At 42.7% G+C, this 144,179-nt stretch overlaps 3 protein-coding genes across 3 annotated transcripts; all 3 read left to right on the forward strand.

The window, feature by feature from the left end:
• Positions 1 to 2,372: 2,372 nt before the first annotated feature.
• arrdc1a (arrestin domain containing 1a) lies at positions 2,373 to 11,411 on the forward strand (the record flags this gene model as incomplete). Its single annotated transcript, XM_080852257.1, has 9 exons — positions 2,373 to 2,402; positions 2,502 to 2,787; positions 5,727 to 5,837; positions 6,003 to 6,053; positions 9,208 to 9,362; positions 9,562 to 9,744; positions 9,969 to 10,145; positions 10,538 to 11,066; positions 11,374 to 11,411. 9 exons carry the CDS (start codon positions 2,373 to 2,375, stop codon positions 11,409 to 11,411), a joined length of 1,560 nt encoding a protein of 519 aa, XP_080708383.1.
• Positions 11,412 to 12,656: 1,245 nt separating this feature from the next.
• Positions 12,657 to 24,565, forward strand: ehmt1a (euchromatic histone-lysine N-methyltransferase 1a). The gene is made up of 24 exons (XM_080852009.1): positions 12,657 to 12,732; positions 13,218 to 13,315; positions 13,696 to 14,099; positions 14,341 to 14,461; positions 14,643 to 14,740; positions 14,910 to 15,165; positions 15,933 to 16,078; positions 16,318 to 16,461; positions 16,920 to 17,128; positions 17,716 to 17,853; positions 18,050 to 18,132; positions 18,373 to 18,479; positions 18,701 to 18,823; positions 19,727 to 19,828; positions 20,625 to 20,729; positions 21,129 to 21,283; positions 21,707 to 21,874; positions 21,961 to 22,105; positions 22,244 to 22,321; positions 22,428 to 22,543; positions 22,688 to 22,774; positions 22,890 to 22,968; positions 23,365 to 23,540; positions 23,897 to 24,565. Exons 2-24 carry the CDS (start codon positions 13,285 to 13,287, stop codon positions 24,099 to 24,101), a joined length of 3,276 nt encoding a protein of 1,091 aa, XP_080708135.1. The 5' UTR covers positions 12,657 to 12,732; positions 13,218 to 13,284; the 3' UTR covers positions 24,102 to 24,565.
• A 1,295-nt stretch (positions 24,566 to 25,860) lies between these two features.
• On the forward strand, positions 25,861 to 113,730 carry cacna1ba (calcium channel, voltage-dependent, N type, alpha 1B subunit, a; the record flags this gene model as incomplete). The annotated part of the gene is made up of 50 exons (XM_080852612.1): positions 25,861 to 26,126; positions 28,066 to 28,189; positions 29,461 to 29,600; positions 50,430 to 50,521; positions 50,977 to 51,129; positions 51,569 to 51,756; positions 62,588 to 62,691; positions 68,786 to 68,901; positions 70,038 to 70,127; positions 71,891 to 71,974; positions 73,304 to 73,522; positions 73,787 to 73,899; positions 74,174 to 74,286; positions 74,500 to 74,631; positions 76,928 to 77,000; positions 77,123 to 77,240; positions 77,690 to 77,757; positions 78,230 to 78,336; positions 79,748 to 79,810; positions 81,391 to 81,426; positions 83,208 to 84,050; positions 84,436 to 84,539; positions 84,858 to 84,984; positions 85,558 to 85,687; positions 85,874 to 85,933; positions 86,326 to 86,432; positions 88,622 to 88,642; positions 91,457 to 91,553; positions 91,989 to 92,149; positions 92,395 to 92,532; positions 94,320 to 94,521; positions 95,920 to 96,084; positions 96,357 to 96,467; positions 96,618 to 96,701; positions 98,130 to 98,246; positions 98,400 to 98,465; positions 99,090 to 99,181; positions 100,751 to 100,901; positions 101,234 to 101,361; positions 101,777 to 101,873; positions 104,510 to 104,615; positions 105,569 to 105,676; positions 106,216 to 106,352; positions 106,437 to 106,576; positions 106,909 to 107,041; positions 107,364 to 107,474; positions 109,103 to 109,141; positions 110,213 to 110,429; positions 111,697 to 111,938; positions 113,149 to 113,730. The coding sequence occupies 50 exons, from the start codon at positions 25,861 to 25,863 to the stop codon at positions 113,728 to 113,730; spliced, it is 7,215 nt and encodes a 2,404-aa protein (XP_080708738.1).
• Positions 113,731 to 144,179: the final 30,449 nt, after the last annotated feature.

The following is a 144,179-nucleotide window of genomic DNA, read 5'->3' on the forward strand; positions in this document are numbered from 1 at the left end:
GCGGGCGAAGCAGTACCGCTGTAGATGCGTTTCTCGGAAATGACTGATTGACAGTGTGGCTTTGTAAACACGCCTGTGATCAAAGATGAATTATAAGACATTTTAAAAAGTTCCTTATGCTATACATCCCCTTGAAATGGCAAACCTATCTCTCTCATGGTTTTCATTATTTTGGGGGAGGGAAATAGTCAATAGCAATCTATAACACAATTATATACTTATCCTACATTAACTATGGAAACTCTTTAAAAAACTATTCAATTAAATGAATAATTTCTTATTGTCTTTGGTATTTTTGTCATATACAGATATGCAATGATGATTGCTGGGTATGTTGTTGTCCAATGTCAAGTCTCTATTTGATCATGTGACGAGACGATACACTATAGCTAGTTTAGGCGCAACATCTAAATGTCAAGACCGACAGGCTGACTGAGCACAGAACACCTGCAAGCCAAACGATGCCTTTCAAACGTAAAAGTGGTGATGCCTGATATGCTTTTTCAATGGACAGGATAGGCAGCCCATTCAGCCTCTCCTGCTCCTTGCTCCCCCTCAGGTAGGTCTTAATGAGTTTCAATTTGGAAAAGAATCACTTGGCTGTTGCCACTGTCACAGATGTCAGAAACAGTGGGAAGTGCACACCTCACCGAAGGTGGATGTTACAGAGTGATAATCCACAATCAGCATCTTGGCAAATTGGGACACTGAGGACTGGTGAGCAATGCTCTAAAACAGGCCCTGAATGATAGGAGTTGTGCAGGAAATGTTATTGCTATGTCCCTGTTGTAGTGGTCAGGCAGACGTTTTGCCTTGTCATATAGCAGGTATATATATTAGCTATATTATAGCTCATCATCGCATAAGAACTGATGACCAACAGGGACATAGCGGTAACGTCTACTGCACAGCTGCTATCATTCAAGCTGCAGTGGCCCTATTTAACAGGTTGTTATATTTTATTAACAGGTTACACATAATGTTATAATGTGCACAATTTTTGCGGCCGTGCGCACTAAGAAGAGGGGGCCTTTCACATTTCCAGCCCCAGGGGCCCATGGTTTCGTAGACTGTCCATGTACACTATAGGTGCCCTCTATAACGTAAGTAATGCATGCTTCCTCTGTCCTCGTTCCTCTATCTTTCAGCTTGTGCTCCGGAAATAATTCGTAGTGTGACTTCATGAAGGACATCTCATTTCTCTAATTGCTGCAGCCAAAGGAGACGACGAGTGAGGAAGGAGAGATGGGTCTTGTGTCTATGGTCTATGGTTACATGGCGTTGCATGTCTTTTTTGTGGAAGCGTTCTCAGAATGTGTGATGTATGGACTAAGGTGACTCCCCCCCCTTTCCTATGCTTTCTTCACATCTGTCAACCTACAGTTTAAAATAGGACATAGCAGTTTATGAATTAAAGTCAAACCAGCAAAAGGTCTTCATATGCTTGAATTATCATCAAATATGCCAACATTAACAAAACATAGATGTTTGTGTTGCATACAGGATTGTAAGCAACCCTAAACATTCATACCATGTTGTGAGAACAGGCTTGGTTTCTGTGCTCTAGTGGGTTTGAACAGCTGTAGTGCGGGAGGCCTTCTATCTAGGTCGGAATTGGCTGCTGTTTCCACAGACTTTATCATTGCCTACTTCAATTCAGAGTTTGTTTAAAATAATTGAAGCTTCTCCTTCTTAGCATGCTGTTTTTCAAAGGTTGGTTTAAAATAATAATACTTGCTGGTGTGCAATCATGTCATTGTTTTGCACTATAGCATAATAATTTAAATTCTGCTAAAGGCCTTCTTTATGGACTACATGTTATAACACATTTAGCCTAGTATATGGATCTAAAGACATCTATAAGTGTGATATTAGCATTTGGCATAATGGTCTAAGAAAATAAGGATGATAGATAATGAATTTTAAGTAGGCCTCTGTCAATGTAGTGGGTAGGCTTCAAATCATCCCAACAACCCAAATGGTTATTTGTTACCTCTCCGATGACAATTACAAACAGTAGAACAACAGGTCTAGTAAGTCTAGCAGGAGGTGATGTTGTCGTGTCATCAGTAATGGACCTATTTTAAAACTGAAACAAGGATGAGCAATCACACCTCATTTCTCATGCATGTCTGTCCTTGATTTCTCCATCCCCTGCATCCTTTCTTGTTTCCTTCACGTTTTGTCAGAGGGAGGGGTAGGACGTACCAAAAGGAAGGAAGGAACAGAAAGGAAAGGAAGGAAAGGGTGGTCTGGCAAATTAAGAAATGAGGCGCACACTAGCTTTGTTATAAAATGATTGAGAAGGCTCATTCACTATATCATTAGAAATATACGGCATTAGGCTTCAGCAAAAATAGTTTTGTGTATTTATGTGCGATTCTAATCTTACCAAAAAAGTGAGAGTAAACTTGTTTTAATATTGGCAGACAGATAGGTGGACCATAGGTCGGCAGGCATCCTTGTTTCTGTGTTTATTGTTTGATAAGGATTTGTGAAAGATTTGTGAAAGCAGGGGGACAGCATTCTACCGAAGTGACGTCAGAGTGAAAGACAAGAGTGGATGTCAAACGAAACTCGGCACAGGTGGAAAATTCCTCCCTATTCCCTCCCCCCAGCGGCAGACACACTACCAGCCATTCGCTACTTGGGGTGGCTGGAAGGAAGAGATGGGGAAACTCGAAGAGTTCGACATTTGTTTTACCGACAATAAAGTAGTGTACAGACCGGGGGAACCAATCACAGGAACCGTGAAAATCACAAACGCCGAACCTATACAATGTAAAGGTAAGAACAAAATAACTTGCGTTGCGTTTACCTCGTAGTCGACCTACCTGTACATGGTACTATGGGAAAGCTGTCTGGCTCACCTAGTTTGGGGCTTATATGAAGATGAAAAGGTGTTCACCTTTACATCGACCTATAGTATCTCGCGTTTGTCACATGAGTTTCATAACAGTGGTTTAAGTTTTTTCCGCCTTTGTCTTGTGCTGTGGGGTAATTTGTGGTCGAGATAAGCTGTGGCGTCCGACGGTTAGACTACAGGAAAGGTGTATCAGTGTGGTCTATTTTGTATGGTCGAAGCGAAAAGCAGAGAACAGAGAGAACGAAGTAACCATGCATCATGGCCTTGGAACCATTACAAAGTAGTCCTGTAAGGCTTAAATATAGCCACAGCTCACAGAATCGGCCCCTTTCACGATAGAATCGTCCTGTTCTTCAAGCCATAACCCTAAGTCAACAAAGGAAATCTTCAGCATAGCACTGAACTTTAGAACTTATTAAGTCCTGTGATATGGCACAGCAAGTTCTTTGTTGTGTTTTCGTTTAGAACCTTCATTAAGGAGAGGTATACACTTACACCTGAAGTCACTGGTTTCCTTTTCAGTGTTGTTTAGAGACAGGTGGTATTCTGTGTATTACAACAATAGCCTGTAATTATTGCCTTTGTTGCTGGGCTCAGGGGTCTGAGACCGTTACCATAGCCACCTCATGTTTCATTTGTGTAAAGACTCCAGAAGTTTGTAAGGGATCACATTTAACTGATCAAACTGGTCGTCCCGTCACAAGGAGCTGCTCTGCGGCCTTAAGAGTGCAACAAGCTGCCTTGAGTTTTGAAACACAGTAGAAAAGAACAAAAAGTTGTCCGAGAGTATTGACATGCATGATTCATGTAACATGCGCTTCATTTATTTATCCCGTGATCATCTTTACAAACATTTTGCAAAGCTGAGCAATGCAGGCAGTCTCCAGTCGCTGGGTATCAATACATTCATTCTTTTGAAAAGTCTTTTTGAATCAAGCTGTCTTAAATTGCCATTGTCCATCCAGGCTTTAAACATGCTTGTGGTGTGTTGTGAGCTTCCTCCCCTGTGAGGTACATGGAAATAGTTAACTAGCTACTGTCCCGATGGCATAGGCTACTCTTTGGGACTGTCGTCTCTACCATTTAGAACAGACAGTGCTTTATTGTGGGCTTCCCTAGGGAACAGAAAGATCATCTCAGTTAGCCTGGGCTTGCTGTCTGCTGAACACGCCATGGAAGAAGTGGGCAAGGAATGGGGACGCATTCCATCCGCATTGCAATGCAGTGTCTCACACAACACCAGTGGGGGTTGCTTGGTGTGTGCATCTAGAAATGTTGTGTTTCCTTTTATTCTGTTTACTTTGACTACTTTGACTTTGTAGCTTTTTGCACTGAGCTTCAAAGATCATTGTAAAAGCAAGGCCACGTCTCCAAGTTGTGTATGTGTGGAAGTTGGTATTCTAAATGTTAGCTACCAACAGCATTTCTGTGGCGTTGTTTCTCAAAACCTTTCTTCAACACCTGTGTAACCTCGCCCTTGCAACTGTTTGCTGAGGCGTTCCTTTAAAGGCTCTGATGATGACTGTAGTGAGTCAGCTGTTCCTCGGTTGACATCTCTGTGATGGTTTCAGAACGTATGTCCCGTCAATGAAGGCCTAGTTCAGATTTCATGTAAAGACCACATAAATATCAATCACAATATATGTTTGTCTAAGCTAACAGCCATAATGGGAAAGACACGTATACATCATATCATAGTAGTGATACTGTGGGTGTGTTCATTCTCTAATGGTGCTGGTCAGCTGGGAATGGATTTAAGCAAAAAAAAGTTTGGACATATAAGGTTGGAATTGTCCTGAGTCATGGAAGCATGACTCGCCCTTGCACAGATGCTGAGTTATAATCTCTGACATGCCTTTCGGAGTCGGGTGTTTTCTTTCAAATGGCTCCATGTGACATTTGTTTGTTGACATTCTGAGTCTGGAAAAACAGGTGAGACTGAAGCTGACAACGTCATTTCTCTCGCCACACACATAAATGGAAAAAAGGAAAGAAAACAAATACTTTACCCAGCCTAACCAGCCATTTGAATAACCTTTACATCACGTTCACATTTAAGCCGCAATATATTTTACATTACAGGAAGAATTTGAGGGCGATTTTTAATACTGGTTAATCATTTACAAACGTATTGGATGTTTACTTTAATATTTATAATCCCGGCTCTGTACCTGATCTGTACTGGCTCTGTGCTAGACGTGCGTTAACCAGTTTGACTTGGATTTGTTATATTTTGTCGTTTTAAACTTTTCATTTATAGTCTTTCTTCAAAGAGCTTCTATTTTATTTTACCACTGCTGTTGACGAGGTCTGCGAGGCTGTGCATGTGTCCGTGGTTACCTGTTGGCTTTGTGACTGTGTGGTGTGTCTGGAGACTTGACGTGAGAAAAAAAAAGGCTCAATGATCAGTTGGGGAAAGAGCCTCAGGGGCTGCAGCATGGGCAGATAAACATCACATCACGTCACACTATACTCTCAGCTGGGCCGTTATCTAACCAGAACAATGAACCTTTGTAAGCCATAGATCAATCAGTTGCATAATGCTTGGGCATGTTTTAAAAGTGTTTGATCAGGAAATCGTGAAAGAGGAAATGAAAGGTATTTTTTTTTTTTAAACCACTGTCTGAGGTGGTGCAGTATGGTTCATTAGGGTTGGGTTTAGTTTCATGTTGTGGTATTTGAAATGTCAGGTTTACCAGAAAGGGGACCGTGGCTGCCTATTATTATACAAACACACACACGTCTGTCATTTTCTGATGCGTATCAGACAAGCCCTGTCCTCTTTTGAACCATGTTGTGTTGTGTCTGGTTTGGCTAATACAACACCTACTTGTGTAACGTCTTCTCCTCTAATTTTCAGCAATCAAGATAAACTGCCATGGCTTCTGTGGAGTAAGCAGCAGGCTTAATGACACGTCATGGGCAGCGGAGGAGCAGTACTTCAACAGCACTGTTTCAGTGGCTGACAAAGGTACTGATGGCTGCAGCCCGGCACATCAGCGTCTTTACTCTAACATATACATTCGCCCAATAGCTACATTAAGATCAAATTCCTATCAATAAAGTGCAATGCACACAGACACGCACTTCAGTTCTATTAACTTCATAGTGTATACATTTTCTTTTCTTTTCCCAGGCACTCTGAGTAAGGGCCCACATACCTTCCCATTCAAGTTTCTCATACCAGGTGAGATAGTTAAGTGATGATAACACTTGTCACTTTCTAACTGTCTGTAAATTTGGCTGTTTACGTTTGAGAAAGGCCTGTCTCTCAGGTGGAGTGCAAAATGATGGGATTGTGGAGGACTGATTAGTCTCTCTTCATTGTGGCATTGAGTAGATTTATTTTTGTTACTATGAATTGTTAAGTGAGTTGAAGGGTAACTGATCTCCAAAAGGCATAAAGTTAAAGATAAAACATTCTTTTCAACATTTTAAGCTAGATTAATTTACTGTTTTTGTTATGTACACTTCCACACTTTAAGGAAAAGGGCACCACTCAGATGCTTGAGCACCCCAAGAGATTTGAGTGCCCAGATAACTTTGACCAGTCTCAGACCTTACTTAGCTAGTTAGGGCTATGGCTTGTACAGTCATCGTTATGAAAGGCCAGGTGATGCATATGTCAAAGATTTATAAATACTCTGCCTCTTCAAACCGAGATTCAGCAGATTCGAGAGTGGTGGTGCACTGTTCCGCTGTGCAGTGACACCTGCACAAATATGACTTTCACAGAAGAGTCATCAGAAGAAAACCTTTCCTGCATCCTCACCACAAAATTCAGAACACAGACGTTTGCAAAAGAACATCTTTACTACCCTAATGCACAGGAAACAAGTCCTGTGGAAGTGAAGTTAAAATAGAACGTTTTGGTCGCATTGAGCAAAGGTGTGGTTGGAGAAAAAAGGGTGCAGAATTTTATGAAAACACTTCAGGGTTGGATCAATCAGCCAGTGGCATGGGAACATTTCACTCGGAAGAATGGATACAATTAAATACCAGCAAATTCTGGAAGCAAAACATTACACTGGCTGTAAAATTCACAATGGACTACCTCAAGACACACAAGCTAAAGGTTTTGCCATGGCCCTCACAGTCCCCTGACCTAAACCTCATGGGAAATCTTTGGATAGACCTGGATAGTAGTGCATGACGACCAAAGGAACTCTCAGAGCTAGAAGCCTATTGCAAGGTAGTGTGGGTGAAAATCTCCCAAACAACAACTGAAAGACAGTTCAGGTTTCAAAACCCATTTACAAGCTGTGATACTTGCCAAAGGGGGGTTTACTAAGCATTAACCATACAGGGTGCCCAAACTTTGGCATAGGGCCCTTTTCCTTTTTTTCCTGTTATTTCGAAACTGTAAATGGAAATAAAAATAGTAAAATATCTGAAAATATGAAAGAAATCTTGTCTTTAACTGTATGCCTTTTGGAAAGCAGGTCAACTTTTACTAGTTTAGCTTTACACAGTAACAGGGGTGTCCAACTGGTGCAGGCTACAGTATATTCTTACAGTGGGCATTCAGAGCCTCTCTTAATCGTCTTATTCATGTTTGCACCTGGAGGTATAATCTGCTTCATTTGTTCACGGGGTACAAGCGTCTTCCCTGTTGGCGTAAAAGGAAAATGAGTGAAACTCAAACTAATCCAACTGGTTTTTTATAGCTTAAAGTTGAAACCTGAGTTTCAAGAATTAGAAAGTTGGTCCTAGCTCTCTGTGACCTCTCTGATTTAAAGATGGGAGTTGATGACCATGCAGTCTGTTGGCTCTTCCTGATGGATAATATAAGTTATTGTAATGTAAATATACATAATTGTCTAAAAATCCAAAGATCCAAACCAAAGGTCACCTACCATGATCTTCAGAACTACAAGAATGGTGTTTGGTGAGAATAACATTGACTGTCTATTGAATAGTCATCTAGTTGAATAGTCCATTGGCTCCTCCATGTGGTCTGATCTAGCTCCTGTATTAGCAGTAGCTGCTTGACCTATATATACTTGCACGGTGCCTGCCTCAGCTACTCCACAATCAGGAGTCACTCTAGCACAGCTGTGTTTGTCCATAATCTTCTCAATGTTGATGGTGATCCTGGGACTCTCCCCGGAGGAATGATCTGCCGTGTGTCAGTGATGACCGAGGGACTCTCTCGGGAGGAACAGCGATGTTCAGCTGAGCTCTGCCCTGTGTCAGTGATGACCGAGGCACTCTCCTGGGAGGAGAGATCTGCCCTGTGTCAGTGATGGCCGAGGGACTCTCCCGGGAGGAGAGATCTGCCCTGTGTCAGTGATGGCCGAGGGACTCTCCTGGGAGGAGAGATCTGCCCTGTGTCAGTGATGACCGAGGGACTCTACTGGGAGGCGTAAAAGGTGTCAAGATCTGGATCTCGGTTGGTCGTCTCTGAGCGTCTCTGAGCATTCATTCAGTAGCCACAACAACCAAACTAGACAGAGAACGTTATAATAAACAGTAGAAATACGACACTTATTTTACATAGAATTGTCTTGAATCAAACGATTTGTCAAAAGGTGGGATGCCAGGTGACGTGCACAAATATCACTCTGGATACATTTCAAGCATATGATGTTGAGCTGCCATCCGTCTACATCATGGGATCTGCTTGGTTCCAGGCAAGCCCTGACAAGTTTCAGACAGGGGAGCCACTCATTACCTATACGGAGACGAATGGAAAATGCGCGTATACATCTCAGAGAGCAGATTTCAGCTTGTCGGGATCAGTGGTCTGCTTGGAGTTGAAGCCATGATGAAAATGCCATCAACGTTTTCACAGAAAATTGCAGCTGCCATGTAGTTCCTCTGCGCTTTACTTGTGAGGTGCTTTATTTGTGCCAAGGTCTTAATCCCCACACAAAAACTGAGTGGCTCAGGACCTGAGGACCTGACGGCCATTTCTTCGGGAGAAGGGCCATTTTGAGCATAGCACAGTTGAAATATGAATGGAAATGCAACTTAGAACTGGACAGTATGGCATGGCATGGCACGGCCCGACACAGATTGATGGACTGATGAGACTGATTAGACACATGCCTTCTGGATCATTGATGAATTTCCACATCCAGTTTTCCTGATATGGCCAATGTTTTGGAATAGCTAAACCATAAAACAATCTTTTATGTGTCTTGGGAAGAGCAAGCTGCTGTTGCCACCATGCTATTACTGTTGTTAAAACTGGAATATCTTAGAATTTTTCAGCAGATACCTGATATTCTCTGAGAGGAGCATTTTTTTTTCTAATACTGTCACCATTCTCCTCCTTGTATTTGTTTTCTCATGCTTATACTTTCCTTGTCTGTCTCTCCTTCACCATCTCTCCATAGCCACCGCTCCTACATCCTATGAAGGACCTTATGGCAAGACTATATTTGAAATCCGAGCCTTTGTTGACACACCTCGCTTTTCAAAGGACTACAAGGTTGAGAAGACTTTCTTCATCCAAAAACCCCTAGACCTGAACGATGTGCCAGATATTCTGGTGAGAGTTCTGGTGAAAGATTACTCATCTTGTTGTCTGCCTTCATACCTGCAGTTGACCTCGCAAATGTTGTGGTCTCTTCGTACTTTGTGCATTAGCATGTTTCACTGTCCATGAAGCACTATCTTGTGGGTTTTGCCATCTGTAAGCTTTTGCATAGACTTCACAATGCTTGTGCACTTCTGCTTGCTGTTTACAGGATATTAGCTCCGCCTCTGTGTCCAAGGACTTCACCTACATGCTTGTGAAAAATGGTACCATCGTACTGAAGGCTACCACTGACCTGCGAGGGTACACCTCTGGCCAGGTCATTCAACTAGAGACAGAGATCCAGAACAAGTCGGGGAAATCCACGAGCACAGTGGTTGCCAGTCTCATGCAGGTACAGCAACAAATATAGTGGTGTAATGTTGGTGATGGGGTGTGTGTGTGTGTGTGTGTGTGTGTGTGTGTGTGTGTGTGTGTGTGTGTGTGTGTGGGGGGGGGGGTTCTGTCTGTCTGTGTTTGTGCACATGTGTGTGTGTGAGAGAGAGAGAGGGATTTAGATGGGTAATCTTTTGCACAACGTGTTATTGTGTTGTGACCCTGTGATGTCGATGTGAACAGAAAGTGACCTATAAGATGAAGAAGCCCCTCCATGACATGAGGACCATTGCAGAAGTGGAGGGTGCAGGTGTGAAGGGGAACAAAGAGGCCAAGTGGAAGGAGCAGATCATCGTGCCTCCTCTTCCTCAGTCACCTCTGCAAGGCTGCGAACTCATCAACATTGAATATTACATCCAGGTAAGCAGAATGGCACCATAACTGAGCAAATCAATTCACTCCAGTATGAGATACGAGGTCCTGAATGTCTTTATTAATAGGAGTTTAAGAGATAAGATAAACTTTAAATGACAAGAGGAAAGCGGATGTAGTGTACTTGTGGACACGGTGTGAGCTACAGCTTGTTCCATCACAGGCTTGCAAAAAGGGCTTTATTTGCATTTCCTGGTTCCTTTTTCCATGCAGAGGCACTCTCTCCACTTCAATTTCCCCCCTCTACCCATTATAGTCAAGTAAAGGTTTTTAGGAATTGAAGCAGCAAGAAAATGTTTTTGCTGACATGTGGATGTGAGCACATATTAATATATCTACTTATATTTATACTGTCCAAACCCCTTCCTTCCCCCATGTAGGTCTCGCTGAAATCTCCGGATGTATTAGTGGTTCTTCCCATCTCCATCGGCAATGTCTCTGTGGACACCACCCGTCCCAAGCCATCACGGCCGGTGCCTGCGGTGCCCCTGTCCACTCCAGCTGATGCCCCCGAGACGACCCCCAAACTTCCCCCAAGACCTGCCCCCAGACCCGCCCCCAGACCCAGACCCCGTAGCTGCTATGTTTCCCCCAGCGCCCCCCTGGCCGAGGACGAGCCCCTGGAGGCGGGCACGCCGCAGGCCGAGGAGCTTCCCACCAAGAGCCACTCCCAGCAGCAGCAGGGGCCCGGCTGCCAGGCCGCCTCGCCCCATGCCTTCAGCTACGCTCCAGGACTGATGTTCCCATCACCGCAGAGGCAAAATGGCGCAGTCAACACCTCAGTTCCTTTGTTCAGTGTGTCCACGGGGGCCACCATACCTTTTTATACTGACAGCAATGCTACACCTGTACCGACACTATGCCCACTGATCTTGCCGCCAGACTATGGACCCTCAGCATACCCACATGGTGAGCATGTGCTATTTTCATAGCATTTTGAATCATTGAATGATTTTCAAATGAGAATAAGGTTGAAGCAAAGACGCTTTTCTGTACACTCTCGTTATCTTCAACATCCAACTCAAAGCTTATGACGACATCTTGGCAGTCAAGTTAGACTGGACTGTCGAGGCAAAGAAAATCCTGTAAATATTTCCTTACGGCTCCACCTAGTGGAACAACTAGCAAATGAATCACCAATGAATCCATGTTCTCTCTACGTCATAGGTTTGCTGTTTGACTAACTATCTGTATTTGCCTTAATTTATTTTCTCAGAGCCTCCACCTTCTTATGATGAAACCTGCAACACCTAAAATCAAGACAAAAGGAACAATGGAACATTGTTGCAGAATCACACTCGCCTCACCGTCTGAAATCTTTCAGTCTCTTGAGGCTTGTTGGTCATCTCAACAGCAGCACTCTAAAAAACCATTGAGGAATACACTGACTTAGCATTGGTCAAAATGATGACACTTCCTCTACAGGATTATTGGGACTGAATACGAGAAGCTCAGCTTGGCATTCATGATGCCCTCAAAACACACACCTGAATGGTAATCCAGTTTGTTCAGAAATAAAACGTGTGTGTTTGTGTTGTTTGAGGTTGTGTACAGAAAGTGTTTTAAGTTTAGGTAGGGTAGTTGGACCTGTACCTTTGTTTATAGAAATGAAAGCAACACTGTCAACGAAAGTAATTTCTGTTCTTATCAGTGCCAACTATGCATAACTCATTTAATAAAAAGGTAGTGAGACAATGAAAATAACTTCTTTTATTTAATTTTATGTTGGATTTTATTATTTATATCAACACTACAAATATTAATTCTTGTTCGCTTGTTGGATTTAACTGTATTCTCTTTGTAGTTTACAACTTAATAAAATACTTTGTTTCAGAAATTTTGTGTTGCTTTTTGTCATTTGTAATGGTTGTTTAAATTTGTAGTAACTAGTATTTCAAAATTGAGACTGCTGCTGAGGAAGCTACAATTTGAGATTATTATGAAATTGACCGAATGTAATTAAGTCCACATGCGTCAATTTTTCAGGTGTAAAACCTGCAACCATTCATCCACAATGGTAAAGCCTACAAATTGGAAACCTGTACTTCTTCCATATTGTTTTGAGAGGAAGTTCCAGTTCCAGTAGTTCCCTAAACTGCTAGGATATATTCTTCTGTGTAGATAGCTGTGGACAGAGTCCAGTTTAGAACTGAAGTCATATATAAATATCAGTCAGTGCTGAAACTAACTAAAACAGAAAGACAAAGGAGGTCTGCCTATTAATGATTGTGTAATAAAATAGTGGCAAATTGTGCATAATTGCCCAAAGTTATGTTTCCTTTGTTATCTTCACTGAGGTTGAATAGCACATTGTGCACATGTAAACTTTATATCAGCTGCAGTTAAAGGGCAATGTATAAGTACACTAAGTCATTGTGATCACATTGCTACACTGAATAGGCCCAGTGCATACAATCAGATAATGTCTTGCAGCAGTAAAAAGACGCCAACAGAGGGCGCAACTAGGTCACATGGTTGCTGTCGAGCGGATGAGGGCTACGAAGGAAGAGGAAGACAGCTCGAAAACTTTTCCCTGCACTTTCTCACTTCAATGGCTACCGTTGGAGAAAAATAGGTAAGAAGTTAACCCATATTCACTACCTTGGCACACACTGCAGAGGTAGATGAGGTTTGTGTGAGTCTGCACAACAGACTCAGAGCTTTTAATATTTAATTCCATACGCAGATAAAACATTGTTGTTGATTTCTTTTGTCCTGTGATTTTCTTTGCTGTTTTGAAGACTTATCTTTCAGTTATGAACTTTCCTACTCACAAAACACATGCATTGGAAGTAAAGGCGTGTGGTCTTGTTGGTTTTTACAGTATAGTCAAAATGTGTGGTTTCACCACGCTTGCCAGAAATGGCCTGAGCAAGTTAAGCTAATTCTGCTGCACGTTATCTGCGGACACGTATCACAGTTATTGGAAACGTTCCTGTTATCTCGGTGTTTACTCGTTGCAAATGTTCCAGTAATACCTGTATGCAGTAAGGACAATTACTGACCTAATTCAAGCCGTGACAACTCCAGCCAACCTTCATTGTTGTTATTCAATGCTAGATACTATTGGGAGATTTGAGTGGTTGCCAATCCGGTCAGGAGCCTTGTCAGATAAGAGCTGGATGAAATGAAAGCCATAGCCAGAGGACGTGGTGCTGGTGAGTCCCCTTGTAGTCCATGAGATACCATTTATTCATTAAGCCCGTGTTGTTTTGATATGAAATCTACTCTACCCTAGGCGTAGTAGTTTGCTTGTTTTGCCACTCCATATATCACTACGTTTAATTTATCAGTTCTGAATCTAAGATGTTTTGTCTCTGTAAAATTAGTCAAAGTCTTGCACGTGTTTACATATACTGTAATGATGTGAAGCTTTGAGGGATTCCTTCCATATTCTGAGTGATACTACAGTGTGAGGATTGATTTCAAAAGACCCACATTAATACCCATATAGTGAGAGTTCTTCTTTGTTTGTCTGCATGTCCTTGTCATCATCAGTGTGGTTCTTGGTGCAAGCTGAACAATTTGCTTATCTCAGGTATTACCAGGCATGGAGATGCTCCCAGAAGGGGTAGAAAGCCAAAGAGGAAGCTGGAAGCAGGCGCTCATCAGACCACTCTAGTGGTAGGAGGGGTGGGCGGTCACACCCTCCTTTGCCAAAAACCTGATGGCACGGTTCCTCAGGAAGCAGCAGTCTTTGCTAGTAATGCCCTCCAGCTCAACAAACAGTATGGAGCAAGCCCTGAAAAGACCCCAGGATTGGCTCCAGGGGGGTTATTGCCGGGATATGCATCTAAATCAATCTCCACTACAGCTGCACCTACAGGAGAGGGTAGTGTGGGAAGCCAGGAGCGTAGTCATTTTGGCGATCCATCTTCAGGAAAGAGCCGCTTCGCCTGGAAGTCCATGGTGAAATCGGCCCCTGCTCCTAATGTACCACAGGTAAAACTTGAGTGGCTGTATCATTTGAAAATTTAAATATCTTCGCTCAAAATGTACCATACAGCCCTATATTTTCTATTTATTCAAAATCTTTAATGTATTGCCCAACTGGCCAAAGGTTGGCAGTTTTGGCCACTTTTACTACCAGACCAACATTAATGATGTCATGGATTGTAGAAGGAGGTTCTCGTCCAAATTATGTAGCTGTGAAGGTGGGTTGATTTCTGTTTACCCCATACAGATGTTGAATAAAGACCCATCATTAGCAGCAGCAGCAGCAGCAGCAGCAGTAAGAGATGAAGAGAGGCCATTGCACATCAAGCTACCTCTGAGTAAGAAGCCATCTACAGTGCCCAGAACAGGTCAGTTTCCTAGCTTGGCTCCTTTAATGATGGTGCTTCTCCCTACCCCCCACTTGTAATATAGTTTGTATTCAGTTGATGTTACCTCTGTATTGACAAGTCTTAGTCTTGGGGATTGTCTGTGATCGTATATTTGGGGTGATGAGGTTTGGCCAACATGTGATTTAATCTTGCTTCCTAGTCTCAAGGAAAAGGAAAAAAAAAATGGGAACTTATAACTTTGTCAACAAGAAGAAAACTAAGGTGGTGAGGAGAGCACCTCAACCCTTCACAGCTCAGGTGATTTAAAAAAAAAAAAAAACCATCATCTTTCTAAATCTTATAAATCCTCATAGTGACCTTTGTGGCTGCTAACCAACAGAGCCTGCTTTATATTTATTTTGACTTTATGTCCAGAGATGATTGTTATTTAGTTTTAATATTGAGCGGATTGTTTGTTGATCTGTAGGACAGCTTGAATATGAATGGCGCCCCAGACCGAGGTCTGGAAGAAGTAGAAGCAGTAGAAGCAGCTGCTCAAGACCGAGAAGACCTGCCCCGTGCAGCCACCCCTCTAGGGAGAGGAACGGAAGTGTTTGCAGACGAGTTGCGCCCAAAAGACACTCAGCAGGAGGTGACCAGAGGGATTGAAATGTACACAGAGTTCCCTCTGCACTCACTAGACCTGAAGGGGCAGGAGGACATCTTCACCTCCATGCAGTCAGGTGAGCAAGGGTCCTGTTGGCATGGTGATATTGCATAAATAAAGATGTTTGCAGTAAATGTAAATGCCACTTGCAAATGTTTGAAATGCTAGTGGCAAAATCTTGAAGTGAATGCAGTCATTTCACTAATGAAAAATTACTTAAAATGAGTACTTATTGTTATTAGTTTTTTTTTTGTTTGGTGCTGAAATACTTAATATATTTGACATCACATCTGAGGTAGAGCTTTATGGTAGAAGTAGGTAGGTAAGTGGTCTTGGAAGAAATGTACTGTTTTGAAAGTTAATAAGCGATAATAAGGAAACACCTTCCCTCTCGTCAGGGCTTCGTCCAAAGCCCCTTCCCCCTAAACACATGCGTCCTTTCTCTGATTCGTTGACATTGAGAGGACAAATTACATCACCTAATCACAGACAATGGTCTGGTCAATGTCTTGAGAGCCTCAAGGCGAATTATGTCAAATATTATAAGAAGTCTACTTTAAGATCAAAATACACTTATGCATGGTGAATGGCAATATTGTATGCAGAAAAACATGGTTTTGCCCTTACTTCATGTAACCTATCTTTGATGTGTATCTTGCCAGTTGTCAGAAAATGGATGTTTTGGCATTTGTATCAGGATACGTGGATAATTTTCTGCCTCATCTCAGTCGCTTCACGCTAAAAGGCATCTGCCAAAAGGCTAAATGCGACTGTAGGTTAGCATATATTTCCAGCTCGCTACACGAGGAGCAGCTGAAGGAGCAGGTTGCTTTGGCTCCGCAGGTTTGTCAGATGGCCCGGACGCCATGGAGACAGATGCCATGCTGGAGCTCCCGCTGTGCTGCTGTCGCATGGAGGCCCCTAAGAGCCAGGAGATCCTCACGCTGTCCGAGGGCAAGTGCATGGCAGTAGAGAGTGTGGATGGACAGGTAGGACGACTTCAGTTTGTAGTCACTATCTGATTATTTCCTTTTTTTAAGGATTAAGATTTATTTTTTAGAGAAATATTAAATTGTTTTTAACCTGCATAACGCACAATCTGAAAAACACTTTATATCACAGTAACGTGCTCCTTGTATTCTGTAAATCCTGAGGCATTGTGGCTCATGCTGAAGGTAATTTTTTTATTTATTTATTAACATACTTTATTTTCACTCGTCACTACCAGCTCAGTCTCTGCAGAAAAAGCATCCAGAAGCAGGAGATGATGCGGCCCTCCATCCGGATCCCGCTGCTGGTGTTGTGTGAGGACCACCGCGCCGGCATGGTCAAGCACCAGAGCTGCCCCCGCTGTGGCTTCTACTGCCGGGCGGTAAGTTGGTGCTGTAGTCGAATGCTGCTAAGTCACCAACCAGTCAATCGAGTTTATTTGGGTTGGGCATCTTCATTATATATTCTTAATACACTATCCATTTGATTATATATAAGTTATTGAAGTCTTTGTCTAGTGGGATGTTGTGTTTTTTTTCTCGATAAGTTGAATCTCTCATTTGAAGTCTTTTAAGTGCTGTCGCTTTGGCTGCAAGTAACACTACTCCATGAAATGATGTGTGTTGAACCAACACTGTTACATAAAACGAGAGAAGTGGCATTTCCAGAGAACTTGCGTGCAAAATGTACATACTTGTTTTACATTTTGTGTCTCAGTGACTGAGCATCTGTGACTCACTTAAAGGAAGGCTTTGCATAGCATGAAAATGTCCTCTTGGCCTAAGTGTGCCTTTAAAGCCTATGCAGTATTCATGCCCACTGTGTCTCGGATGTTCTCAGGGGACCTTCATGGAATGCCAGCCTGATGGCAACATCTCTCACCGGTTCCACCGCGACTGTGCCTCAGTCATACTGGGGCAGATCTACTGCCCACACTGTGGGGAGGACGCCAGCCAGGCGCAGGAAGTCACCGTCGCCAAGCCAGACGCCATGTTTATTATGCCAACAGCGACCGCGCTCCAAAACAAGACGGATCTTTCGCTGAAGGGGTAGGTTGTAAACCCACTGTGCGCTGGCACGTGTATCTTCCAGGCTTCGTGCTCACACGAACACCTGCGATAAGAAGATGATGATGCTATGTGGAAAAATGCATAACATGGATCAGCCACAGTATTCACATGGTTTGGAATGGTCTGGTTGATATTCACTCGCCTAAAGGACCTGGATCTGTTATGGCGCAGATATAAATCCATGAACTATCTGCATCTGATAGTAGTCTTGTTAGCTTTGAGATATTCCGTCGAGAATGTGACCGTTTCTAACTATCCTCATCTACAGTATACTTCAGTACACTTCAGTTATATTACTGTGTAATCACTGTGTTTGTGATGCAGAACTATTGAGGCATTTACAATCAAGGGTTGACTTAAGGAAGGACTGCATTTCCATAGCCTTCACATTTACGCACAAAAACTGGACCTTTCCCTTCAGAGCAGGATCGTCATAGACACCATTGCCACCGCACGTCAAACCAGAGCCAGATTCATAGGTCTCTTGTTAACATTGATATCTGCTTTGGCAGACTTTGGACGGGTCAGTTGTAATATTCCCTCTCAACACTCCTGTGGGTCCCCAGTAGGTCTAAAATCGGGCCGTACGCAGCGTCCCCCAGTAAATCCAAAACCGGAGCTGTGGCCGCGAAGGCAGAGGCGGGGGCCACCAAAGAGACGCTGGAGGGCATCCTGGAAGCATTAGATGCGCAAACAACTTCAAGGTAAACTTGAATAGAATGTGTAATGAGAATACAATGTTGCGATACATGGCATGCATGCTACTGACACTTAAATATTATATTAATTCCTCATTCTAAATATTCTATATCTGCAATGTGTAAACATTCTATAAAGATATGTTTTTTGCATGAACTGTGCAAAACTAAAAATTGTAATGATGATTTGCCTGCCTTCTAGATATAAGAAGGCACAATATCCTCCAGCACAGCTTTTAACCTCTGCTACGCAAGGAGACCTGCAGTCAGTCATGCAGATGCTGGGTAAGGACCTTCATGTCTTCTCTTCTCTATAAACATAAGGGAATGGGTAATGGATTGCTAGCTAGTATGGATCTATCACAGTCATACAACCTTTTGATATGATTCAGTACAATGCAGCCGGGCAGAGCACAGAGTATAGGTTCCTTCCATGGGTGGCTGAATTCTGCACAGTATTGGGAACTTGTGCAGTATCACATATCTAGGACATGAATATCAGGTATTTTTATTTGCTCACTGCAGTTGAAGGGGCAGACCCCAATCGAACATTGGACAGCACCAAGAGGCAGACACCCCTGCATGTTGCGGCAGGGGGAGGCCATATTGAGATCTGCCACATGTTTGTTCAGGTACTTCTGCTGGCCTTCATGTAGTCTTTTTTATTAATTATTTTCATAGCTTTAGTCTCCAGATGCATTTATTCATATAATTGGTACTGCATGTTTTTTTCCGATGGTGGTTAGCTAGCACTGGAAAGTGCCATGATTTGCCTGTTTAGATATAGACTTGTGTGTGTTGCCTATGTTGATGGGATGGAAGCCAAAAACAGCACCATGTTCTGTCTCCGCAGGCTGGGGCCAATCTCGACATGTGTGACGAAGGTCAGAGAACCCCACTGATGTACGCGTGCGAGAACAATCACCTGGAAACGGTTAAATACCTGCTCAAAGCAGGAGCAGCCAGTAACCAGAAGGTACTGCTGGTCCGTGATCACACACTCCATCATCCCAATGTGCTGCTGATGTAATGATAAGCGTTTACTGTGAACGTTAACTACTGCAACGCTCTCCTAACGGGCCTGCCAGCATGCGTGGTGAGACCGCAGCAGATGGTCCAGAACGCGGCGTGCGTCTGGTATTCAACCAACCGAAGTGGGCACACGTGACCCCGCTACTCATTGAGCTCCACTGGCTGCCTGTAGATGCTTGCATTATGTTTAAGTTACTTATGCTTGCTTACAGAGTGAATGCTGGTTCTGCTCCCACCTACTTAAATGCTCTTGTAAGGGCAAATTTTCCACCCAGGATGCTGTGCTCGTCCAATGAGCGTCGTTTAGCACTGCCGTCTGTGGAAGTATGACAATCTAGACTATTCTCATTCCACGTTGGTGGAACGAGCTGCCTAGCACTACCAGAGCAGGGGCGTCCCTCTCTACCTTCAAGAAGCTCTTGAAGACCCAACTCTTCAGAGAGCACCTCCCTTCCTAACTTACACTTCTACTAGTACTTAACTTGCATTACAGTAGTAACATTCCTGCACTTTTTATATTTCTTATTTAAAATAGTATTTATTTTATAGCTTGATTGTTCTCTACCTTGTACATCGCTTTGGATAAAAGCGTCTGCTAAATGTAAGTGTAACCTAGAGGCACAAACTGAACCTTTCTGAGGTCATCGGCGGTAGCTCCTTTTCATGTTTCATGTATTCATTCCTCTCTACATTAACAGTTCTTCCCATCTCTGCTTACTTTTCTACGCAATTTCTGCCAATGGTCATTTAAAAAAAAAAAAAAAAACAACAACATTGAATTGTACTGGTGATTGTGGAAATGACCTAAACAAACTGTGTTTCCCCAATTTTCTTTGCAACATTTTAGGATTTAAGAGGCTCCACATGTCTGCATCTGGCTGCTAAAATGGGGCATTCCAGCATCATGCAGCACCTGCTGACGGTGGCATCACTAGATGTAAACTGCCAGGTAATTTACACATGGCTTTTTCTTTCTTCCTTGTTCTCACTCCATTTGTGTAGTTAATAGAAAAAGGGTTGTTGTTGAATGGTGGTGTTTGAATTTTGTCCTCAAAATGGTGGATTTTTTTTTATTTAATATACTATCATTTGCCATCAGGTTTATTAAGTTCACAGCTTTAAGTGCACTGTATTATTCAGACCAAGGTGTTCTGATAACCAGTAGACAAACTTGCACCGCCCCACCCCCCCCCCCCCCTTCACCCTTCAGAAATCTTATCTGGTGGCTGATCTGGGCATGGTGGCTTTGCAGGGCGGCCTGTCTGCTTCCATTAGAGGAGCAGTAGTCCAGAGATGGATGGTGCCCTATAGAGGAATCCCTGGGGCACGCTCCCATGCAGCGCCAACTTATTCATGAGGATAACCATGAAAGGCAGAGTGGCTATTGGGAAAGGCATCAGACTTGCATTTTTCCCTGCTTAAAACATTGAACATGACAGCCTCTAACCTTTGTCGGCAAAATAAACATAATGCCGGGCGTCTCCCAGGCCTTGGTATTACTTTTGCGATCCATAAGAGGGCAAAGACACTGACAATAAACTTGGATGGAAGGATAAAATGGCCAAGGGAGTTTGATTCTCTTGCTCCTCTGTTTCATTCGAGGCCTCATCTGTGATTTGTATGTGTCTAGCATTCATGTGATCCAAGATGTCTTGAAGTATGTCCGGATTGGGAGTAGATTGCCTTGTGCCTTGTGCAGGAGACTCCAGTGCAGTTGTTTTTATTGCTTTGTTGTTTAATTTCAGGACGATGGCGGATGGACCCCAATCACATGGGCGATCGAATACAAGCACAAGGACCACGTGCACTTACTGCTGTCCAAAGGCGCCGATGTTCACGTGAGGGACACGGTCAGTGCGTCCCTCTGTCCCGTATGCTCCACTGCTCTGAGCCACGGCAATCAGATCTCAGATGGAGACAGAGAACACTAGAACCCTCCCCCCTCTCATACACGACGGTCTAGAGCTCCAGATTTGCTAGGCTAGCTTATTTTCATCCTTAGGGAGCCAAGATGTGGATGGCGCCAAAGGGTAATGGGGGTTGGATTGTTCAGTATGTCACAGATATGATGACTCTCCCATACTGCTGAAGATGCAGTGGGGAACTAAATGGCCCCTCTATAGGGTCCCACCACACTTGTTCCTGTTTTAGACGTCATACAGTGATGAAGACCTGAGTAAACATTAGTCACGCAGGGCTTACTGTTTACTCAGCGCTTTGATCTGGCTCGTTTTTCTTCCTCCTCTCAGGAGGAGAATATTTGCTTGCACTGGGCGGCCTTCTCGGGATCGGACGACATCGCGCAGCTTCTGCTGGAGACGGGCTCTGACCTTCACGCCGTCAACATCTACGGAGACTCGCCGCTGCACATCGCTGTCCGTGAGAAGCAACTCGACTGTGTGATGTGAGGAGCTTCCGGAGGGCCCCGCACCGTAAAATATGCATGAGTCCTCCAAGGTCTTATGCACGCATGTGGAATTCAAACATGAGCCAGAAATACAAGTGCAGACCATTTAGAACCTGGTGGATTCCATTCAGTGTGCCTTCAGTCAAAATTGGTAAACAAAAAGGCAGAAGGTTGTGAGCTAGAAGCATAAATCACCTTTTTCTTTTAATGGTAAGTGCATGTACAAGACTGTATTCTGAAGCTGAGAATACTTACAATCTGTTAAATAAGAAATAGCTAAACAGACAAATGGAATTGAGGGACGGGATACACAGCATTGGTAGCAACTGAATGACAGCGTCTGCCTTTCAAGAGCAAAGCAAGGCCACTATGATCGTTTGTAGTGACAAGCCGTCCCGTGTTACTGTGTTCTCACCCCAGGCTCTTCCTCTCCCGGGGGGCGGACGTCAACCTGCGAAATCGAGATGGGGACACCCCTCTGGACTGCTGCCTGCCCAACTCCAAGCTCTGGACCATTCTCAACACCAACAAGAAGCTGACGGACGCCAGGAAATGCAGAGACAACCAGGGGGAGAGAATACTAACTAAGTAAGAGCCATTTATAATTCTGGGAAATGAATGGATCTATTATCAAAGACATAATGGAATTGACATCTCTTAAATGTCTCTTAAAGGGACATCTCTCGAGGATATGAGGCTGTACCCATTTCCTGTGTTAATGGGGTGGATCACGAGCCCTTCCCCAGTAACTTCAAATACGTCCCCGAGAACTGCTGCACTTCCCAAATGAATATTGATGAAAACATCACGCACTTACAGGTGGACCAGCAATTCTATCACAACTGTTTAGTCAGTTCATTTGTGAGACACTCTTATTATGGCATGATTTAGCATAAGACTGCCGGGAATCACAATAACAAAGTCTCCACCGTTCTCTGCATCTTTGTTTCTCCTCAGCACTGCAAATGTAAAGAGGACTGCTCCTCCAATAATTGTATTTGTGGCCAACTAAGTGTACGTTGCTGGTATGACAAGGTATGTTCAGTGTAATGCTTCATATATTATTATTATTATTATTAAGCCCTGCACTGAGTAACTGCACTTTTGACATCAATTAATTGTCCCTTTATAATTGAAAAAGGAGAGCCGTTTGCTTCCGGAGTTTTCTCGGGAAGACCCGCCCTTCCTTTTTGAGTGCAACCATGCCTGCTCATGCTGGAGGTCCTGCCGGAATCGCGTGGTACAGAACGGACTCCGGTAACGTTGCCCCTTTCACTCCACAGCATCCCTACGGGTTATACGACTCATGAACATTTGAACAAGCACTGTAGTAACACTTAGCCCTAAAGTGATTGTGAACAGGCCTTTGATCAGGCTACCTCAATCCCGTTGTGTTTTCAGGACCAGACTTCAGGTCTTTCGGACTGAACAGATGGGTTGGGGAGTGAAAGCATTGCAGGACATTCCTGAGGGATCATTTGTCTGCGAGTAAGCACCGACACAGACACACGGACGCCAAAGCCAGCTCAAATCGCTTGGTGGTTATTTGTCAGGGGCTCGGATCAGTAACTAATGTAACCCTGTCTGGGGACTTGTCTTGTAGGTATGTGGGAGAAATAATCACCGATAAAGAGGCCAACACCAGAGGAAATGACTCTTTTCTGTTTAATTTGGACAACAAGGTATTTCCTTTAATCTGGTTTCATGATGCTAATATTGTCTCAAACACTGTGGTTGGAATGCATGAGAGAGTGTGGTAGTGTTATTATTTATTAATTTTCTCTTTGTCCAACAGGAGGTGCTGTAGTACAGATAACAACGTATTGGGAGGGGAGAAATCACTTTTCTTCAGTTCAGCTATAGTCCGACTAATCATTTTCAGAATGTCGGTGTAATATTGTACTCCAGTAGAGTTGCCATGCTTTTTTATGTATATTGCACATAGCATAATGTGGGATGACTTGATTGAAAATTGAAATTTCACTTAGAAATACTGTTGAACTGTTTAACCATTATTTATGTATGATACAATGATTGCAATCAGGGGAAAGCATTCATGTGCTTATGCTTTCTTCCAGGTTGGTGATGCCTACTGCATTGATGCCCAGTTTTATGGCAATGTGGCCCGATTTCTGAACCACCTGTGCGAGCCCAACCTGTTTCCGGTCCGCGTGTTCACCAAACACCAAGACCTGCGTTTCCCTCGGGTGGCTCTCTTCGCCTGCAGGCACATCCGAGTGGGAGAGGAACTTGGGTGAGTGCTGTTACCAAACCCACACAGAGTGTTGGATGAGTGTTTACATATTTTGTTTTTCTAGTTACATATGAATATCCCTCTTCATTGTTGTGAGCTTGCTGTTGCTTAAGAAATGGCTAAAGTCCTCCCTCGAAAGGGTCCTGCAATAAGAACATTGTGTTGACTTGGCGATGGTATCTAAATAAAATGAGGTAAATGATTTGTCCATCCTAAGTCAAAAACATCAAATTATCATCCCATTTGCCCTATTCCACTGTTATACACGCTTCTCAAAAAATTGTATGTTCATTTTTCGTATTTCTTTCCTGTCAGCCAAGTGATTTCACTACTATTCCTTACTCTTGTCATCACAGCTTTGACTACGGGGAGGACTTCTGGAAGGTCAAAAGCAAATACCTGAGCTGTCAGTGCCGCTCTCCCAAGTGCAGTTACGCCACGCTGGCCCTGGGCCAAGGCCAGGTGAACCTCCCCCGGAAGACACCTGGTCCTCCACCCTCTGATCTGCCCTCTCACGCACAGACTGCCAGCCCTGCCAACCTCCCGGCCATCAAACCTTAAGCCCACACCGCACTCCCTGGTGCTTTTAAAATGTTTTAATGTGGACTCTTACGCCAATGATCGAATGCGAGAATGTTTTTTCCGTTTACCACTACTGAATGAATTGAGCACACTGTGGTAGAGCCCATTTTTATCAACTGCCATTTTTTTTAGATAAATCTCATTGTTGATTTCTTGAATGATCTGACACAAGACTATGTAATCAAATGTGGTACCAGTGAGTGTGTGTGGTATTGAACTGCACTCTCGTACTTGCATGAAATTGTAGATTTTAGGTAGAAATTAAAGTCATAGGAAAATAAAGTTGATGCAAAGACAATTATTTTACTATATTTTCTTACCAAAATAAGAAATCTTACCATTTTCTTAGTATGACGGGAGATATGTCAGGGGCCACTGTTGGAGTGGCCACTTTGCTAAGGAAAATAAGCTGATGTCTCAGTGCTCCAGGGTAAAAATAATGAAGTCGGTTACTCATTGCTGAGGATCATTGTCTTATGTGGGTTTTACTAGTATTATCAAAAAAAAATAAAGACATTTCGAAGTTTTGACATGTTTCAGACCAACGTTGTCTCTGCCTGTTATTTGAATACAATTCGTATCGCCTACAATGTATCATATGTTGCTTCTTTTTTATGAGCAGACTCAAGAGCTTTCTCATTCCCGATGTCCACCGTAATTTGGTTTCAGGATGTTGTGAAAGGAAGGATCCAGCTCGTCTTAAGTGAACGTCATCTAACGCTGTAAGTTATTAATTTGTCTGGAGAACGTGGGTTGTCTCAGCCCATAAAACCTTAGACGGCGAATCCTGCTGAGATTTGGTCCCCTTCTCAGACCCACCCTTTCCTGAGTGGACTACAAGAAAAAGTCGAAAATATGTTTTGCGTTTGTGCCGTTCAGATTTACTGTCATGGTTCCCCTCACTCATGTCAACGCGGAGTTTGAATCCTGAGAATACAACCGCAGATATTTTTTTCGTTCCGCAAAAAGGCTTAGATGCTCTCCGCTTTTTACCCCAGTGCCATGGATACTGTAACGGCACAGGTGGAGCCACTGACAGGGTGCTTTCTAGTCATGTGATCTGGTTCAGAAGAAGCAGCGGCTGCAGAAATCGGTAAAATGTTCATTGCCAGCGTGAGACCAAGCGAAATAGAAGTGCCAAGCTTATCCCAATTTTTGCCGCTGTAGACTGTTGCCTTGCAATGACTGGATTAGGGACCATATTCGAAGTAATACAAGAAAGGGCGTAAGAAGGAGACGTCTGCAGTAATATCACATAGAAGCAAACGTCTTCATTCAGTATCCAGTCCATTATTAATTTGTTGGAGAGATTTTTGCATGCCTAGTAACAGACCAATTGCGGTCCCTGTTGCTGTTGCATGATTTAGCTGTTTTTTTGTACATACCAAGGCACTAGTTTGAACTGCAAACCTTGCGAGAAATCACTGCATTTGGATACCACAAAGCGCATGGAAGGATTGTATAATATTGTCGACTAAACTTCAGTCAATTTTATGGATTATCAGAAATGATCGGAAAGAAAAATGTTGAGCATTTATTTTGGCCGAAGCACTACAAGAGGAGCCTTGGGGAAGATGTTATTGTTGTAAAATACAATTATTGAACAGCACACTGTTGGATATTTGATGAACGGATGAAAACTCGTGGCTGGGACAACACAGTGCGTTGTGATGCTTCTTATCTATGCTCTCTCTGATGTCAATTTTGATTTCTACAGTGAGATCTGCGCGTTTTTAGAATGGCTCGCTTCGAAGACGATCTACGATATGGAGGTGGCAGTCCAGCGAGTAGTGGAAGAGGGGCAAGCCGGCAGGGATGCCCCCCACCCGGCCCAAGGGTGTATAAGCAGTCAATTGCCCAAAGAGCCAGGACAATGGCCATATATAACCCAATTCCTGTCAAACAAAACCTTCTTACTGTCAACCGGTCCCTTTTCATCTTCAGCGAAGATAACATCATACGGAAATATGCAAAGAAAATAACCGAATGGCCATATCCTTTCAAGTGGAAATAATTGCGTTTACACATCCTAAATCTTTATTTACAAACCTATTTATTAGAGCATTTTTAAAATATATAACTCCGCTCTTATCTTTTCTCATCAGCCAACACTAATTGGCAGTATGTTGGTTAAATTACACCACCCAAGTTTACAAACGTGAGGCACATTGATATCTCCATACGGTGCTTTCTAATAGCCTAACGTTGAGCGAAACAAACTAGGCTTGCCTATAAAATGTAATTTGAGCAAATTATTTTTCTTTTTAACGTTTTTTTTCTGACATGCCCATTCCCATTACGGCAATTACGTGAGAGTCCGTTTCATTCAGTCTCACAAATGTAGCGCAGTGTTCATGAAATCAAGACAGTTTTGTTTTTGTTTTTAACGATTTTGTGCATCCTTTGACACCTACTTACTTTTAAAACGTTGTTTGCTACATCCACCACAGTTTGGCTCGATATGGACACGTATTCGGAGCCAAGGAAACCTTAAATGTTTTGTGTACTTGATCTTTATATGGCTTCGTGGAAGGCTGTATTTTTCAGCAGACCACTGCGGTATCGATCGTTTGTGTATAGGGCAATGGACCTCCAGCCAGTTTAGCAATCGACAAGGCATAGCAAAATTACACAATCACCACTTCGTTTCCAATAGCCGCCAATAAATCGTTGTCCATTGCTTCGCAGCCTTGTAAGACACGATTGGTGCAGTCTTTTCAAGAACTAATAATGGGGATTTGATTCTATGGGATAACATGTGTGTTTTGTTGACTGGCATTAAGTTCAAAACGTTTCTGATGTCGCCGATTGGTTTATTTAACAGTTCAGCTATAACTGGCAGTGTCAATGTTTACCCTGGATTTGCCAAACGTTTTAATCTTCGATGCATACAGTTTCAGTTTTTATCTAAACATCTGGTCTTTTGCTTGGAGCTCAAGTAGTTGTCGAAAGATGCCTTGGCCCATGAATTGAGCATGAGCCCTCTCCAGGGTCCTGAACTCGCCAACATGTTTTCGCCAGCCGACACTACAACGGCCTGTTTTGCCAAGAAGTTGTGAAATCCACCAATCAAATTCTGACCGAGGTTTATATGTAGAGGCTAACCAGCTGCACCAACGGGTATGAGGATATCATTTTGCATAAGCCCTACTGGTAAGAGGCAATGCATCTGAAATCAGGACAACAACTGGATTGACAGTAATGCATCGCAAGGGGATCAAATAGATTTATTATCTAGTGTCTAGATTACTCCAGTGTTCTCTTACATATACCCTAATAGCAACATCTAGGAGCACCACAGATCTATTAGATGCATTAATAAATTGCAGGTACTTTATAGCATGCTAACATTACAATAGCCGCTTTACCTAATGGTGTGTGTCTTGTGGACATTTTCAGCTTTAATCTTTCATTAACCTGGGGGATACGCTAGCTGCATAAGTACTTTACATTAAGAAATGACACCAGCCCTCCTCTGACGCAGACAGCTTCCAGTGCTTCAGGGAGTGCCATTAGAGAGTGCCCTGATCAGATCCAGGCATGTGGGTGATTCAGAAGGGGCTCTAGATTTAGCTAGTTCATCAGGGTTCCTTCAGTCTGCTAGTCCCTCTCCTCATGCGCAGCATCACCATACAAACGCAGAGACCCCTGGAGCATCTGAGCAGGAAACATCCATAAACAAACCATGTGTCAGCCACAGAAAATGCAAGGAGAAAAGTTACAGCTCAAATGATGTTGGTGCTCCCCCTGCCTCTTCTCCCCTCATTTTCTCTGTCTAGTTCTGTGTCTGTTTGTCTCTCATGGTAATGTTTTTTTTCCACCTCTATTGTTCATATAACTTTTTTTTTTTTAAGTGGATGAAGTAAAGAATCTTTGCTACCGCCAATAGAGCATTGTTTGTAATGTTGCCCTGACTGTTTTCATGCAGTTATCATATTGTTAGACTCCTTGACTCCCTCACTCCATTTGAGTACCTGATTCTAGCCACCATCATCGCCAACTGCATTGTCCTGGCCTTAGAGCAGCATTTACCAGCGAGTGACAAGACCCCCATGTCAGAGCGTCTGGTGAGTCTCTCAACCTTTTTATATATTTTGCTTCAAGATCCCAAAATTCTCTTTTTGTCTCTGTGCACATTCATCTAGAGCCATTTCCTGTCTTTCCAGTGTGCACCATCAACAGCAGTACATTCACTGCCAAACATATCACTATGATGCACAGCTGGGGATGCTAATGAATGTGATTCTTCTTCCCCACAATATCACTTGCAGCTTATTACTAATTTATAACTAAAAGTGTTCAGCCTTCTCAATTGAGTAATATGGATTGGGAGTCAGTGATCTTGGCTAATTGATGGCACGTCAGCAGGGAGGGTGTGGTTGTCTCTTAGGGCCGAGGGGATTTAGCTCCAGGTCTGCTTTGTGAGCCAACAGTCATCACATGGGCTCAGTTTGATGGCTACCCCCCTCACAGACCCCCACCCCCACATTTCCCCTTCTCAATATTGCCAGCTGATCTCAGTTGTTAAGTCATGCCATTAAAGGGGTAATGCTGTGAGGCTTTTCACCCAATCAAAGGGGAGTTATAGATGCTGGTGGCAAAGCCATCCTGAGAATGAGAGTCCTGATTCAGCAGCGGGGACTCGCAGCTGCACTCTTAGAGTAGATTGACCCTTGTGAATTGGTAAATGACTCGACTGACATATTGATGTTATCGTGAGTGGGCATGAAGGAAGATCAAATTTCACTCGTCTTATGTGAGCTTTTGTTGAGACGCACCCCACAGCTGTTTAATTTCCTTGTGAAATGTTGCTCCATACACTGTTTTCATTGGCATTCATTGGAACTAAGAAATAATCAGTGTATACATCAACACGAGATGTTGTGCAGGACAGAGAATATGGCAGTTTGGCTGCCATAGGTTATAAGTTCCCTTTAGTTTAGTTACAGCTGAGTACTGTAAGCGTAAGGTTCTGAAGGAAATTACATTTTGTAACAGTGCGTTAGAATTTATGTCAGCGTATCTCTTGGATATAATATGACTTGATGAAAGACAAGGACTTTTACAGCTGCAGTCACAGGCTTCAGTTTCTAATGAGAGCCCTGGCTGATTTAAGGGCCACTGTGATCATTTAGGGACAGAAGAGTGAAATTGCTCTGTGGTTTGAGACCGTAAAAGGTCTTAGTGTTAAATGCCATCTTGTGCACATGCTGTAGAAACTGACATAGCTCATTTTTGAAAGCAGCATTTTTTCTCACAGTTTTATATGAATCTTTGTCTTGTGTATCTTTGCCTAAGATTATTTTGGCTTAGGTATTTCCTTTTTTTGTCCCAACAGGATGACACAGAACCGTACTTTATTGGAATATTTTGTTTCGAGGCCGGCATTAAGATCATCGCTCTCGGGTTTGCATTTCACAAAGGCACCTACCTCCGAAATGGATGGAATGTAATGGATTTTGTAGTCGTGCTAACCGGGTAAGTACAGAATCCATGTTAACACCCCTAAAGGCGTGGCGATGCTCACTCCTTATTAGCATCTGCTGGAAATGATTCTCATGCTTAATTGACAACAAACAAGCCATCAAGCAATGGTGATGGGAAAGGGGGAAGGAACCCACATAGTAGTGCTGGGCGAATGTCTGCTACTTTGTACATTTTTTGGTGCTACCAAACCTGACCCCATTTGGAGACATTACACAGTGCAGGTCCCCAGCCAGATGAGGTAAGCCGTTGTCAGAGGCTGGTTGCCTGCCTTCAGCATTCAGGGCCTGTTGGGAGCACTAATAAGGTTGCCTCTGACTGAGGCTCGAGGTGGCAGCATGGGAAGGAGACTGGCGTAATTAAGGAAACAGGGCTGGAGAGCTGTTAGGTTTTCTCTCTGTCGTGGCATACCCGTATAAAAGCCCAGCTAAACCCTTAACCGTTGCTTCACAACATGTTGGCCGGATAAAATTGGGTCATGAAACAGTCATGAAACATAACATGCAATATGACAGCAATACTGCAGTGCAGTGTACACAATGCATTAATAGTATTGTTGGTGATTATATTATTATTATTATTATTATTAGTAGTAGTAGTACTTAGTTTTAGTATACTTAGTATTTCAACTTCTTATTGAGTGTGGTTTCCATGGAAATGCATTAGAGATACTCTGGATCTTGAGAGGCAAGCCAAGAGAAAGGCTACCCTATGGGACATGGGGGAAGGGACACACACACACACACACACACAAACACACACACACACACTCACACACACACACACATACACACACACACACACACACACACACACACACACACACACACACACACACACACACACACACACACACACACACACACACACACACACAAACACACACTGACAATGAGCTGTGTTTGATGATGTTCGAGGATGGAGTAAAAAGGACTAGCTTTCTTTGGTAGTGGTGTTCGGGGATGTAGTCAGGTCCCACTGATGCATCTCTGAGGAGACAGCAGCGACGAGAAAGGTGATTCGTCGGCTCAACCCTCACTGCATGCTGCTCCAGAGCTCCTCCGGTCCTGCCCGCCTTTCTTTGTCCTTAATTGCCCAGAGATTTATTTTGCTCTTGTTCGAGGGGGCCTTACGTCAGCCTGCCACTTCACTACAAGAAACATATTTAGTGGGAGGACTTGCTGTGTGTTGCCTGGAAGCTCCTTAGATCTACTCTCTCTGTGCCTTGGAACACAGTTTGAACATAATGTGATTTTGTATGTGGTCATTTGCGTTCTAATGAATACAAAAAAAATGCATCAAAATCGTCTTCCTCATGTCTTGGTGAGAACAAAAGTAATTTTGTGCGTATGAGTTAAGGGTGGACAGATAACATGAAGTGGCGTGGTGTGACAATTTTTTTTGAGAGGCTGAGTCTATTGACAGCTTGTCAGACACTTTTACCTATAGGCTGTCACTACTGATCTGTGAGCCATGTGTTCAGTTCAGCTCATATTCAACTCAAGTGCACATCATGGTGTGTGTGTGTGTATTTGTGTGTGTGTGTTTGTGTGTGTGTGTATGTGTATGTGTGTGTGTTTGTGTGTGTGTTTGTGTGTGTGTGTGTGTCTGGATGGGGCTGACATGAGATCTGGCCTGGTCTGATTAAATTGGGGTAGGGCAGTCTGATGTGATAAAGGTAATTGAAGCCCTTCAGTGGTGGATGTAGACCATCACAGGAGCAGTCTAGTCGTGTTATCGATGCCAGGCAACAGTGACTTATTGACCCCCCCCCCCAAAGCGTCGTCAGCTCCGGACAGCTCCCGAATGATTGGTGTGTGCGGCACGTGAGGCACTCCTGAGTGCTTCGGCCTGCCTGTTTCCTCACCATCTCCTTGCAGTGCCAGACGCACCACAGACGCATCCCGTTCCTAATCTCAAACCATTGACTCTGCGGTTGTTTTCAGCTGCACTCGCTGGCAATCTCTCGAGCCTTGATGTCTTGAAACATGAGGAGAACATTTTCTATTGGATGCCGATATCAAACTGAATTCTAAAGAGGCCGTTGATCTGATGCGCAGGCCAGTGCCGAAACGAGGAGCAGTCGATGCGTGGCAGCGTGCTGCTGCAGCAGCTCTTTCTTCGGATGAAAGAGGACGCTGCGAGATTCAAGTCAATCCCGTGCAAATCGATGCTGACCATGATGACTTCGGAAGTGCCTGGATATCATAATGACATGAGAACGAGGGATAGAGAGTTTGAGAGTGAGTGAGTGAGAGAGAGCTAGGGATAGAGTGTGAAAGTGAGAGAGAGAGAGTGAGGGATAGAGAGTGTGAGAGTGAGTGAGAGAGAGAGAGAGAGAGAGAGAGAGAGAGAGACAGGGGTAGAGTGTGAAAGTGAAAGAGAGAGAGAGTGAGGGATAGAGTGTGTGTGAGAGACAGAGCTAGGGATAGGGTGTGTGAGTGAGAGAGAGAGAGGTGGATAAAGTATGAGAATGTGTGAGTGAGAGAGAGAGAGGAGGATAGAGTGTGTGAGTGCCAAAGAGAGAGGGGGATATAGTGGGAGAGGGACAGAGAAAGAGGGGGATAGAGTGTGAGAAAGAAAGAGAGCGAGGGATACATTGTGAGAGTGTGTGAGATAGAGAGAAAAAAGTTATTTATCCAGTTACTTATATGTCTTACATTACAAAAAAATGTCCCCTCCTTCATAGCCCCGTCTGAGTGGTATCGACACCTCCGGTGCTGATACTGATGTGCTGACTCACTCGGATAGGACCCCTTCTCTCCTGCTCTCATAATCAACCACCATTTTCCCTTTCATCTCTCCCCGCATATCTCTAACGTGGCCCAAATAAGACTAGTCTTGCTAATAAGCAAATATATCTGCCTTTCTTTGCGCAGGTCTGGATCAATACTTTATTGAACCAAACACAGAGGGAATGGATTTTGCTACACCAATCTTTATGGCTCTCTGGATCAAAGCACCAGCACTCCCTCACAATTCCCTCAGCTAAAGTAGGCAGGCCAGACGGGGATTGGAGATTAAGTGAGGTTGCAGATCAGCCTTGCGGTTGGGACCTGCGAAACGGTCTTGATCAGTTGGTCAATGTCTTGATCAGTTTGAATGAATGGTTTGTGTCGTGAGGGTGAGGCTTCGGAGAGTGTCTTCGAAGATTCAGTTTCTTTCACTGAAACTTACAGAAGCTGTGTAGTGAGTCAATGGGAATGGTGGGTGTGACTTTCATAATGCAATGATCTTAACTGTTACCATCCCTTTTCAACCTATTGTACTCCTTATCTCCAGTAGTGATTTGCTCATATAACTGTCGAATATAGTTCTGTAACTGTAACTGATTTGGGATTGGTTTCTCACAGTCTGCTATTGTGACCGATGACATATTTGAGTGCATGTAATTTAAAATGTAATACATTCTGTTTTAGTGCGGCATGTAGCTCTACATAGAGTCTTGTCCATGATGCGGTCAATCAACTTTGTCTGGTCTAGGGTTCTGAGAGTTTTAACTGACAAAAAATAATATACGTTTTGAAATATCACAAAGAACTGGTTTACTATTTTCAGAGGTGCCTGGTTTGTGTAAATCCTTTTTCTAAATGGCCTCTGCAAAGTTATTTATGTGACCTTCATAGAGGACTAGTGGCAAGACTACAGGTGAAACAGCTTCTGTGACAAAGTTTTCCGGCTTTTCATAAATAAGAACACCAACATCCTCCGTTCTAGCAGCAGCTGTGTAATAGTTTGATGTCTAAATATATATTCATCTCAGTCTAAAACAGAAGGTTCTGTGGAAGGTTAGCTTCACTGTTGGGGAATACAGTCATCGCCGAGAAGGCTGGTAATTGACCATTTTCAAGAACTGAAGGCAATTCCGGTAAAATGGTGGTTGTATTTACAGAAACACATTAGCTGGATGATGAAAATGAAAGCTATGTGGCTGATGGAGCAGTCTGGTCAAGTTTCGATTTTTCGCTCATCAAATTCTGCCAACTCAAACATGACATCATGGGTTAGACGGTCATAATATGGTCAGGTTTCAGGCCTTAAGAAGTCCAGTTAACGCAGTATGATTTAGCAGTGTTGACACCAACTCACAGTTACTTTTTGAGTAACGGCTCTCACAGCCTTGTTTGACGAGGCGTTCCGAGACCCGCCAAAGCAGGAGATGACAAGGTGTGGCAGAACTGCCTCGTATTCCTTTCCCGCAACGGGAACGTGACCGTAACATTAAAGCAGAAGTCTTTTCCAGATTATTCATGAGCCCAAAAGCGTTAAGACTTTATCTTGTTCCAACACTATAATTTTTAGCAAGTTGTCCCCAGACATGCACTGTCACGCCAAAGCGACAGAATTGCAGAGGTGCAGACACATCAGAGGCTGTCTGGTATGGTCTGATCAATTTGATATTTCGATACCTTTGATTTCTTTACATCCAGGTTGTTTTTCCCTGTGTCATATTTGCATGTTGCAATAACATTCTGAAATCCTTTACTATCTCTCAGGCTCTGAGAGACAGAGGAATCTCCATGAAACAGGAGACCCCCGTCAGTTCTCACATTCCCTGTGTGGCATGGAAAATGTAGGGCAGACCAGCAGGCCTTTGAAGTGCCGTCAGAGTTCACACAAGGGTGCCATCAGGAGAACATCACTAGAACACCCTGTGGCATGACGACTTTGGCACTCTCTCTCACCCTCTTTTTGCCCTTCAATGCATATAGGGAAGGTTAAGATGGGGGTGCATAGAAGGGTACAATCTGTAACTTTATGCAAAGAAATTTAGGATTAAGGAGGTGCCGCATTTCACGCAAACACATCTACTGTTTTGGGTGCCATTTAAGTGCTTACATGTCAATTTTGTGTTTTGTGATTAACCTGGTGTTAGAGTGATGTGTTAGGGTAAGACAAGTGTGGGCCTGGTAGTTTGGTCAGAAGCATACAGGCAAACCCTAAGGGTGAAAGCTCTTTAGAGAGTGTGTGAGTGGATACTCGGCAACAGACAATTTGATGAAGTATTTTTTCCCGTCACCTCAGTGTGGGTTATGACTAGCAGGTGAAGCACGCAAGCACAGCACCTCCAGAGTGATGGCTGTGACCGTCGTGATGGAGATGAACTGGGTGGTTCACTCTACATGGCTGAGAGATTATATTGACTCAGGAGACGTGTGGCTGAGTGATAGTGGATTTCTGCATTCAAGCCGACCGTGTCCAATTTAAATCAGCCTTAACTCTGCTCTAGCACCTTCCCCCATTCGCCGGGGCTTTTCTCTGCCCGGTGTGGCGGGGAACCTGGCGGCTAAGAATCCTCTCGCTCCTTTGCTTGTGCTCTACTGCATTCTCATTTGAAATTCCACCTGCATTATGTGATGAAAGATGAAAACGCTTGTTTAAGAATTGAACAGAGGCAAGCATTTTCTTGGCAGCTCCTTTTCTGGAGCCTTTGCAGCACATTGGTTCAGAGTATATTTTATCGTCGACAGTCTGTCATTCTTATCTGTAACACCTCGACAAGTGACAACACAGAATACCAACTACACATTATTCAGCACTTTGCTTCATATTTTTCTGTCTTTGTCTCTGTAGCCTATCTAAGATAGCTTACAACCCCCATTTGCTTGAGTTTTTTGCCTTATTAAAGAAGAAGAGACACACTTGTAACACTGCAGCCTTTGCCCACTCAGACATTATTGACAGCACTTTCTCTCTCACTCGCTGTGATAAAACGACCTTCACGTGACAAGTTACAGTGAGAGACCAGAGTTGCTGTAGGTTCTGGCCGGGGGGAGGTGGGCGAAGGGCATGTTTGCTGAGCAAATGTCACCCAATTAGCGGTGGAACTCCACTCTCCTCCTCCTCACTTGTGCAGTGGCACCTGTTCGAGCACCATCTCGGGTGGGAGAGCAGGTGTCCCTTTGTTAGTGTCACACAGTTCACACTTTTTCCAGTGATAACCTTAGTAACGGCACACACTCTGGCTCCCGCCTAACATTGTATGGATTGCCTCGCGACATGCTGTCAGCAGCCCACCATTTTTGCCTGTTGGTTAAGCAAGTCAATCTGTAGTAGCCAACAACTACTACTGTAAATATCATACTGAAGAATAGACACACTTGTAACACTGCAGCCTTTGCCCACTCAGACTTTAAAGCTTTTTTTTGCTTTAGCATTAGTGTTTTTTAGCTGACCTTCCCCAGACATGAAGTATTTCTTTTATGCTCCATGTAATTACTGCTTGACCCCCATGCCACCGCATACAAACTGCTTCTTGTATGGCTGAACATATGGATGTTTTGTTTGTGTTTGAATATCTTGTTCAAAATATCTAGGAGTGGTTTTGAAGCCAGTCACGATTACTATCATGTTCACTACGGGATATTCTATCAGAGGTCATTGAAACAGTTCATTTGGGACTGGGGGTGGGGGGTGGGGGTAGCTAGGCTAAGTTCCTCCCCAGGTTTTTAAAAAATATAAAAGGCCTTCCAATTAAGTTGTCAGTAAAGGTTTTATTGGTCAGTGGTGGCTGGACATTATCTTGTGATTGTAAATGGGAATATTTTTTGCTTTAAGATATAAAGCATCAATAGTTGGCTGATCTTCACCCTGCTTTTTTGAAAATGACAGCTAATTAGCATGAGATTGAAACACTCATTTTTATACAGGCATTGAGTCTTAAAGCCATTCAAAAGTTATGGTGCCATTTATGGCTTATTGAAAATTGAGATTTTTTTTTAGCTGGGGCATTTTTAGAACAAAGTAATTGCTGACATTACACTTAACCAAAAGAGGAAATACCACTCCATCAAAATGGAGAACTAGCTTTTATTGAGCATTAAAGTGCCAATTCTTGCAAAGATGAATATAGGCAAGATAATATATCACATATGTAGAGATATGTATAACAAAGACAAAGCAAGAAAAAAAACATGTCACAGATAATTGGCACAGAAGCTGTGAAGTATGAAAATACTACAATCTCTCCACCGTTTGCATGTAGCAGCGGCTCCCTGTGTATCAGTGGTGCGTTTCAGTCCATCAGTGGAGCCCACTGGACCTTGACGGCGCCTCCCCTCCCTGAATCACTGGAGTGAAGCGCTGGACCAGAGATCTGCACTCATACCACCGGTTAATGGTAAATATTCATGTGGTTCGAGCGGATGTGTCCATGTGTGCAGGCAAGGCGGGGCGGGATGGGTATGGATGCCAGAGGGGTACAGTGGCGTTTTGTCGTGAGCGGCGGTGACATTTGGACAGCTCTGTAATAGAGTCCTGCTGGGCCGTGCCCCCACAGGGAGAAGGGGGAGGGGGGGTGCAGCGGGGTAGACAGAGTGTCACCTTTCAGCCGCTCAACTTCTCCCGACAGCTCTGCATTGGCCTGCCTCTCTGGCTGTCTGTTAAACAGACCAATATTCATTGGGATTAGAGGGGGTGGAGGATGCTTTTCAAAAAGGAGGAGAGAGGACAGAATGGGTTTGATGTTCAGTCTTGGTGCAAGGACAATGTTCATAGCAAAGGCTTTGTAATATTTTCGGTGTAAAATGTCCTCGTCGTTTGCGTAGATTATAAATTACAGATGACTCCCTGGTGTTGCAAGATGACCTCTGTGTCTTTTGATTCTTGACCTCTTTAACTTTATATGTATTGGGTTAGCAAGGAAGGATCCGTGCACAGAGAACAAAAAAGTAATTCAGACTTTAAAAATGTCTATGTCTTACATTGTAAGGGGGGGACTTACAAAACCTACAAAATATGTATTTATATACACATACTTTCCTCAGTGCAAAACTTATATATTATATATTTACAACACTACTAGTTGTTTACCAGAATGAGAAAAATATGCAACGGGTATTTGGAAACTCGTAGGAGCCATGTATGGGTTTGCCATGTTGCTCCTGATGAGCAGCAGGACTGGCCCATCCCCCGGCCGCCTCCTCTGCATAGCCATGTGCCAGTGTGGGCCGCGCCAGGGTAAGAGGCCCTTTGATGGATGGCAGGAAGGAGCAAGGCGGCCAATAAAACAAACAGCCGCTGCTATTTAGTGGGATGCTTTATAGGGCGGCTGACAGGGGTTGATGTCTCCCCCACCTTCCCCTGGCCCGCTCCATTGACTGTGCAGAGAAGGCCTGCGTTGCACCAGTGCCAGGGCCAAACCAGCAGAGGCCGTTTACCAGGAAGCCATGAAGGCCAGTGCAGAAATAATGTACGTTACAGCTATTGTTCTCGGCAATGATGTGTCCAGAGGAACTCATCTGTTTGGCCCTTAAAATGAGATATGAAAGCCCACTTTACTGCAAGTTATGATTTAGCATTGTTTCACCAAATTCAAAGCTGTAGTAGCCAATCCTACTGTTTTTAAGTATGCATTTTAACTTCAGTTGATTTTAGAGTGAGAGGCCGTAGATGTACGTAGGCCCAGTAAGCCTGAAATGTGGAAACCTTTACAGAGGGCGGTCGTGGAGGTAAATGATTGGAGTCGAAACTTATGGGTTTCTTTCTCAGCTTTGTCCCTTTTTGGGCTCCTGAATTATTAAGCGCCTCGCAGTCAGAGCAAGTCGTGATCCTGCGGCTTGGCAGTGACGCACTGCTTTTTAGGAAACCTCGTAGCTGTCTGTCAAGCATGACCTAGTCAGCGCAAACAGAATTTGGGTGAATTATTTTACTGTCTTGAATTAAAAACCTGAATGGAAATGTAGCTTGTGCAGTTAGTGAACTGAAATAAGCTGAGAGATAATAGAGATCAGCAGCTCTGTACTAACTGATTGCATATGCACATTGTGCAATGGATAACCCAGTTAACATAATACATATATCACTTTATTAACATGTCAAGATACAATGATTACAGTGTTATTGAGCAAGACTGTCATAGACGAAGGCTGCTATCTGTAGCACAGTAGATATAGATTACTTGTCGATTGACACAGTTCCTACTCACAGAATTGAACCCTGAAAGAAAATCTTTATTTATGACCTGTTTGGACCACCAGAATTGTAGTTCTCTACTGTTTGTTAGGTTTACAGAGATCCAATAGTAAACATCTATGGGCAAACACCAGAGCTGCAGGGGCAGGCAGATCCTCTATACATTGTAGTGTTGGGTTATAAGTCATAAGAATAACCATTTACTGAATAACCATAACATTTACATACCTGATACTGTTCATCAGTGGAAGCCCCAACACATTTGACCAGTTATTTATAGTTAAGTAGGAGAGTTAAGGTACAGTGCTATAGCCATTTTCATTTCACAGCAATCTTTTGGATCATAACCCCCTTATTGCCAGACAGACATAAGGTTTAGAACCATTCATACTTTATGGTCTGCCTCCAACCATTATATACATGTATTCAGTTCCCTTCTCTTTAACATGAAATGTAAATTTTGGACAGGCCAAACAGACATTTCACATCTCCAAAGTGCTAATTTCAGTTTTATAAAAACCTGAAATGCTTCATTTATACACAGATTTATGTTTTTTTTTTTTAAATAAAAGCCAATACGTTAATTGGAGGGTGGGCAGCAGTATCTAAAGCACCATTGATCCCTCTGCTATTAAAGACAGAGTATATTGTTCAGTCAAGTCCTAGATCTTCGCATACTATACAAGTCTCATGCCTGTCTGTGTGCCACTGCTGTTTGCTGCATACGTGTTGCTTGTTATGTTAGAAATCGGCCACATTAGCAATAATATATAACATGGCCATTGAAATAGATTATTATTCCTTATATTGTAGTTTTACAACTGGAAACCTAATAATTTCTTCCATTTCTAGGTTTAAAGTTGACCTTGACCGTCGATGTAATTCCATATTTAAGATCATAGATACTGATGAATTGCTTTACCTGGCAAAAAATAACCTTGCATGTTCACATGGGACATTTGATCTTATAGTTGAAAGCCAGAGGAGAGCGTAATACTTCAATCTAGTGCTTTGCCTGTTTCCTTTTGTTCGCATCTGCTCACTCAAAGACTTACACTTAATTATCCTAAGCATCCATGCATGCAATACAGACATAACAAGCCGGTCTCTCGATCGTTATTATTTCTGTCTTGCTCTCCTCTTATAAAGGCCTCTTCTCTCCACTTATTGCTTCCTCTCGCTTTCTCGCTCTCTCGCTCCCTGAGCCCATCTCTCTTAGCTGTTGTATTCTAATGAGATCCGAGGAACCACCTTGGTTTCTATGGTGACGTGTCTCCAGTGTGCTCTCCCCACCCCAGTTCACACAGTAAACGAGAGGCGTGTATCGGAGAGAGCCATGCAGCCTCCCAACCATCTGGGAACTTTTCAAGCAATAAAGCGGAGGAGAACGTTACAGTGCTTCGCAAAACTCAGGCCAAACAGGAAACAATCAAGGCCTAATTTCTACCAACGTATTTATTGAAGAAACCCTAAATGAACACGTTGCAAAATTATCCAACTCACAATACCTCACACCTGGGCAAATGCAGTCACAACATTTGGCAGAGATCCAAGGCTACTTGTTTCCCTCCACAGGCATATTAATGGCACACTACTAATTAAGAGAATCCTCTTTGCCTTCTATTGTGCTGGGTAGCCCTTATTAGTGGACTGGTAGGGCAGGATTGCTTAATGACTATGTTTTGTCTCCCCAGACACCAGACCTAGACACCAAGTCCTATGTTGATGTCCTATGTTGATGTCCCCCCCCCCCCCCAGTCAACAGTCAACAGTCAGCAGTCAACAGAGCTCACCATACGTGTGCTTTAGACGTGTAAAGTGAAACACCAACACATAATCACACACATGAGAATACTTGGATGACGTTGTAGATCTTGTGTATCATCAACAGACTTACACCTGTACAAACTAAAGGGAGAAGGCAGGAGTGGGGCTTTGAGGACTTGAGTCTTGAGTGTGTTTGTGTGGCACAAAGTGAAGTAATGGACTAGACAGAGATTTAAGTGTGTTTGATTAGGGGACGTGGCATAAAAGCTGTGCTTAGCATCACACACTTAGTCTAGGGTTTGTCAATTGTGTGCTCAGGACAACAGTGATACCAAAAGACACATAAAAGAGTGCAATCCAATTTTCATCACCCAGTAAAAGGAATGAATAATGACAGATTGAAGCCTCAGAGAGTTTTCGTTCTCTAGCAAACACCTAGATTGCGGAGTTCAATATATCCAAGTGTCTGTTAAAAGAAAAAGGCCATTGGGATATGTTGTCGGTTTTTTGGACATCAGAATAGATTTAATGACAGTGACAGGTTAGTAGAATATACAGTACTGTGCAAAAGTTTTAGGCAGGTGTGAAAAAATGCTGTAAACTAAGAATGCTTTCAAAAATGGAAGTGTTAACAGTTTATTTTCATCAATTCTTCATAAATTAACAAAATACAGTGAAGGAACAGAAGAAAATTCTAAATTAAATCAATATTTGGTGTGACCACCCTTTGCCTTCAAAATAGCATCAATTCTTCCAGATACACTTGCGCAGTTTTTGAAGGAACACGGCTGGTAAATTGTTCCAAACATCTTAGAGAACTAACCACAGATCTTCTGTGGATGTAGGCTTCCTAAAATTCTTCTGTCTCTTCATGTAAACCCAGACAGACTCGATGATGTAGAGATTAGGGCTCTGTGGGGGTCATACCATCACTTGCAGGACTTTCTGTTCTTCTTTAAGCTGAAGATAGTTGTTAATGACATTGGCTGTATGTTTGGGGTTATGTTCCTGCTGCAGAATACATTTGGTGCCAATCATACGCCTCCCTGATGGTATTGCATGATGGATTAGTATCTGCCTGTATTTCTCAGCATTGAGGACACCATTCATCCTGACCAAATCTCCAACTCCACTTGCAGAAATGCAGCCCCAAACTGGAAAGGAACCTCTACCATGCTTCACTGTTGCCTGCAGACTCTCATTATTGTACCTCTCTCCAGCCTCCAGCGAACAAACTGCCTTCTTCTACAGCCAAATATTTTTTGACTCATCAGTCCAGAGCACCTTCTGCCATGTTTCTGCACCCTAGTTTCTATGTTTGCGTGCTTAGTTCAGTCACTTGGCCTTGTTTCCTTGTCGGGGTAGAGCTTTTTGGCTGCAACTCTTCCATGAAGACCACTTCTGGCCAGACTTCCCCGGACAGTAAATGTCTGTACCTGGGTACCACTGGTTTCTGCCAGTTCTGAGCTGATGCCACTGCTTGAAATCTTCCGATTTCGAAGGTAAATAAGCTTGATGTGTTTTTCATCAGCTGCATTAAGTTTCCTTGGCTGAACACTGCGTCTACGATCCTCAACGTCTTCTTCAAAAGAGCTGGAACTGCACATTTTGAAACCCCTGTCTGCTTTGAAATCTTTGTCTGGGAGAGACCCTGCTGATGCAGTATAACTACGTTGTGTCTTGTTGCTGTGCTCAGTCTTACCATGTAAATGGATAAAAAATAAACATTTATTGTTTACATTTTTCAAAGCATTCTTAGTTCATAGCATTTTTTCACACCTGCCTAAAACTTTTGCACAGTACTGTATATATATATTTTTTTACATATATACATGTTTACAATTTATAGGGTAGAACTGAAGGGGTGGGGATAGATGGGACCACCTATGTATTTTGATAAAGGAAGCATGTATTATTAGAAGATAGCTGAAATTATGGGTTTGTTTGTAAAACTGGATGCTTCCTTAAATTATTTGTGATTATTGTAATTGCTGGTGCCCTTTCATATTTGCTGTTGCCTTCTGACCAAATACAAATAATTATAGAACAGGAGATTCTATGACATTAGTACAGTATCAGTATGTTTAAATCAGTCCAAAAAGCTGGAGCTAACTTTGGAGTGTACTGAGTAGCAGTGCTTGACCACAGACCAGGTACACCCTCTCTGCCATTTAAAACAGCAAGAGTAAAGATCTGCTATGAGCCAGGTACACTTAACAGTGAGACGCACTGGAATTAACAAGGCTCCTTAGCGCTGTAGAGAGCTTTTGACTCTTGGTAAAGTTCATACCCTGATGAATTGAGGCTATTCTGAGGGGCAGATGGGAATGTAAATCAATATGCTTTTTAGAAACTGTGTAGGCGTTAAGTAGCATGTTGATGGATAGCCAGGAAGCACCTAAAATGCTAATGAATAAAACAGGAGTAGGCTCTCTCTTTTCTGGACAACTGTGGCTGTTTGAACACAAGTGAATGCAACTGTCGATGTTTCACCCTGGTTCAGTTGGTGCCTTTGGTGGAAATTTCTATGCAATGAATGAACTTCAGTTTTCTCTGAGTTGCCTTCAGCTTATACTGTCATACTTGAAGGTATAAAATCAGAACCTACCAGCACAGCAACTGCAATTTCTACATAAGAAGAAAGATCTGTTTTGTTGTTCTTCTCTCATTTTTTAGTGTTAGTGTGAGAGTGAGAGACTGAGTGAGGAATGGGAGGAAAGGAAGAACTCAAGAAGGAGACCGTGATTTCAATTAGTGCTGCATGAAATGGCTTATTTTAGGTCAAACTAAAAGAAGTTCAAGTTCAAGTTTATTTATATAGCACATTTCATATGTTAAACATAGATACAATGTGCTTTGAGTGCAGAGAAGACATTCAATTATCTAAAACAAACTAAATAAACAAACACACTTAGCAAAATAAATATATATACAGTATATGTATATACATGAAATAAAAACAATAAGATTAATACAATTAAAATAAAAACAATACAATGAAGTGCTAAAAACAAAGACCTATAGTCATGAATAGGCTGTAGAAAATAAAAAGGTTTTAATTTTTTTAAAAGAGAGAACTGAGTGCGATGACCTTAACTCCAGAGGTAGGCTATTCCAGAGGGTTGGGGCAAAGTAACCAAAGGCACCGTGTGCAGCATTGGAGTTTATTGTGGGGGTCGTGAGAAGACATTTATTGGAGGACCTTAGGCAACGTGATGGATCATAAAAAGAAATCAAGTCGGAAATATAGGGTGGGGCAAGGTCGTTAAGTGAATTATAGACAAGAAGGAGAATTTTAAACTCAATTCTTTGTTGTACAGGGAGCCAGTGAAGTGATTTAAGATCAGGGGTGATATGATTGCATTTTTAAGTTCTAGTGACTATTCTAGCAGCTGCATTTTGGATAAGTTGAAGTTTGTTTAACATCTGTTTTGTTAGACCAGCATAGAGTGCGTTGCAGTAATCTAACCGACTTGAGATAAATGCATGAACTCATTTTTCAGAATCCTGTAAAGACAGGAAGCCACGGAGTTTGAGGTGGTAAAAGGCTGTCTTAGTAATATTAGATATATGCTTTTGAAAATTAAGATCTGCATCAAGAGTCACTCCTACATTTTTAACATTCTCACATTGCCCAGTGGGAGGTTAGAATTGGTTGAAAGTGATTTCTCAGGGCCAGGACAGAATCTCTGTCTTGGCATCATTTAGCCTTATAAAATTGTGTAGATTGTGAGGTATCTCCTCACAATCCACACAAATACTTCCCTTCCCAGTTAGCTGTTTTCTGCAATTCTATGAAGAGGCAAGGACCAATTGCTTACCTTGTCTATTCCAGAACTTTTGTGCATTTTTGTGTGCATTTTTAGAGAGCTCAGTCAGGAACATGGGGCTGTATTTGCCGGATGGGTGAACGGGGCTGTAATGTATATTTAATTAATTGTTTGGCAAACTCTGAGAAATTAAATCTGCCAGGAATGCTGCATGAAAACAATAATCTACTTTGGCTGAAAGTGACCGTACTCTTACTACTGTGCTTTCGGTTTTCATTTTGACTGTGCAGGTACAGAGAAATATGCCAATTCTAGTCTTGTCATTTTGGAGTTTTGAATTGGATTTATTTCTATTGTAATGAACTAACTTTGTAGGGAATCAGATTTTGTGTTGCGATACTGGTGTGCCTTTCCTTCAAAGAAAGTAGGTGACAAATTGTGGTCTTGTTATTTTTATAGTTATCCTGTTATATCTTCTTATTACTAGTAGCCAGGCTACCTCATCAAATTCCTACTGCTGAGAACTGTAAGGAAACAGTATTGAGATGCTGGTGTTCTTTCGCAGTGACGTGTCTCAGTAGCCTGTTTGGTGGGGTTTTTACCTCTAGAGGTGCTACATGTGGGTTTCTGCTTCCAAGCCACACGCACTATAAATTCTCTAGGTGTCAGCCTCCTATGTCAGTGTAGTGTGAGGTGAGAGGATATAATGAAGGCTCTAAATCTGTGCCGTCTGAGTCTATGGTGCATTCATTTGGTTGATGTGGGAAAGCAAGCGGAGGTGTTCGATGTAGTTGTGTATGTGGATGCTTGTGGATATACACGGGTAGTGTAGGTGTGTAAAGTGTGCGTGTTTGTGTTAAATAACTCTCTCATCGATATGAAGGGCTTAAAACGTTTGATGGTATGAGCACAGTGAAAAAAGGACATAGACTATTCTTTAAAAAAAAATCAGAAAGTGGGAAGGTGTTTTGCAAATAAAATGACACCTTCTTTATGATTCCTTGTGATAATCTGATACTTAGAGTCCATTTATGTTTCTAAGTTCACTTTGAACCTTTTACACAAGTGATTGGAGTTCATCAGTAATCAGTTAATGAAAACTTTATGAAATACAAAGGGACAGACATTGTCATTTTTCTCTCTACTTGTTATTTAGTGTGCCGCATTAATAGCAAAATATGCTGCTAATTTGCATCTAACGTATTAACAGAGTTCAGAGTAGCTCAAATAACACATTCTATTTGCATAATAATCACATCTCCCCAATCGAATAAAAGCATAAATTCAAAGGTTTAGTGCATAATAGCATGAATACAAATGTTTACAAATATTATTTTATTCTTTAAACCATCAGAAAGGAGTATTTGTCTAAAACTAGAGCGCTGGATACCAACAAGCCAATAAACTTGCCTTCTTTAACCCAGCAACAGCTCAGCTTGCACTGATAAAAGCTTTCTAGCTTGCTAACTGATGAATTTTGATGATGTATTTGGCAATGTTGTACTGTAAAAGCTATACTTTTTTGTGGGGTTTGGGTCCAGATCACAAAACTACACAGTGATCAGCGTGGGTGGCGGAATGTAATTGTGAACTTGAGGTACTGAATGTCCTCTCTCTTAGCTGTCTCCCTTTCTTGGGACGTTCTTCTCTTTAGCCTCCTTGATCCATGCCTGAAAATGGCTTCTGTTTTGTGGGTGGATGACAACTAATTGCTGATGAAACAAGCATGATCATATTCTTCATACAAATGCTAGAGATTTATCCAGTGTGAGATCTGTGAGATGAACATTTTGTGAAAGCCATGGAAATGTATTCCAAAGAACCCTTCTGTCGTGTAAAGGAATCGACAATAATTACTAAGTAGACCCTTGTTTCATTAAATACAGTTAAGCATTAAAAAACTGTCATTGCACAACTTTATTGATCATACTGCCATCCATAATGATAATATCAGTTGGCTATGAACACAAGAAGCAAATCAGTCACCACCAGTACAGATTGGTTTATGGTTCTAAACACTTTAGTGCTGCTTTAAATTGTGACACGGAGCAGGCAGTTCATCAGCTGGAGGTTTGCATAAGGTCCATTAAGTAGCTAATCTTCTCGCGTGTGCTTGCCAGGGACAGGCTTTCCCACCTCTTCTCCAGATGTTGTTTGCTCAAGGATGAAATGGGAGGGGGTCTATCATGCTATATGGGCCATACTTTATGGGTAACATTAGGACAGAAGGGTTTCATTTGAAGTCAGTTTACAAAGGTTGAACTGGTGAACTAGTGATGAATATTATTTGTTGTTTTATTATTATTGTTTTTTTTGTGTGGAAAATACACCATTTTGATATTAGGGTGTCAGCAAACAACATGAAAAGAACATGCCCCATCCCCAACACACACACAGACACATATAAACAAACTAATCACTAAGACAAATTCCTAGGTTGCCACCCATGTGTATTTATTGCCAATTATAGCTCTCTCTCTCTCTCTCTCTCCCTCCCTCTCTCTCTCCTCTCTCTCTCTCTCTCTCTCTCTCTCTCTCTCCCTACACAGACACTACTGATACGCTCCCCTCTATGCTCACAGGCCATCTATGCAGCTTATGGTGACATGCTAATGCCTTGGGCGCTCGCTCTGTATTCCCAGTGAAGCGCTCTCAGCGTGGCCCCCTGTCTGCTCGTAGGCTTAAGCGGGGTAGAGGGGTTGAAGCAGAGGGCCCTGACCTTGCTAAACAAGGCCCCCTAGGGAGTTATCAGAGATGTACGCACAGTGCGACCTGTAGCAGCGTGCACTTCTGCTCCGTGTGTAATATGTGTGGGGCTGGGAAAGGCACAGGGCATGGCCCGGTTCCCACGCGGCCCATGAGCTTAGCCCCGCTGAGGGGCTCACAGCCGACGAGTGGTTAGCCTTCTTTTGTGATTGCTCGTCGACTTCCAGGAAGCAGCTGGGCGACTCTGGTCTCCTGGTGTGACGCACTGGGATTCTCAGCGGTGTCAACAGCAAGGTGCCACGGTAACAGGCAGTGGTGGGGTGCGAATTAATGGGCACCATGCGGAGGAAGTCTTCAATGGGTGTTGCTCTTAGTGGGGGTCCTCAGATCCATGCTTCATGACATGCTGACAGGTTGTGGCTTGCGGTTTTCCCGAGAGGAAGGCTTTGGGAGGCTCGTCGTCAAATTAGTCAAATTTGAAAAGAGTAGCCTATGTATCTGGCTGACACAGAGTTTAAATACACGTCATTATCAGAGTCCATCCAAAGCTAATTAGGGTTGGAACACACTTTTCTCATCTAATGGATCCAGAATAGCCTACTGTTTCCAAATGCTGGTGACTGCCCAGAGTTGGAAATTGATTTGGTGTTGAAAGAGGACTGTCAGTTTGGAGTGAATGTAATTAAAACCCAGGAGCACAGGGGCGCTGAGGAAACTGTGAAGTGAGGCTCAGCTCATCTCAGTTACGGTGTCTCAGGCAATGCGGTGCTCTGCGTTCAACAAAAGAGGAGAGGCTGCAGTTGTACTTAACCAAGGAATCTAAACTCTGCTGTATAACATTGATGCTAGCCTATGCAGTGATCATGAAAAGAGACACAAAACTGAGTACATGTAGCTTGGTGTATGTCAGTGTCTGACAGGAGTGCTAGTGATGACTCAGTGTAGGTGGGGTGCTTAGAATGCATTGGACTTCATCGGAGTGGTGGGGTGTAATAGTTGTAAAGCCACGTGGGCCATGTCTTGAAATAGATTGACCCTGCTCTGAAAATGGAGATTGAAGTGAAGAGTTAAGTCTGAACTTGACATTTTTAGAAATAGAAACATCATAGAAGGAAAAAGAAGTGTGGGACTGTCACTGCTTAAGTGCAAGGTGCCAGTTAGGAAGGGAGTTGATCCCTGAAGAGTTGGGTCTTCAAGAGCTTCTTGAAGGTAGAGAGGGACGCCCCTGCTCTGGTAGTGCTAGGCAGTTCGTTCCACCAACGTGGAACAACAACTGAGAATAGTCTGGATTGCCGTGCTTGCACTGGCGGCATTGCCAGACGCCGCACACTAGATGGACTTCATCGGAGTGGTGGGGTATAATAGTTGTAAAGCCACGTGGGCCATCCCTTGAAATGGTCCACTCTCTAATAGATTGAACCTGCTCTGAAAATGGAGATTGATGTGAATGGTTAAGTCTAAACTTGACATGTTACCTTTTATAATCTGTGAGTGTGTATCAAGGAATGGATTTGCACAGTTCATAAATGCTCACATTATCTGCAGCTTGAAGTATGATGTTGCCTTCGTGTTTTTGAAAAGTTTTATCCTGAATGAGATAGAGAGGTGATAGTCTGCTCCATTGGCAGTATGGATGGGGTCTGTGAAGATTGTGATTAATGTCGTCCTGCCCTCTTTAACGTTCAGTTAACACAAACCAACTGGGAATGCCTTTCCCGGCCAGCATTAATTAATGTGCAAGAACAGGGGAGTCAGTGAATTTCATCAGGCCTCATTGATAAGCACATTTCGCCCTGTGAACACGGACTCTCAGACTCTCAGAAGCACTTGCTACATCCTCGACCTCTGTCTGGGTCAAGCACTACCAGGGCATGAAATGCATAGTCATGCCAGCAATCACCTCAAAACAAACTCATATCAGTTTTAATTGGCCATTGGCCATTGCTACTAACAATAATAACCAAATGATAGCTTGATTAATGCCTATGCCCATGAATTGAACACAATATTACCACTGTTGATCTGTTTCTTTGTGTGATAGGCACAGCTTTAAAAAATAATTGAATGTTGCTTGTGTGTAAGCTAGTATGGTGGCAACGGTTATCATATGACCAGGTGGCAATACATCATGCTCATGTCCCTTTATGTTCAAAGAAGTGAGGGAAAGATTTAATAACAGTTCATATATTTATTTTCATTCCTCCACAAGCCTGTACCTTGGTCTAAAAAATAAGTTTGACTTTGATGTTCCAGAAGTACTCTATATCTGAGAATCTCCCAAAATGGGGTAAATAATAGATACATCAAAATCAAAGGGTACTGGGTTAAGAATATTGTTTGTGTATATATCACTGTGTGTGCGTGTGTGTGTGTGTGTGTGTGTGTGTGTGTGTGTGTGTGTGTGTGTGTGTGTTTGCGTGTGTGAGTGTGTGTGTGTGTGTGTGTGTGTGTGTGTGTGTGTGTGCCATTCTTTCTGAAACTTTAAGTAATCGTTTTATCTTTGAGAAGAACACATTTTTTTATCGCCACTCAAACAAAGCTGTTTGGTTGCATTTTTTGTATACTTCTGACTAGACAGTGATTATAAAATCTTTTGGTGACTTTGCACTATTTCCTACTGCTTTGCTGCACTACTGATACATTAAGGAAACGGTTTATCTTCAGCCTATATCCTCGCTCTGAGCTCACCCTAAACCCTCCTGATAAATTAGTTCAGCAAATCCATGCAGTTTTGGACCCAGAATAATGATGCAGCACCAACTCCCTGGAACCAGTGCTCCCTACCCTGATAGATTTGTTCAAAAGAGCCTGGGCCTAATGTGACATGTTACTAGACAATGAAGTAAAAACACTAATGTATACACAAACACATGCGTCTCTTTGACTTTTACAAAGAATGGACAGATTGCAAATGAGGGAGAGAGAGATAAACATAGAGGTGTGGTGAGAAGAATCACGCAAGGGAGACAGAGGGAGAGAGATAGAGATAGAGAGGTGGGGTGAGGTGTGGTGTGGTGAAGTGTGGTGAGGTAAGGTGTGGTGAGGTGTGGTGAGGTGAGGTGAGGTGAGGTGAGGTGAGGTGAGAAGAGAAGAGAACAATCACGCAAGGAAGAAGGAAGGAGGGAGAGAGAGATAGAGGTATGGTGAGGTGTGGTGAGAAGAACCACAAAAAGTGAGATGGAGGGAGGGAGGGAGAGACGGAGAGAAAGAGAGAGAGAGATAGAGGTGAGGTGAGGTGAGGTGAGTTAGGGTGAGGTGAGGTGAGGTAGGGTGAGGTGAGCTGAGCTGAGGTGAGAAAAACTACGCAAGGGAGAAGGAGGCAATGCTGCTAACTTTGAGACTTATCATGAAAGAGACAGATTCTTGACAACTTACTTTTTTGATGAAATACTTGATGTGAATATTTGATGTGTTATTGATATAACTGCACTGGCATTAAAAGTAACAGTGTCTCTTTGGTGCTTCTTTGAGTTTGTCCTGGCATGAGAATTTTTGTGTCTGCTGGTAATTATTGGTTCTCCTCAAAGTCCACGTTGACTTTATGATATTGCATCCTTAAAGGGTATCTGCTCCCATAAATAACCACCAAAAACAAAGTCTTAAGACTTTGGATGTTGTTGTTTATCTTTTGAAAATGTGACGTTATTTATTTTTCTTTATCCATCAGGATTCTTGCCACTGTGGGGGCAGACTTTGATTTACGGACGCTCAGAGCAGTGCGTGTTCTCCGACCGCTCAAACTGGTGTCTGGAATTCCAAGTAGGTTTCATGAGCTTTTTTATGTAAATACATTTGAGCCTGATATATTGTGTATTGTGCTTCAGCAAAAGGTCTGTGAAAATCATATCTCACATTGTGATGGATGTATGCTTTAGAAAATGAGTGTTTCAGCATTGGGCATGGCAACAATTTTTTGGGCCAATTTGCCACTGGTCTAATGCATTACCCATGACACCCTTCTGCAGTAGTATTTATTTATTTATTTTTTTAAAGATTTGTTTTTGGGCTTTTTATGCCATTAATTGACAGAGCAGTGAAGATTGTGACAGGAAATGAGAGGGAGAAGAGGTGGGGAGTGGACAGGAGAAATGGCATTGGGCCGGATTCGAACCCATGACCTCCTGAGCTACAAGCCTGAATGTGGTCGGGGCTACTGTTTGAGCCACAGTGCCCCCCTGCAGTAGTATTTTAATGCCTTATCTCTTTCCTTTTAGGTCTCCAGGTGGTTCTGAAATCTATCATGAAAGCCATGGTGCCTCTTCTCCAGATCGGGCTTCTTCTCTTCTTTGCCATCCTCATGTTCGCCATCATCGGTCTGGACTTCTACATGGGAAAGTTCCACCGCACATGTTTCAGGATCGATACGGGTAGGCTTGCCTGCACTCTCCCCTCATTGCATTAGGGCTTCTGATTGCATTTCCTTGGGTAAAGAGGCTCGGTGCCAGGCTGTGTGCACAGTGTTTCATCATTCTCAGTTATCTCTCTCTTTCTGTCTCCCTACGCTTGTGTGTGTGTGTGTGTGTGTGTCTGTGAGAGAGAGAGATAGAGATTATGTGTTAATATGTGTATGCATGTCAGTATTTTTTACTAAGAATGATTGCGCTATATAGATATGAGGACATGGTCCAGTTGTGTTTCTTATTTTGTTCTGTCTCCAAAGAAGGGGTTTAGTTGCTGACTGAAATGCCTGTATATGTGTGAATTTGTGTTGGAAGGATTGACCAGGAAAATGAATGACTGAAAGCTCACATGTAAATATGCCAGCTTGTCTCTTCATGGTATTGTCCGTATCATGTCTTCTTTTAGGGGAGCAAGCAGCAGATTATCCCTGTGGGACGGAACTTCCTGCCCGGACCTGTCCTAATGGCACCACGTGTCAGGAATACTGGATCGGTCCAAACTATGGCATCACCAACTTCGACAACATCCTGTTCGCTATTCTCACCGTTTTCCAGTGCATCACCATGGAGGGCTGGGTGGATATCTTATATAATGTGAGTATTGGTATCTCATATTCACTTGTGCTGGCTTACGTGGATAAGAGAGCTGATGGAAAAAGGTCAGGGGTTTCATAATTGGCCCCCTTGTCTTATATGTGTACAGTGGACCTCAGTGACAGTGAGGCAACCTTGGCCTTCATACATTTATCTGTTAGAGTTTCAGGAGCATGGAGTGTGATGTACGTATAAGGCACTAAAATGTTAAATGCAAACCTTTTTTTTAATCAAAACTGATATTACTGATTAATGTGTTCGTTCTCATTCACAGAGTAAATAGTCTCACTACTGGTGTTTCTAGGGGCCAGTATATTTATTATATATTATATATATTCTGTTCTGAAACTTTCTAACAGCTGGCCAGATAAGAGATGCCTTTGGATATGTGAAAACCTGCCGTTCATTCATCAAAAATCATACATGATTTCAAAAAATAAATAAGTACATGAACAATCCTTCACAGTTCTTATTTTTCAGATAAGATCAGCACATCTGAAAATCTCTCTCAGGTCTTAAAGGCCTGTCGTACTTTTTAAATTGTTTCAATTTTTGAATTTCAAACATATTTCAGTATCTCACATTCAGATTTTTTGTCGCAAACCTCTGTAGGTGAAGAAGTTTGAGGTTTTTCTGAAAATGATCAAATCTTCCATAGAGCGGTAGGGCCACTAATCTGCTAATACATGGGTCTTACTGTATTGGATCCCAAAATAATGGTCATGAATTAAAGTTCTGAAACCACACATTTAAAACACACACTGGAGCAATGGGTTTAGAAAGAGTGGTTTGAGACCGCAAACAACTGTAATGTAATGTAATGTATGTAATTACATTCAATATTCAGGAGGGATAAAGAGTTTTGTCATCAACAGTTTAATGTTGATAGAATCTAAATGAGCAAACTTAAAGAACGGACCGGAAGACTCCGTCATGATTTCTGGAGACAGTGAAGTGGAGGGGTTCATCTATGGGAGAAGGGGGTGATAAAAGAGGACAAAGGGTGATAGCAGGAAGAAGGCTATTTGGGGGAGAAGGGGTTCAGATGCTAATTGTTCAGGTCTCAGTGAGACAGCTAAAATACACATCCAGGGGAATGAGTTACAGATACAAATGATACCAGATAACAGTAGAATAGCAATTTTCGGTCCTACCAGTCCCCCATATAAGCATTCCTATGCTCACACAAGAACAACCATGCAACATCCAATCAGAACAGGAAAACATCAATAGCTGTTCTATCAATGTTGTACTAGCAGACTTTAGGAAGGAAAGCAGAAAATCAATATTGCTTAGATGCTTATCAAGTTTTTCTTGCTGTTGTACGTAACACAAATTGGTAATTTTATGATTTTGTTTATGATGTTAATATTTCTAAAATATTTTTTCTAAATACACCAAGTATTTAAGCTGCCACAAAAGATGTCTCTTTTATCCTGTGCTTCAGAAGCACCATTTACTTCCATTTCCTGTGTGTGCTTCATGGGATCAATGCTATTAATAATGTATCAGTAACCTAATCACAGTAGCATCATTTTAAGCTGTGAATTCACTGGGCAAAATGGGTCTAAGTGGGTCTTCACAAAGTCCAAATGCCCTTAATATCAGTGCTACTAATACCTTCATCTGCACCCATACACAATTTCGGACGTATACACTATTTTTTCTCTGTGTAAATCCATTTGTGAAAGCATTTCTTTAAGGTCAATGTGAAAATAGACTTTTCTTTGGAGTAGTCCCCCTTTCTCTTTGTTTTGGCGCCACAATACTTTGGAGAATTACACGAGTCATCAATCATAGCCTATGACATGAGTGTAGGAAATATGCTGACTGCTTACCCAGGAGGAGATGCTGCGCTCGCTGCCCCCCTCCGTGATTCCCCCATGGGCGGTGCACAGCCCCTTTGCATCTGGTTGTCAGCCTCCTCCATGTCCGGGCCAAACATGACGGGGAGCGCCATATGCCAGCCTCCCCCTCCTGCCGCTGTGCTACGCGAAGCTGCTTTTCACCTACAGGAGCACTGCCCGCCTGCCTGCCTGACTCAGAGCCATGTGGCAGCTCCAGAGCTCTGGCAGGCTGGGGGGCCCACCGGTGGAGCCCGTCTCCTCCAAGTCAGCCCTGATGGAGGCTAAAAGTGCAAGTGCGAGTTAGGAGAGGAAGTGGCATCTATAACCACTGGAGGCTAGTGTAGCAGAGCTCTGGATGATCTATGCCAGTAACTCAAGATGTCGTTCTTAAGAAAAGGAGTATCTTGTCCTTTAGTGGAAGTTGAGAAGTTCTGAATGCTAGAATACTTGTAGAAGTGTCTTAGCTTGTGCTGAAATTGTATTGTTTAATGCTTGTGTGGAAGAGTTGAAGTACTAATGAGAAAAATATCGAACAAATTACATTATTTCCCAGAGGTATGGTCAAATGGCGGTGGAACTACTTAACATGATCAGAATCTGGTTCATATTATAGGCCTGCAGTCTTAATAGATGACTGCAATTCATGCATAATGCTATAGAAGTGGTTCAATATCAACCAGGACCGTATTGTGGCTGAATGTTAAATGAGGTGATTTTGATTGTTTGTCTGATATTGCTTACTCAGGATATTTAAGAGTCAAGTCACCTCCTTCTCTCCCATTATTCAACCTTTTTTGGGAAGCAGGCCATTTATTGGCTATTACGAGCATTTCAAATAATCACCCTTTTTTTGTTCGCACAAGTCCATTTTCCTGGCTTCGCTGCTCAGATGTTTGCCAGAGCCAGGAATAGCAAGATTTATCACGTTGTCATATTAAGCCGTTAATGCGGAATTTAGCCCCGCGTATATGTGGGAGGGCTATCTATGGCCCAGTCTGTAATTCATCACAAGCTATCTCTGGCCCGCGCTCCTGTCATCCAGGTAATGTGACTCGCAGAGCAAGGGTCTAATGGAATCCTCAATGTGCAGGTCTGATTGAAATGTGCGAGCGACAGCGGGGGGTTAGGGGGTGGTGGGGGGAGAGCGATACTGACACGTCTTGTTTCCCGCCATCGCGGCCTCTATGTTCTGGGCTGATGATATCCCCTGACAGGGGCGATTTTAGGATCTGGTCTTTAGGGGGGCCCAGCCCCCAGTGCTCACAGAGGCACATTATTTCTCGCTATATGAGGTGAACTAGTTCATTTATACATGTTCGAGCTGCAGCAGGGTATATACAGCAATCCTTAAGTTAAATGTAATACCTTTTTAATACCTTTTTTACTACCTTCTGAATTGTTTTAAAAACCATCACGACACTTTCTAACGTTTACGCAGATTTTGACATAACACTGTACACAACATAATAGATTTAGAGACTCACTGATGGTGACCACACATATTGCAGTGTTTAAACAAGACAGAGCCTCAGCACTCAGTGTTTGTGTGGCGCCCATAGCCAGTGTTGGGAAAGTTCACTTTCTACATGAACTAATTCAGTTGAACAAAATTCACAGTTCCAAGTTCAGTTCTTTTTTTCAATATGTTGCAAGCTATATTTTTTTTTCAATTATTTCCACGGCCCATATAGAACCACAGACAGCAATTATTTTATTAGTTTATCTGTCTGCAATACCTCTCTCGGCCTCTACGCAACTTCAGCACCCTCAAACTTGCCAGGCATAGAAAGTAGAAAAGAATACACGCAGCGATTGACAACACTGGATACAGGACTGTTAACGATTATTGAACTCAATTAAAAAGTGTGAACGTGCCGTTGACAGACACCAGAATGACCGGGTTCACAGAATCGTTCATCAGACAGTAATACAGTACGTTCAGTTCACCACCAAAACTATGAACGAGTTCATAAACTTTGGTAGAATGAACTGCTCTCGCCGACCGCGCATTCCATTTGTATGTTTAGTGGATTGCATATGCGACCGAAGTGCATTAGCTCCCATCCAGTTGATATTGATGTTTATTTTTTTATTTTATTTTTTTTTACAAACCGAACAATAAGCCTGCCGGTTATTCCCCTGAGACAGTCCATTAACGCTGAGTCTTGTCAGAAAACTTGCATTTGCCCATTGACGACGGCGATGGCTGTCGGGACGTTGAAGATATGCTAAGCAAGTCAAAAACGTAAACCGGCCAGTTGGCTACCCAGTTGAAGAGTGCGAAAGTGTTTGAGATGTCGAAAAACCACTGAATATGACGTCAGCCTCAAACATACAACGTTTAGACTGATACGGAAGATCTTTCATTATGTGCCCAGCTTTGCTAAAGCCCGCATTTAAACGAACTAACGCGAACTTAAGCAGATACAATGCACTCGGCCGCACTCCTGACCCCGTATTCTGAACATTTTCAGGTGATAAGTTTCTCAGAAGTGAAGACGCTTGCATAATCTGGTGTCGGTGTATATTTTCTTACAACACACACGTCTACTGAAGAAGAAACACCTTCTCATCTCTTGTATAGGTGCTCGCCGCTCCAGAAATGTGATGTTTATGGGCGCAACTATCTAACTACCAGTTCAAACTGTCGAGCCATAGAAGGTGCAAACCAATCAGAAGAGATGTATCGTAGCCCGACCTATTATCCCGCACGACCTATTATCCCGCAAGCGCTGGTACACGTTACTTAATATTGATTTCGGTGTCATCCAGGATCGCAGATTTCGGAAAACTTAAGTCCCTGCCCAAAAAGGGTATTTAAATTAGCTTTGTAGCAAAAATTGCACATATACAGCGTATTGAAGTGTATAAGATAGTGTTGTAATACTGCGTGTACAAACCAGCCTGATACAAATAGTAGAATTTTGATTTCGCGACGTTCGGTGTAAATTCTTTTTCTTGTTGAGCTTGATTCCCAACGGCATTTTACATCAATGCGGGATAATAGGTCGTCGCCAACTTTGTTGCCATTTCGCGACTGTACAAAACAAATCGGAAAATACGTTAAGAAATGTTCCTGCTGAGAGTCAAACAAGACTTTGTGCATGTTCTACACACCTGTCACTTCTGAAATATGTAAGGTTGATTCATTAAACCATATTTATATTGATAAAAACATATTTGTTAAGCGGATATTTTGGTGGCCCGCGGGATAATAGGTCGCGTTACTATAGTTAATAAATGGACGAGTCATAAGCCTCGTTTGAAGCAGCGTTGCCAGACATACAAGGTTGCCAGATTGGCCAGTGCAAACAAAGTATTGCGCGATGGCAGAGCAAGATTTTCGCATAATATAATATTTTTAAAATGGGCTGAGCCAGGTGGGGCCAAGCTATCTCACGGTGGGGCCATGGCCCCACTAAAAATAGCCTAAACTCGCCCCTGTCCCCTGACACACCCGAGATGGGGCTCACAGTAGCGCTAGATGTGCTGATGGGATCGGAGTTAAGGGTTTCAAGATGCTAGCGTGTTGTGTTTCTAGCCTGTGGTGTTAACACCGGATGCTCTAGGTTGCATACCATAGGACGGTGTTAACATAGCTCTGCTAGTCCCCTCCAGCTCAGTTTTCACAATAAAAATGGCAGTGGCAAAATAAGACGGTGTGCCTCCTTCTACTATTTCTGTTTTAGTCCCCTAGGTTACAGAAAGTGGATGAAGAAGCAACTATTTTGTGGTTTAGTCTTGTTAATAGGACTAAATTTACCGTTCTCTACCTTTCTGAATATCTTAGTTTAAGTTAGTTTAAATTACCAAAAGCAATATAAATCAGTATACTCTATGTGTGTATTTAGTAAGGGCACTTGTGTGTGTTTTCTGAATGATTTCGGGGGTTGATTTCTTGTCTTATATACTCAGATAAAATACTGCCCTAGGGGACAGCCCTTGAATGCAAGCTGATGTCTGTCATTTGTGGCAGTGGTATTCCCCTCAGTCCCCGTAGAGTGCCTCAGTGTAAATGTCAGCCTGAGTACTGTAGTTCTCACACCCACACAGCAACCGACACGGAAACCCACCGCTCCTTTATTTATGGTTCACCTTCTTCTCCCAGTCCAGGAGGATCTGCACTAGGCTGCGCTGCACCTTTACACGCTGTAGCTAAGCTTCTGGTGTTGTCCCAGAAACTGCAATTTAATTTTATATCGTTTTAATCTGCCCCAGTTTTGGCATGGCTCAGCCTGGGTGGCAGCTTGGCCCATCAGGGGCTCCCCCTGTGCCAGTCCTTCACAAAGCATACTTCCGACCAGAGGCAACCTCAGTCTTGACCCACCTGTAAAACCTTGACACAGTGCCATTTTTCTGCAAAGCCTCTGGCATGAGGGAGTAGCACGTAGCATGACAGTACAAATGTGACAGTCGGTCGACCAACTGGAGAGTGCTGTCATTTGCTTTATGTTCTCATCCTCTGTTCTAATTGTGTAGTAGTGGATCACTGGCAATCAGCAGCTTTATTATGCAGTGCACAGTTTTATGGTCTTGACCGGTTAATTGAATTATATCTCAGATTAACCTAATTAGCATTCACTCATCAAAAACAATGCTGGCAACTCTGATATGAATCAATAATTGTTGTAGTTGTCAGTTTTTTAGTGAGGGATTAAACTGCAAATACTGTGCATGTTTGTGTGTGTGTGTGTTCGTGTGTGTGTCCGTGTGTGTGATCGTGTGTGTGTGTGTTCCTACTAGCTCGGAGCTCTGTTACCCTGTTCGCCCTGTTAACATGATGGCCTCACCCTGCTCTGCTGGTGTGGGGGAGGAGACCTCGGGCCCTGGGGAGAACCTCTAATGGTTTTCTGATGCCCTCTCTCCCCACCCATCCCTCAGTCCTGCAAGCCCAGTGCTGTCATCAGATAGTGCTGATACTAAAAGATGTCAACCCTGCAAGAGACTGTGTTAGGGGAAGGGTGGGAGGCATTCTGTGGATTCCTAGCTGTTGTAAGTGGACTGGATTGGTCTGAAAGCTTCCATTTGCTACTGATGTAGTGTATTAGTAATCCTGAGTGTGCTTTTGATGAATGAAACATAGTCGTATTAGTCAGCTGGCCATTGATATGTCAGCATCCTGGGCTGAGATGAATGGTGATGTCTACTGACTGTATGCAGGCACCATTGTTTCAGTCTTGTTGGTGGTCTACTGACTGTCGATTTTCGCAATTAGCATATGGTGAAGAAGGATTCTAGTACTTTAATACCCAACTTACTCTGAATTAGAAAGTAAAATAAGAGTTTCCAAACATGCCAACACTGTCTGACCACTGTTGTAACATAAAGTTACTTAGGTGTTTAATCTTAAGAGTTACAATACACACGGACCCCTTAGCAAGGCCGGTTGCCCTGGAAACAGTTTCCTTTTTGTAACAGCTCATTGAAAACTGTTGAGTCACCAGGATGAATGCGCCAGGGTATGTGTGGGGTACCGTGACCCAGCTCGCTTGCATCCTGTATTGTTAGTCTGATTGCAGTATTGATCAATCTCTCGTTAAATGCTTAAAAATAGCCCTGAAGGAAAGACAGATGGATTTCTGTATGAGGCCCTGCAGGGCCAAGGCCTGTCTGAGAGTGTTATATCACGGCCGATGGCAACCCAGGCACAGCATCTGTAGCCAGCACACAGTGGCTCTGAAGTCTCTGGCGCTGTCCATGGTGCTTAAAGACATGGCAGTTTAGAAGTCGCACTTTCAAAAGACGATATTCATAGGTACCTTTCAATGTTTCATACCACTGTTCAGTAGCTGTAAATTGCAGCTTTGCGTATGTCAAGTATTGCTCATTATTTCCTCCTCCTGTTCAGTTTGGACTGTTTCTTAAAGAGAGTTAATTTTATGCTCTATTGCATGTAATTCAAACAGATACTTTAGTATTTTTGATGCAGTAGTGTGGTGTATTTTGCACCTCCCTAAACGTCGAGCATTTTAAAAAATCTATCTAAAAATGCTATCAGATGTCAATTGGTTCTTCACTGGTTAAGTCTCCTCTCTCCCTCTCGCTCTCTCTGCTGAAATGGCGTACAGTATTGCCATAATGGCAATATTCCTGCCTCTCAGAGGATGCCATTAGATGATGGTGGTGTTTTTTTTCTCCATTTTTTTTGTCTCCCTTCCATCCGTTTCCCTCCCTCTCCTCTCTGAGACGGCGGAGAGGGGCTGTAAGTGTTCCCGAGCTGGCTGGCCAGAGGGGCCCCTGAGGGCGGTGATGAAGAAAGATGATCCAGCCGGACAGCAGCGATGGGGGAGGGCGGGCCACGGGGGCATAATGGAGGGGGGAATGAATGTTTTCTGTGCATGCCAGGCCTGGGCTTTCAGGGAGGTAATCCAGTTATGCCAGACACGAGAGTGCTGGTTCGATTTGGCTCCTTGGAAAAATCGAGGCTGGGTAGGTGTTAGTGTGTGTTAGGGGTTTGGGGAAGGGAGGGTTGCCATTGCTTTGTTAGCTGAGCCCCATGTAGCAAGAACAGGCTGCAACAGCAACTGCCTTGGAGTTCACAGTTGGGTATTGCTGGCACTCTTTGTTTTGTCTGGTCAGACTCCTCTTGGTGCACCTGAGGGTGGAAATGATTATTTTCATATATTAAGAATAAAACCAAGGTGCAATCCGTAGGTCTTTGTGCCTACCGGTGGTTACGTTTAAGACGAACTGAGAGAAGATTGAAATGTCTCTGTGTAGTAGACAGATTACTCCTTGGCAGCCACTTAAACCATGACACAAAACTTCCCATGTTGTCATACTGGCTCTAGACTTTGGTGAGATATTGCATTAGAATATCTTCCAAACATGGCAGTAGGAGTATATCTAGCTGCTATTCCGGGGGTCATGTAATATGGAAGTGGTGTCCTCTGTCAGCAGAGTTGGCTTCACTGCTGGCAGAAGTGTTGGGCCATGTATAATTCATCAGTCATGTATAAGTAAATCCACCCAATAAATCACTAGCACATGCAGAAACAAGCAATCGTATAGCTTTGAAGTTGTAATTCTGAAACCAGCATTGATATCACCAAACAGCCAATTACCTTACTTAACCTTAAATCATGCAGTCCTCCGCTGCACATGCCTAAGCGTATTTTGTGTAGTAAGTAGCCATGTGAGCGTGAGATACATCTCCGATAAGCGTTTAAACTCCTTCCAAATAGTAGTATACCAAGGGTAAAGTTTCATGGGCTTTTTTTCTAAATAGGCTCATTGATTTGGTGCTTAGCGAAAGGGGCATTTTGTGCTCAGCACTAGCTAAAGACACAATCCCTGGCAGTCTCCTACTTCTTCTTCTGAGAGGACTGAAATCACAAAAGAACAACAGCAGCACTAATGTACTGTTTGCAGTTGTACACAGCCATCATTTCAAGTGCAAGAGACAGTAATCCCTGCACACTTAGCGCTGCTGCTAATGTTCCCCGCATCTCTCGAGCTTCAGGGATCCCCCTGGGATAGCATGATATGTGCCGTGGCAGCATTAAACCCGGAGTTTCTGTGCCCAGGCAGATAAGATGGGGGAGAAGAGCCGAAATAGGACACAACAGCAGGAGCCTCTCTCTCGTTTTGAGTGCAGCACAATTGTACGCGTTGACAAGTCATATTTTACTGACCTGGAAACAGCCAGGGATGTCCTTGTTCTTGATATTTCAGTTTGAGTCAAGATGGTGTGGAGCATCATCACGAGTGACTGCGGCTACCACACTGCACTCTCTAAATGATGCTTGACATATGTGTGATGTCAAGTATGCTATTCTCTGTGTAGGAAATGGAATAAAATGGACTGTGGCGGGGGGTTGCTATTTTTAAATGTTCTGATTTTTTCCACTGGTCATGAATTCCATGGTGACTGTTTAGACTGTCTAGACTGTGGTAGAAATAGACAGGCTTAGACTGGTGATGTCCCCTTGTTTGATGTTTGTGTGTGGGAAGTTTTCTTGGCAAATCAGTTTTCAAGATTTATTTCAATTGGTAGATTCAAACTGTCATGTCTCCTGTCTCAAAGGGAACCTCATCTTTTAATTCTCTCTGACAAATAGCTTTGCTGGAAGAGAGAAAGGCAGGGAAATTGAGCAGTCTACCACAGCTCTCCCAGAAATAGTTTAATCTGCCAAAAAATGCCATTTTGAAATAAATGCACAGGCACACATGCACAGACAGATCTGTAGAGGCTAGGAGTGGGGGATGAGGCCGTTCATCATTTGTATTGGCTGCTCTCGATCCAGCTGTGAGCAGGTGAAATGAGGGAATGAAGGGTATGTGCAGAATGCCAATTTGCATGCGATTTTGTCTGCTGAATCAGCAAGCCCCGGGTCCCCTCGCAATTACACACAACGCACAGAGCCGCTCCAAGGCGGCCACAGGAAAAATCTGCTGGCCTCTTCAAAGTGTTGCATGCCTCATAAATTCCTGTGGTCTTTGCCCGTTACGTCCAACATTTACTGCCGTGATTCCCCTAATAGAGGAACTAACACTCACAAGTGCAGGTTTTAAGGCAATATGAAATTGGAATTTCCTGAAGTCACTGTTGTAGAGAGAATGGTGTTCTGTGTACCAGTTTCTAGTGCAGTGAACTGTACAGTTTGCAGGGTTTTGGCCAGGCTCGCTTCTAAGAGGCTGCCATCCGTCAGTGTCAGAGCAGAGGCACCCACCTAGAGATGTAGCCATTAGTGGAGATCACGTAAAACAGGAACCATTTATTTTCCTTACCAACACCAGAGGATTGTAGAATCTAGTGAAAAAATGCTTAGACTGTTCATCGATTGTAAGCAGCTCAAAGCATAAATGTGACTTTGTGATGTGAACATTTAATTTTTTCACCTTACAAGTTTTCAAATGTCGAAATACTCTGAAATAATTCTCTCGATCTGTAACATCTAAATTTTAGTATAAAGGATGCGATGATGGGTATGAATCACACATACATAACGTGCCTCTCTCTCTCTCTCTCTCTCTTTCTGCAGGCCAATGATGCCTCAGGGAACACCTGGAACTGGCTTTACTTCATCCCCCTCATCATCATCGGCTCCTTCTTCATGCTTAACCTGGTTCTGGGAGTGCTGTCGGGGTAAGTTCTGTCTCAGACAGTGTGACTTCTTAATCTGCTCCTTGGTGTTTCCTCTGGTGGCCACTGAGGCTCGCTAAGGAACACCTATTGGTGCCCCCGTTTCTCTGCTGCCCTGTAGGAGCGTTGGGTCTCCTGTTGGCTGTCGATGTCCGGTTTGCGGCCATGTTTGGCACAGATCTGCTGTGAAGGGACCCGTTATGTGAAAGGACACCCAAATGTATTTTATGCTAACAACTCATGTGATACTGAGTGCTCTATAGAGTTTGTTTAAGCCCACCTAGCTTAACCTTTGCTTTCTGTAGGCAGCAGTGTATTTTAATGGGCAGCTAATGCGCACAGCATTCTAAAAATAGTTTAATTGTACAAGTTGCCCTTCCATACATTGTTGCACTGTAAGGCAACAATCTTGCAGCTGGGGAGCAGGCCGTATGGACTGGCTTCTTAATTGTATTGTGGAGCATTATTTAGCCATTGGCCTGTATTGTATGTTGGAATTAGATTTTCTCTGTCAATGATTGTTTGGCAAAGAGGCCTAGACACACTTGCCTCCCTCCTCAGGGAGAGACACACACACTTTTCTTTCTTGCTCTCTCCCTCTCTCCTCGGCACTGCATCTGTCTCTCTCTCTCTCTCTGAAATACTCTTGGATGAAACAGCATTGCATAAAGATTGTCATGCATGCACACAAACCATAGACACACCCAAACACACACAGAGATGAACATGCAAACCATTAGAGGTTCTCCCCAGGGCCCGAGGTCTCCTCCCCTACACCAGCAGAGCAGGGTGAGGCCATCATGTTAACAGGGCGAACAGGGTAACAGAGCTCCGAGCTAGTAGGAACACAGTTGAAACACATAATACATGCACTCTCTCTCTCTCTTTCACACACACAGACACACACACACACACACACACACACACACACACACACACACACACACACACACACACACACACACACACTGTCTCTCTCTCTCTCAGTGCCTAATGGAAGGTGGCTTGATGAGTGCTGTGCGGTGTACTGTAGCAGCTATTGGGCGCTTTATTTATTACTTCTCGGAAGGCAAATCTAATTCTCGCTGCTAGTCCACCAAATGGCTTCCTCACTCTCTCTGGTGTTAGTGTGGCATGAAGCCTCTGCTGCTCCCCCTCTGCTCACTATGGCCTTTACTATTGCTGCTTTTTGACCAGCCTGAGTTGGGGTTGGGGTTTGGGTTAGTCAGCCCTCTTAGTGACAGATGTGCCTTCCACGTGTTAGATGTGTGTAATTTGTTTGGTCCATCTTGTGGCAACACCTTTTCTTAGCCATCTGCTAACAGTAGTAATGTGTGTATCAGAATGTCTTGTACTGATTTTACCGGTTTTAGTCGCATTGAGCCAGGCCATTAATAGCTATCCAGTATTAGTTATCAAGTTGTTTATGTTGTGAAATGTCAACACCTTGACCAACCTGAATGTAATCTCTGCATTCTGTAGCGGCCCAAATAAAAGAGATATTTTTCAGAAAATGCGCCAAATACGGTCACGTGAGTTTTTGCCAGATAGATAAATTAGACTTGGGTAGTGATAATTTATGATTGGCATATTCAAATGTTCCCTATCAGAGAAAAATATGTTGCCACGCCTATAGCCACAATCCTCATGCTGAAAGTTTAGGCAAGCCCTTTCCGTCTCAAAATAGGTGCCTCTGCCTTTTGCAGTATTCTGAACCCCAGTCTGTTTAACATGACAGCCCACTCTGCCTCGATTCCATCTCAAACCCATATTGCATCGTCACAGTATCATCAAAGCTCTCCGTTGCTTTTCTTTTGACTTTGTTCTTAATTAACGCTAACGCTACACAATCTTGAGCTTTTTGTGTTTTGGTAAATGGTATTGCTTAGTGTGCAAAACCACAGTCCTGCTCTTTAGTGTTGTTATGATTCGTTTCACCAGGTGTGCTCCACTAAGCTCCTCAGCATACTGAGCATAGAATGTCTTCTGTGATGTCCAGAAACGTCTTCTCTGCTGTGGTCCATATGTGCTTGATTGTGGTTCTGCATAGCGTGGCGGCCCTGTTTGTGAAGGGCTCTTTTAGCACAACCGTGCAGATGCACAACTTATTCTCAGGCTTCACTCCAGCGTTTGCCCTTCGCCAGAAAAGTTTAGCGGTCTCCTCGCGTCTGCTGGCGTGAAATGGGCTCATTTCGGTTCGATTTTATGCTCAAGGTGAAAGCCTGGTCCTCCGAGGCACTGGGCTGTGATATTTGCATACGTTTTTTTTTCTTTAATGGGCATCTGAGAGGCTGTTGTCACCAGAGATTTCGTAGCTGTGGAAGTGTCTGTTGTGCTGCTCGATGGGCCAGGCGCATTGCTTTTTGTGTGTGTGTGTGTGTGTGTGTGTGTGTGTGTGTGTGTCACAGACACAAAGTGACTGTTTCGGGGGGATCTCTCTGGATTGGAACAGCGTGTATACATGCCCGTGTCATATACTGCAAACTCTCATTACAGACGGACTGGCTCACGAGACGCTATGAATATTAATATTAGGCCCCGTATTTCACAAAGTCCCCCAGTCAGTTTGAATGTATAAAGCAAGTAGCAATAGACAACACTGCTCCCTGCCCACACCCGACACTCCGTTTCCATGGTGCGCGTTGCCACAGGCAGCCTGCGCGTGTGCCGCTCTGTCTCCGGGTGAAAGGTCACCTCTGACAGCAGGCCTTGCTGTGTTCGCATCTAAAAGGGCATCCCTCACAGGTCAAAGGTGGACAGCTGCCCCTACTCAGAAATAGAAAAGAGCACACAAGGGGACACAGGTGTGCCTGGTCTGTGTGTGTATTTCTTGCACAAATACAATGTGAGTGTATATGTATGAGTAATTAGAGTGTATGAGATAATTGAACGTGTGTAGGCTATGTTTTAAGGCAGCACAGAGAGTCAATCTTTGTCTCTGAGTGTGATCTGTCTATCTTCTAGCGGCCTTGCTTGCCTGTCTGTGTCTCCGTTTATCTATATATCAGTGCACCAGTGGGTTAGCTCATCCATCTTTTGTTCTTGATCTCTTCTTCTCCCTCCCTCCCACCCCCTTTGTCTCAGTCTCTCTGTCAGACAAGTCCTACTAAGAGCTAGAGACCACGGCTGTGGTTTGGTGCTAGAATTATGCAATCAATGCACAAATCACTGACACCAGCCCAGATGTGCAGATTTGTTATTGTGTTTCTCAGTCCTGTTCGATGAAAAAGTGTGTGCATATGTGTTGATATACCTGACTGGTGACTTGCAGCAGGAAATAACAGTAAGCCCTTCTTTACCTTCCTATTATGAGACATCTCGGTTAGCACTGTGCACATATAGATGCATAAATCTATATCTGTATACACTCAAATGTGTCAATATTAATGTAAAATCTATCAGTGAACTGCTTTCCATACCATTCCTCTGTGACATATCAGGTAGAGGGATGGAGTGAAAGGGAGAGCAAACACGCCGATAAATCCTTCTCATTTCCTTTAGGTGAAGCATGGCGACGGTGTGTGTGTGTGTGTGTGTGTGTGTGTGTGTGTGTGTGTGTGTGTGTGTGCTTATCTGAGCTGAAGTCTGAGGCTGCAGCAGAGCAGGGATTCCTCTCTGATGCCACCCCCTCACACACAAACACACACACACTCGAACACACACACAGGCGTACACACAAACACGCATGCATGCACATGTGGGTGTATACCGATAACTCCCACACACACATAGACACACACACACACACACACACACACACACACACACACACACAGCCTCTGCAATGCAGGAAGGATGGGGAGCTTCCCAAGCCCAGTTCTGTTCTGTTGTGCGTGGGAGAGACACCCAATCAGTGGCAGGCTCAGTCGGGGGCGTAGAGGGAACCCCCTTCAATCTGCCTCTGCAACCCCCCACTAATCTCTCCATTGTTTATTTCTGCTCTCTTCTTTTTCCCTCTCTCTCTTTCTTCTCTCTGGAAATATAAAATATAGTCTCTCACTCTCTTTGTCTGACTCCCTCTCTCCCTCTTGCTCTCCCTTTCTCTCAATCCTTCTGCCTGACTCGTTCCCTCTCTCCATCCCCTCCTTTCTCTCTCTCTCTCTCTCTCTGCCTCTCCCTCTGTCTGTAGCTGTCATATTCTGTATGGCTTTGTTTTGCCTCTCTTCCTCCCTTTGGTTCTCCCCCTCCCTCCTACTTCTGTCTTCCTGTCTCCCCTCTGCATTGTTTTAAAGGCGAGGGATAGTAGACCAGGAGGAAACCACGGGCAGACAAAAGACTAGTACATTTGTCTGCTCGCTCTCACGACACCTCATCCGGGGCGAACAAACGACACTCAAGTGCAATCACGTATTTTCTATGCTTGTGTCTCAGATCATCTCTCTCTTTTTTTCTTTCTGTCTCTTTCTCCTTTTCTCTCTTCCCTTTCTCTCTCTCTCTCTCTCTCTCAAGTGCACCGTCAGTCCTGTCTTCTCTCCTCTCAATGCACACCTGTGCCGGAATAATGACAGTCGATCACTTCGACCTCCTCTAATTGGCTTGGAAACAGATGGCGGATATTGCGACTGCACAAACACTGTTTTCTCCTCTGCTGCAGCTCAATAATTACAGCCCCAATGCATGAATATGAATGGGCCTCATTCATTGCCCACAGGCATTAGCTCACACCTAACAGTATGTGTCCTGTACAGTACCTGGTCATTTTCAACCATTTCTCTATCTATCTATCTATCTATCTATCTATCTATCTATCTATCTATCTATCTATCTATCTATCTATCTATCTATCTATCTATCTGTCTATCTGTCTGTCTGTCTGTCTGTCTGTCTGTCTGTCTGTCTGTCTGTCTGTCTGTCTGTCTGTCTGTCTGTCTCATGCTTTCCCTCCATCTTCATCTATATCTCAGTCTGTCTTTCTGTGTGTGTGTGTGTGTGTGTGTGTGTGTGTGTGTGTGTGAGTGTGTGTCTCTCTCCCTCCCTCTCTCTCTTATTTCCTCTAACTCAAAGCCAGCAACCCGTAGGCTAAAAGTTTAGAAATCAATGTGGTGTTGACAGGCTGTCATGCAGCAACGGCAATGAAAAATACGTTGCTTGCTTTGGCAGAAGAGGAGAGGAGAGGAAAGGAGAGAGAGAAAGGGGAGAGGAGAGGAAAGGAGAGAGAGAAAGAGGAGAAGAGAGGAAAGGAGAGAGAAAAAGAGGAGAGGAGAGGAAAGGAGAGAGAGAAAGAGGAATACTGACACAGAGGCACAAGTGGACTGCAGTTTTGTGTTATTTATCTGTTTCTATGACGATTCGCCACCCTTTCATCTTTGCATAGACAACTGACAATGACCTCACTTCCTGTATGTCTTGCTTATGACGCGACATACGACATTTTGCAATGACAGAATCTAGTGAAGCACGGTGCCGTTTGTTATTTGTGGTGGACATGTGAAACCCTGAGGGAGGATCCAGACGCGAGGTTAGCCACACGCAGAGCAGAACGGAAGACCGTTAGTGGCTAATTCTCTTATTGTTTTTGTCAGTGCTGAAGACATTGATTTAGCTAACCTGGGGGCCATGCCATAATAGGGAGGAATAAATCATGAAGTGGGAATGTGTGAACTCATACTTTCCCATTTTGGTTTAACCTCCTTAAAAAACGTGTAGAACTTGGAGATAAAAATAGTATTTGAAAGAAGGTTTATATGGCTGTATGTGCAAGTGCTCCACTGTCATATTGTGTCAGGCGTGCTTGTGTTTACAGAGGCTTTTTTTCTGAGACTTTAGTTACTCTGACTCACTTTAAAAAAGAAGGGTTTAACCTTGACACCTGTCCAGAATGCTGGGAGTATGTGAGGAGTTGTATGCTTCATTTTAAGTTAGGTTAGCTGTGCCTGAATGTTTACTGTCCAAAACTATTGGTAACATTATACCATCTTAATGTGTCTGTGTGTGCCATTGCTACCTGTGTGTGTGTGTGTGTGTGTGTGTGTGTGTGTGTGTGTGTGTGTGTGTGTGTGTGTGTGTGTGTGTGTGTGTGTGTGTGTGTGTGTGTGTGTGGCAGCATGATATATTCACACTCAAACTATCCTGTGGGTGTGTGTGTCTCTGCCTGCAGGGAGTTTGCCAAGGAGCGTGAGCGGGTGGAGAAGAGGCAGGAGTTCCTGAAGCTGCGCCGGCAGCAGCAGATTGAGCGGGAGCTCACCGGCTACCTGGAGTGGATTTGCAAGGCAGGTCAGGCCGAGCTCCATCCTCACCACCTCCCTTTCTCCTCAGAGGATGTGCTACTCCAGCCGTCTGTGAAACATGACCCCCGCCCCCTCCTTTCTCTCCCTTTTGTTTACCACAACCACGGCAACAAGGCAACAAATGCGTCTATGTGCTTGACTATGGTTACTTGAAAGTTGTGTTTCTTACTGTGTAGTGCCTAATATTGCCTTTGTGGGGGGCATTAAAGGTTGTCCATCATCATGAAAGATTCCTAGTACAAAGTGGGTTGTTTTACCTGAAGGATTCACATCTAGAGAGCATTCATCTTGTCTTACCTGGATGTTTCTATCTATCTCTCGCTCTCTTGGTGTTGAATGAGAATAAATGATTCATTCAGAGTCCTTCTTTTTTTCACAGTGAATAGACAGATGATAACCTTTTGACCTGTTTTGTCATGGTCTAATTGTTGCCATCAGGGAGAACCCCCCTCTAGAAATCAGGAATGTATGTGAGTTTGTTTCTCAGGTAGATTGCTTCTCAGAATACCAATGCCTTGGCTAATCTTATTTGGTCATGCATCTCGCTTTACTGATCCATTATTGAATCCCTTGTGCTAAAAGATGTTGTCTCGCTCTGCACAAAAGCTCTCTTTGCTTATGTGCACAACAGTGAAGTTTCCCTGGTGGCCTCTGCTCCTGACGAACATGCACACATAGACATGGTGCCCAACGTGTTTTGGTGCCTTGGTGCTTCCTGTCAAAACTGAGACAGGCCTGTTAAAGGGCAATGCACCATTGAGCCTGTGGTCCTCTTGAATCACTAGTGATTGGTTTGTGACTGGCCTATAATAAAAGTAGTAGTAGTTTGTGATATTTTGAATAAATCTTACTTTTGTGTCACTTAACCTTGTATAAGCTATTCAGTTTTATATCAATTACATTATTAAGTTCATACATTTTGCAAAGTGCAAACTTGTTCATGATTTCCATTTTAAATATCCAACTGAATGGTGCATTAGGTGACCTCTGACCCGCTGTGTCGGCTAGAGCTTCTGTCACACCTGTCACATGACAAATACTGTTACTGGTCTGCCTTGCCATGTGACTGTGAATGGTCTCCGTGTGAGCACTTTTTGACTGATGCAAGTGTGTCTGTCTCAGAGGAAGTCATGTTGGCTGAAGAGGACAAACATGCAGAGGAGAAATCTCTAGATGGTGCCTGGTACAAAAGAAAGCCCAACAGCAACTCAGGTGAGAACCGGCCAGTTCAGAAACTCATTCAATATTCTGTTGTATGTGTGATAATTTCACTGACTTCCTAATGGAACACAGGTGATATATGTACACGGTGGCCACAACCCAGCTGTTATTTGTGGAGTCAATATGAAACATTCCTTCCAAACTTAGCTGTAGAACAAGTCATAATTGAATCCTTCCCCCACTCAAAAAAAAGCAAATTCCTTGTCATCTCAATAACAATAATGCCATAGATTTGCATTTGGATTTCCAGTACACAATCAATCACATTTTTAATAATTAATTATATTGCAGTGGTTCTCAAACATTTCACGGCAGACCCACTTTTCATAATGAGAAAAAAATATGTGCCCCAAGGATACCAACCCTCTGGCCTCCTGTGAACAGGAGTGTCATTTTGCTGACAGTTATACTACCAACTATTTGAGTTTGATGATAGCAGATTTTACTTTTCTTACTTTTATTTCAATTTTGATTATTCAAACGCTCAAAAAAATGTTCCTGCACCAAGCAACAGCCACTGTCACTCACTCTGCAGCCAAATTTGTGCACATTTTCGCATTCTACACAATTTGCTCCATTTCAACAATGGGGCAACTGTAAAATGTAAGTTATAAAACTGCTAGCTTTATGAACCCTTTGGCCTGCCTGCCACTCTGCACTCTCGCAGGATATCCTCACTCATGGAATTCCTCTTGTCCAATCATTATTGAAAATGACTGCTGTGTAACATTGCTTCCAGATTTGAACAGTTAAACCCATGCACCCCCCCCCCCCCCCATTGCTATAACTCCATGCGCCCCCCCCCCCCCCCCCCCCACACCCCAGGGGGCCTGTCCCACATTTTGGGAGCCACTACAGTATTGAAACCTATTGAAGTTCTTTGAGACACATGGATTTTCTGTCTCTGGGAGTTTATGGCCTGCTTATTGTTGTCCTGCAGCCAGTGGTCACCAATCAAAACACGGACTACAAATACTCCTGTGATGGCTTTTACAATATGCAGTAAAAATGTCCTCATGATCCTATTTTTGTGATGACTTACGATTTCACAATATTATTTTACCGATATTGCGCATTGTAAGTTAGAAAAATAATCAATGCAACCTCTCATTTTCAAACCAGACACTGTGCAAGTGGCTGCATGGTAACGGGGACGTTCTCCTTCACATGCACATACCAGGAACCTCCACCCCCCGGCCCCAGCTCTCATACCCCCCTCCCTGAGCTGTGTTATCAAGGACTACTAATCTCTCAGCAGTATTGCTTTCAAAGCTTGTGTGTGAGCATTCGGTAATTAAGGAGATTAGGCTGACAAGTTAATTAGATTACAGCAGTTTGCCACCACAGAGAGGAGAAATGCTGGAAAACAATGCTGGCACGACTGTGCCATTGTAGTAGGTACACGGAAAGGTCTGTAGATATACTGCACAAAGCCAGGTCTACTCACCACAGGTGCTGCAATACTCTTCCACAGCTGTTCTTTTCTAAGATGGTGCTGTTTATATGTTGTGGTTTCATTTCATCTGACTAAGTCACCTTATATCTTAATGAATGTTCTTCATGAGGTGCCAATACAATGTATGTAAAATGTGCATTCCCTGCGAGATGTTAAACCCCATGCAGAAACATACATATGCAACCAGTTTCTCTATATTAGGCCTACTAACATTGGGATTTTATGTTGCAGTTTAATTTTTTTGTCCCAAGTGTCAAGGTTGTGTGTTATCGTGTTGACTTTTCTGTTTTCCCTTTAGTACTGAAAAGAGTCAAAAAGAGCAAGAATGACCTGATCAATGCTGAGGAGGGGGAGGATCACTTCACTGACATCTCTTCAGTTGGTAAGGCCAGCACCTCTGACCTTTCACCTCTTCATTTGACCTTCCACATCAGAGCCCATTGAAAAGCACCAAATGTCATGAATAGCCATGGAATGATTAAACAATATTTCCAGGTGTTATTTCTAAATTATGTGTTAATGTTATGTGCAATGTTAATTATGGTCCACATACACTCAAGACTATATTTTAGTAATTGAGAAACCAAGAAACGTTTTTGTGTCTTGTGACTGTGTGTCAAGTCATAAGTAAATGATGGTAAATGGCTATGGCATAGTAGTGATTTTTCTAATGGAACACTTCTCACTCATGTTGTGAACTCTGATTGAGTGTTTACATATTTCAAAAGCTTTGGGGAATCTAAAAATAATGTTAAAGTCTTTGACAAAAGATGACAAAGAGAGGACAAAATGAGACACGGCGAGGAGGAGAATGAGAAGGAAAAGACATGAGATGGCAGGGACACATGATGTGATACTCCATTAATGACGTCTCGCACGAGTCAAAGTCTTTGGATTAAAATAGCCCAAGAAATGATTATAGCCCATTTTACCCAAGAGTGGGTGGCGACATGCTAATGGAGCCATTTTTCCTCCTCTCGTTTTTTATTCAGGTCCACTTGACATTTCAGCCTAATTGGAGTTAGAGAGTTTTTAATATAGAACAGGGCTTTGTGGGTGGGAGTTGATCATAGAATCATGAGCTGTCCTTTCTTCAGTCAAATCTAGACTTTTGTTTGTAAACTGGAGTGCAAACAAAAAGTGATTTACATCTCGTAGGGATTATGTTAGCAAAAAACATGAATGTTTGTCATAAATGTCTATGCATCATTCTTGAGGTAAAACTTTTCGCAGATTTATGTAGCCTCTGAGTACATTTGTTAAGGGGTCTAGCTTCGGAGGCATATTCCAAATGTTGCTGTGCAGTAAAGATCTTATTTTGATCTGACCTTAATCTAACTTTGCTTTTCTCTGGTGAGGATAAAGCCCCACCTTACAGAGGAAGTTCTAAATCTTCTTGCATTTCACTTTAATCAGATAATGTTATACCAGATGTGTTTGTCAGTGTCTGGTAAAAATTCAGCACTGCAACGCTGTGCTTTGTTGAAGAGGTGAAAGCGAGTGACATGCATGAAACACATAATGGTCTTATGGAGTTTAGGAGCTATCCATTAGGTTGTGTCTACTTACCTTGTCTACTTACCTAACTTACTTGTTAGTTAGCATACTTAAGTGATGCAGGTCCTGGACTGTGTATACTCATAGTAAGTGAAAGTGCAAGCGAGTGCGTACTGTGGCTTTACCCCAGCGGCGTGTGCCTTTGTCCCCGCAGCACCCCAAGGATCTCCCTTCACCAGGACCAGCGTGAAGAGCAGCAAGATCGATAACCTCTCTTACTTCCACCGCAAAGAGAAAAGGGTCCGCTTCTTTATCCGACGCATGGTCAAGTCGCAGGGCTTCTACTGGACTGTCCTGTGTCTTGTCGGGCTGAACACACTGTGTGTGGCCATAGTGCACTACGATCAGCCTGAGTGGCTCACCTATGCTTTATGTAAGTCACAGAATGTGCTCCGATGGATGTAACGTTGATCTGTTGTAATACACTGTTGATCATCATAATATGTCTAACATATACTGACAAATTCTGAACTTTGTCTTATGATAGTAAAAAGGTACATGGCCCCAAATTGTTTTATAATTCACTATTTGATTACTAATAGATTATGAGGCAAATACACATTTGTAGCTTATAAGTTGTGCTAAATTAAATGGCCCTGTGTCCAATTTGTATTGATTTGCGTCTGTCTGCCCGCAGATTTGGCAGAGTTTGTGTTCCTGGGCCTGTTTCTGACAGAGATGAGTCTGAAGATGTATGGACTGGGGCCCAGAACCTATTGCCATTCCTCATTTAACTGCTTTGATTTTGCGGTGAGTACCTCGGGATCACTTAGGTATCACATACATTCCAGGGCACCCCTCAGAGTAGAAGGCAGAATGATCTTGTATGAATGGTAAATGTTGTGGAATGTTGTGTTATGCTTAACTAGATTATTATATTTAAATAACTATGTAATTATATTAATTATTGTCAAAAATCATAGTAATGTATTGGTCATGTTTTTAAATGTGTTTATTAATAACATCTAAATATATGAAGTACTGCAAAAAATAATTTGAATTGTTTTTACCCATGTTTACACAGGTTATAATAGGAAGCATTTTCGAGGTGGTCTGGGCTGCTGTGAAACCTGGAGCTTCGTTTGGCATCAGCGTTCTTCGAGCTCTCCGCTTACTTAGGATATTCAAGGTTACAAAGTAAGCTGTCAGGAACATCCCCGCAATAACTACCCTTGGTACTCTGTGGTTGGGAAATAGCTAAAGCAATGTACCTCTTTCATGTTTAAAAACTCCTGTCAGTGTCTGTTACTTGATAACCATGTGAGTTGTTACCTTGGCAAATCTCTGTGGAATTCAGATGGGTGTATTGATCTAGACGCGAATAGTGAAACTTCACCTGTGCTTCTGAAGGTACTGGAATTCTTTGCGGAATCTGGTGGTGTCTCTGCTGAACTCCATGAAGTCCATCATCAGTCTGCTCTTCCTCCTCTTCCTCTTCATTGTGGTGTTCGCTCTTCTGGGCATGCAACTCTTTGGGGGACAGTGAGTAAAACTCTCCAGGACTCTTAAGCTCTTAATATTAGCCAGTAATACTGTATATATTGTGTAAATGATTATGGGGAGATAATAGAAACCTAGTGGGTGTGGGATTTGCCACCGAAGGTTATCATCAAAGTATCAACTTACAATTCACCACAGAATGTGACAATATGGCATGCTATGCATTTTAAATCAGGTTTTCTTCATAGGAATAAGGCCTTATATATCATAAATGTGTTTTGGATATCTGTTTTGTGCTGACCTGATTATTAGTAGACAAATCAGTTTAGACAAATGAATTTTACTAGATTTTAATACTGCATCCACAAAGCCTAGAAGAAGTGTATTAGTTCTTTAGTTTTTGTGCATAAAAAACACCCCTTGAAGGTTCTATTCAGATCCTTTTGATCATCAGTCCATGGTTTTAAACAGTTTTCAGCTCTGAAATACACTTAATAGGTACAAAGACCTTCTTGTTCCGACATGGGAACTTTTATGCCTCTATACGAATGCCAATTAACTGCAGTGATTCCCCTATTTTGAGCCTGTTTCCTCACCTTCTTGTGTTTGAAAACATGTGGGCAGTATTATTTAGGGTAGCAGGTTTCATTCTTCTCTGCCATGAATTATTGATTTAGCTCTGCAACTGAGGAATTGCTTTTGTGCACACGGTTCCCACACGGTAAATAAGCATATGAATTCATAAATGGTGCAGGCGTGGCACCTAATGTAATGATCTTCGAGTCGAATAAACAAACATTGCGAGCGCTTTTCAAACACGGAAAAGCTCTTCCCAGACTCTCTAGTGCAGCGGTGCAATCCCCTGCTGGTGCAGACTGAGGGGGTGCGGAGATTTGTTCTCTTTCCAAGGCAACGATCACGCAGATCTGTTAGCTTACGCTTCTACACAGAGATAGGAAAGGACAGAGTTGGTTGTAAAGTACAGGTGCGACACCAGTCGTCTTTGGAAAAGTATTTTTTGCAGATGGAAATTTGAACTTTGTTTGTTTCTCCTCTATACTGCAGATGATACAATGTACCTATTTGTGTGGGTTATAATCACCCAATAAATCCCCCCCAAGCACTACATCAGTTGATCTAGACTGGTCCAATTCTGTTCACGCTTTCTCTGTGGCCCTGAGTACAAAGCCTGCTAGGACAGACAGGCCGTCCGCATGAATTATTAAGTGAAGCGTGGTAATGTTCCCGCTGCATTTCACACCACTCACTCACGGGCCCCCTAGTTTTTCAGTCGACTATTCTCGGCTGAAACGGGAGAAAGAGGAGAGTACGTTTTATTCCAAATTTCCCTAGGCTCATTTAAAACTTTCCAACTGTGTACCTCTGTTTTGTGAAAGGATAATTAGGTCCCTGTAGATTCAGCTGGAGTGCAAGGGAAAGTACCAAGATTATTAGGGTGAAAGTCTGGAGGATTTCACAGTGTTATTTGGAGGAACATAGAGGGTTATAAAGGCCTCCTCTGAGCAGAGTATTTATGAAATGATGAAATACACCCGGTGCACTCACAATGTTTAATGCTGCGATCCAATAATGTTGCTACATTGAACTATGTGTCTGATTAGTCATTTGCATTTGCGTGTTAGTAATCAGCAATCATTTCCAGTTATTGCCTCAGCTCGGACATCGGTTCATGTTAATTATCTACTGATAATGGACTTGTTTCTTTTGTGCTGCACTACATCATTTGCTTTTTAAATATTTAACACACACATATAGACGTATAGGGTTACCTCTGTTAATACAGAACAGTCATTCCACACTACTTAAGGTCCCTGAGCTCTTCAATATATAGATGTATGATCTAGGTGTATAATCCTGTTGTTGTTGAAGCCTCATTCAGTGCATTAAGTCCGGGTCAGCTCTGTCATAATCTAGTTCCAACCATATGTTTGGATTGATTGGTATTGTTGTTCATTTTATTGGTGTGTACTGGTGATGTTTGTGTATCTGAAGAAAAGCACCACGTCTGTTCAGTAGATTATTAGTGTTAAAATGTGTCACTTTCCTGTAAAAATCTCTGTACATTCTTTGTGTCAACGAACAAAACCGTTTGCAGGCAGTGGTGTAAAATATGAATTATGCAGTGCTGTGATTAGTATAATGATGGAAATGAGGAACTTCTTGAACGTCAGAACAGTCTCACGTGATCCTCATCATCAGAGCGTTGTTGAATTTGTTTTTCAAAGCCTCAAATGGCCTTTGTTTTTCCATACCACACAAATGCAGTTGAGATGAAATAAATAAAAGACATGTCTTCTTTGTATTCCTTTTTAAACAGGTTTAATTTTGAAGAAGAGACTCCCACAACCAATTTTGATACGTTTCCTGCTGCCATTCTCACTGTTTTCCAGGTAATCTAAAAATCATGAGTTGTCCAAGCCATCAGAATATAATTAGTACAAAATGTTTAATCTACTTTAAAAGTGAAAGGCTTTATCAGTGTGTGTAATGAGACTATGTCACCATTTCACAGATTTTGACAGGAGAGGATTGGAATGCAGTGATGTACCATGGGATAGAGTCCCAGGGCGGGGTCCGGAGGGGAATGTTTTCCTCCGTGTACTTCATCATTTTAACTCTGTTTGGGAACTGTATCCTTTTCTCTCAGTTGCTTTTCACCTCAAAATAGAATGAATCAAGATGCCGGGAAAAAGTCATTTGATAGTTTCCTAATGTTATTTGAATCTTTGCTTGGTTTATTCGCAAGTTGGGATTATTCAATTCGTTCTGGATATGAAATATCCATAAATGTTTCCTGAAAATGATTAGATTATGGCGAGTCACACAAATTATTATGTCTCACCTGCCCCCCAAAGGTTTCCCGCTGCTCCATTCTAGCGTCCTATGATTGGATACATGCAAAAATAACAATTATTTTCAACAGTTTATTTTAACGGTTTACCATTTGCAGACTACCATCATGACACACGACTAGCTCACAGCTTGTTGCCCTATGAAATTAGGGCCCTAGGTGTCACCTGATTAACTTTGGTCTGTGTGTGGGTTTGGTCTATGCTATTTTTTCCTGAAAGTAAAACAGATACCCTTCTCAATGTCTTCTTGGCTATTGCAGTTGACAACCTTGCAAATGCACAAGAACTCACAAAGGTACTGGTATACTGCCACCACAGCCTAGTAAAGTGCTCTGGGAACTAGTAGGGTCTCTCCATAAAATGAACACCCTCCATCACACGCCACATGTTCTCTCAATCTGCACGTTTGTTTTGGTGCACTACCCTAATTCTTCAACAGCATGTACAGCTTTATTGGTTCCATAAGCCTGCCTGCATACTATATATGCTCTTCTAGAAGGTAAATGATGCTTGTCTTTGTCAATAACTCAAGGTAATAGAACTCCCCAACGAGTGGCAGGATTTACAGTCTTTAATACTGCACAGTGCTTTACCTATGAACCTATAACCTCCATCTTACGGCCCCCTGAGGAGAGCAGAGCTAAGATTTGTTGTCAGTGGCCAATGATGGCATTTCTATTAAAGTCCTGCTGTGCTGTTCTCTTCTCTTCTATTCTCTTTTTTACTCTTGTCTTCCATTCTTTCACTTTTCTCTCTGTGCCTTGCAGGATGAAGAGGAGCAAGAGGAGGCCATCAGTAAGAAGCTCCTCCTTCAGAAGGCCAAGGAGGTGAAGGAGGTCAGCCCCATGTCAGCAGCTAACATCTCCATCACAGCGTAAGTCATGGAGATTTAACCCAGTTCACACACACACACACACACACACACACACACATATACACACACACACACACACACACACACACACACACACACACACACACACACACACACATACACACACGCATACACACACGCATACACACACACAGCAGTTACTGAACTGTCTTTCTGTGTCTCTATTAGAAGTAAACTACTGTACTGTACTCTACTGTAAACTACAAGGTATCCTATGCTGTTTTCCGCCCCCATGTCATATTCGTAGTTTATTTTGTCTCGCCTCCCTTCAGTTCAGTTCCATCTTTCCCCCCTTTGTTTACAGTGATGCGCGTGCACATTTAGTTTGTGTGTATCCTTCGTCCTCGTCTGGTGTGTAACCCTCACTCCAGTGTTCAAAGCTTTCTGTTTTAACAGATAAAACTGTGCACGTCAAGTGACAAAAGCTTTGACAGCAATTGACACACTAGACACTAGTGAGCACATTCAAACCTTTCCTCAGAGGAGGCGGTTTAACAGGGACATTTGACAGACCATTTTAGAGCAAGAGCATACAGATAGTTAGTATGTGTTATATCTTGTTATGTCTTTGTTTTCGAAAATGACTGTCTAGGCACGAACTGATGTGATAGCCAGGTATAATGTATTATGATAGAGCATAGACACTTGTGTAACTTTCACATTTTGCAATGTAGTCCAGAATTCTCTATGACATATGTATTCATACTTTATTACATAGTGTAGTTGCAGCATCCTTGAGCAGTAACTGGAACACATTTCTATGTTTTGGAACCAGACTATCTTGTTTTGAATATCACTGATTTGTTTTTGAGTCCCTTTTTCATTTGAGTCAAATTAGAGCCATTCATCTGACTGTAAGCTTTGTACACACAGTAACTGGAAAGGGCCAGGAATGTGATCATACTACCTTTACCATCCACTCTCTAGCATCAAGGTTCTATTTGAATCCCCCCTTTTGGTTCAGTTTCAACATTTCAGTTTTTGTTCGTTTTCTGTGTGTGAAAGTTGTATTCATATGACTCACAAGACATTTTTCCTTCACAAATGAGATATTCATGAAAAAAAAACCATTTAATTATAAACATTTTACGTTTTACAATCTGTCGAGCATTATTTTCATTTGTATTGAAGTAAGTGAGGGGGGAATGTCTTTGCAAGTAATGTCTTGTTCTGTTGTTTTGTAATACTTTCATTTGCTGACATTTCTGTTTCTTGTGTAGCATCTGTTGAAATTAATATGGCATTGAGATAACTTGTGTGAGGAGAGTCAGACCCCGGCAAGGTCTCATTCTCTGTGGTCTGACTGCTCCCAATGTCTTTCTGTTTTCCCTCCCTTTTTGTGTGTGTTTTTTCTTTTTCTGTTATTTTGTTGTTGTTTTGGCTTATGCAGTATTGTAAAGCAATATCGAAGTACACTTTCTCGCAGCCCGTCTGTCTCCAGCATTCATTCACCGTGAGTCTTTACTCCCCGTCTCCACCTCCTTGTTTTTGCTCTTCCTTTATTCCCTCTCTACCTCTGATCTCAAATCAGTCAAACCCCACATTCCATGTCCCACCTTGCCCATTGGCCGAAGTTGTAAATTGTTCCACAGTAATGAAAAATATGAATGGCAACAGGCTATTTGTTTGCTAGGAAAAGGTGTTAATGTCTGATGTCCCAGGGATATCTGTATGCGTTATACAGTGCCTTCTTGCACTATCAGTTTATTTATTGTGATTAATGAATGCACACTTGATGTACAACAGTTGCTTTGCTTCCCACATGAACCCCTCCACAGATTTCTTCCTAATATGACCTTTTTTGTTTGTTCTTACCTCAGTTCCCCTTCTTCCCTCACACCTCTTCTCTTTCACCTTTCTGTTTTGGTTTAGTCTTTTTGTCTTGTCTGGCATGTTCTCCATCTCTATGTGTTGTGTTTGTTTTGCTTGTGTGTTTTTCAAGTGGATGTGGACTAGCCTCTTCTCAGGGAGACACCCTCAGCAGTAGTAGACTATCAGACTGCTGACACTGAGTGAGTCAGCACATTTACAGCTGTGGGTCCCTACGGCAGCAACATGCGCTGACAGACTCACTCCCTGCGCTCATTCAGGCTCACAGACAGGCACACTCAGGTCTCTTGTGAGGGAGGGCGAAAACCCTTATGGTGGGCTACGATACACTCAGGTGGAACCAGAAAAATCTACTGAAGAGTGCTTGTAGTCCTTTCTTGTTTTTGAGGGGATCTAGGGATTTTTAGACTCATGTTTAGAAAGCGCACATCCTGTTGGTTGCTATAATCCCTATAATGGTTGCTATTTGGTTCCCCAAAATCTAGCCACCTTTAACATCAATGAAGTTCAGAAGTATTGTTTTTATTAGCGTAATAATCCAATACCCTTGTTGAAAGTAGAAGATTAGCTTATTTCAGTCAATTGGCAAAAGTCACATCTGTCTTGGGAATTCAGTACATTCCCCAGAATGTACTTGGCTCTTTTACTAATATCATCATCAAGGATAGATTTCTTTCTTCATTTTCTACAGTGTCACTTGGGATTAGGAAAACCCATTAAGGTTTTAAAAATGCAAATAAAGTAAGCAATTCTTATTTAAGTAGGGTTGCACTGCATTGCATAAATAGCCTCTTGTAAGAATGTCAAATTGGTCAACCGACCTTTTGTTGGAGTAATGAACAATCATTTTTGACGTTGCCAGGATTTCCTATATATACAGCATATATTTACATGTATCATTCATTTTGATGCATTGGACAGTTGCTGATGAGTACTCAGGGTGTTGCAGTGTGATATCAACATCTGGGTGTCTTTTCCTTATCTGCCCTTGTTTCAGTTCTCCTCTCATTGAAGTAAGTGCTTTGGTCTTTTGTGTTGTCCCATGCTCCCCCTCTTATTTCCTGGTAGAGTTTTCTAATAATCTCTTTCCTGTTGTATTTGTCTCTGTCCTGTAACTTTGCTGTGTGTGCTTTGACAAATGCCATAGTCCTTGTTCCACTTTGTTTGTGTTTTTTTCACTGTGTTGCCCCTGTATGTTTTTAGGAGTTATGTCAGCTCTCCCGCCCATCACTACTTGAGGTAAAGGTACCATCCAGGATATGCTTAATGGATGGACAATAAACTGTCATTACCATTTTGTCCATTCGGTGTGTGTGTTCACATAGTCACTCAGTGGTTTCCATTTCCAATTCTCCATGACTCCAAAAATCCCTGACAGCGCTTTAGTATGTGTGTGTGTGTGTGTGTGTGTGTGTGTGTGTGAGAGTGTGATGTAATTAAAAAAGGTGAGTGGTCCTTTACTGGCAATGTGTTTGCTCACCGAGTTCATAGAATTGCTTGGTGTCAGAAGAGGGATTTTCAGAAATAGGCCCTGATTTAAAAGGATCTCTTCCTGTGTAGTGTGTGTGACGTCTTGTCGGAAATAAATCTTAGCCGGAGTGTATCGGGAACTTGTTTGAATTGCTTGTGGTGATTTACCGTGCACCACGGCAATAAGATGGGCTCTGTCTGAATAGGCGTCCCTAAATAACGTCTGAACAAATAGATCAGGGGGGCTGTGGGCTCAAATAGCCTTATCTCAGCCTCGCCCAGGCATTTTTTTCTCTAACCCATCGACTGTCTGCTAGTAGAACCCCGCAGCCCTCTAAACCATTTTAGACTGTCTGACTTGCATATCAGAGGAGTTAGGGGGAAAGAACGAAGGAGGAGGGTGTGTCGACTTGAGGTGCAAACAATGAGAGACAGGAAGAGAGCTCAGAGGAGGGGAGAGAGGAGGATAGAGCCCTGTGGTCTGCTCTCTGTTAGCCACATTCTCCAGGGATTTTGATTGAATACACAAACATTGATCTCAACATTCTCTGTGTCGAGCTGATCATTGTTCTGTTGGTGGATTTGAATCAAAAGTACTAAAATAGCCTGGGATATCCTCTAAGGATTTTCCGACTGTCCTACTTGGCCTAAGTTGGTTTTGACCGTGTGCAAATTTCCTGTTTGATGAGAGCAAGTACATTGGAATCACAACATGACATGTTTCTTTTATTGTGTAAAATACCTTGGAGTGTGTCAAATTGGACATTTATAATACACTCAGAATGTAGCTCTGTGGATTGCATATGCATTGTGACAGAGGGAAATGATTTTGGGAAAAGACACTTTGCAAGTCTTGAACACAATGAAATGGAATGAATCTGAGCACTCATTCTGACAATCATAGCCACTCCAAAGGAATGCCATATCATAAAGCCTCCAGTCCAATAGAAAGCATGGTTTGGGGGGCACCACTATTTCAGGATGCATGGTCCGCACTTGATGAAACATCACCTACCAAGGTTTTTGGAGAGGAAGAGACAAGCATGAGAAAGCATGAGTTCCAAGGATGATGAGATGCCATGGTTAACTGTACCGTATGGGAACATCCATAAAGACCTTCTTTTCACATGTGAAAATTTTATGTACTGGAGCTATAAGCATTGGCAGCGGCTCACCATGCAGCCTTGTCAATTATTTAGCATCTGGGGAGTTAGTATGCATTATAATATATCCTCTCATAGCAGGCGTTTGCTATAAAAAGAAAGCATGAAAGCCAATGAATTTTAAAGCACCAGAAAGAACATGCATGCTCCATGAAAGTAAACTCCTCTGTGACCTTATTGGAGACGGCTCGACATTGAGATATTTCCCTCTTACAGTTAAGGTGGTCTTCACATGGATGGTGGTTTATTTCACAGTGTCTCTATCGCTCTCACTGAAGTAATAATATGACTGATTGAAACTGATGTCTGTAAAAATGGAGCTCCTTGTGTTAAAATTGGCCCCTTTCCTCCCGGCTCCCCTCTTCCAAACCCCCCTCCCCCCTCTAGCAGGGAGCAGCTGAGGTCCCAGAAGTTGATGTCGGTGTGGGAGCAGCGCACCAAGGAGATGCGCCGCAACAACCTGCTCTCCAGCAGCGAGGCGCTCTACAACGAGCTGGACCCCGAGGAGCGCATGCGCATCTCCTCCGCCCTCCACATCCGGCCCGACATGAAGACCCACATGGACCGACCCCTGATGGTGGAGCCACACAGCGGCCCTGTGGGCCCCCACAACCACAACGGGGACACCGCAGGAGGGACAGAGCAGGCCCAGCCGCCGCGTAAGCATCATCGGCATAGAGAGAGGAGGGAGGAGGCCCACGAGAATGGGGAGACGGGGCATGGTGGTAGCACCAGGGAGGGAGGGCGGCACCACGTCCACCACAGCCGCAGCAAGGACCACGAGGCCATGCGCTGCCGGGAAGGGAAGGGTGACCGCAGCCGGAGCCGTGAGGGCGGCCGGCGTCACCACCACCAGAGATCTGTGGATGAACCAGGAGGAGGAGGAGGAGGAGTAGGAGGAGGTGGTGGAGGAGTCGGAGGAGGTGTAGGAGGAGGAGGCGGCACCGGAGAGAGGGAGCACCACCACCACCACCATCACTCTCACCGGCAGCAGTCCAGCGAGGGCAACGGGATGGTCAGCAGCGGGGGCAAGAGCAAGCGTATGTCACGGCACAGGGGCGGCTCCCGCTCAGGCACCCGCAACGGGGACCAGTGCTCACGGGGAGAGAATGGAACCAACGGGGAGAGGAGCAGGCACAGGTCACGCAACGGCAAGGCTCAGACCACCGCAGACGGAGAGGAGGGCAGAGAGAATGGCGAAAAAGAGGGAGACAGGATTCACAGGCACGGGTGGGAATCTTCTCTTTCTTTCTCATGTTTCCCCTAAGTTTTGCCTCAACTTCCTACAGTGTCTTTACAATATATTTATATTACCTTTACAGAGTTGCCTTCACGGTATCTTAAGTAAGAGTGTTTTCACTCTTTCCATATTTTATGTTGGGCTCTTTCAGTTGTCTCTGTGTTTCAATTTCCTTTTATGCTGGGAGATAAATAAATAGACTCTTTGTGGCTATACAAGGTTTTGGAGATATAGATATCACCTACGAGTGTAACAGACATAGATTTTTCATAGATATAGACATCACATAGGAGCGTAACAGACAGAGATGTCTCATGCTATCTGAGTGTTTGTTTTCATCATAATGTACTAACTCTGTTTGTTTGTAAGGGACAGGCTCACAGATGTGGAGGGTGACTCAGTGGGGGACTCTGACAACCAGAGGAACGCCATCCCCGTCACCATCACCTCACCGCCAGGGGAAACCATCCTCATACCAAGTCAGTACTCAGCGTGTCCACAATTTGAATTATAAATATAATAATGCATAATCATGATCGTATTGATCTATGCAGAATGTACTGAAATGTACAGAATTATATTAATTATATACATCTTATTTATAAAAATGACCCATTGCTCATACATATTTTGTGGATAGATGCTTAGCATGAATATCAACTGATTGATTAACTGATTGAACTATGAGTCACTTTGAAATTATGACAATTCCAAAAAGCTGGATTGGATAACTGCATCATACTCCAGCTACGGTAGCTATTCATGTGGTATGAGGGTTTGACTTGTTTTGATGACAGTGAACAGTGTAGACAGTGAGACTGCGCCAATGACGGACGAGAAGAGGATGCTGGATGACCTGCACCAAGCCAACCCCCGGCCTATCCTCCCCTACAGCTCCATGTTTGTGTTCAGCCAGACTAACCCGTGAGTCCGACATCCAGCGCACTGCCAGCATTCTGCCAACACTGTGTCATACTAAATACGCATAAATATATTTCCCTCCGCAATGAAAAGCTGGTAGGAGATTGACTGAATGCGTGGAAGTGGAGCGGACGTGACGGCAGCCAACTCGGCCTCTTAACTCACTCGAGACGGCCTCTCCCCGTGCCTGTAAACCTTCCCGTAAACGCTTACTTCAATGAGGAGCAAACAAATAGCGCCCCTATAAACCTCCTGGTGTCTGCTGCTGCCCATATTGTCCATAACTCATCATACAGGCCTGACAGGCTGACATTTTTATGAGCGTGATTGTAGTGATTTTGATAGAGCATCTTCAGGAACAGAGATTTTAGATATTATAAAAGAACACAAAAACTAGGAGTCAGTATAGCATGACACATCATAAAACCAGAGCTCTGATTCAGTGTCAAAGCTGGTCATAGTTATGTGCTAGTCACATGCAGGTGCTACCGGGGCAGTTCTGTATTATATTTGGTTTCATAGTGAGAACATGAATGTGTGTCTGTGCCTCATGTGATTTGTCATATCCCCTAACAGAGTAAGGCGACTGTGCCATTATATGGTGTGTCTGCGCTACTTTGAGATGTGCATCTTGGTTGTTATTGCCATGAGTAGCATAGCCCTCGCAGCTGAAGACCCTGTCCAGGCCAATGCCCCCCGCAACAACGTGAGTCTAAATCAACCCCCTAATGAATATTACCATCTCTTGAAACCAGCAATTTAAACAACTTTCATTTCTGTTAATGAAATATTTTAAGGTGATTTGTGTATGTTAAGTCAGTTCTGCTATTGTTGGTTCCTGAACTGGTCTGGTTTTTTGTTTTCAATCCTAACTGTTCCTTCCTTCACTCAGGTGCTAAAGTATATGGATTATGTCTTTACGGGGGTTTTTACATTTGAGATGGTGATTAAGGTAAGTGGTTGTGTAAGGATTATCGTTACCATTTTAGACAAGCTGGTGTAAGAAAATCCCCATTTTCCCCTCAAACTAAAATGCAGCCATTTCAATTATCCAAATCAAATCGCCTTATGGCAGATTCAATCGTCTCTGACCTTTAAACTCTGTAGTGCTTTTCTTGGCTGAAGTCCATTTTTTTTCTCACACTCTTAGATTCATTACAATGACACCACATGCTTTAGCCAATTGTGAGTGCCTCGTTTGGAGATTACTGTGTTAAGATTGCTTTAAGGGTATTGTTCACGGATGTCTGCTCTTAAGATGCCAACTCAGCTTGAGACTCTGTCTTTTTCTCTCCTTCCCATGCCTTTTCTCTCTCTTGTTCACCCTCTTCTTTTTTGTCAAAGATGGTTGATCTTGGATTGATACTTCACCCTGGCGCTTACTTCCGGGATCTGTGGAACATTCTGGACTTCATTGTGGTCAGTGGAGCACTGGTTGCATTTGCCTTCTCGTAAGTTCTCTCTTTCAAATTCTTAATGTGTATTTTATTACACTATAACAAATAATATCAATAATAAAACATATTACTAAAGGTCTCAACTACAGACAGAGGGTAATAAGTGATCTTAAATAAGAGATCATTTTGGGCTGGGGACATTTTAATCTGGTAACTCAATGATCTTTGGTGTTACTACACTCCTGGTCTTTATCTAAACTTCTATGAGGGTTTTCCTATTCCTAATATTGACTTAAGAATCTGAGTTGGTATAAGTTAGATGCTGGGCAGCCCCTTTCCAATGCTGTTGTTGATTGGAGCAGTGTTCGTGACATTGACATTTAAAGAAACCTGTCTGATGAATTTTTCTTTCCTATTCCACTGCTGGAGTGGGACACATTATTGTATGATATATGTCTTGGATAGTCTTTCTTCATGGGTTGTTTCAAATGATCAAGTGCAGCTGTTCAGTCAGTTGCCTAGGTAAAATATGGCATTACTTCCTAAGTTAGCATCAAAAAAGCAAAAAGAGGGCAGAATGCAGCTTACATGTATTTTTACATACAATTTTTTTTCCCATTTTTTTTTATCATACTGAATATTAACATATACTTAATTACAAATTTGATGTCCACTCCAAATTAGACTTGATACACTCTAACAATAACCAGAGATCTTTTGTCCTTGACTACGTGTCTACTACAAGGAAACACCTTGTGTCCTCGCTCTGTTTTCATAAGATTGCAGTGATTGTGTCGACTCTTGACTGCACTGAATGTACATATTTCTGTGTAATTGATTGCAAGATCTTCTTTGTTTTCCTTGTGCCTGGATTCACTTGAAGGAGCTTCATGGGGTAATGGCTTAACTCTCTCTCTCTCCCTCTCTCTCACTCTTTGTCTTGCTCTTTGTCTCTATTTCTCTCTCTGCCTTCTTTCTCACACACTCCACCTCCTGCTTGTTTTTGTGAGCGAGGCGAGGTCTGTCTATGCTCAGCTCATAAGGTAGTGCTGTAGCATGGGATGTTCTCCTGCGCTTTCATCTCCATTCTTCATTATCCATCAAACTCATGCTCTCGTCCTCAAACTCAAACACACACGTACCTGCCTGATTCCCCACCGCTGTTACTGTGGCGCAAGCCTGAGTGCTTGTGCTTGATTGGCTTCTGATTGCCAACATAAGCAACTGAAAAATCTGATTTCACCTTATGTGAACGGGCCTGTTTTCTCAAATCTACAGGGACCAATGGCATCCCTGCAGAAAACAATTAGGATCATATCATTTGGCTCTTCATTGCATTCTGGTGCTCTAAATGCTTATTGCATGTATAGAATTTCAGCTAATGTTACATTAGGATCCTGGAGATCTGACGGCTTGCTCTAGTAGACCAACAGTGGAGCATCTCAGTGTCCATTTGTGACTCTGGACTCGGATTACTTCCTGGGTCATTCTCTTTTTATTCCATTGCATGTGATCAGGTCTCAACGTGGGTCATATTCACTTCCAGCATCCCCTGACGTGACGTACTGTTTGCATAGAGGGTCTCTCAGATGAGTCGTCTTATGATCAGATCTTCTTGAGGCGTAGGCTGGCGAACCGCCAAGCTTTGAGTGCGGTTCTGCGGCGTACATGTCAAAGCAGCGTACCGGGAAAATCAGATCATACGAGTGCTGTTTCTGTCTTGAAGGGGTTTTTCTTGTTGACTCACCCTCTCAAGAAGGCAGTGTTGAATGGGTGATGATTCGATTTTGTCCATCCACCTTCAGACATTTCACTTTTTAGTCAGATGTCCTCTCTGATCTCTTCTGCAGTTGTGTGTGTGAGGAAAAAATCTTACAGGCTGCAGGATTACAAAAATATGTATAAAATCAGAAAAACAGCTATGAATAACCTTTGAATGTTACCCAAATCACCTGGAATTATTGAGGGTTTTACTTTTTTTTCAGACATTCAGACATTTTTAGCAATGACCACATCACTCTACCGTGATTTAGGAGAGATCAGCAGTAACAGCATTCCATTAAAATGCTTCCATCGTCATCAAAGTATAATTCCTATAAATGCTGAAATGCATACTTGATAATGTATTTATTTCTAATTCATGAAAAGCTATTGATGAGTGTGTGTGTGTGTGTGTGCGAGAAGCAGCTGTAATGTTGCTCTGTGCTTGTCTTGTGTTTTTTGCCATTGTTCTCCTCCATTAGATCGCACCAAAGCGTGACCAGGTGGGGACCTCCCCTACACTTTTTTCTTCCTTCTTCAAACACAGTCAACCCCTTACTCCCCCTCCTCCCCCACCCCTCTCCGTCTTCCCCATTAGACCATGTTTAATGGCTCTCAACCTCCTCAGCTGAAATGTCAGGGGCCTTAGCTCCGCCACTCTGATGGCTTTCAACAGGAACCGCTCTCTCAGTCTTTCTCTCTCTCTTTCTGTCTCACTCTCACTGTCGCCAGGGTAATTTTCATGAGTAGTTATCCTGTAATGGATGAGGTGGTTCGGCTAAATCAATGCCATATCTCTCACATTTCACACAGCTCTGCAGTAGGAGCAGGCAAAGGCTAAGTGTGCCCTGCTCTAAGGCCCCCCATACAGACAGACAGGGTCACTTATAGCTAGGGAATGAACACCAGCCCTAAGATGAAAAAGAAGAGGTCCTGATAATTTGACAAACCTTATGATTTGTGTAATTCAACCCACTGGATAGTTTAAAAATTGTAAATTACATAAACGTCTGTAATGTCAAGACAGCTGTGAAAAATGCTCGTCTACCACTTGTTATTACCCAATAATTCGATTAACCCCCTAATGACTTTCAAACTGAGCCATACTCATCCTCTTCAGGATTTCTGGCTATATTCCCATGGACCAAACATGAACTGTGTGGTATTTGAAATATTCGGAAGAGTGAATATTTCCACTGGGTTTTGTGCAGTGTTTATGAGCAACGACATATTTGCTTTATTGCTTCTCTGAATATTTGATTATTTTCTCATTGTGTGTTTACCTCTGTGTATTTGCAACAGAGTTCATGCTTTGGTATGTGGAAATGTAGCTCGTTACAACCTGAAACAGTAATTTTCAGCAACACACTGTTTTTCAGAAAGGGTTGAGGGACTTTGAAAGCTATCAGAATGCCCTGTGTGATTTATATCCAGTGAATGTGTGGGTGTTGTTAAATTCCTCCTGGTGCTTAACCCTTTAGGTTAGCCAGAGTGAACGCATGCTAGACTAATGTGCATCAGAGCATGAGAGACTGCATGCTCGTGTGCTGGTGGAGAGCCCTAGGGAAAGGGTGCAAAGATTAACCTCGCCATGATATCAGATGGACATGCAATTTTGGGGATTCCTACAAAATGTTCCCTAGTAGTAAAGATCGGCTATTTGACTTTCTTTATCAAAGCAGTTATGGAATCATCAACTGACAAGTATGTGTGAATCGTGGAGAGAGACAACTGAGTGATACTACTACTACTGCTACTACTACTACTACTACTACTACTACTACTAGTGATACTCATGTGGTTATGCACAGCACAAGGAGTACAGAGCAGGAGATGTTATGTAAGGTTCCAGTGGTGGATTTCTTCGAAACATTGCAGTAATGCATGCAACCAGTTTACAAAGAGTCATTTCCAGGAAGTCTTTATCATTAAGTGTGAATTTATCAGTTTATGGTGGGTGTGCAAACTCCAGGAGCCAACGAAGCCAACGAAGCCTCAGTCTACTTGTCTGTTCCAACTCCTCAGTGCCTGAGAAGAGCTCTTCTCTTTAGCTGAATAGTATTCCTACGCAAAACACGAGCAAAACAATCAGTATCAAAACCACCAAAAATGAGTACTGGTGTGACACATCTATCTTCTGCTTCTGTGGTGTTCGAGCTATAAAGCTGATGGGTAGAGATTTCTCTGAGGCAATGCTAGCACATAATTCTGACCAAACACCTAAAAATGTCTTGATGTGAGCCTGTTTCAGAAGCCGTCATATGGACACATTATGCATGTGTTTCATGAACACAGTTTCCCATCTCCTATTTTAATGAAAGATGTTTTTAATATGCGGTGGATTCTTTTGAGGCCTTTCAGGCTCTCAGAACAATATACAGATAGAGTAATCAGTCTGGTTTACCAATGCATTTGATCCAGTGTTAAATCATAACAAGATATTATGCCAATATATTTCAGTCCTTCATTCTTTCTCTATGTGTAATGTTATTTTATTTCCCCTTCCCTTTGTCTGTCTTTCCTTCAGTCATTCCCTCTGTTTTGTTACCCTTTGTAATTTTCCTTTTGGTTATGTCCGGCCAAATGCGCTAATGACCAATCACTGTCATACTTTCTTAAACGGCAAATTTTACTTAATGTTGTCTACTACATTTTGATAGCCCTGAAAACAAATGTGCTCTTTTCTTCTGGAGTTTCACCATCAGTTGTGTGTGGTTCTGCATAGGTTTTAACCACACCTCGAGTGTTCTGCATGTGTACATTTAACCTTCAAAGGTATCTTACTTAGTCATGTCAAATTTAGACCTCACAGATTAAAGCAAGGTAAACACTTGTTTTCTTGAGGTCTTTATTTTATCATAGTTAATGCATGACACAGTGTCAAAGTTTGCCTGTTGCACAGTACTTACAGTAGCACATGCAATCCATGATTACATGTTTTGATCACCTAAATGATCATAGGCATGCAATATTAGATCACTAATCTATTAATGTTTGGGGAAAGAATAACTGTTGATATTTGTCAATAACGGTTGAGACGTTTTCCAATTAACTATATTCATGTATTATTTAATATCTGTTCATGTAGTTCATATTTGCCTATGGTTTCAACATTTCACTACGATTTCACAGCCGGTGAGGTTTTATTTCTGACACACATATTTGTCTTCCTTTTAAATCATCCTTTTTAGTAGTTTGAGTAGACGATCTGTCATCTCAGTCCTTGCCCTGGTAGTTGGTCTGCCTTGGTAAGTCTAAGAACTATCCTTGATTACTAATTTGGCTTTATGTTGAAACTCTCTGCTTGGCTTTTATAGAGGCACCAAAGGGAAGGATATCAGCACCATTAAATCCTTGAGGGTGTTGCGAGTGTTGCGGCCTCTGAAGACCATCAAACGCCTCCCTAAGCTCAAGGTAAAGTTGCATCATCGCACATTGAATGGATTTAACAGCCCCCCTACACACACACACACACAAACACACACACACACACACACACACACACACACACACACACACACACACACACACACACACACGCACACACACACACAAAAACACCTCTACTGCACCTCAACAGAAAGCTTAGAGTGAAAGCGGGTGATCGTTTCCTCATGTGATCAGAAGTCTTTGAAAACTGAGGGACACATTAAAGCGCTCTAATAATTTATACAGTACATTTATTGTGACCGGATTTCCTGTGCTTTAGTCTTCCCAAAGAAAGCTTTCATTCATCAGTATTGGTTTAATCAACCACAAAAATATAAGCCACAAGTGAACGTCTGAGTCAATAACTTTAAGACTGCTTGTGTGTTTTTGTGTGTTTGTCTCTTGTGTGTGGGGCCTCAGGCTGTGTTCGACTGTGTGGTGAACTCCCTCAAGAACGTGCTGAACATTCTTATCGTCTACATCCTCTTCATGTTCATCTTCGCCGTCATCGCTGTGCAACTCTTCAAGGGCAAGTTCTTCTACTGCACGGATGAGTCTAAAGGCCTGGAGAAGGACTGCAGGTAAAAGTGAAACAGATGACAGTGATTGCCACATGCTGGCCAATACCACAACAACGGTGCCCCCTGTAGGGACTCCATAGTACTGGCTTGGAAATTGACGGAATCTCAGATTCTTTTCTGCGGCTGCAGATAACTATTCTGAGTGCCTCAGCGAGTCTTGCAAATGAGATTTAGTTACATAAACTTTAAATGTGCTTCATGGTATCTTTGCTCAGTGTCCTCTTGGTCGTTTTCTTGTTGATCAGGGGCCAGTTTTTGGACTATGATCAGGATGAGGTCTCTGCCCAGCCTCGGGAGTGGAGGAAGTATGAGTTTCATTACGATAACGTCCTCTGGGCCTTCCTCACGCTCTTCACCGTGTCCACAGGGGAGGGTTGGCCCACGTGAGTCACAGCTTCACCTTGCTCTCAAATAACTGCTTTTGTAAATAAAATGGGTCATTCATTCATTCTGCCGAGTAGTAATGTGAATTACCAGCACCTTTTAGGGATTACTGTGTGTTTACTTTTTTGTTGATTTTTATCGGATTAAACCATTCTAGTTGCAACTATAACTACATTTTCTGAAGAGCATGTCATGTGAAGCATTCTTCATTATTGGTATAAAGAAAAGAAATAGAGGTGTAGATAAAGTTAGAGTCTAATGACATGGATGTTATTTTGTTCCCTGGCTCAGTGGACTAATCTCACCTCATAAATACCTCATCAAGGTCCTCTCATGCTCCAGCTATCAGAGTTCAATGTCTTCTGATGTTTTTGATGCTATGCTCTTTGAAGTGCTGGTCCAGAGGCATTGGCTGGCCATGTGTAGTAGAGACACCCGGTCCAGACAGTGTCATGATGAATGGCAGTACTTATGGATTCATACCATGATGGGAAGCCAAATACCCTAAACAGAAATGCACAAGAAATTGAGGAATGGTGAATGACACTTCTGAGTTGAAGAAATGGTTCACATATAATTACCCCATTACTTCAAGCGTGTGAAGTGTCTAAGATTAGATAATCCTGAAGTTCCGTAATGATGTGGAGAAATCTGAATTTTCAACTTTGTCACCTAATCAAAGCAAATAAGTTATAACTATTTTAAAGCTTTCTTGTGAGCAGGCACAAGTATGAAGGCAATATAGTCTATGAACAGCCTTCGAGCAGTGCACTGATGCTGCCCAGATCTAAGGGCAAACATTGGATAGCTGAACTCTTATATATGAAGTATATTTACAAATACTGTAGAGCATCTTAAGGAGTGACTTTTGTCTCAAAGGTCTGTCAGATTAACTATTGACCCTGTTCAGTTGAGCATGTTATTTTACTCTACATAGGCTACCCCAGCTTTTACAGTCAATAGTATTAATGACAAGTGGGGGTGAAGTTGGCATTTTTAACAAAATAATAAACTGTAGTCCAGCAGGACATGGATATTTTTTGATTGGGGTGATATGTCCCCACTACCCATGTACTGGGTCTAGATTTGGAGCAGGGAGCTCTGGGGATGTGCTGTAGGTTGGGTAGTTGGCTTTGATTTATAATGTAAATCTTATTTAAGCCAAATGTGCAAGCTTGTCAGGTCAGCGTACCAGAGAATTCAGCCAATGCAATTTCTCACCCCTGTGCATACTTGCTTCACTTTTTAAGACCCCCCCCCCCCCCAAACCCTCCAGATAGAATCTTCAAATTAAGTTTGTCATTAAATATTTCATCCATGCATGATATGTTAAAGTGATGGACGGGATGGTCTATAAGTAAATTAAAGACCATTTTTAAGATTAAAAATAAACTGCAAGTACATTTAACTCTCCCTTTATAACCTGGAGGGTTGAGTGGACTGGATTTGCTGCGGTTAGAACTCTGTCCTCATACTGACTATGGAAATGGAGTTTTTAATCTCCAGTGCTGAATCATACTCATAAATCAGTCCAAAGGGTAGATACAGGCTCCTTTGTCTCTGCTCTACTATTGCTTTATATTTCCACTTCTATTTAAGTTTTTTTTTTAAATATGTGATGAGGTATCAATATAAGTCATACTGTGGTTTAATTTTATTATGGAGTTGTATTGTAAAGCCACATTTTTAGTGACGAGTTTAGTACAATATGTGTTTGAATATGAAGACCCATTCATCACCAGGTAAGGTCTGTCCGTGGTCCGTGTTAAAACATTTCATCCCACAGGGTCTTGAAGCACTCAGTGGATGCCACATTTGAGGATGAGGGCCCCAATCCAGGCTTCAGGATTGAGATGGCCATCTTTTACGTGGTCTACTTTGTCGTGTTCCCCTTTTTCTTTGTCAACATCTTTGTGGCCTTGATCATCATCACCTTCCAGGAACAGGGTGACAAAGCTTTGTCAGAGTGCAGTTTGGAGAAGAACGAGGTAAACACACATGCATGCACATAAACACACACACACACATGCATGCACATAAACACACACACAGGCACTTTTACACAGAAAACATTGCAGGTATATAAAGGAATGCTGACTCAGTCATACTGGCAGTAATCAGTTATAATTTCTCAGTATCAGTACTCCTGTTCATAACAATAACTCTAATTAGCCAGTGCAAGATACATTATGCTATGTAATGTATATAAACGATCATTAAATCAAAGCAAGAGCACAGTCATTTGGACCTGAGCTTGGTAATGTCATAACTCGGGATGTGTTGGGAATGTGTTCATTTGCAATGTATTCAATGTAGAGAGATTCATTTGGCAAGGTACATATAAAAACCTTACAGCAGGTATTTGTACAATATGTGGACAATAAATTGAACATGCTAATATGGATGGAACAGTTCCATATCTGAGAATGGATCCTTAGTTAACAATATATATAAACCAAATATATTTTTAATAATATAAACCAAATATATTCTGAGCAACATTGATGGTTGGGGCATTCATTCATTTAAACACATGCTCACACATGTGCCACCATGTGCTACATGTTCCTACACACACCTTAATGTTGTATGGGCTCCTTGTGGTGCTCAGTTATGTGCCAGTTGCTGGCAGTGGAGCCTGCCATGGAAACAGATGCAGGAGTCCAGGTGAGCAGTGCTGACAGGTAGAGGATTCATTTCCAGGAGTGTGACCGTGCTTGCCACCTCATACACAGACACACAGACACAGACACACACACACACACACACACACACACACACACACACACACACACACACACACACACACACACACACACACACACATGCCACACCCTCCCCACGGAAACAGAGCCAGTGAGACGTTCACTTTTCGTATCCACGGGGGACCCCATTAGGCAATCATCGTGGGCCTGTTGAGCCAGCGAAAAATTAATCTCCCCTGTCCATATGCTCGCCTAACGTGACTGTCCAACTGTTGCAAGACAAGGAAAACCTCTGAGAGGCTATATCTGTCATAGAGGACTCAAATATTCTCAAGGAAAATACGATCATTAGAATCATGCTTCTATTGTTTATTCATCCATTTTCTTCTCTTTGGTGGTTGGAGGGCTGGCTATTTTATAACAAACAAAAAAGGAGAAATGTCAGTCCTGACCTTTGCTTGTCACCTTTACAATGGCAGCAGTATGTGAGAAGTGAAAACCAGCGTGTCAATGCTGTGTTAGAGAAAGCAAAATTTTTTAAATCTATCAGTTCGATGAGGAAAATAGTTGTTTTTTTCTGTTCATAAAAATCTAGACATAACATCATCCTGTGTAGACAAATGTTTTATTATTTAGTATTTTATTATGACCTGGTTTTGCCTATGTTTATGATCTTTCCAGAGAGCTTGTATTGACTTTGCCATCAATGCAAAGCCGCTGACACGCTACATGCCCCAGAACCAGAAGTCCTTTCAGTATAAGATGTGGAGGTTTGTGGTTTCGCCCCCCTTCGAGTACTCAATCATGATCATGATCGCAGTCAACACTGTGGTACTCATGATGAAGGTCAGTTGGCTTGTGTTCAATTCAATCTATTTAAATGTACTCATAGTCTTTAGGAATCATATAGACTAATTTGTCAGATATGAATGTTTAGCCATACATGTTGACAGTGTGAATGTGCACACTTTAGACTTCAAACTGTTTTTGACATCATGATGAGCTCCTCTAAGAGGAGCCTCTAATTGCAATGAGTTGACTCTTACAAGATGTTTTAGAATGTAAAGAGTATATATGATATAAACAGTGTTTAAATATCACCCTGGGCTATTCAACAGTTTCATGGAGCACCAGACTTTTATGAGGCCATGCTCAAGTACCTGAACATCCTCTTCACTGCCCTCTTCACCCTTGAGTGCATCCTCAAGATTATTGCCTTTGGTCCTTTGGTGAGTTTATCATTTGTCACAATGAGTGCATTGCATGCCTTGCTAAGAAACAAACAATTATACGAGTTACGAAAACAAATCGTTTTCATACATTTTGTTCTATACTAATATTCTTTGGTTGTCGACTTTCATACTCCACCATTGTTGCAGAATTACCTGAAGGATGCCTGGAATGTCTTTGACTTTGTGACTGTCATTGGCAGCATCACTGACATCCTGGTCACCGAAATCAACGTAAGTAAGGAACTCGAGTGTCTGTGGCCCCCCTGTTGTATTGAGATAGCTGTCAGCCACACCTGACAGACAAGAACCTTAAAAAAAGCAGTTGAAGCCGGGCGGGAAGTGAGGCAGATGTCAGCCAAGGGCAGGTTGATCAGGCCAGGCCCACCGACAGGATAAATGGCTCTCACTTTGGAGAGAAGTTGGGCCCTCTCCAGTACAAGGGAGGGAGGGAAGGTGAACACAGCCAGCACAGTTTTAACTTCAGCCAGACCAGATGTACTGGCTGGGGTAAAGAAGCACAATCTGATGAAGATTGATTAAAACTTAAAGTCACATTTAGTTTTTCAAAGGTACCATACTTCTGTAGTTGTACAGTTTAGCACAGCTTAAGGACAATAGCTGGGCAATAACTTGTGTGGAAATAGTGTGTCTATGTTGTTGTTCTTGTTGTCTGATGTTGTCACTGTGGAGGTACACTGTGTGTACTGATATTCTATGACTGTGCAGGGGTGGTCTTGATGTATCATACTGTACGTGCTTGTGGCTTCCTTTACATGTGATCCTATCTCTTGTTCTTCCTGTGTTTGACATGTCTTTGTGTCTATGGTTGTGTGTGTTTGTTTGTGTGTTTTTCCTCTCTGTCCCTCTCAAATGTGTTGCTTCACTGGCCAATTGTCCACACTCACTCTTGGCTGGTGCTTGCCATGACTAAACTACGGCACTTGTAGACCACGGTAAGCGCTTTCCTTCTTGTGCCTCTGCTCTTTGTCTTCTGTGCTGCTAGTGGATGGGTGAAGGGGAATCAGACAGGTTTGTGTCTTTAATTCAAAAGATTACTGATCGTGACATCATGCATCATGCATCATGCATCATGCAGTCCAAACTACTCAAAACATACTCTTTCATCTTCCACACAAGTTAAAATAAGGTTAAATGAAGCTGGATAAACTGTAGCACAAAATAAAAGAGGCTGCACAGCAAGGGGTAAGGAATGCATTTAGTATAAACAACACCTCAGCAATGCACGCCTGACAGTAGAGCGTAGACAAAACAAAGCAAAGTCTGTCTCATTCCCCTGTTCTCAAAGTCCAACCAGATCACAGGCAAGCTATTCAGACTTGTGTGTTTCAATGAATGGTGAACAATGTACTAAGTATGTTAAAAAAAAAAAAACTTGGTTTGTCCTTGGCTAAATGTGCACGTCATTTGTATGTGGGCATGCTTGACCTTATATGTGTGTGTGTGTGTGTGTGTGCGTGTGTGTGTGTGTGTGTGTGTGTGTGTGTGTGTGTGTGTGTGTGTGTGTGTGTGTGTGTGTGTGTGTGTGTGTGTGTGTGTGTGTGTGTGTGTGTGTGTGTGTGTGTGTGTGTGTGTGTGTGTGTGTGTGTGTGTGTGTGTGTGTGTGTGTGTGTGTGTGTGCGCGTGTGCGTGGGCCCACAGGACCGTCTGTTGAACCTGAGCTTTCTGAGGCTCTTTAGGGCGGCGCGTCTCATTAAGCTGCTCCGGCAGGGCTACACCATCCGCATCCTGCTCTGGACATTTGTGCAGTCTTTTAAGGTACTGGCAGAGAGACCAGCCCTGCTCCATAAATTATTAATATTGACTGTGTATGAGTAATTAGACATGGTAGTGCACTGTGCCAGTTGTGATAAAGCGCAGCATGAAGGAGACACTGTGTTTGAACTTAAACCTGCCCCATCTCACCGACAGGCGCTGCCTTATGTTTGCCTTCTGATCGCCATGCTGTTCTTCATCTACGCCATCATTGGAATGCAGGTTGGTAGCGGCTAGGCTAACCACAGCTACTGTGGTGTAAGAAACAAACACTACTTGCGTGCCCTTACACTGAATTGGAGGTAACATTACAATTCTGAGAAGTTGGATGCAGTGAGAGCCTGAATTCACTGCTTCACCCAACTGAGACTCTGCCCTGAAGTGTGCAGAGTGTTTGGCAGGAAGGTGCCATTGCTTGAAGCCTGTAGGATACAGTTTTATTGGAAAGCTCTCTGCTTACCACTTTACCACAAAGCCTTCCATTAAAGAGCATGCAGATAGACTGCCTAGGTGCTCCACATTTGGTTAGATAATTTCTTTTAGCCCTTCCTTCAAAGGAAATCACATTATTACACATGATCTTTGTTTAAATGAAAATAATATAATATATTGTTCATTTGGTGTTGGCCGGTATTAAAAGAATCAGGTGAAGTAAACTGTATAATGGAATAATATAGCTAATGGTATTTTTTTTCAAGGTGCCTTTAGAAGTGAGCAGTTTTCATAGGTGTAGAAGCGTTTTCAATTTCATAGTCCACACTTTATACAATGTACCAATCAGTTAATAGAAATTACGACTGTGCTTCCTTCTTTACCATGTTAGCTGTGCGTATTCTATAATCACAGGTGTTTGGGAACATTGACCTCAATGAGGACACCGCTATCAACCACCATAACAACTTCCGCACCTTCCTGCAGGCTCTGATGCTCCTCTTCAGGTAAGTCCAAATCTTATTTAGTTTATTTCTTTATGTGCCGAGGCACTTTCGGCATTGTCATCGTCACAAAGCACTAAGTCACATCCTGGGGGCTAAGTCCTCTTTAAAAGCAACTACTAAGATCCCGTTTTAATATGATTAAAGTCCCAAATGGTTAAGAAGGGGTTGGGAAGAAATTAATGGAACTTGGAAGAGGAACAGCGTTGTTGTGGTGAGGCAAGTCTCATTAGGTGAAATGTATACCATTTTTCCACGCTAGCTGCATTCATAGTATTTGCCACGAGTATGCTTATTTTTGGCTTCCCTACTCTGTTTCCTTTCATCTCTCATGGCTTGAACTTGAGCTCAGAAACCTCAGTGGTTGGATGGTATCCCAAAGGCGTGAAAAGTCCTTCACACGCAGGGCAGATCATTTGCCATATCTGTCCCTCTCTGGGGCATTTCTGCATCTGGTCAGCAGTGTGTTGCTAATTGAGAGCTAATGGCAGGAAAATGTGAGGGTTCCAAGAGTTTCCTGATTGCCTCCCTTCTGTTCCTCCAGTCAAGATGTGGGCAGAGTTCTCGGTAAGGGGCGTGGGTGGGTGGGCGTGGGTGGGTGGTCGGGGGTGAGGGGGTGTTCATCTGCTCAGCTGTAGGGCTAGATGCTGCCATAATCGTGCCATCCTGCTTTGCCCACAGGCTGAGGTCTTGGATGGTGGGCCGTTAATTGGCACTGCTGCAAGGCTGTCTTCTCCAGTAACTGTGCCATCCAGCAGTTAGAAAACATCCTCTGCACTCTCTCTCTCTCTCTCTCTCTCTCACACACACACACACACAGTCACACACACAGACACACACACAGACACACACAGACACACACACACACAGACACACACAGACACACACACACACACACACACACACATACACACACACATACACACACACACACACACACACACACACACACACACACACACACACACACACACACACACACAGTCACACACACACACACACACACACACACACACACACAGTCACACACACACATACTCTGAGTAACTCTGAGGAGCCATGTTCGAGCACTCTGTGTGTGTGCTCGATCCTTTCAACCAGCCGCAGCACCGCCTTTGTTCTGACAAGCTTACACACTCTTGTTGATGGTTCCACTGTGCCAGGCAACCTCCGGATGGAGGTACGGTGCAGAGCAGCGCTAGCGCTCACTTTGAAAGTGCCACCTGGAGGATGACACTCCATCTCTGAAGGAGTGGATTTCATTTCCATATTTTAATGATTCTCTCAGCTGCCTCCTTAGGAGGGAATTGCATTGAGCTCCTCTGCTTATCTTCTGGAGTTGAGGACAAGATCAGGGGCAATCATCAGAATTAAAATTATTTTGCGTGTGTGTGGCGTTTGGGCATGTATGTGTGTGTGTGTGTATGTGTATGTGTATGTGTGTGTGTGTGTGTGTGTGTGTGTGTGTGTGTGGTGGGTGAGTTATCAGTGCTTAATTGCTCCCCCATTCTGTGTCTTGCTTTCTTTCTCTCTCTCACTCTCTCTTTCCCTCTCTCTCTTTACTGCCTTTAGGAGTGCCACAGGTGAGGCCTGGCATGAGATCATGTTGTCCTGTTTGAGTCACCGCGCCTGCGATGAGAGGTCAGGCAATGTCGGCAAGGAGTGCGGCAGCGACTTCGCCTACTTCTACTTCGTCTCCTTCATCTTCCTCTGCTCTTTCTTGGTCAGTGCTTTAACTGACTTCAGAGGATTTACCAGACAGGAGTGTTTTTTGCTGATGAATGCCTTATAAAGACAGTGATTAAGAGATAATCTACGGTAGAACATCCTTCAGTCAGGATTTTTAAGCAATCTTTGGATGAGGAATGCAATTGAGGAATGTTGTTTGAAATCTTAGAACATGTAATTATTTAAAATAGTCGATATAAGCTAGAGATATTTTTCAGTGTATCAGGAGGGTTTATATTTTAATTATTTGCTAGCCTGAAGTATATTTATGATAAACCAAATGTATATTGTGACTTTTTAATAAACTGTTATGATCCTCTGTTGCAGATGCTGAATTTATTTGTGGCAGTCATCATGGATAATTTTGAGTACCTCACCAGAGACTCCTCCATCCTGGGGCCCCATCACCTTGATGAGTTCATTCGGGTTTGGGCTGAGTACGACCCGGCCGCCTGGTATGTTTCAGCCACCACACCTAAGGGAAGATTGGTAGCGCTCCTTACTTTATGTATTTTGACAAATCTGCCAGAGAGAGGAGAATTCATCTTGGTTGGAGTGGGAGCTAGGGCCGGAGTCACCCTACAAGTAGCCTACAGCCTTTACTCAGTGATTTAAAACTGTTCCCTCTTCAGCAAAAAAAATAAATAAAACTGATGTCGTGAAGGGTGAGCTATAGCATAGCAACCCCTGAGATACAGACACACAGATTACAGTTCTCCTGCTGAAAGCTAACATGGCTGCAATTTTTTTAAAGAGGAATCTGAGTCTGAGAGGGCTCCTGTTAGTGTCAAGTCGGTCCTCTAACTCTACTGACTGTTCTGCTACCCCTGTCGTTAAGCCTGTGTTATATCTCCTTGTTCTTTTCCGCAGCGGACGGATTTCCTATAAGGATATGTACAATTTGTTGCGAATTATCTCACCTCCCCTTGGCTTAGGGAAGAACTGCCCTAATAGGGTAGCATACAAGGTTTGCAAACCCCAGCGACTTCGACCACTCTCGGGCTCTGCGTGGCAGTGCCCAGTGACCTGAATGAATGGCTGTGCACTTTATGACTCGCCTACACACAAGCACTTGCCCTACCAGACTGACTGGCTTTGGTTACGGATGCGGGAATGGAAACAAAGATTTCAAGGCCGCTTTCTGACCGAGAATAACACTTCGAGTCTGAGGCCCGTCTCAGCTGAGCTTCAAGTTGCTCCTTGTATGGGAGTCTCTTTTGACGATCGCCACATCCCTCTGCAATTTATTTAAAAAAGAGCGAACAGAATCACGCATTTAGATTTAAAAGATATATATTCTACAAAGATATAAAGAAAGCTAAAGAACAGAGGAGTGAAAGCCAGGGAGTGAAATCGGTTCAGAAGGCTGGCCTTGAAACCTCTGTTTTTACAGACTATGTTCAGAATCCCCTCGATGTCTCTCAGCATGCAGAAGCAGACATCTCCAGTACAATGCAGCCATTATTCGCGCCATTCTCCACTCACACCTCACCAACTCTCACCCCATGAACCCCTCCCCTCCAGCCTCAACTCCTCTCCTAGGACCCCATGCCTCTCCTGGGCCCTGTCCTGGGCCCAGTCCTGGCCCCTCAGATCCATCTCCGCACCCGGCCCACCCCGGGGGGCAGGGATGGCATCCACATCCATGTCTCTTGGAAATCTCAATAACAAAAGATTTCTGTTTCTTTTTTTTTTTTTTTCTTTCTGTCATTTCTCCTCTGTGTCTCTAACTCCCATCCTTCTTCTATTTGGTTTTCGGTTCTCTGCTCTGTGAAGCGGCCGTATCAAGTACCGCGATATGTATGAGATGCTGCTCCACATGTCCCCACCATTAGGTTTGGGGAAGAAATGCCCGCCCAGAATCGCCTACAAGGTAGCCTTCTTCTCCCCAAACCCCATCTGCTCGATCTGTCCTCCCATTGGCTTACTTTTCGGCCAATCTCTGTGCCCCGCAATGTTCCCCGTGTTCCATGATTTGTTTATTTTGCTAGTGCTCCAACCTTTTCTTATTGGTGTAGCTTCCCCTTCCTTCTTCCTATCCCTCCTTTCCTCTTCTGTTATAGAGCCACTCTACCCTTTCAGTTTATAAACACAAACGTTAGCATTGAGGACTTTGCTGAATGCTAGCCGTACAGAAAGGTGTACTTGTAAAAACTAGTGGAGAAAGAAGTAGGAGAGAATTCCAGAATTCATTTTTGTATTTTTTTCAAACTTCATTCCCATGTTACTGTTGTGTCCCTCACTCTGCATTGTGTAGGGGTTTTTGCACCATGTATGATGCAATGCTACAAATAGCATGCACATTGCACTCTACTAATTTACTTAGGTTGGTTGTGAATGCTTGTTCTTTTTTGCAATATCCACACATACTCACATGTTTAAATGACTTGATCATAGTTACACAGGGGAATGACTGTACTTTTTAAGAAATTTAGAGCAATTTTTGAGAGGAAGTTCCGTGTGTAGATACTGCTCCATTTTACATACATTTTCCATCTTGATGCTTTTTGGCTTTTTTCAAAGCCTGGTTACTCAATATTATTATTTTCTGAACTCTTTTCTTAGCCCATCTTGCTCAGTATACTCCCCAGTACATTAAATATTATGGGTATTTAGTTCTTTGTGGAGCAGTGTCAATTTTAAATTTATTCCATGACAGTTGCAGACAGCAGTTTGTCCTCTTTGTATTTCTCTTATGAGTCTATCTTTCTCTCTGTGCCTCTCTCTAACATCCTCCTTTTCTAACATTTTCTACTCTCTTTAGTCTCTCTGTCCATCTCTTAGTCATTTTACTTCTTCTTCCTCTCTTTGTACAAGTGTGTGAATGTACTTCAGTTATTTTTTCCTCCTGTTCCATTCTGATGGTCTGTTTTTACTCTTGCACTGCTAATGCTAGTAGATGTATGCTCTGTCTGTTCCAGGGAGCTCCACTCTTTCCAAGATAGTGTCAAACACACAAAATGTCATAGGCATGGAGAACACACGCTACAATCACTTTCTTCAGCAAACACAAAAGTAGCTAGATTACAGCTGCTTACAGCCCAGCACATTGCCCCATTGGCACACAAGTAGGCACGATGTATTTGTATGAAGTTTAGCACAGAGTCGAGCTCCCACCACCTGTGAAGCACCTTCATGTGTACATGCTTTTTTCTCACTTTTCTGTCTATTGATGTCAGTCTCACGCCAACGCACCCTTGGCTGCAGATGGTAGCCTGTAGCAGTGAATGTGAATGTTTCACATATTCTCTTATTTTCCTATCATTTTGGATAAAACAGTTTGTGTGCCGTACAAAAAAGGATCTTCTACTACTGATAGTAGTAGTAGTACTAGTGCAACTACTACTATGAATGTTAATACTTCTTCTGTACTACTACTGCTACCATTAATGATAACAATAGTAATTATATAAAAATAATATAATCTTATGAAATGGAACATTGGCAAGAGTGGTTAAGGTTACCATTAGTAGGTCAAGCAATCTCAGCAGCACACAGGCTGTTTCATCTCAAAGAGAAGTGATGCATATTCGAGTTTCTCGACCTGACTCCTGAGGTGCGAGTCTCCCTAACCAGCTTTGCTCCCCTTCGTGACTTCTGCAGCGTCTGGTGAAGATGAACATGCCCATAGCGGAGGACACCACCGTGCACTTCACATCCACCCTCATGGCCCTCATACGCACCGCCCTGGAGATCCATCTGGCATCAGGTAAGGCCTTGACCACCCAGTTACAGTTCTTTTATGGTTTGTTTATTTTAGGAAATTTAAGGACATTTTAGGAATTCATTTTTTTAATCACTTTGATTACAGTTATCAAAATGAGCATGTAGTCTATTATGCATGTCAATATTTTTCAATTCATATACTTTATTTGTCTCTGTAGATCTGAAAAATATTGATTGAAATCCGCTCCTTTGGACACTGCTGCTGCAGTTTTGCTTACACTCAGGTCTCATAGTATTAGGCTTGCTATTGCTGATTGGTGATTGGTTTGTGGGACAGGGAGTACAAATCCAAGGAGGTTGTATTTTAGTTGCTTTGTGACGGATCAAGGGACATTCATTCATAACGCAGAACAGAAGAAATATGCCACCCGTGTGTTAATTAGTTGGAGGTGATGCAGCCTACACTGAGAAAAGTTTCCTCAGGAATTTTTTTGGGTGCTTGCAAGAGAAAAGAGAAGTGCATACAACATTTCATGCGTTTTTTGAGGTTTGCAATTTTGCTCTGTAGAACTGTCACTCATACTATTGGTTCGGAGGCACTATTTACTTTGAATGAATGGGAATGAAGACCAAATTATCAGAAAGAGAAAATAAATGGAAAAAAACAAGCATTTATATTATATTAGAGGACTTTTGTTGCAGTTAGCACTTTTCCTGTGATGGGATGCGACCCTGTGTTTGTTTAATGAGCTTTTCCCTCTAATCCCATTTGGACTCATTAGTGTGTTTTGAGCTGTGTTGTGCGGTGTCTGATGGCACCATATGCGTTTCTCAGGCTTCGCTGCTCAGTGTCTCAAAGCTAAACTACACTTCATCTTAATACCTTAATCTGGAAGAAAGTTTATTTTTGTTGAAAAAAAAACAGTCTGTAAAAATGTGTGTGGGCTGTCACCGTCTCCGTGTTGATTTAGCAACGTCTCTTGCGGATTCTTTCAGGGATGGTAGCCCAGCGGCTAAGTGACACCGTGCTGCTGAAAGAGCTGGCAACTGTATGGCCTAACCTGTCACAGAAAACCATGGACCTTCTGGTGACTCCACACAAACGTATGCATCTCCAAGCAATGAATTTAAAAGCAAATGTAGACTTTGAGAGGGCATTTTTGTACTGATGAAGGATTTTTTCAACAGTTTTTTGAGTACCAGTGAAAAGTTTGGACACACCTTCTAATTTTTTTGAGACGTTTTTTCTTTACTTACTTATTGTAGATAACACTTTTTTTGTTTAGTACATCATTCCATTTGTGTTCTTTCGTAGTTTAAATGTCTTCAGTATTAATCTACAATGCAGAAAATCATGCAAAAAAATAAAAGTACAGAAAAAACGGATCCTTTCACAATAGATTTCTGAGTGACATCAGTTGATTGTGTTTGTGATGCCACCTTGTGGTAAAGATTCCACTTGATTCTGTTTCACTGATCATTGTTGGATACAACAATGCACACTTTTTAAACATTTTTTTTTTAATTTGTCTCACACACACACACTTGCTTTTATTTCTTGCTTTCTCTCTTTGTATACTTCTGTTTTTTTAATCTCTTTACTCCCTGTAATTCTTTCACTCTTCTATCATTCTTTCACGCAGCCAATGAACTGACAGTGGGGAAGGTGTATGCCGCCTTGATGATCTTTGACTACTACAAGCAGAACCGAGCCCAGAGGCAGAAGGAGAAGGCTGCTGCTGCTGCTGCCGCTGCCGCCTCCGCCTCTGCTGGAAATCAGGTGAGGCACCCCACCTATGCCCTGACAAACACCTCCTCTCCCCCACATCCATGGAGTGTCTGAATGTGTTTTCTGTCTGTGCAGAGCGAAGTGGGCCCACTCCCCAAACCAATACTGCCCCTCACTCAAATGCCGGACATGGATGTGAACAGTGTGGACTGTCCCACCGAGCCTTCAGCCCTGGCCAGGCCCAGCTCTACTACGCTCAACAACGGCCACACACAGTAAGTCCTGCACCTGCACCTGCACCTGCACCTGGCCGCTCACCTGCACACTAAATGAACACCTATCCTATTCTCGCTGTAAGTGACTGCTGTCTGCATGAGAACACCTCTTCAAAAAGGACATAAAACAAACAAACAAAGAAGCTAAGGTAAAAACTGCCACCGCTTGAAAGGATCGCTGTAACTTACTGTTTATAGTTGTTTTTCACTGACACTTCACACTTTTCTACTTTTTGAAAATCACCATATTACATATAAACAACAATAAAACACGACCTGGGTCCAGTTTCTCTAGGTCTAACAGAGTCTGTCCCTCCCATCACAACTCACAGGCCAAGCCATGATGGCAACATTAGAGGATCCTCTTCGTGGGCTTCTGAGAAGTCTCGAGAGGTCCAGAGGCCGACTAAACGGATAATCCCCAAGGCACCCTCAGACGGTACTGCAGATCCAGCCTCTGCCCAGGTACTCTTCTAAGAACTAGTATCTAGTATGTGAACGCCACTGATCAGTAGGAATATGTCATGGTCCAGTGTAGTGAGTGCTGTGTTGGTAGGAAATGGTTAGATGATATGTACAAGGATCAAGGCATTTTGGTATAAACAGTTGTTTGTGGGATACATTAGAAAAACGACCCATCATTCTGGTGATTATTCTTGTGTTGGAGTAATGTCAGAGCTTGATATGTGATGTGTGTGTGTGTGTGTGTGTGTGTGTGTGTGTGTGTGTGTGTGTGTGTGTGTGTGTGTGTGTGTGTGTGTGTGTGTGTGTATGTGTTCCTCTGTAGGAGTCAGTAGAGATGAGAAAGATGGAGCACTGTGCCAAAACCGTTGCCTCGTCTTGTCTGGAGGGCCAGGGGAGGGCTGTGTCCATGCCCAAACTCAATGCTGAGATGCAGGTACCGTGCTGGGCTTACTGAGGGCTCATCGTAGTCTGCATTCAAAATAAAGACTTTTTTGGTTTCAGTACAAATTTCAATTTTTTTTTACATGTACTTTGCACTTTGCTAGGAGTACTATTTGCACACATGAAAGAAATTGATTGTCCACAAAAGACAAGGTCACTACTAAAAATGTATTCATTTGAGAATGCAGTCAGTGACTTGTACATTTCTTCCTAAGAAGGTGGCCTTTTGGAGCGCTTAAGACCCATTTTGTTCACATCATCCTTGCATTATAATTTTTTTTTCTTTATGTGATCGGGCAAAGCAGAATTCAGTTACACTTTGGGGGACTGCCAACCATTTGCAGTTTATCTGCTCTCCCCCTTCCCAAGGAAAGTTATATAAAAGACTGTAGCTCTTCCTGACTGCTAGTTGCACGTCTGAAGGGTGATCCCTCTTCTTTCCTCTGGGGGCATGCAACAGGAAGAGTCTAACTGTGTTACCATGGGGCTCAGTAGGCACTGATCAGGAAAAATGGAGCAGCTTGGCTAAGAGAGGACGTTAGTTGGCCGTGTCTTGTCCTTGAGTGTCCACTTTCATACTCCTAGTAATGTGTCCCATGGGAGGTGCAGGCAAGGCAGAAAACATCACTGAGCAAATGTGGGAAATATTTAGTGATTAAGACAAAAAAACGTGGGAAATGGGAAATATTTGAATAATTTAAAAGAATCCTGGAATGAGAAAGGGGTGTTGAAGTACTAAACAATCCTATCAAGCCCCAGGGATTTTCATATACCTTGATTATAATCACTGGCTCTTGTTGCAAAGACTGCACTGTCAGTCTATCAGCAGCATTTTGAAGGCTTACATAAGATTGTACTCAGTCAGAGTGAAAAAGCTCTTAATTTCATTATCAAAATGAGTTCTATTTGAATGTGAGTTGGCCTGAATCTCCTTTAAGCCACTATGCTGCACGATAACAGCCTTCAGACTCACGGTATGCGGTTTCAGCACCGTCTCATATGTGCGCAATCCCTTTTTTTTTGGGGGGGGGGGGGGGGGGGGGGGGATTTTAATGGGTCGACTCTGCTCCCATTGAGCTGTTTCGGCTGGCGTCCGTCCAGGCTCCACAGTCTGGCCCGGTAAAAACAAAGGCAGTGCAGTAAGATATGTTTCCTCCGTGATGCCTCGGCCTTGGCAGCCGAAAACAGCCAGCTCATTGACAGAGAAAAAAGTGAATTGTGCACAGCCAGACGGAAAGGTTGAAGATTTCTGGTTGTCATTGCAGTGATATATTGCCAAGTGTTGAAACACTCAAGGTGAGCCTCATACCTGGCTTTTAAGTTCCCTTGATGGAGTCCCTCATTTAAAAACAAACAATCTACAGTCGACATTATGGACATTTCTTACCTTTTTCTTTCATTCATTACTGACTTCATGGCGGTGCATATATTAGCCCTTGATAGGTTCTAATTCTAATAGCCTGTCTAGGCTAATTACACACATATAGACAGGTCATATATATTTGTGCGTTCGTGCGTTCGTGCGTACGTGCGTGCGTGCGTGTGTGTGTATTTCACCTTGTTATCTCTTCTCCTCCTCCTTGTCTTCCTGGCTTCATTTCCGAACTTGCATTCTGACAGAGGAGCCACTCGCGACACTCTCCAGGGACGCTTCTAGCTGTATGTACCCATCCCTGTCCTCATGCTCATCTCATTGCATTCATGTTTCACAGGGAAGATCTACACAGGTACCGCTGAACTCGGTTTAACACAGTGGCTATTCAGTAGCAGGATTTGGCTGTAACTGGAATGTCTTAATTGCTTTCACAGATCCTACAAAGGTGTTTCAGTTGAGAGTGTTTTGTATATTCTGCAACAAAATGCAGAGATGCTCTGCCAGGTTTACCAGATAAAAATTTGTTTAGATAAATCTATTCTGAATCTGTACTTAAATTGAGATCGACACATTAAAACCTACAGGTTCGAATCCACATAGACTTCTCTTACAGATTTTGACATATCCTGATGTACTTGTACCTGATTTGTACTTGTAATCCTATGTATAAACATAGGACAGGTATACAATACATCACTCAGAAATTCATATCATATATAACATTCAGCACGTATAAATACGTGTTTCTTTGTTTCTTTATTGTGGTGCATAGCATCTTTGTTTATGTCATCTGCTTGGATTGCCATTGTACTCTGTAGTTATATTTATCCTCGACAAATATACATGCCGAGCACAAGGGCTTTAAATCAACCCCTCCAGTTCAGCTTTAAATCAATATTCTGGGCGGTGTGTGGGATGGCGGCTTTAGGATGACAGCCAGCCTTTTTATCATCACTGTATGGCAGAGACAATAGCTCATTACCAAGACAGCTGATGGTCCAAGCATGCTTTTAAAAGTCTGGGCCAGAGAGGGGCAGCCCTGTGGAAATTAGTGGTTTAGAGATCCCCAGGTCAGCCAGAACTGGCTGCATGCCTTAACCTTTCCCTGGCTGTCCGACAGCTTTTAAAGCCATCAAGAGCAGGTCAGACAGGCTCACTGCCAGGCTTATTCGCTAGACAGGACAGGAAAATATATGGTTCAGAGACACAGCACTAAATATTTGTCCTAACAGCAAAGGGGAAGTAGACACCCGGAATACCAAACACACATTAGAGAGGCGGGCCAAGGGCCTTTTCTTTTGATTTTGTCATTCGGAAAAAAACCTGAATCTGATTGGTTTTCCTTTGTTCCTCAGACAATTCCTGATTCCAGCCCTATGAAGCGCTCTGTGTCCACCGCTGCACCCCAGCGCCTCCCGGAGGTCAACCTGCACGATTACACCCTGGAGAGGCCCGCACCGGAGAGGCCTCATCACCACCACCATCACCACCGCTGCCACCACCGCAGGGACCGCGACAAGAAGCAGAGGTCACTGGAGAGGTCGCCCAGCGGACAGCCGCCAAACAACCTGGGTTAGTGGGCACTTAAAATGCAATGTAACAGCTCACAACAAAAACATGGTGGTGTTTCTTGATGTGCAGCACACTGCAACACAGAGACATAAACTTCTGCTGTGTCTGCATGCCTAACCCTAACCCTAACCCTCCATCTAAGCTGGTGTACACCACTGCACAAAAAGGTTTTGAATCATGCTCATACAAGGTAAGACAAGCTTGGGGCTATTCCTGTAATTTCAGTCAGGATTTTTAATATCAGAAATCACAACCAAAAAAAAATCTGCTATACTTGTAGTTTCTCCAGTATCAGTACTGCTAATTCTAAGAAAATACCTCTAATAGAGAAACTTTAAAAGTCTTTAAATCTGAATGTATCTGCGGCTGGTAAAACAAACCTACCGAAACATGGCAGCGGCAGCAGCAGCACCAGCAGCACCAGCAGCACCAGCAGCAGCGTGAGCAGGATGTCAGCACTCTGGAGCCCTCTTGTAGCTCCGCAGGGCCACTGCTCACAGCCGGGCATCATCTGGGGGAGAGATCAGTGCTGTGTGCCGCTGCCATAGGGGGCGCGGCCGAGGAGCGCTTGGCTCCAGCTGGCCTTTATTACCCAGATAAAAGGGGCTGACAGACGCGCAGACCCAATGACCCGCTAATTTATGGGCACCTCTCAGCAGGACAGTGATGAGGGGAGAGGGAAGTGTTCACATGAATAGTCCGAACACACACAAGACGAAGAGAGGGGAAAATAAAACACGACAGGCGGTGCTTTTATAGTGTGTGTGTTTAAGGAAGACTGTAGTTGGGGTGGGGGGGTAGCCCCTCACTGTAGGATGTGTAAGTTCTGTGACACTGTTTGTGGTGTGAAACTCTGTACATTTGTCAATCAGTGTGTTTTTTTCTTACATGGGTGTAGTTAGAGATGAGATGCCTTGTCTGCGATGAGTTTCTGTGTGTCAGACCTGTGTGTCAGACCTGTGTGTCAGACCTGTGTGTCCTGGTATTTCACTAAAAACTTTCATGTTCTATTCTTCAATGTTCCACCGGTACGGCTGGGTAAGACACCACAAAGTCATTTCACCTAGCATTTTACCTAACCCTCGGTGCATTAGGCCATAGGGATCAGACATCCCAGCAGGTGGCCACATTAACCTCGTCTGACCTCTTTCTTTAAATTATTTATACTGATTTAGGGTTGCAAGTGTGAAGCTTTAGCACTGGTCAAAATGTTTTTTTTTTCTCTCTGTTTTCATTCATCTTTGTCACGGAAAATCAGGCACCACAGGCGAGCCCCCGGGGGACCCCTCAACCCGGGAGAGGGGCCACGACCGGGGCCGCTCGCACGAGAGGAAGCCCCACTCGTCCTCTGGCGACAAGCAACGTTATTACTCTTGTGACCGCTACGGCAGCAGGGAGCACTGTGCCGCTGCCGCCGCCACCACCACCGCCACCACCACCGCCAAATCCACCACTGCCAGTTGTGCCACATCCCCCAGTGAGGCCCATGAGCCTGGCCTCAACAAGCAGGTGGGATGGGGGGCAGAGACCCAAACTGCCTTTCCCCAAAAACACAGTTTCATGACGCAGAGGAAAATAAAGGGTCCTGTGGTTATCATTGTATACACTTCAAGTGATCGGTCTCAGCTATAGGGAGTGTTTAAGGCAACAGGAGTTGTGTGTGTGTTATTCTGAGATACATACCGGATTATCACTCTATGCATGCCATAAGGCGGCTGAACTCACTCACTCACTTAGTGGAACCTCTGATTCCAGAACTCCAGAATGAGCAACTTTTGACAATATGCTTTAAGCTGTGAACCCAAACAAAAATCTCACTCGCTCATTCCTGAAACGTGTGGACAGTTTAAAGCCTTTTAGTACAGTAAAGGAAAGGGAGATTCCACAGAGGGAGAATACCATGAATTACTGCTCCCAGAGGTCCAATCACATAGTTTGAGTTTGGTCTTTATGGGAGAGGTCTTCAGAGTGGTAGTGTTGCATCGGGATTGTTCCTAGGCTTTCTACTTCTGCTGGGAGTTAGAAGCTCCGTTGCCTGGGTAGCAATGATTAAATATCAAATCAAATCAAATCAAACTTCATTTGTACGGCACGTTTTTATACCAGGAGGTAACACAATGGACAAACAGAAAGACAAAAAAAAAAAGTGGGGGGGGGGTGGGTGGGTTACAAACACTTCTAAAGACACACAGATTTTCCAGAGATAAACAAACAGGAAATTACGTACTAACCACACTGGAAGAACATTTGACAAATGTTGACTGCGATCATTTAGGAGGCCTTGTGTTCTGTTCTGTTCTCTTCTCTGCTTTGTTTTATGTTCTCTTCTTGTGTGCAAGTCTGACTAACACAGTTGATTCTGTCTCTCCTGGAAGTCAAGTACGACCTCTCATGGCTTTTACTCTTTCTTCTTTTTCTACTCTTTCTTCACCATTTATCTGTGTACACATGTTTTTGTGTCTTTCCTCCCATTGTTCTCCACCATCGTATCAATGCTGGTCTGTCTCCTCTGTCTCTAACCCTTCATGTCATTTTTTCTTTGTCACAATCTGTATGGTCATGTTGTATGTTCTGCCACTTTCATCCACACTCTCCTTTCCTTTCCTCTACCTGTCCATCGGGTGGACCTGTTCCCTGCATCCCTTCTTTTTCACCCCTCCGGCGTGTTACCGTCATTGTTTTTGGATTGGTTTGATTTGCTTCTTCACTTTTCATCTAGGGCAGTGGTTGGGTTAAGGGAAGCCCGGTGATGTCCACCTCGGGGGCTAGCACCCCCAGTCGCGGCCGCAGGCAGCTGCCCCAGATCCCCCTGACGCCCCGTCCCGGTGTGGCCTACAGGACTGCCAACTCCTCCCCCGTGTTCTTTGTCGTTGGCGCTCAGGCCGGTGTCACCGTGAGCCCCTGCCGGCTGAGCCGCGGGCAGTCTGAGCACAACGCCCTCCTGCACAGCGGCCGCGATTCGCCGACCCCCTTTGTGCGCATCTGCTCTGAGCCGTTCCTGGGCCCGGCCGAGTCGTACGGTGCAGCAGCAGCGCCGCAGCGGTACCCCTTCAGCTTCCGGGACGAGGTGGTTGCTCTCCAGGAGGTGCCTTTGGGCCCACGCACCGTCATTGGACACCCCTCTCCCCCCCGGACCCCTGGGGCCCACACAGGGCCTCTCCCGCCCCCACTACCACCCCAGCTGTTCCGTGGGGTGCCCAATGGGTACCACTTGAGCACGGGCGTCCTCGGTGGTGGCCAAATCTCCAGTGCCAGGGTGCCTAGGTACTACCTGGAGGCTGGGGAGGACGAATGGTGCTAGCATGGCTTTACCACATAAGGAGTGTTGCAGATGTATTTTGTTGAGGAAATTTGATGAGTTTTATCATCTTGCTCCAAGGGTTAGTAGTTTACACTGTTGTTGTTGTTGTTGTTGTTGTGTGTGTGTGTGTGTGTGTATGCATCTGCTTTCAACCAAGTTTGCTGAGGGGCTCAGGCGAAGGCTACCAAAGCAGAATATTTAAAGATGAACTGAAAAAGTCAATTTATTTGTGATGACTCGTCATGACTTGACCTGAAAATGATTTTAATGTTTTTGTTGAAACAAACATATAGTCTAGCACATGAACAATTGGCCTGTAAAGGTTTATGTCACGAGGAAGGGCGTGGAATCTTTAGGTTGTGTTGTAACACAGTGGGCTACCTCGTCGTTGCCCTTGGTGGGAGACACCTTAGCACTCAGCTCTGCCATCTCAAGAAGGGAGACATCCACCGACGTCCCTAATCTTGACCATTAGACAGGGAGACAAAAAGCACTGCTGCGAGTTGCGTGGAGATAGCGTTTGGCTTTTGATTCCCACAGTAAAATTGCACAACAGCTGCGTTCTGTACTTATCTCTTCTCTTTAAGATTTGACCATGCCTTTGTGGAAGTTACATAATCTTCTGGATGATATATACACACCTGTTACAACACAACCAGGTTTCTCTTCTAGTGAAGATGTTTTTTTGTTTGTTTTTGCTGCTGTTGACCATTCCTTGCACAAATGTGTGAAAAGGGGAGAGAGATCTGGATTATAAAATGAGTTTTCTTTTTTTATAATTCACTGTTGTGCATCTTTTACCTATTCATTATGTGCTTTTTGTATATTGTTAAAAAAAAAGTGTGTCATGTAAATTGCTTACAGTTCACCATTTGTCAGGTCCAATGTTTCTTAAAGACTGCTTCAGATATTATTACGAAGTGCCTAACCTTTTAAATATGTTGTAGAAATGATGCAACTTCAAACTTTTTATAGCGCATCAACACTTGAGAGAGAGAGAAAGACAGAGGTGGAAAAGACAAAAATAGAAGTACAAGTTGGTGTAGCAGAAGGCCTTATTTGGCAGCAAAAATGGTACTGTAGGTTTGGAAAGGGGGGAATGTTTTCGAATGGAAATGACAGTATGATTGCTTTTTTTGGGCTGATATTTTTTCTAACTTTAAGTACAACTGAATTGAGGAAATGTGTAGTTCAGAAACATCTGTTAATACTGCAGTAGTTCTATACTAGTCCACATGGGACTACATAGTCAGAGTGACACACTTGCATGTTTAAGTCTTGAACTTGGTTGAAAGAGGTCGTAAACACGTAAGGAACGTGTACCTTTCTTTTTTTCTGTCAGTCAGGACTCTATTGAGAAAGCATTTCTAGCTATTGCCTTCAATTTCTATGTTATGTTTGCAGAACAGGAGACAGAGAATGGAATTTTTGCAGAGGTAAGAAGAAAAAAAAAAGCCAGTGTGCGTTTGCCAACACTGTGCTGCGCTGTGAGACAGATACACAGACCCATGATGAAAGTATGTGAGGAGTCAAGGGCCTGGCAACAGTACAGTGGATCCCTCTGTAGCATCCCCGCCCCCAACTCCCCAACACACACACACACAGACTCACTCACACAAACACAGACTCACTCACACACATCATGACCCCTTTTAATCACACCTGGAAGTGGAGATGATCAATGTTCCCCCTGGCTGGTGATGTGTAGCAATGCTCAGAGCCCTGCTGAATCCTGCAGCTCTCTAGTGATTTGGATTGTCTTGCAGCGGGTGGCCGAGCTGTATCAGAATTGGCTGGTGAACACAGTGTTATTATGACTATTGCTAGTTATTATATGCCTGACCTGTCACCACCCGTATATCACTGCATTGTTTTGATCCCACTCACCTGGAGCAGGTAAATGTACCTGGGCCAGTATGACAGCTGACACCTGCTTGCCCACAAGCCACAGCATGTTGGAGACATTGGGGAGCAGAATCTGGGGCCAGGTGACTCCTTGACCACAAACTTATCAGGGGGTTCTGTATGTTTCCACAGTTGCTGTAGAATCTTGTTCAAGTAGGGCTATGCAACAAGAAGACACTTTGAAAATATACTTCATCCATTCTGTAGCTTTACCTGCTGGGTAATCCAGATTCAGGCTTCAGCATGATTGTGACCAAATGTTTTCTATAATAAAAGCTGTAAAATGAAGAAAAAAATATATTTAAAAAAATGTATAACGGCACAATGACTTAAAAGGCAGATCTTTAGAATACATTTTAAAAAATGAATCAAAAACAGCAAGTTTATATATTTGCATGCATCAGGTTTACCCATTTTATCGAAGGAAAACAGGTGTTTAAAAGAAACAAAAAACAGTTGCAGGTTATTTTTGTATGTGGCCTGACTGATCAGTTACCAAGGGGTACTTGGCTAAAAATATGGGCATAAAATGTCAGCAGACGTCCTCAGACTTATGAGCAAGTGTAGAGAAAATTCTTTGCATTCATCATTCATTTCATAGTTTCCTATGAAATGTCTCAGTAGCTGGTCAACTGTAATTAATTTGTTTTGTATGCCTTTACTCTCATCATCTCAACTATTTTAATGTCACAGCGCATTCACATGAACGCTTCTACACATACACACACACACACACCATCTACACCCTCTCTAAGTTGACCAAATATGAAATCTCACCAGTTCCTCTCTGCACACTTCTTCCAGTTTTAATGTGGCGTTTCCTCTTGAAAAAAAAGTAATGATTGCATGGTATGAAAAAATGTATGTGCACGTTTACATACACATTGTTTATCTTCGTACATTTTGATACAGTGTATAAGTTTGTTTATTTTTAAATTACCTTTGATATAAATTATGGGGTTTGTTGAGAAAAAAAACTTTATATCGATATATTGAAAAAAATACAGTATTGAAAAAAAAATGTGGTCAGTTCCTTCCATGTAACAAAGGCCGAACATACCTTATTTGGGTTCTGCAACTGATCGTTTGTTGCCTGATTTATGTCCAATGGCCAGACTTTGAATTCTGCTGTTGTTTTTACTTAAACATTTTGTAGGAAGCGAAGTCCTTGAAATAAAAAAAATAAAAAATAAATAAACACAGTAACGTTGACTGCTTTCTCTGTTATTGGTCGCCTCTTTGGGACAAACTGTTATTTTGTGAATTCGATTTTAAGACAGCATGTCAGTCGATGGCCCATTTAATAAAGTACTTTTTCAGGTTAGCTGTCTTACTTCTAGAACTGTAGTTGTCCCTTGTAGATTTGACTCGGTTATTTTATTGGCCTGCACTGGTAATGTGGGCGGGGATCATCTGGGTACACTTGCTTGTGATGAAGTTGCTGCTGGATCAGAAGAGTGAAGACTGCGGGGGCCAGGGGTCTGGTTATGCATTAGCCTACTTCTTTCTGATAACAGTACAAACTTCTACAACAAATCTATATTTCGTTAAAAGAACATGTTGGGTAGGACATGGTAAGAAAAGGCTGCTGTGAGTTTAGTAGTTCATGCCTGCATGGTGCAGAAATATATTAATATCAACGTAAAACGAGTTGGTTAGTGATATAAGGTAGCAGGTAATAATCAAATCTACCCAAATTAGCATCATGTGGTTGCTTCAAGTGTCCTTTGCATTGGCCGCGCTGCGTTCCATTTACGCAGTTCATATGGATTTCTCTGAAGTGGGTTCTGGGACACATTACACAGGTAAGAGCGCTTACTGTCGTAACGGCAGTAATGAATGTTTGCATTCTTTTGCTACGGACAGGGATGCTCAAAGCAAATCAGGCACGTGGGGTAATATTTTCATTTGACTTTATCATGTTTATCTGATTCAGTGTGATACACTGTTGAAAATATTTAAAAGTTGGTCCACATTATAACCAGTTTGCCATGTTGGCCGTATTCTTGATTTTACTAACTGTGAGTGGTTTGTTTTATTTGTACCAATCCTTGTCATTATTAATTTCGTATCAATTTTTTCCATTGATTTGGCATCGGGTTAGTGCCTATCCTGGCCTCCAGGAGTTGCTATTGGCCTAGCGTCGCCTTTTTATGGAGCGTCGCCTTTTCAATGTTATGGAGCTTTCTGTATATTGATAGATAGATGGATACTTTACTATTACGTCCGAGGGAAATTTAGGTTAAAATTGCAGGAATGAGTTTAGCAGTAACTCGGACGAATGCCCCATCCGGGTGTTTCGAACTCATTCTCATGGTGTTTTGTTGTACTGGCCTGGCTCTAACTGAATAGTGGGAATCTTCGTATCAAGTGTCCTTGTATCAAGTGTTTTTGAGGCATCAGGTCTCTTGAGAATTATTGTTTTTGTCAGTTAAGTAGCGCATCCTCTCATTAAGTAAAGCTGCACACAGCTGAATAGAGGTCACTGGAATTCCTTGAAGGTGACATCAGATAACAGTGTTGTGCTTATCTACATAATTTTGGTCTTTTCCTGTGTACTTCTCAAAATGTTGGGATTAAACTAGGTACATTTTATGTTCTTAAGCACCCCTACCACTTCTCCCAATGGTTGTTTGACACTTTCTCCTCTTTCCCATACTTCTCGCTAACCTGATATGTTTAAGTATGACACCCTCTGGACTGTTTTATAGATAATGTCCAGATTTCCATGACAGAATCTGATAATGTTCTCATAGTTGTGTCTGTGTTACAATAGGATCTCCTGGGCTCTATTGTGTGGGATTGGTCCCTAAAGAGACAGGCCTGTTGCCAACTGGACTCAAAGCCTTATAAAAAAGATGCTGTTTCAGAATTATATAACCTATGGAGCCAATGCCTTACCTGATATGAGGGGATGTTGAATTCCCTTTCCATCCATGAGTCGTTCATAAACATCAAAACCCAACATATGAGAAGAGTGTTTTCTTTTTAGCTTATAGATACAATCCAGTTCAGCACAAACAGAGGTATTCTTCATTCACAGACATTCAGACATCTGACATTAAAGGAGAGGTCCACGACTCTATTCCCATACATTTTTTGCCAAATTCAGCTAATTGCTCCACACTGTCCTACAGCTGTCTGTTCAGTGTTTTCATGCACAATCCTGGCTCTGTAAATGGGAAACAAACATAATGCCTCGGACCGAGTCATGAACAATCTCAGCCAATCAATGGGGTGCTTCAGTAGCACGGAAGGGAGGGGTGTAATTTGATTGGCTGTTGAGCACAGTAATCAAGAACCATTCGCGTAACTAATACCGAATCGCGAGCTGCATCGTTAAGTGGCATATAGATATTATCAGCTATACTAACATTCAGTAAATGCAAATATGGGGCAGAAAAAGAGTGGTAGAGTTTGCTTTGGAACATTTAAATCTGAATAGATTTATTGGAATGGTTGTCTGTTAGTATTTTTTAATTGCAATGTTTCCATAGTATTTTGAGCCAAAAGCTTTGTGATACATTAAGCAGTAGTCATGATTGACTAATACTGTGCGGTGATGGCATGGAATTGTCCATATAGCTGCACAGAATGTCAATGAAAGTGTTTGAATATCATATTGTAGAATACTGTTGATGTGAAGGTTTGGAGATGCAGAGGTATTTAAAACTTTGTAGACTTTGGTTCAGGTGTGACAATTTACAGTGAGTTGCAGTGGCAGGGCCAGTATATGAGATCATGCAACAGGCTTTCTTAGCTGTACATCACATATGAATCCCATATACCAAATTGCTCATACATAATTCATCACAACAAGATGACTGGAACATGCCTCATGGAAAAACATGATATATACTTTGCGAAAGATGATTCTGTGTACGATATGGCTTCTCCATGACCCCATTAGTTAATCATGAAGAGAAGGATTCATGCTTGATGTGAGCCAGAAGCAGGAATAGGTTGCCTCAGCATGTACTGCTGACATGGTGTATGATCAGTTGCATATACTGTATTCACTGGAACAGCTGTACAAATAGACTAATGCACTGTGTTATGTAGGCCAGGACACTATATGGTTCTTGTTTTTCTGCTCAAAGCCAGCTCACAGTCATTGATGGTCACAGTTTGCACTTACCTGCATTTAAACATGTTCGTGTGTTAAGTCCTTAATACTAAATTACACGAGGTGCTGTGTAAGCACTAGCTTTGAGGGTTACGTCACATGTCTAAGAGAAGGCTGTCATGATTTTGACAGCTGTGAGATTTCCAAGTTACTGTACAGCGCCTTGTAATTTTTGACGACAGGATAAAAGGGCTTGCCATTTCTCTGCCTCAGGGGCTCCCTTCCAAAAGCAGACTATGTGATGTGATACGAGACATAATTAATGTTATCCTTGATAAATAATCATGTCTCTGGTCAGCAGCCAATCTTAAAACAAAAGGCCTCTCTTGCTGTTTGAGAATCTGGAGACCATTACATCAAAGCAAGGCTGAGATAGTCCAGACCTGGTGAATGTTCATTTATAGTACTGAGACTTAACACAAGATATGAAATGTGTTGAACAGTCTGGAAAGGAATATTATCTTATATCCTTCTTCAGTCTACAACATATTATTAACTTACAGAGCTTTTAAATCAAGATGTTATCTTACTATTTGAGTTAATTGCAAACTTTAAGAAACTTAAACTTTGTTTCTAAATTTGTATATTACAATGTTTTAAAAGTTTTAAGCAGTCTGTAGTGCCTGTTCACTCGTTTCCATTACCCAAGTTTGACTATATAACATTGGCAATAACTAACTTTACTAATGTGGTAACTAAGAGTGCGCAAATGTGATCTTAATAGTTTGCCTTGTTGTATTTGGTATCCTTGCTCTCAGACCAAGTTTATATAGTTTATATTTCCCAAAACTTGAACTGTGAATGTCATGTCTTCACCATGACTGCATCAGCCATTGTGTCCTTGACTTGTTTTAATGCTGAATGGATGATCTACATGCTGCTCTGTGAGTATAAAATAGACACTTAAACATGTGTCATGACTTTCCTGACATATTATCACGTCACACTTTCTCATTTTCCTGACAGTATTGTCATGATTGTCCAATAGTTTTTAATAGTTAATACACATCCCAGTCTCAGATTGTTCTTTATTCTTCAACCTTGAAATTTGCATGGTAAATGAGCTGGTGTTCATACTACATTACATCCTGTTCTGTAAATCACACTGTTGCTTTGAACAATGTCCCCCCTCCAATACATCTGCCACAGACCCATTTCTGAACTTCATCACCATGTTTTGTCCATGTGTGTATGCACACAATCTGTCATCTGTCTATCAGAATGATGTTATTTGCCAGAGCTTTTAAATGGCCAGAGCTCTCAACAGTTGTCTTTTGTCTCCCAGAGAAAATGGATTGATGGCCAAGGAATTCAGTACTGGAGAGAGCATGTTGTTTAACCTAGGCAGCAGGGGGTGTTGTGAGAAGGTGAGGGAGGGGGTTTGTCATGTAAGGATCACTGGCTTTGGCTTCAAGTGTCATTCTTTTGCAAAATCCTGTCAGCAAGATGATGAAAACTTGCCTGTTCGGCTGACACTGTGTTATGACATGGGCTTGAAACTTAATTGCATGTAAAATCATTATTAATTTATTAATGTTTCAAGTTACAACCAAGTCATTAAATTACTTATGAAGGACTGATATGTTTGATAACGTGAAACACAAAATATATTCCCTTTAGGAAACGACCTATTGTTATAAGCCTTTCAAACCTGTTTCAGATTGTTATCATAGCCTATTTGCCGTGTCGAGATTGAAGCAGGTGATTCTTGGTGGCATATTGGCATAGGCCCCACTGCTTATCCCAAGAGCAGACATGCTGTAATACTGAGACAGGCTGACAGAGCTGAAAGGTATTTCTTGCCCCCAAGGAGGAGCAGCACGGTGCACAAGCCCATGGCACAGCTCTGCAACACTGCTGGTCAGCTCCTATAAAAATGAACAAAGGAGCAGTGGAATGCAATTGTGAGTGGAATTTGTGCTTGTTCAACAGTGGTACCACAAATGTACAGGTCTAGTTATTGCATCTAACTTACCACAGGTAGTACTTATACTATAAATACCAATGGGTATGCAAATATAACACATTTTATTTTACATCCTGTCTAAAATGTGACGCGTACACTGCTGTATTTCTGACATTTGTCAAGATATAAAATTGATTACAAATTTTTGGGGGGATTTTTAATTACAGTACCGTGTAGATTCAATGTAGATTGATCATTTTCTGTCTACATCGAGCTTTTGAAAACCTGAACCTAGACAGCCCAGCCTTCTACACTGTGCCTACACTATAACACATTACAGTTTTAACCAGTAGGCACCACCACTATGCACGTTGCCTTATAAAAGCTGATATGGATCATTCAAAATATGCTGTTTGCAATGAGTGTTGTTGGCTGAGTGGCCAAGAGGGTTTTGACTCGTCCATACCTAAGCACAGACAACATACTGTATGCGATCACTCATATCCAGCAGCCTGTACTCATTAAAGTCAGGAATGCGCACCTTTCCACTTTAAGAAGCTGGCTGGTCAGGAGGTCTCTTCTCCCATCTCTCAGTCGGGAGCTTGCCCAGACTGACCCTCAGCCGTGGCTGCCGCCACCAGAGCCCTGCAGGTCTGCTGGCCAAGGACAGCCACGGTCATACAGTGCGGTGCTGGAGGTGCTGGAGACCCCTCACTGTGCTCATACAGAAGTTCACAGTTCTTCCTCTTTCAGAATTCATACTTTGCCATGTGAAACATCCCACCAAAGCGACTGTTTTTAAAAATGAATATACAATTGAAATCTTCAAAAGGGGGAAATTAAGTGGAAAAAGTCCACTGTGGAAAAAGTCCACTTGATTGTCAAGATTTCTGTTTCAGAATGGGACCCTAAGAGAGCGGCCCTATCTTCTGTGTAATGCAGAGATAATTTGTGATTGTGTTGAAAAGTTGTGAGTTTATGGTCCCTGGAAAACTCAGTATCCTCTTACCCAATGGCTTGAATGTTCCCTTGCTCTGTGTGAGTTTGACCTGAATCACTGTATCCCAGGGGAGTCTGGCGATGAAATCAGCAATGTTTTCATTATCATTCTTCCGCTGTCCAAGATTCTCAGGGATGTGTCCTGTGTATGTTTTTCTTCAGCGACCTCTTGTTATCCAAAGACATCAGTTCCTCTTGATTGCAACCGAAAACCCATAAACATGTCTGGCTATCTTGTTTGATATCAAATGTACACATACATATAGAACATGTTTTCCCAGAGCCCCAAAAGCTATTTCACAAGTATGTATTGATGTTTTCATTCCCATTTGAAGAACAGCAAGTACAGCATTTCTAGGCTTAAAATAGCACTATTCAACAATTTGCCATTTGAGGTAGCCTATGTTTTTATGGGCAAATACTTACACGGACATGTGAAGGACAGATAAATACCATTGTTCCCATTAGCTCTCATGGCTATGCACTTTACAGTTCTGTGGCCCGGAATGAAACACCCATGTAAGAACACGTAAGAAAAGCCTTCACATTGTGGCATTGCTAAATATATCACCAAAAGAAGCCAGTTAACTTCTTAGCAAACTTGTATCAGTGCTAACTGGGCTGTTGGTGTGGTGCTTTTTAGGTAGGTTAGTTTAAAAGACTTTGTGTTGAGTACTCTTTTCTGAGAAATCTCTGACACCAATTAGTAATGTTTGACTAAGTTGACATATCACCCTACACAGGCAACAGTGAGAGTGTGATTGTCAGCACAACTGGGATTTTTCCTTCGTTTATACATTTTCATGATCGCTTCACACAGAAATGGCTCAGCCACACATTAAGGTGAACTGAGACATTCAATGATGAACACTGTTTTTCTCTAGCTTTGTGTTTTAAATATTCTGCATCTACATTCTTTATCTTTTGCATCATACCTTTCAACTCTTGCAGCATACATCCAATGTTTTAGTAATTTAGTCTAGGCCATTTCCATTGTTGTTTGAGCAGTTAGTGTGATTGTATTAGTATTGTATGCCTATCACTACAGAGGAGAATATGGTAAATCAGATGCCATTGCTGGGCGTCAAGGTTTTGGATTTCCTTCTTTTCCGTTTATGGTATCATATTATCAATCTTCATTAAGACAGGACATGATGGGCATTGTAAAAGCATACATTTCAAATGACGAAGAATACATTTATAATGCAGAACTTAAAACAGGATGCTGTTGTGTAACAGTCTATGTTCACCATGGGATATACATCACAAGATGCCTGAGATATACATGACATTTGTGAATGAGGTGATCTATTGTGTGTTAAGTTAATGTGAAACTTCTAGTGTCCAGCTGTGATCTGACTCCCTTGATTTGCTTCTGCTGAAAATATGTCTTGAGCACGATGTCGCCCGTAAGAATGGGGTCATTTAACTGCATAATTATAGGCATATGGGTAACAAATTTGAACGTTTTTATTGTCTGTTGTACTTTCTTCGGAAGCCACACTAGCATTAAATGACTTGTACTGTAGGCCTCAAATACAGCCAGAATGGTCTCCAATACAGTGAACTGAGTTAAAAATGCTGAGGAAAACTTTTTTTTCTTTCTTGAGCCTCACACTTATTTAAGTGCTCCCTCAAGATTTCCCTCTGGCTAACCTTCCATGTAAATGAAACATAAATCGGCACATAGGAAGCTAATTGGGCATTAAATGAGAAACAAATTCAGCTCAACTCGAGACTGACCAAATCCTGTGAGATGAATGGAGCTTGAAAGTTACAGGCCGGTATTCATAACCATGTTCCTGTCGAAGTATTTTGGACAATTGGCATGTAATCCAAGAAGGGAAAGTCAGCCTATGAATCCATAGCAACAGGTTTATTTTCCCCTGTTTTAAAACATAAACAAATCTGTATCCATGTCTGGTTCATTACGTTACATTTTATGTTTATGTTTTCTTGTGCTTATACATCGTTGGAGAAATATACTGTCCTGTTGTCAGATTGCAAACCTCCATGGAAGTCTTGCATCACTACTATAGCTCTTTCTTGATTTGATTCCTTTCTTGGCTATACACTACTTGTGCACATTACACAGGCATTTTGCATCAGGATTGTGTCATTTCTGTATGGAATGGTTGGCACAACATGTCTGGCATTGCCGATATGCAGAATTCTTTGCCTGTGTCTGTATGTCAAGAAGCTGACCAAAACATGGGCTTGTCTTACCCTTGCACTTTAGGCTACTTTAAATTTCCTATGTATACTACCTTGCTCTTTCTCCTGGTTCTTTCATTCTTGTCGCCGGCCAAACTCTTGCTCCCCCTACAGGTCCAGAGTGTTAAGTGTTATGAGAGCCCAGGTCAGCGGTTTGACTGGGCATGATGAACGCACTGTCAGGTCGACGCGGTCTCAGCTGTGCAACAGAGGCTAAGACGTCTCCTCATGTTCGGCAGATGGCGGCAAGATGGGCTGCCTCTCACTCCCACCTGGACACAAGTGACTCTTTGAGCACTGAGGCGCTCATCTGGTAGCGCTCTCCACTGCACTGTGGACTTTCATATTGAGCTGTTTAAGGAGTGCAGTTCCCTGAACGGCTCCAGAACATGAAACCCATCATTCAGGTTATGCTTTTGAAGTGGAGGGAGAGAGCAAAGAAGAGTTACTGTACAAATACTTTGGTGCTGTGCGCATTTCATCATGCTGCTTTCAATCAAGAACTTTGAGCAGTGCATCAGCAAACATTATTTATTCAGTTGTGTTCCCATGAACTTTGTTGATGTGATACTACGTGTTGATATGTTGATGTGGTACGATGCATGAGTAGTTCTCCACATGCTGAAAATAGGAGTGATAAAAGAGTGTACATGTTTGCATTTACTTTACTGTACATTTACTTTGTGACCCATTGATCCATCTCTAAATTCCTTGCCATCATCACCGTGAGAGATTTATGAACGTTCATACCCTGGTCGTCCAGGCGTCTCTCTTGGGAGAAAGAGCGTTAGAGAGCTGGGCCCTTCGTTTAACACTAAACAGCTGTCTTCACAACCTGCCGCCCCTCGCACCCGACCCCAAACACTGCAACGGCTCAGTCTAAACCCAATCCACTAATCTCAAATCTAATCTAAAACCAACAAATACTACTGCAGTAAGTGAGTAAAAACAAAACATTGCAATCCAAAATGCATCAGTTACCAAAAGAATTTTGTGTTTTTGCAAATGCCATTGTAATTATGGTTACACAGACCCACGACTGTGGTAGTAATGAATGAAAAAATACTAATTTTAAAGACAGATTAGAGAAAAGATTGCAGTGATGTTTGCATCATGTTTATATGGAACGTAAAGCATTCAAATGTGGGTAAGTTCACTGCTCAACTCACTAGAAGGAGGGCCATTTGCTTTGGCTAGCCGTGACAAGCCTTCAAGCCTTTCTTGTTTGTGGCGGGTTCTTGCCCCCAGGGCTATGGAATGTGGAGAATGGCTCACGATAGCCTTTTCATCACATTATCAGAGCGTGCCCAAGTGTGACTGGAGTCTTTGGCATATGGTTGCAGAGGCTGCTGCTGGTAGCACAGACAGGGGCTGGAGATGGGGTGGGAGAGGGAGGCTGTCTGAGGGCTGAATAGGATTCTTGGCTAAACCAAACACCATTAAAGTAAGGGCCAAATATTTTTTTTGTATTAGTTTGAGGATTTTTAAAAAGTTTACCCTCCCATTGTGGTCAAAGAACATGAACATACAGTTCTGTTAACAATATTAACTGGTCATTTATCTCTTGTTTGGCCCAAACACATGACCTTAAGAGCCTCCTCTGCCTTTGCAGGAATATTATCTACAATTAAACGAACTGTAAGTGCTTTTATTCATAGACAACCTGATTTGAATCATTGATCACTTGTTGACAGGGTCAGGTGTTCATATCCTTTTGTTGATGTGATTATGTACATGGGTTGGAATTATTCATGTCTTTGGTGGTCTTAAAGAGCAGCTGTTGGTGGACCTTGTCTTTTGATCATTCAATGTCTGTTCTAGCATTCACAAACCACACAATATGACCATGACAAACTTTACAAGTGCAGAGCTGTCTCCAAACTCCTTTTCACTGCCAAACCCATCAGAAGGAGAAAACGAGAGTGAGGGGGCATGTAAAGGCAGGCGGAATCCATTGACTCTGTCATCATCCTAAAGAGAGTGGTATGGAAAGTCCATCAGAGGGTACCTCTCACCACGTCTGCCTCCGTCTTCTGAGGGATCAGGGTGGGAAAAATGAATTCTGTCCTGGGAATTCCCATGGTTCTTTTCAAGATCATCCATGAAAAGAAGTGGAGTCAGTCACTGGCAACATTCAGGCCGGTGGCAGACAGGGTGGTCCTGGCACCGCCGTGAGGGTCCTGCGGCCTCGTGATGGTGTTGACCCTGGCTGGGGGGCAAGACCTGAGCGGAGGGGCAGACTGTAGGGGCGGGGTGTTGTCTCAGGGGCGGGGTGGTTTGGTAGTGGAGGACAGTTGCTGTTTGTTTCTAGACCACCCCTGCAAAAAAAAAACAGCATCCACAGTGCAGAGAATATTTTTTTTTCTTTTTCTGATTTTTTTTTTGCAAGTGAGGTTGAGCAGAAGCAGACCATTTACTAACACTCAACAGCTCCTTTCCTGTGATTGATTAAAGACTTACTTAGAAGTGATGTTAAGTCCACATTAAGTGAATAGCTGTGTTTGTCCACGTATATCAATGTCGACCGTGCTTGAGGTGTATCTGAGAGCTAGCTTGCGCCGAAAGTAAGAATGCAACATTTTACTGAGTCTGTGTAAAAAAGGAAGCCATACAAAATGTAAGAGAATGAGATGCTGTGCATTAATATCAGAATCCATCTCATGAAAAGTCTTCACATAAATGCATTCGCTCAAAACGGTATTTCTGTTTGTTAATGCATTTATTCCTTGGCCGATACTCCACAGATTTATTATTATGCTCATCTTGGGAGATGTTGTTTGTTCCTCTCCCCACAGAGATTGTGAACCTCCTAGAACACATTTCAGGGTTGGACAGCAATAATGTAACTCTATCAGAAGAGGATTCAAAGTGTCCAGTTCTTCAAATCGGTGTGTACTCTACCCTGGCAATGCCTGCAGCAGAGGCATTTGGATTAAGGTAATTTAGATCGCATGATAGCAGTGAAAGAGATACTGATTGATATGAGGTTGACCCTCTCATGCTGGGAGGTCTTTCACATGCTGGGATTTTAAAATATGTTGTCGAGGAGGGGGTGAAAGAGAAAGTTTGTGTGTGTCTGTGTCTGTGTCTGTGGACGTACTACACTGTATGGGATTTATGCTGATACCTCTCTTTCATGCTGGGAGATCCATGACATACTTAGACATTTAAATACTGTAGGCTACTGTGTGCATGTGAACACATGCCTCAGTGTTTGTATGAGTTTCAAGTCAAGTCAAGTCAGCTATATTTGAATAGCACATTTGAATACAGTAGTTCCAAAGTGCTTTCCAATCGAAGTAAATAGATTAGATAATACATTTAGACAAGAATTAAAGGAAATAAACAACTAAAACAAAGCAAGCAAGCACTACTACAAAATACAACCTCAGACAGGACTAAAATGCACTCAAAAGAGCACAACATCACATTAAAACCCAGGGAATGCCAGTGTGTAAGAGTACATTTCTAGTCTAATCTGATATAAAATGGGATGCTTATTGCATGATTTAGGGCCCAGGTCAAACCAGTAATACTACATCAGAGGATCTTAGGGCCCTTGTCTAGACCATTCACAGCCTTAAAAACAAACAAAATCTTAAAATCAATCTGAAACGTCACCAGGAGCTAACAGTGTAGGCAAAAGAGGTGTGGCATGATAAATCTTCTTAGTCCATTTGACAAGTCTAGCTGCCGCAATTTGGACAACTTGTAGTTCAGTGATGCCTGGTGAATACCTGAACGCACGAACCACCTTCCCACCATCTTTAGAATTTTGCACTTCAGCTATTGTTCTCAGTTGGTAAAATGAGGCACTAGCCAAATAATTTAGTTGTCTGTCAAATTTTAAATCTGAGTCAAAAAACAGTCCAAGGTTCGTTACGACAGACATTTGGTATGTCGGAAATGGACCAAGCACAGTGTTAATGACTGCACTGGTGGTAGGAGAACCAAAGATAATTACATTTGCATTTAGTCATTTAGCAGAAAGATAATAACCTCTCTCTATCTTTCTAATAATACAAAGATAATAACCTCTGTCTTGCTCTCATTAAGCCTCAGAAAGCTATTACCCATCCAAAACTTAATATCATCTTGGCAGTCAAAGTCATGACCAGACCAGGGAAATATCTGTCTAGGGGGCAGTAACTAGAGTGAGAACAGAAGGGGAGTTGATAATGAACCATGAGAGGGGGGCAACATTTGAGAAGATGCCATCAGTATTTACCGCAAAAGTAAATCAGATAAATAAGATGCAAATCACTCAGGTGCTTACCTCAATACAACGCTCCAACCACTCAAGTAACACTCTATGATCCACTGTATCCAAGGCAGAACAGCCCCCTGAGTCAGCAGCTTAAAAATGAAGGTACAATTCCAGAGACCAATGATTTGTTTATGACATTTCTACCCACAACATGATTCTTTTAAAAGGTGAGAGGGATTAAAACCAGTGTTTCATATGAGACACCAGGCCAGCGAGGCAGGGAAGTGACATTACACATATTGTGTGACGTATTGTGAAGCTGATTTGGATGATATGATCCATAACGTGCGTGCATTGTCATTTAATCAGGGCTTGAAAATTAGTTTTGGGTCTACACTACCTCCTAGGTGCTGTAGTATTGAAAACTGAGGGACACCCTGAGTTGAAACAAACGACTAGTTTTTCAGTGTCTGGCTGAGAATTATACTCAGAAATAGGCGTCTAGGAAACACAAAAGTGACTAGCCGTCAGACCTCTTTCTCTGTTTTAGGGCTTATGTCTAAAATCAATCAAGTTCGAATTGGGAGTAAACTTGATCAACAACAGTAGAGCAACCTTAGACTGAACTAAGAGCACTGATACAAAATAAAACCTCAAACTGGACTAAAACGCATTAAAAAGAGCAAGACATCACTTTAAAACTGGTTGCTAGTTTGTAAAAGTACATTTCTTGTGAAATCTGATATAAAATGGGAGGCTTATTGCATGATTTAGGACCAAGGTAAAGGCAGTAAAACTTCATCAGAGGATCTTAGGGCCACAAAGGGACACAAAAGTGACTAGCCGTAAGAGCTCTACATCTGTCACCTGACAGTGGAGGGCTTTTGTCTGATTGCTAGATGCGTCAGATGCATTAAAAGCAATTGGTCGGTGAATGGATATTAAACACTACAAGATCACACAAAGTAAAACTATGTGACAACATTAAGTCAGAAGTGTGTCTCCATTTCAGAGTAGAATCAGTTATAGTTTGGACTTTATTGAAACAGTCGATTTTGTTAAGGACTTCTTTGACAAAAGGTGTGTCAGGGCAATACACAGGAATGTTAAAATGTCTAACTATTAAAATTCTATCCACACTCAGAAGGAGAGTACCTAAGAAGTAAGTAAACGGATATATGATATTTTGGGTAGATTTGGGAGGCCTACACACTAAAGCACAACAATAAGGTTCAACAGTTCAGCTTTCACAAACTGGTATTCAAAGCTAGTTTAAGATGTGGCAGCTAGTTGATAGCACCTGATGTGATCCCATCTGAAGACCCCAGCAATGGCCAGATTATCTGTGTGATGCATTTATGTGTATGCATTTATGTGTCCACGTTCAACTCTCCCATTTTCAGGTTTGCAGAGGAGTTCAGCATCCTTGTGCAGTTGAGGAGCTCCCAGGACGTGGACCGCAGCCTGCTGACCCTGCTCAACTTCCAAAACCACATCCTGCTGCAGCTCCGCCTCAGCCCCTACAGTCTCACCTTCATCAGCACACAGCAGCGAGACTACGAGTGGGTCAATCCACAGGACACAATAACCAAACACTTTAAAATATAGATTATATTTCTGTGAAATGAATACAATTTCCCTTAATGGTACAGATTTGTATGTGTTTAGAATGTGGTCATGATTTGGACACAATAACACATACTTATTTTGTACATACATTTTATTTTAGTTGATTTTTTTAATTAATTTAATCAAAATATTCCTAAAATTGTTGCTGTTTCATAGTGAAAGCATACAGCATTTCAACTTGTCAAGTTAAGACATAGGCTAGGTTGACATTTTCACAACTCATTCATACTCCTTGTTATCCATTCACATTCCTACTTATCCTTTCATATTCCTACCTATCCTTTTTATACTTCTTAGGTTTCCAGTTTCAATATCTGATTCCCAGTGGCACTCTATCTCTATCGGAGTGTCCTCCAAAGGGCTGACACTGTATGTAGACTGTGTCCTGGTTGAGAGAGTGAAGTGGGTTTACCCCTACATGGGCATTACTACTGAAGGACTCCTGACTGTAGGCGGGATCCTTGAAGGATTTGAGACACCGTTTGAAGTAAGTACCAAACAGGAAACCTTTTTATGGTTGTGTTGCATTTATATTATCTGTGCATTCGTTTTGATCATATTCATTAACAACTGTGTCTCTAATGTAACCTCATCTAATGAAACAACATACAGTAAGATGTCAAGAGTCAAGAAGTAGACACATTGCTTGCAGACGCATACAAGCAGGAGGATCCAGTCAATTTGTCTGTGCTATGTAATTGGTTTTCTATGTTTTCCTGACGCAATGAATTATGTTTCAGTGATGGTCTGTGTAGTATGTCAGTGCCTATAACAGAAATTCATCACTTTATGTTGGCATCTGTGTGGGTCTTCTGTACCTCTCGAATCTGATCATCCTCTCATTCAATCATAAATACCCCTCAAGAAGACTCCCCAGACCCCTAAGCTGCTGGTACTCAGGTGGTGTGATGCTCTCACTGAACCCAGCGCTGTCCTCATTCTCTGGTGATACTTCACTTATATTAGGTCTGCTTGACAAGTCTTGCTGCTATTTATCAGTGCGCTGCTGGACAGTACATACCTAGAACATCTGAGTTGTTTCTCTCACTGCCTGTGGACATCAGAGATGGCCTGCTTCAAGGTGTATGTGATGATAATATACTCTAATACTTTTTAATGATGGGAACTCCTTGGTCTGTGTGATGAGCTGTTTCACAAATATTATCAATGTCTGCAGGATGTTCATGATTTAGTCACCTATGTCATGCTATTTTCACTTGGAATTAAAGGAAAACACATGAACAAAAAATCATTTCGAATTATTGAGTTATTGCTTTTCCAGAAATGCACTAGTGCATCAGGATAAGCTGTAGAGATGCCATGACATTTGCAATCAACATTTTCAAAGCCAGAATAAGCAACTTAAGACAACTACAGCATATTTCAAAAGCAAATTGTTCTTTTGAATGTTTGGTTTCTCTAGCTGCCATTTGTAAATGTCTTCTGGATGATGGCAGTACAGGATCTCCTAGAATTATGCAGTTTATTCAACATTTGACTCAGTTGTTTGTCTTTGAGCGCAAAGTTATATTGTTATATGAACATGGAGATCACAACATTATCTTTTTTGGCAAAGGCAAAGTTTGTCTAAATTAAGCTAATGCCTTTATATACAGTATATATTAGATATCTTTGTTCCTGCATTGTAATAAGAAGTACCCAAGCTGCCTATTGTCTATGTTGGAATCAGGACAACTAGTCTTGAACACATTCCTATTACAAATTTGCCCCCACTTATCTTTCAAATTTAAATATGGGCAACATCCAAGTATACGTCACTATTCAGTGCCAAGTGCAAAGAGGGCCTATCTGTTCCTGCGCCCAAACCCTTCACCCCTCAGAAGGGAATCACCTGTCATCTTATCGTATCAGATTTGTGGCTGCTCCCCAACAAGGAGGTGAAACAAAATGTGTAAAACAAAAAGAGTTGGGCCGTGACGAGGAGCGTAAAGGAACTAGATCCATGTCCAGTGAAGGAGAGGTGTGTGTTTATCTGGGTGGACAGATCAGTGCAGCTCCCCCCCAGACTGGAACCCACTGACGTGTTCTTATCTCTGCAGGGAGAACTGAGACAGATGACCTTCCTGATGGGAGACTCAGACACCGCGAAAGATCACTGCACCCTCTACAACACCGAGTGTGGCGTCTCAAAAGCTCCGCGGTCCACACACAAAACACAGGTAAACCAGGCTTGACCCTGTGATAGAGGGATAAACTCACTCAAAAATGTTGTTGCAATACATTTGTAAACCGGCACAGTGCATGTCAGAAACCCTTTGAACAGAAACAGTTAACACTGTATATCCCTATGTATAATATATGCATTATCCTTACTGTAAATGTCATATTCTTAATTTCTCTTGCCATAATTTACTGCAGGGGACCTTATTTTCCTCTGGCGACCCATTAGACCTCACAGAGAGCTCTACTGATGACGAAGGTCCAATTCTTGTGCACGGGACAAGAGATGTGAGGCCCAGCATCAGACAGACTAATGTGCTGGTGAGTAGGCAACTGTTAAAGACATCCCCGTGCACAGATACACTTTTAATAACTCTCTGAATGACAGTGAGCTACAGTGGGGTGCTAGAACACTGTTACCTGGGGAGTTGGGTCAGAGGAACAGTGAGAAATGACTGTGCTGTAAATGGCCCAAGGGCAGTGGCCCCAACATGGGGCAAATGGGCCTCAGCTGGAGCGTGGAGGACACGGATGGCCCCAGAAGTCTGCAAATGGACAAAACGGAAGCGAGGGGATTACAGTGATTTCTCATGAGTTCCCATAAAACTGCTTGTTTTTTTCCTAAGTGGAAAAACTGATTTGATTCATCGCCGTCATGGGAATTGCTTGGCTACAATTGAACGAACTGCAACAAAGGGGGTAGGGACTTTGTGGCAAAGCATTGGTGCTTTTCATAGAGGGCCTTGTTTTAGACAGATGAGATGAGGGGGTAGTTCTGGATTATGCCTGTTTAAAACTGCATTTGTATGGTTAGGGACAGGATAATACAATAACAAGCCAACATTCTTTGCTTCATGCTCTGCAACACACGCACTGTACTTCTCAATGTTATCTCTACTAAAAAAGATATGCCTGGATCGTTTATATTTGGCCTTGCTTTTAACAAGCCTTTTCTCTGTGAAGAAACCGCATTAAGTTTATTCCCCATAAAACACATGGCCTACCCTACAGGGTATGCGGTTGCTGTCTGAGGAACCCCGTAGAGAATGCTCCTCTAAGAGGCATTACCCCCATAAAATCAAACTGCAAATTGCTAATAGAGATACAGAAGCAATACCATTGTCTCCATAAAACCACACTGCCAATTTGTAGAGAATACAGGCCATGGAACAGTTTCCCACCCATGGCGTATGTGTTCAAAGCTCTGATTCAAATCTGAGAGTGGAAGGCTCCAAACCTGCAGGGTCTTTGGTGTACCCAAACACAGATACAGTTAGATAGGTTTCCCTATTCAGGAGGAAGTAATATTACAGTCATTTATACAGTTTATACAGTTTCAGCATGTAAGACACTTTGGTAGATAGTTGCTCATTGTCTAGTGTCTGACCAATAGTCAGACCAATACATGCTCTTTTAATCTAATGTAGTCTTTTCCTGGTAAGCTCGACAGCAAGTTATGGAATGACATACTAGCATGAGCAACATGTGACTGCCCCACCTAACCAAAGAGACAGTGAAAGCTATTATAAAGTCATATTCATCATTTCAGCCTAACTGAATAAAATAGCAAATGATGACCTCACAGTGTGCTGTTCGGGTTAAGGAAAGCCCTGAGGCTACAGGTTACTTAATGTAAGATTGGGCAAATGGAGCTCAGACATCTGTATACTGTGAAGAGTGCAATTTTTCTCCTCCCATCAATGATGACATCCAGAGCCACTTTTACATCTGGATATTGTTTATCGTATGCAGTACAATAGTGTAAACCTCTGCATTGGGTTTTAAGAAACACAGTTAAGTGCTTACTAAGCGCCAAAGCCAAAAACGCACAGCTGGAGATAGGCCTTCTGGGTAAGGCGCATCTATGGGGTTTAGTGTGTGCGCTCTCATTGCTGGCTTGCCTTGAGATGATGAGGGCATGATTTCCCATGATGCTCTGCGCCTAGTCCAGCTAGGGCTTTGCCAGCCCCCCCGTTGCACCGGGACAGTTGAAATGATCCCTCTTTAGTGGAGGCCTGTGTGTGATAATACACCTCACTGGAGAGGGGAAATAATTACAGGGCCTTGCGGCAGCCCCATGTGTGTACCACGCTGTTCTTATTTCATATCAGAGCTCTCAGTATTCCTGTCCCTTGGCAGGGCTCACCTATCATCAGTGTCTATGGTCTAGAAGCGTTTAAACCTGTCATTATATTCGCCGACCTGTAATTTGATGCCCCAGTTGTACGCTAAATAAATTGCTGCTGCTAAATGTTATGTCAGGGAGGTGTCAATGGTGTCTTTATTGCTCTGGTAACCTGTTCCTCTCTCATCACACTAGAGATAATCTACATTAGATAGCAATGTCTAAATGTCTGTGTGAGTGTACTTTGGCCCCCTTGGCTGCAAAGTGTTTCTGGAAGCAATTATAAGTTGTAGGGATAGCCGATAGTGAAGAAAGGGAGTTTATTTTGGGACTAAGTCCTGAACCTGAAGGGAACTTTCTTCTGCGAAACTTGTGAAAATCTAAGGCTCTTTGCATACAGTTCAGTCAAAGAACAACAAGGCCCATGTTGTACGGTTTGAACTGGCGTTTATGGAGTCGTTGTGGTCTAATCCTGCCTCTTTGAAGGAGTTGGCTTCGTTCCTATCCCACAGCTTTGATTCCGAGTGCTGGAGGTCTCCACAGTGAAATTATCATTTCCAATCTGATTAGACGTGATGAGGCGTTTTGGAAAGCACTTCAGTGGTTGCCCTAATGAGAAATAAGAAGATCTCTGTAGCTTTTCCTCTTTGTGGCATCTTTCCTCTGGATGTAATTGACAGCGGGGTTTGACATTTGCCTCCACAGTGCTTTTTTAGTTGTAGCCTTTGCTTAATTGCCATGGATTAAGGGTTTCGCAATTTACATGTGGTAAGAAAACTACTCACTCCTCTACAGAATTTGCTGGTACACTGATAAATTGTACTGATAAATGCTGTCCATGGAGCATAGTGGCTTGGAGTCTCTTCCATCTGAGTGGAAAATTAGCAAACTCAGTGCTCCAGAGCAACTGTTTTGGTTTTGTTTGGTTTCCTGGAGCAAGTATGACCATGGCTCATGAGGAGTGGTAGCTTTAAAGCAACGTTGTGTTAAATCATCTCATGGTTTTTACTCACAAGTTTAATGACTAACAGCAGACAAGGACATGAGGTTTGAGACCTCAGTGCAGAAATAGCCTTCACTAATTGTTTTCTGTCTGATATAACAAAATAACCCTATAGTTAGCCCTGCACATCCTTCCTGATGCTCTTGGCTGGGATGGAGCACCGGGGTGGAGCACTGTGCACCACTCTACAGGTTTGGCAGGCAGGGAGGAGGCAGGGGTAGGGTCTGGGTGGGTCTGTGATGACTCGTGCTTTCATAGTGCTGCAGAGTAAAGCGTCCTCTATACATGTTGGAAAAGTTTGGATACGGAGAGAGACCCGATGTGCATTCAGCTCCTGCAGTCATGCGTTGTCTATCCAGGACTGGAGGCTGGGTGATGCTAGACATTCTACTGCTTGGATTATATGTGGATTATCTGGGGGGTGATAAGGTAGGGGTCTTAACCCTGTCAAATAACTTTTATATCTGTGTCTTTTCTTTGCTGCTGGATCATAATTTATGTTAGTTATTTTGGTGTGAAATCAAGATGAAATTGTACAGTACAGTATATAAAATTTGAATGTCCTTTTAATGATGCATTTATTGATGTTTAGAATATTACTGTAATAAGTCACTCTGTTTCAGGATTCTTCTCAGTGAGCAGTATACTTTTCGTTACATTTGTAATGACAAAAATTATTGAAAACATATTTCTGGAAAAATTCCTCATGTTCCTTACACATCCCATTTGTCCAATTTCCTGCCCCTCATTTGTCTTTGAGGACAGCGTATTTCCCCTCAGATTTTCTCAGTGTGATTACTCACAGGGTGACTCATGCTGTTTGCCCAGCTGCATCAGCAGACAAATGGCCAACAACGATAATCTTCATACCACGTGCACAACCTTGATTTATGACCCACATCATTTATGAGGCCGGCACGCTTCGTACTGATAACATGCTAGCTGAGGGAAAGCCTCTCTCTGGGGGTCAGAAGTCTCCCTCTGGCGTGACCCATGGCGATCTGTGACATGCTCTTGATTAGCTTTGTTTTTTACTCTAGCTTTTAAAGGTGACCTTATCAGGAAAAGACCTTGAGGCATAGACCTTCCCGTAAAAGATTGATTTTCTTGATAATTTAGTCGTAACCTCTTTAACCTTCATTTAAGGCCTTTGTAATTGTTTCTAACCAAATCTGATTGACATTTAAGACATAAAATGTCCCACAATTCACAGAATATAATATGGCTACTCACTGTTTTACACAATGGATGGATAGAGGCGTTCGCTGTCAGAACATGTGCAGATAATTGTGATGGATTTGTCTAAGAACTGCTCATTTCTCTGCTAATTGAGTTGCCTCAACTATGTACTGTATATGTATTCATATGGTATGTTATGAATTCATCATGAAATCATTTAACCAAAATGGCCTCCTTGATGCCAGTTGGCTTTTAAGTCGAGGAACAGAGTGTGCCCGGTAAAATCTATAGATCTGGCTAGCTTGATGGTGTGTTGTTGAGAGGGTGATGGCAGAGGTTTTATTAATGGAACCTTTGGAGGAGACAATCTTTTAAAACGGGACCTAGGTCCTCGCAAAACAGCATAATGCCTCTGGCTGCTAGTTCACTCTTATCAGAATCAAGCTGTCAGAGGAACTGGAGCAACAGGAAGCTCAAACCACCATTTTAGCTCTGTTTTTACTGATGCTATCAGTACATACCAACATCACATCCAACATAATCATTGCCCATTAACTTAGGACCTCCGATCGCCTGTGTTTGGAAATTGGAAATTTTGAAGCGGTAAATGCCTTCCGCCATCATTTGATATTATACACATTATGCCACCCAAAGGACCTAATTTCCTCTCAGCATCAGTCCAAACTCAGAACAACATCCAGTGTAAACACTAACCAAAGTGTTTACTGATGTCCATGTCCTACTGCTTCATGTGGTTCTCCAGTTACTATTATTATGCACTTTGCTCAAGAAAAAAAACAGTGCACCATAACATTGAGAAGGTCCAGAGATTAGCTGGACAAACAGTGTCTACCCCTATAGGGGATCAAGTGGTCCATTCATCTCAGTGGTGCTGTCTCTCAAAGCAAACTGCTGTTTATACTTCTGCTTACATAGACGCCTATTGTTTACAACAGATAAGGCAGAAGGACTGATGATTTAAGCAATACATTTTTTAACCTCTGTCAATCAACTGGACTTCTCTTATTTTGGGGGAACTGCCCCTTTAAACGGAAAATCATTTTCCCAAGTGGTAGGCATCAGTCTTTCAATCTTACCCTGCTTACTTCATGGTCTAATGGCACATATAAAAGTAATTCATGAACGCAGAGATTTTAGATTTTCCTCTGGTCATTTGTTTAGAATAATGTGGTATTTTTAATCAGGTCTTTTCTCAACTGAATTATGTTTGCAGGCACAAATTGCTTCCCAGTGTAATCTTTCCCTCAACCAGAAAAGTTGTAATCAAAGATGCAGACGATCTAGTCATGTAATGTAGCTGCGATATTTTTCATGTCAGGTTATATCAAACTTGGCCCAGTTGTCTAATTGTTTTGTCTTTTTCACTCCTTGGTTTGTCTCACCTACATGTTTACTCATATACTCCCTTTTTTAAACTATTGGCAGGTCCCTAATCTTTCCTCAGCCTTGAATGTCAGTGATCTAACAAAACAGAACACTAAATGGGATCTTCACACCTTAGACCTTAAGAATGTGAGCCTTACGGTGGAGAACGAAGTTGAAGCTGATAAACCCCCAGTAATCACTACAAAGAGTATCAGGAAAGGGACCAACGACCGGAGAGTTCTCACCTCTATTGAAGCCTTGAGCCAAAACACAAGCACAGACCGGAGAAAAACACAAACGGGACCTTTAGACAACATCATTGACCTTGATTCACCCTCTGCCACTGATTTAGAAAAGTCCTTACAGCACCCCACTAAAACCCAATATAAACAGCCTGACCGAAATGTACTGACTGAGGAGAACCTCCTACCACCCACTGTATCATCTGACTCTTTGAAAAATGGACCAAAGACGGCCACAGAGGACTATGGAGGAAAGGACAGGATCCAAGTGATTGGCGTTGAGCACGCCACTGTCCAGCAGGCTTTACCAAAGCATGAAGATATTATCACAGGTCTGGATGGAAGGCCGTATAAACTCTTGAGAGGAGCTCCAGGACCACTTGGGCCTCCCGGGCGGAGAGTGAGTTCACCCCTAATATGACCTGCATGCATACTATCCTGATGATTGATCATTAATGTGTATATATATACTGGTCATTATCCTGTCTATATCAGGTCTATGCATACCAGTCTTATTTCAAGGTCCTTTTCTAAATAGGAAACATACTGTGTATACTTTTCGAATGAAGGGATGTACATGCAAGGGGAATCATAGCTGTATTGGTTAATTTTAAAATGTAAAAGTTATGTGTACGATGTTATGTATAAAAGTTCCTTATCATAGATAGTATAGCATGAGAACCACCAAAAGACTAGGATCATACTGTGCAGCATTTCTGAACAAATAGCCATTCACCGATTCCCAGGCATTCACCCAGTGGTTGATGTACATGGTATGTGAAATATGCATGATCTCCAAAGGATATACATTTACTGTGATTTTCTTATCTGTCAGCACAGTAGACACTTGATGTCTTGAAGGTGGGATTCAGTGATGTTGCCAACTTTTTTTGAAGGCTTTTATAATACAGCTCTCAATTTGTATTATGAAACAAGTCAGAGTTAATTGTAATGTGGATTTATTTATAATGATAAGTCATTTGTTTGCACCCTTACATTTTAGATTCAGTTTGCTTATTTCATTCCATGCTCTCATATTTTCCTATTGTCGACATCTAAAAATACATTTTGGCGTTGTTTACATCTAATTATACACTTACCACTCATGTTGCTCTTTGCAAAATTACAAACCAGAGAATCAATATTTACAAAAGCTCACTTGCCAAATTTGTCATTTGCCAAAATTGGACTTGCCAAAAAAGGACAAACTATAACATCTGCCAGTGGATTCAGCTGGCTGACATGATATTAAGGACTCATTTGTTATTTTAAAGTCAGACTGTCATTCAGTTGTATTCGCTTATTTTGATTATTAACTTTTGTTTCATTTCTTTAGGGATGTGCTGGGCGAGAAGGTTTTGTTGGGTTCAAAGGGGACAAGGTAAGTACATCAACTCATTGCAATGTCTTCAAAGAGAGAAAGGTGTAATTTCACTACTACAAATCTTGTGGTGGGCTGAGCTCATATGTTTGACTCACTAGTATTGTATACATTCAATTCAATTCAATTCAATTGTATTTATATATTATAAAACACTAAAATTCTCTGTAGGCGCTATACAGAGACCAGGGCCTGAACCCCCTTAGAGCAAGCACAATGGCGACAATATGTTTATCCGTTACATAATACCGCCCTTCCAGAGGACAGTCAAAAGCTGATCTGCTTCTTTGTCTCGTGTGGCAAACAGGGCATCACATTATTTGACATAATTTCTGCTGTGTTCCAAGGCATCACATTATTTGACATCATTTCTTCTGTGTTCCAGGGCTCTCTGGGCCCAGTTGGGAGGGTTGGGATGAGGGGGGAGCCGGGACCCCCGGGATTTCCCGGCCTGCCATCTCTCTATCTGTGGCGGAACACCCTGGAGGACTGGGCGGCATTCAGGGTTGGTCTGCTTTATTTTTACACTCCTTGTTTTGCAGTCTTCGGTGGGGGAGACCATGCCAGCAATGGTTGAGTCATGACAGTTGGACGCATCTAAAGACATGGAAATTAGAGTCATGCCGGGCCAGGGCTGGGACTGCCGTCGCCAGGGCTCCAGCCTCAGCTCACAAGGACCTGCTGTTGGCAACAGGCAGCGCTACACTGCAGCGTTGACGCCCACTGGTCCAGACCTGAGAGTGACCTGCCATCTCTGTGGCTGTGCCAGGCTGGTCTACTATTTCTGATGTTCAATTTCAGATCTCCTTCAGACCGCAATCCAAAAAACTATTTACAGTGATGTAATTGGAAGCAGTTGTGGGACAGTTGTAAAGCCTTTAACACAGGGAAAGCAGTGTTGCATTAGCCTGCTTGCTCATGTGAAGCATTTGCTGGTCCTTTTTAATCATCAGTACTCTTTTGCATTTTCGTGCCTCACATCAATTGGATTCCTTTATGTCAATGCACTCTTGTTGTGGGGTTCCAAATTCTTGAACCCCTGTCCTTGTTGGTTTGGATTAGATAATTTAAACAACAAGTCACGATATGGATTTTTGTCATGATTGAGGTTGATAGCTGCAATCAAGTAAGTGCTTCAGCATGGAAGACTGTAATGTATGCCATTCTGGCGAGGTATGCCATGCTTTGTTTGGGAGAATCTCTGTCTGACACAACCATAATGACTCATCTCCATTGCAATCATGATTTTATACAAAGTAATGATGCTCTGAATGCAATTACATTTCCATACAATGGATGTTGTGTTTTCGAACAAATCGAATTTAAATTTTAAATTTTTAAATGTTTTTGCCTAACGTTGAGTGAGCATTTTTGAAAGATGTTGTTTATTTGGCAGACACTGAATGCTCGGGATGTGTGATTCATAGGATTCTGACATTCACTGATACTGATATTTACCAATGGCTCTTCATATCCAGTGCAAACATCTCAAGGTTTTTACAGAACATGAGACCCCATGTGATCCACCTTTGGGTCCTGTGCTAATTCCAGTTTCAGGCCCAGTTGTGTAAGTCCTCCCTCAAATGTGTGAAGTTTATTTAGATGGATATGGCTAGAATGAGATTGCGGCCAAGTCCCGGGCAGCTCGAAGTAATTAAGGATGATTGGTGTTCGGAGCATTGTAAGCTAAACCGGTGACCCTACCGTGCATGCGTCCGCGCAGCGGGCTTTGTTTGCATTGATGGTGATCCGGGGGCGAGCACGCAGCATACGGTGTGAATGCCGCTAGTGTTGCCTGGGAGTTCTGCACACATGGGTCGCTCTGACAGATGTTAAATTACCCCCACACACACACACACACACCAATCCTCCAGGCTGGCTGGGCCAGAGGAGGCTGAGTGCCGGGGGGGAGGTCTGACCCGTCTCATCCTGTCTCTGCCTCTCCTTCACTGGGCCAGCAGCAGTTTTACGTCCAGCCCCAGGGCAAGACTTGGCTCTCTGGCCAAGACAAATATTGTAGGGAAGCAGGAGAGACCTGGGCAATTCAATAGACCAGCGTTTAGGTTTGCTTATGTGTCTAGATGTGTTTTCCGTGTGAGTGGGCGCATGTATGCAATGCGTGTGTGTGTTTGTGTATGTATGTATGACCATATAGATGTGTGTGTAATTTTCAGATACTCACTTTCATGGCCCAGAGTGACAGCTTACACTGTGCCACCTTCTCTAGCCGCCATCTGGGAGTCAGCCATGGGGCTGTCAACACTGTGCAGTTTGCGCTTCTCATTTGGCTGGATCCTAATGCCGACCAATGCAGCACATGTTACAAGATGTTATGTGATAGATTAAAATGTTAGGCAAACATATAGGAGAAAGTAGCTCGTTCTTAGGCTCTAGGGCTACACATGTCCATGAATATCTGATCTCTCGTACATATGTATGCAGGATATTTTGTTCATATATGTTACCTGTGTCTTAACACCTTTCCTATGTTCTATTTACAGAGAACATCCTTTTTTCAAGCTATTAACTCAGGATGGCCTGTAAGTACAACATAAATACCAGCATTTAGACTCAGTATTGAAAAACACGCTATCTTCTGTGGGTTGTGTGCTTATAAGGACATGTCAGTGAAAGATAATGGTGTATGGTAGCTTCCTACTGTAAGCAACATTAGCAACACACCCGAGCAACAGTAGCAACACACACAAGCAACATTAGCAGCCAACCAAGCAACATTATCAACACACACAAGTTACATTAGTAAAACACACACAGGCAACATTACCAACACACACAAGCAACTTTAGCAACACACACGAGCAACTTTAGCAACACACACGAGATTGGAGACGAGACTACCACATTGCCACCTTTAAAGTAAAGTCTTTTATGAAAGGTTTAACAGACCATAACCCTTAAAAAGCCATACGGATCTGCCTGATGCTAAGTTGTGTCTAATGCCTCCCCCCATTGACCCTACAGAGAGAGCAGGGCCCTCCTGGACCTATTGGAGAGATGGGGAAGCCTGGCCCATTTGTAAGTGCAGTCTTTACAAACAAAAGTACATGTAGTACATGTAAACTCAGGTTAGTGTTGGTTGAAATATTTATTCCTATATTGTGTGTGTGTGCACATGAATAAGGGCATTCCAGGAGACCCGGGAGAGAGGGGGATACCTGGAAGCAGAGGTGACATGGTAATGGTTCTTCTAACATCACATGGAACACATACAATCCAGAAATACCATTTGTGCTTGCACTTGTTACTACATCACTTACAGATGAGACAGCAAAAGGTGTTGGGTTTCGTATCTCAATCAAAGGTCAACATGTATAAAGGTTTGCATGCCATGTGCTATGTGTGGTTTACTTGTTGAGATGATATGTTCCAGTGTCCAGTGTGTTTGTTACAGGGCAGCTTTGGGCCTAAGGGAGTGTCTGGACGAGCAGGGAAATGGGGGAGAGATGGACAGCCTGGGCCTGATGGAACTCCAGGACCTCCAGGATTACCTGGTTTAAAGGTGAGAGACGGCACCTGTGTTCTACAGGTATTCCCCCAATCGCCTATGTTCCATGCAGGCAGTCAAATCCAATGAGGTCAAATTCTCCCATATATTTTGAATACAGGATATCTAGTAGATATTCTATGCATAATGTGCACAAATGAGTCCATTGTAGTGCTGACGGAAACGTTTCTCCTCCATAATTCCAGGGTCCCAGGGGTGACAAAGGAGAGTGTGCCCCTACTGGAGAGACGGGGGAAGAGGTACGAGACTTCACAAGCAAAACCACTGCTGTCATGACACTGTTTTGCCACCCTTGCATAGATATTTCCATCTAATCATCTTTGTTACATAAAATAATGGATAGCATGTAAGTCAGTAGCATTGTTAGTAGATTTTGGGACATTAGAGGTAACTCAAAGACAAACCCTCTCTCTTTAAAACAGATGGTGGATCTATATATA

Source organism: Sprattus sprattus (assembly GCF_963457725.1).
Source record: "Sprattus sprattus genome assembly, chromosome: 15".
NCBI classification, from domain to species: Eukaryota; Metazoa; Chordata; class Actinopteri; order Clupeiformes; family Clupeidae; genus Sprattus; species Sprattus sprattus.

Coding starts and splice junctions, on each gene's coding strand:
- ehmt1a (XM_080852009.1), top strand. CDS start 13,285: ATGAAAGCCATAGCCAGAGGACGTGGTGCTG. Junction 16,462..16,919: donor GTGGCTTCTACTGCCGGGCG/GTAAGTTGGTGC, acceptor GGATGTTCTCAG/GGGACCTTCATGGAATGCCA. Junction 19,829..20,624: donor CACTAGATGTAAACTGCCAG/GTAATTTACACA, acceptor GTTTAATTTCAG/GACGATGGCGGATGGACCCC.